This window comes from Rhipicephalus microplus, chromosome 8 (genome assembly GCF_043290135.1).
Source record: "Rhipicephalus microplus isolate Deutch F79 chromosome 8, USDA_Rmic, whole genome shotgun sequence".
NCBI lineage: Eukaryota > Metazoa > Arthropoda > Arachnida > Ixodida > Ixodidae > Rhipicephalus > Rhipicephalus microplus.
In genome coordinates this window covers 19,475,774-19,605,109 of record NC_134707.1, presented here as the reverse complement: position 1 = coordinate 19,605,109, position 129,336 = coordinate 19,475,774, and the positions used below count along the sequence as shown (strand labels likewise).

The following is a 129,336-nucleotide window of genomic DNA, read 5'->3' as shown; positions in this document are numbered from 1 at the left end:
TTGAAAAGTGCACGAGTGTTCATTACATTTACTGTGCAATGTTAAAAAACAGTGCAGCATCAGCTACTTCAGTCAAGTGATGTATTTAGTTAAAATGGTTGTTGTTATAATCGAGTGTTATGATGCGTCGGTCGTAGTAGGATGTGCTGCGACAATACTGCCAATGTTAAAACAACAATATGCTGTGCATTTGATGTGCTGCATAGTTTTGCTGAATAATACTTCTGTAAGTAGTAAGTTCTATTCGAATTGTTCGGGTGCTGCACTTGCACAGCAAGTGCGTGTTGAGGTTGTGACACATTCATTCACACAGGGAGAATGACAAAACAGGTGTTAAAATGATTAGCTATATGAAATTACAATGCTTTTTTACACATTGAGCAGTAGCTTGATGGGCTTTAGTTGGGGTAATTTTGACTTCTATGCTAGAAGGCCACACGCGCGTCATACATTTGAGATCTTCGTAACTGCGTATACTAAAAAGAAAGAACACGAGTTGGTACTATCAAAATGGCTGCAGTTGCTGCAGATTCATTATTTACGGACTTCTGCCTAGAGTAACCTATGTACGTGGGTCTGCTGGAATTTATTGTAGAGCTATGCGAAAGACGCTGCTCGTAAACTTCATGACCTGTGTTTTAAAGAGTCATGAAGTTAAGGAAAAATAGTTTGTGAAAAAATTTAGGTAACTGCCCCCGTTCTGCGAGTTTGTGCTAAATATTGGAGGCAGAATACATGCATAACTGCGTTCTGGGCTGTAGTTGGTCACACACACTACCATATAGTGTTTTTAGACTGTATTTGTCGGGCTCTAAATGTCGCAACACGCGTCACATTTGAGCTTTGATACAGGCTTTTGACGCAGATTTCAGCAAGGTGCCTCAGCAGCGTGCTTTTTATAAGATAATATGAAAGCTGAACGTTACTTGTAATGGATAGCCACTTAGAAGAGTTATCTCACAGTTAGCTCACTCGTTAAACCCCAAGCGTAGGAAAGAAGACATCTACGAAAAGACGGCGAACTTTTTTCCCTGCTATTCCTGTTGAAGATTTTTAAAATATGACCAATCAAGGGAGAAAGGGTAGTTAGCCGTACTGCCAAAACAAGAGGGCAAGTGTTTAATAACTTGCATAACAAGCCAAAGTTGATAGGTGAGCCGGCAAGCCTATAGGAATCTGGGGAAAAAAAAGTGACAGGGTAGAATATTCAATATTCAATAAAATAAAAAATGCCTTACATGCCCATTAAAAGGCATTGGGAGAAGGGGGGGGGGAGCATCAGTAAATACATTACAAACGAAAATAGACAAAGAGAAAACAGAACAAAGGAACAAACAAAAAAGCAAACAAATGGAAAACAGAAAGGTGACCAAAGTAATAAAATAGAAAAACACAACGAAACCAGGTTGTCACGAAAAGATTCATGGTTGCAGATAAATATGACGTGATCTGGGAGGCTTTTCCAGTGAGCTACGGCTCGAGGTAATGGTGATGAGTTAAAAGCCAGTGTGTGACCATGAATGCGCATCAAAATCAAACTACGTGCATTGTGAATGCGTCCAGATCTGCGCAAAGGAACACGAAGTGACAAACAATGGCACTTGTTACTGTAGATGTACATATGAAATAAACATAAAAGGGCAACATATTACAACATAAATATACCATATGTGTTTTGGTATATATCTGCCATCATCTAATGCATTGCAATCAGCCAGTTGCGACACATAGGTTTCCAACAAATCACAGAAGCCTGATTCGTTGCATCCCGTAACACTCTGGGTATGATTCTGATCTCCGAATGACAAAATAGCAAACCCTGTATTTTCAACTTCAAGGTGAAAAATATTTGGAAGGTGTTTGTTTAGTGCTTCTACACATGTTCTACTTGATTTCCTTTCATATAATGAATGCACGTTGAAATGTGGGAACACGTGCATCTAATGGCAAATCCAGGAGCAACTTTGGGCGGTTTGTGTGAAAAAAATATCAATGAAGACAAGTGAAAACAGGAGCAGAATTTTGGTAGTATGGATCAGCAACTTGCTCAATGCTAATTTCTTACAGGAGCAAGACTTGAACGGGAATTTCAAGTCTGGCAGCATTTTTTCATTGTGCAGAAAACTACTGCCTTTTTTGTCTTCATTTTTGCACTGTTTACAACACAAACTTATTCACATTCAGATATACTGTGATTCTTGAAAAGTTATTACCATGTTGTCTTTGAAGGGCCTTACACTCGGAAAAACATGTTCTTTATTCCCATTCTTTAATACTTGGCAGGTTTTTTATATTTCAAAATGCAGCCTCATGTATTCTACCTCCTGTTGTTGTTTAATTGCACTTATGTTGCACCTGCAGCTTCGACTATTTTTATCTGTTAATTCAGTCCAAGGTGTCTACTGTGATTTGCACGTTATGGCTTTTGTGCACCACATATTTTGTAAATAAAGCATTGCTACTGATTTTGTTTCACAAGTTTTGGTAGAGTGTTATATTTCTAAATACCAGCAATAGTTGTTGAATATTAGGAAATTATGCGGATTTTGTAAGCGCATAAAAAGGGGGAATATTAAAACTTGGCACAGACAAGCGCTCTAATTTGTCCTCTTTGCGTGTTTGGAAATCGTAATATACCTCACCATGTGCCTATACACATTTTCCCGTCATTATTGAACGCAAGGAGCATGTGTTGGAGGGGGAGGGGGGCAAGATGGTATGACATAATGTAAACTTGAACTGTGCTTGAAAGGAGACACTACAGTAGGAGCAGGCAGGGCAAACGCACAATAACAAATAATTTTTTCTCTCATTAGTCCTGGAGTATAACGTCCCGAAACTACGGCATGATTATGAGAGACACTGCAAAGCAGGGCTCCGGAAATTTCGACCACCTGAGGTTCTTTAACGTGAACCTAAATCTAAATACACGGGCCTCAAACATTTTCGCCTCCATCGAAAGTGCAGCCGCTGCAGCCGGGATTTGCTCCCGCGATCTTCGAGTTAGTATTCTTGGCCTTCCGTTCCCCGCCCTCCGTTCACCTTTCTTCTAGCACTTTCGTGCTTGTGCTGCAACCCTTAGTACTATGTAATTTCACCAACTAGCCATTCTTCTTCAATGTATTTTTAGTGTATTTGTATTTTTACATAACCACTGTACCATCGAGGTTGAGCAACAACTGAATTACTGAATTTGCACGAACTTGCCTCCTGAAAATCGGCGTGCGCAATAGCTGTCACGACCACGTCACTATAGCACACTCCCCAAGCAATACACTCGCGTAACAGAGAAATACAAACTCTCTTCCTGAAGACAAACACAGATGTTTTGCCCACACACATATTCATATCGACCATGTCACGTTTTGTCAGGATTTTATGACATCTGAAGACTTCATGTGCCCTTTCACTTTTTTGTGGTCCTTACACATTCGTGCTATTAAAAAAGTGCCGACATATCCAAGAAGTGAATGATGAGGAGTGGGCGAAGCTCCGGAGGTACACCTGGTAAACCATGAATTCTCCGTACATTTAGCCCACTCGATTTTATTACAACGCTCCACCTAGCATACGTCGCCGCACTAAATCAAACGATTGCCTCCCACCAATGACACGTGCCCTATTTGACACCATTCCTATTTTATAACATCTCGCATCTTTCATCTTCAACTACAAGTACCGCCGTCTAGTTTAAAACATCTTGAATCTTTTCATCATCAGCTACAAGTACCGCCATCTAGTGAACATTGCAAGAACTAAACGAAAGGTGGCTACATGGATGGATGGATGGATATGGCTGTACCCTTTAGATCTGGCGGTGGCTAGTGCCACCAAGCCGTAATGCTTAATGAACCCAAAACAATATTTTTTTTTTTTCCTTAAAAAGGGAGCTTGAGGATTCGTACTTTGCAGTGAAGAGTTTAATTTTCACTCGTGCCTTGACTTTAGCCACCAATCAGATAACCTCCTTCTAGTTAAGTCTACTTGCTTAAAGTCTATTTTGCCCTCCCGGTCCCTAAACACAAGTGCTTTGAAAAACTCTGCGCCATCATCCTGAACTATAGGGTGAAGCCCTTTACAGAACATTATCAAGTGTTCGGCAGTTTCTTCTTCCTCTCCACACGCACTGCATACTGTGTCTACCCCTTCGTATTTGGCCCGATATGTCTTGGTTCGCAGTACTCCCGTCCTTGCCTCAAACAGTAGAGAACTACCCCGAGTATTATCATAGATCCTTTTCTTGGCAATTTCCTGCTTAAAAGTTCGATAGATCTCTAGTGCGGACTTCTTAATCATGCCCATTTTCCACTTGTCAGTCTCCGTTTCCTTCACTTTCTTCTTAACCGATAGTTCTTTTTGGTTTGGCCAACTGCTGTTTTCTAAGTATTTACCAGTTAACTTCCTGGTTCGCTTCCTCCATTTTGTATCGACATTCTTCATGTACAAGTAGCTGAAAACCTTCCTAGCCCAACGCTCCTCCTTCATTTCTCTCAATTGCTTCTCAAATTTTATCTTGCTGCTAGCTTCCCTGCCCTCAAATGATGTCCATCCCATATCACCTTGTACTCCCTGATTTGGTGTATTCCCGTGAGCTCCTAAAGCAAGCCTACCCATTCCACGTTGCTTAATTTCTAATCTTGCTTGAACTTCTGATCTCATGCACAAGACCGCATTGCCGAACGTCAGCCCAGGAACCATGACCCCTTTCTATATTCCTCTCACAACATCATACCTATTGTAATTCCACAGTGCCCTATTTTTAATCACTGCTGCATTCCTGTTACCTTTAGTCGTCACGTATATTTCGTGTTCCCTCAGGTACTCGGTCCCATTGCTTATCCATACGCCCAGATATTTGTATTTATCTGTTATCTCAAGCGTGACCTCCTGTATCCTAAGCTCACTACTCGTGGTCATTGAAAATCATGACTGCTGATTTTTCCTTACTGAATCTAAAATCTAACCTATCTCCCTCATTACCGCAGATGTCCATCAATCTTTGCAAATATTCCTTGTTGTTGGCCATTAGCACTATATCATCTGCGTACATTAATGCTGGTAGTGCCTGATCAATAAGCTTTCCTTGTTTGACTAAAGAAAGGCTGAAACCCAGCCCACTTCCTTCTAATTTTGCCTCTAATCCTTGTAGGTACATCATAAATAATAAGGGTGATAGGGGGCACCCCTGCCTAAGCCCCCGTTTTACCTCTGCAGGCTTGGATACCTGTTTTTCCCACTTTGTAACTACCTTGTTACCTTTATAGATACCCTTTAAAAGATTAGTGACTACATGTTCTACGCCTAGTGTGTCCAGTATTCCCCACAATTCCTCTTGAACCACCCTATCGTACGCTTCCGTGATATCCAAGAATGCTAGCCACAGGGGCCTGTGTTCCTTTTCCGCTATTTCGATGCACTGCGTCAGTGAGAACAGATTGTCTTTTAACCTCCTGTGTTTCCGAAACCCATTGTGCAGTTCTCCCAGCACCCCCTCATCTTCTATTCATGCCTGCAGTCTTTCCTTTATAATCTGCATCGCCAGCCTGTAGACCACTGATGTCACTGTTATAGGACGGTAGTTGTTTATGTCAGCTTTGTCCCCCTTTCCTTTATAGATCATGCTCATCCTGCTAAGTTGCCATCTATCGGGAACTTCACCATCGATTATTATTTATCTCACTGCCTCTCTCAAAGCCTGCTTGGACTTCGGACCTAATGTCTTTATCAGCCTAATTGGAATGCCATCTGGGCCTGTTGATGTACTACTAGGAACCCTTTTCTCAGACCTTTCCCACTCTCGTTATGAAAATGGAGCCATTGCATCACTTGATTCGTCCTTGTCTATTGTGGTGCATAAAGTACTTCTTTGTTGAAATTTTTCTGTCACCCTTGTTCTTATATATTCAATGGCTTCGTCCCCTTCTAGCCTGGCACCTTGGGCTGTATTTATAAAACTCTGCTCTAGGCTCGTCTCATTTCTTAGGGAGTTTAGATGGTTCCAAAATTTCGCAGCTGCCTTTCTATCTTTTTTATGTACTTCTGCCAGCCACTGAGCTCCCTTTCTTCTAATCTTTTCATTGATCAGAAGGAATGCAGCCCTTCTACAGCTTAGAAAGGTTTCACATTATCTTTCAACATCATCTGTCGGTTCACCCCGCTGCTTAGCATGTCTGTGTTCCTTAGAGGCTTCCTGACGTTTTGCTATGGCTCTCTAACTTCCTCATGCCACCAACTTTTGGGTTTGTGTCTTCTTTTCCGGGGTGACTTGTTACGCGTCTTAGCAAGCTCTAGCTCAAACAGTCTAATTAGATTCGTGTATATCCACACTGTCTTATTATCCTCCGTGATTACTTTCTCAATTTGTTTAGTGGCTATTTCAATTTGCCTTTCTGAATAAAAAATTTCCTGTAGTTGCTCATCTTGTCTCCTTCCCACTTTCACTGCTCTTCCAAAACTTAGCTTGATACGTTTGTGATCACTACCCAGACTTCTGGAACCACCTTCATCTATGTGCATTCCCCTGAGCTTATCATACATCCTATGTGACATCAGTGCATAATCTATTGTCGACTGCAGCCTTCCTACTTGCCATGTTATTTGCCCTTCACACTTCTCGGTACTGTTGCAAATGATCAAATCAAGCCTTTCACACATATCCATGATCATTTTGCCTGTCAGGTCGGTATACCCATCTATATCTTCTATGTGCGCATTCATGTTTCCTAGTATAATTATCTCGCACTCTCTTCCTAACTCCTGAATGTCCTTTGATATACACTCTACCATTGCCTGGTTTTCCTCTCTGGCCTTTGATCCCGTCCACAAGTACACGAAACCAAGGAGTGTCATTTGACCTGCCACTTTCCCTTTTAGCCATAAATGTTCTTTGCACTCCTGCTTGACCCTTTGCCAGTCTGTACTTTTATGAATGAATGCCCCAATACCACCCCCCTTTCTGCTGCCTTCTGTTCTATTACAATATTCCCACGCGTAGTCCGGATTGTTCGGAGGTTGTTCCATGTCCCTGAGATGTGTTTCTACAAAACTGTACACCATCGGCCTCTCTTCCCTTAGCTGTTCTTCTATCTCTTCCCACTTCAGCCTGTTCCTACCACCCTGCATGTTATTATACCCTATGTCTGAATGGGCTCGGCGCTCGTGGCTACGTCTATTTATGCCCCGGACTCTACCTATCTTAGACATTGGTGCCACTTTGGAATCGTATCTGTCCATAACACCTGTCGAAGAGTCTCCCTGGTTGTTTTCCTCGTTACTAGCTATCCTGCACCCCGAAGGTACCGCTTGCCCCCCAAAAAAGCTACTGCGCGTCCTGCAAGTCGCCAACCCACCTCATGACCTAGCCGCCCATCGAAGTGAATTCTGTCTCGTTGAAAACCACCCCACCTATGCACCTCTCTGTTTACTTCCACCACCTCAAACCCTTTCTCTCCACTCATCCGCCATATCTCTTGGTTTGCGTTGACAACCGCTCTTTGCAGGTTGCTATCACGCACCGGTACCTCCGGTATCGTGCATATCACTACCTGTCCCTTAGGAGAAGTGGCGCGCATGTCATCGACGCCTTTCGCCAGTGTGGCTGCTAGTCCTGCTGTATCTTCATTTAAGACATCATTTAAACCACCTGAAATTATCACAAGGTTTCGTCTATCAGCTGTAGTTTTGAGTTTTGCGCTCGCTTGCCTCATGACTGCTTCCAGCTTGCGTCCTGGGAACGCCCCTACTGCAACCCTCTTGTCACCTCTTACCCTCTCTTTGATGGCTTCTGTGCATCAATTTAAATTCGAGTCCCCGGCGATTATCACATGCTGTGACTTTTCAGCTGGAGCGTCCTGCACCTGGGGGCTACTTGCACCTGTGACGCCGGCTGCTTTGTCCCCTCCCAGCCCCACCACTACCTCGCTGAAGCTGGGCCTTGCGACAGTTGAACCGGCTAAACCTGTTCTTTCCAAACTTGCTTGCTCTTCCTTCTCCACCGTTCTGGTTGCCAGTTCTCTACTGTTCTCTCCGTAGGCCGCTTCTTTGTTCAGCTTCGCTAGTGCTTCCTCGGTGGACTTCAGTCTTTCTCCCATTGCCCTCGTTTTCTCTTGCTCTGTCACCAACGCAGTCTCGAGCTCATCGATCCTCACCAGCAGTTCACTTTGGGCAACCGTCATTTTCTCCATTTTTTTCTCGACCTCACATTGCCTACACTTCGCGTCAGCCTCTTCTCCATCCGCTTCTACGCTTGGGTCCACTTTCAAACCCACTCCACATCCTGAACACTTTACAGTCTCTTTAGCCATGTCTTTCTGACACCAATTGTCCCTATACTCGATAATTACTAAACTCGAGCCGTGCACTACGAAAAAAACGAAAGTCTAAGCTCTACTACAAAAATTTGCGTGTTAAATGTACGCGCACCTCCCCCACGGGGTGGCAAAAAAAACAACAAAAAATTTCAAACACACACACCCGCACTAATAAATACCTGGTGTACCTGGCCCCCGAAAAAGCCGTACCATAAAATAAGTGCTACGATTTCCACCGCTGCCTTATAATTATAAAGACAAGCTCAAAACATGCAAAAACACTTATTTGCGCAGTCGATCCGGAGCGCTCGAAAAACACGTCCATCCACCATGACAGCCCGAACAGAATAACATACAGGGAAAGGTACCGCCATCTAGTGAACATTGCAAGAACTAAACGAGAGGTGGCTACATACAAAGGACGCGCAGCCCACGCCTTAAGGAGCTTCGCCCCTAAAGTGAGTTTGCACTTTTAACAAGTGCCATACAATGAACTGGCAAGTGATTTTCAATGTCAACTCCCAGTGAGTGGGAGTGTTTCATTAAACGATTATCGATACGTGTCTAGGTCTTTCGCACATACAACATACCGCAGGTCAAACAAAATCCGCAACTTCCCATTTTAAAGGTACATGCACGTGCCCGCGTTATTACCCCATATGGTTGTTTTGTTTACTCATGTAGAAGTGGTCCACAAGGGCTACAACTCGCGCAGCGCCATGAAAACGATGTCATCCCGCATAGTACGAACCAACGTAAACCACAATACTACGAAACTTTCGCAGATGGCAAGTAAGTGGCTGGCTTTCGCGTTTACGTTAATTGTTTATGCGTAACAGTCATCCTTCCTTTGTTAAAAAATACAGCCTTTTGACGCATATTCAATATAAATGGCTGAGGCGCTCGCATTTACGGTAAGTTGATATATCAATAGCATTCATTAAAACAGGTACGACGAAATAAGCTGAAAAGGCAATTGTACCAGCGGTCTTTCTGGTTATTTATTAATTTCAGTTACTTCACTGAATCTACCTTTTATATCACCAGGATCAGGTGTATTGCTACTAGCTTAATAATGTTTCATTTTCTTCTAATACACCTTTTGCGATTTCATACCGAAAGGTTCAGACTCACCACACTCGAACACAATAACAAGGCCGTAGGGATTCTGTGGCTTGCGCGCTAAGGCACAGTAAAGAACGGTTGTTCTCTTAGCCTCGCATCATGATACCTAAAAAGGCGGCAAGGCATTGAACAATGGTCTTCAAAGTCTCCCGCTATCTACGAAGGCTACCATAGGCCCACTTTCCATGAGAGACGTCCGACGCAGCCGTTTAAAGGTAAGCCATTCCTATGGCGACTGCAGGCCTGATGCCAGGCCTGGTTGTGCGAGTGCTAGAATGTCGACCAACCTTCAGCCCGTGACGCCGCCTAGCCACTAACCAGCCGGTTATTCCGAAAAAGCTGCTAGGCTAGTGAGCCCACAGCGAGTACTGAAGGTGCTCTTTCATCCACCATTCCACGACATCGAACGGGCTCCGGGTTCTCCAGTTCATAAATTGATGGTGCCCAAAAGGCGTTCGAGCTCATCCCACGTCCAAGAAATGGAGCATCCGGCCGGTCAGTCACCCGTGAACCCAGGATTAGCTGCAAGGGTCCCAGCTCACTCGCTGATAATGGTACCTGAAGGCTATTGCAGGCCGCCACACAACCAACTGCACGTCGGCCCTAGGGGAGGCTGGAAGGAGTGCATAAACCAGCCACCAATGGGTCTCGCGCAGGGGTACAGGATGCTGGACGTTCTCGAACACACAAGCCGACTTTTTGATGCCTCCAGCCAATCAACCAATGATGAACGTCAAGCCATACATTAATCTACAGGTGCACGGCCAATAATCGATCATGACTTCTTCGATGCTTTCAAAATATACAGATAACGGTGAGCCGCGAGGACACTCAGTAACAAAAGTGATGGCACGCCGACACCCCAATACCGCTGTTTTTGACGTGCTCTCAGTAGTCTCTGCTGTACAGCAAGTTCAAAAGCATAGAATGCTGCATGTATGACACATCCAAGGCTCTTGTGCCATCTTCATACGCGACTTACCGGTCAGGCGCTGTTCAATGCTTCCGGAACACTTGTGCTCGAAAAGGTGGGTAACGAGGGTATTACAGCCCGCATTTTCTGGACAGAGCCCCATGATCGTGCTTACTGTGCTCTTCACGTTGTGTTGTGCCGGAAACTAGTTGCCATCGACTACTAGTCTAGAAGATGTCGCTTTGCAGGTGTTGTGGGAACAGCGTTTTGAAAATCATGGTCAGTGTTAGCTGAACAAGCTTTGTTGAGCGTTATTAGCCAACAGATATTTAGATGAGCACGAGGTGTGATGAGTGGTCCATGCTGGTCCACATCCTCTTTGGATCATTGTGCACCGGTTTGAATGAAGTCATTGCTGTCCAGAAGGCAGAAAGGAATCAACCTTGGTTTTACAGCCGAGACAGTTGATGTATCGCAATCGCATATTATGAATATACCGGATACATTACTTATATAAATGCTGTATACAAAAGTGCATTATCATCATTGTGACACCAATGAATGTACATAATTAGTTAATAGGTAGAGGTTCCCTCGATATGGCAAGCTTTCACATTTAAAGAAGTTCTGATATTACAAAAGCGTTTTTTCGCCATGGCGGCCCGCCGCTGCCACTGGTGTCCGTACTAGGCATCGCATTAAATGAAAGTGAATATTCAGTGAGGAATGGTTTTCAAATGGAGGTCCTCTATGTAAGAGAACAATACCCATCCACGTAGTCATGCCAATGATGGAATAGTTTTGCATAAAGACCCTGTATAGGCTTCATGTCGGGAAAGAACGACGTTAAGATATTTGATACAGCGTTGTCGAAGAGTGAAGCAACCAGGCGTCGCAGGACGCAAGTGGCGTAACCATACGGTTGTTGAATACTTCCGACCCCTTTCAAAAGCCTCAGCCATGATTCTTCATTGTCATGAGCTACGGCAGTATCAAATTGTGCATAACTACTTCCGACTGTGTCTCTGGTCTCATTTGCGTTCGTGGTGGTCCCCGAGATTGATAAATACATGAGTTTAGGAGTCACCTGAACGCATCATATATTGTGTGGCGGAAGCGTAGAATTGAACCAGGCGTCAAAATATGTGGATTGAGCGAGAAGCGGTTGTTTACAAGGCCGACCACTCACAACGTGCCCAGAGATATTGATCATCATCCGCAGTAGAACCTTCAACAACACGAACAGCTGCATAGGCTCTCGTGTTGCTCACCTGACACGTAGTGGGACCTTCGCTGGTTCGCAAAAAGGAAAACTTATGTCGTCGTGGCCTGCATACGGATTGAAATGGTGACTCCAGGTTGAGTAAGAAGTAAGGAAGGTGACGGGTACAAGCAAGGTGCGTACGTTCTTGGGGCCTCCTTGAAGGCCTCTCACGGTGGTCTTGTTCATTATTGGGGGAACTTCACCTGTGATAATTATTTCACGTTGCATATTGCTGAGGCGACCGTAGCAGTGGCACTATCCCAATCGTCTTGTGGCTAAGAGCACAGCCCTCTGTAAGCCTCTCTGCCTAATGGTGAAAGCTCCAAGCCAAAACATCACACCCTCAACTAGTGAGTGAGGTTTGTCATCTTTAAAGAGAAGATTTTGGAGAGTTCGTTTATTCCGTCTCATTGAGCAAGAATTAGGAACATTGTTCGAGGAGTTGTCTTTCCACTAACACCAACTGATAGCCTGAAGAAGCTGCCTGATGCTGGATTCATAGCTGTATGGCAGTGCAACCATGTAGTTAGTGGTTGGAAAGTTCCCATTCAATTCGGTTACTTCCCCCACAGCTGGCACTTCTTATCTATCAGAGTTGAAATTAGGGCCAGTCATTTTCAAAGTAGAACGTCTCACCTCTTATCTAAGTTAGTGCCGAAACTGCTGGAACATTGGCCGCAGTGTAGGTAGCTGTATATCAAATTCATGCAACCACGTTTGTAGCGATGATTATCTGTCAAATAAATGAACTACCGAAACTAAAAAGTCCCGCGTTTGTGTCTGAAACGATCTGACTGAAGTTTTTCGAAAGGCCCGATGAAATCAGGTGTCTTTAAATAATGTACATGCGACAATACACGCGGTGAGGAGCTGTAACTGTTGTTACGGTTAGGGCCTTTGGTTATAGCTGGTGCCAGTGAAAGGCACGATAAATTATAGCTGACACGTATAGATTGAATCTTATTGACACAAGATTACAGAAAGCGATATCAAAGGCGACGGAACAGATAGTTAGGAGAGTGAGTGAATGATATCGCAAGCGTTCTGCCGCAAACGACCAAGCTATTTTCGGCCCCGCCACGGTGGTCTAGTAGCTAAGGTACTCGACTGCTGACCCGCAGGTCGCGGGATTGAATCCCGGCTGCGGCGGCTGCATTTCCAATGGAGGCGGAAATGTTGTAGGCCCGTGTTCTCAGATTATGGTGCATGTTAAAGAACCCCAGGTGGTCAAAATTTCCGAAGCCCTCCACTACGGCGTCTCTCATCGTATGGTGGTTTGGGGACGTTAAACTCCACATATCTATCTATCCAGCTATTATCGACAGCGGCAGTACCGATGTCCAACCTGACACCTTGCCCACTAGGACAGATGTCTAACTCAGCTCACAGCAAAAAAAAAAAAAAAAAAACGAGGAGAAGAAATGCCCATTTTATGTGAACCTTTCATCTAAACTCATGAAGATGTCCACGATGAAAGGAACGTAAGCCCAAATGTCAGGCATGAGAAGCGAACTGTGTTTCCAGTAAGGTTTCCTCGTCTAAGTTACAAGACCTAGAAATGATAGTCTACTTCCAGTTCAGTTATTAAAAAATATTCTGGGAACGGTAATTGCTAAAGTGATTTGTTCATAAACATCGATAACTTAAAAGTATTACAGTGGAATTGTCGTCCTTTGAATTCTGCTTCAACAGATTCACTTTATTTAGTAATCGACTAAACCACAAGATATCACTATTGCAGGAATCCTGGCTTGCTCCTGCCAAGAATTATCATGCAAACATTTTTTGAGCATTTCTGTGAGATCGTCCATCACTAAGAGAACAATAAAGATGCAAACGGGGAACGTTTCCCGACATAGCATATATTTTCGCCTGGTATCTTCAGACTGCAAAATTTTGGTAATAAATCTCAGTATAAAAGGGCACCAACTCTTTTTTTTTAAATCTTAAATGCATATCTTTTTTGTCTTACGGGTGCGCACAATACACAACAATTAGATGCTTTTCTAGCCAGTTGCAAGGATGAATTTCTTCTTATGGGTGTCTTCAAAACACATTGTTTTTCATTGGGATTTCAAACAAACTCTTCCATTGCTCTTCAGTGGGAGAAGACCGTTCATTAAAAATTTAGCAGCGAACATGTGTTTACGGTCGGGCACGATCAGTGTGAGGTGTTAAATTTCCTAGCATAAGTGTTTTAGTGAGGTCTTGGAGAAGAGTTTATCTCGCTTCAAATGGGGACCTTTTTCCAGTGCATTTTAAAATTGCATGTTCTTTAAAAAGTTGAATAGAGAAAACATTTGTTCATCTTAAATGTCGTGAAGTATGCAGCATTTTGTCTTGCGAATGGATGACGGTAGGTGCCATCACACAATTTTGAACCGCGTTACCTGCCTCAACGTTTATTTGCATAGATTAGAGTTAGTGAAGTCTCCTCAGAGCTTTTTTTTTGTAATCAGGAGGAAACAAATGATCGTTTTTTTTTATCTTCTCACCGATTGAATGCATTAAGCGAGAACGTGATGGTAACATTTCTTCCAAAACTCAGCCCACAATTGTCTGAACCAGTGATGCTTTATTTTGGGGTTACTGTTATGCGGTACAGCCACTAACATGTTTATTTATTTTTTCTGTTGAGCTATATTTAACTGCGACAAAAATACCCTTCCTAAATTATTTGCGCATGACATTCACTCAATAACTAACTAGCGCACCCAGGAATCATACAATACAGGAAATATGGGAGGAGTTGACAATGTACTCAGCCAATGCCCTCCATGGGAAGTGTGCCATGCGAAAAGCACAGAACCGAAGCAGATTTGCAGTTCAGAAGGCAATGCGGACGAGTCCCGATTATGCTGTTGTAATCTGATTTTGAAGGCACAACTCGAGAGTTCTCCAATTTTCATTAACTCCTCTTTGATATCTCCGATTTTCATTAACTCCTTTTTGATGTCTTTTTCACATTGGGCCATAGGAGGAGTCATGCTCTCCATCAAGAATCGGCTGTCAGCCAGGACCGTCAGTGCCGTGATCATGATGACGTGCCTTTGTCTCGGCTTGGTCATGAGTACCTGGTACCCGTCCCGTACGTTACGCCACAAGGTGCGCCTTATGCTGAGCCGCTCATATGCCAATCGTGCACAACAGAAAACGTGGCGCTGTACGTTGTACCGTTGTTTTCTCCGCTCACTCTCTGCGCAATGTCAGTGCGCTTCTGCCTGGGACGCTTGTGCCTGGGTACCTCGCACGACTCGGCTAGGGTATGGCCAGACGCCAGCTTTCCGTGGCTTCGCTTACGGGATCTTCCTACAGCTTCCTAGAGGCAACCTAGGGTTTAAATAAGTGGAGCGTGGTGGGGAGTGCGATTAGAGCAACCTCTGCTCGAAGGTACCCGCTATTCCGGCTTACTGAGTGTAGCGAGATGGCGTGAGGGTGCATGGGCTAAAACGTGCCACAACCCCAATAAATCTCGGGCGTGGTTTGCGAACTTGCTCTCATTTGTAGTGTTCGGTTAGGGTGAGTCCATGGACACATTGTAAAAGAGTTTGAGAGCACCCACGCGGGTACAAATCAGTGAGAGCAAGATAGAAGAAGAGATAATTATGATGAGAGAAACTGCCAGAACACCCGTTGAAACTGTAAAAACAATGCTGTCGAGATCAGGTACAACTCTGTGAGGGGCACTCAAGTTAACGATGAACGCATTGGCCACAAAAATGTTAAGGTGCACTTACAGGGCTCACCTCCCTCTTTTTTATGTGTGTGTACCGCAACGTAATAAATAGTGTATGGAAATCGCTTACTTCGGCCTATAGGCTATAATCAATTAACTGATCGACCAGTAAGACTCCGTGCGATGTAACTTTTGTCTGCGCTGTAACCACTTGGTGATCAAATAATGAGACTTGATTCTTGGTATATGTTCAAACAGTGATCTACACTCTACCTTGAGAAAGTCAAGGGAAGGAGTAGAATGCTGTTATCCATTTTTTTCGACAATCTGTGCATATCTGACTATAAATATTTCGGGGCAGTACACGTTCGACTTTGATTATCCCCGCCGCATGCCTCCCGCTTATTCAACGTCAATTATATATTTTTTGACAGTACTCCAAGAACACCAAGAAGACCATCGAATGTGAAAACCTCAATAAGCGGATTTCTATCAACGAAGATTCACCTTTGATGGTCTTTGGGTTTATGAGCTACTCGCCGCGAAGCAAGTGAGTGGAGAAAGTGGTGCTCAAGGTTTTGTTCAATTATTGCTATGATTGCAAGCTGGTTAATAAGAGAGACAACTGTTTGAAGAGGCATATTACTGACTAGAGCACTTGAGTACAGCATAGGTACGTGCTTACTCGAAATTCCGGAAGAGTCCGTGCTGGACTCGAGCCTGAAACTCTGGGCTTAGGGCTGGGACCAGATGTGAGCTGCTGGACTCGGGTCGAGTATGGATTGGATGTTAGCTAGTATTTTTATTTATTATTCATTTGTTTAGGAATACCTTACAGTTTCTGGAAGATGCATAAGTTGAAGGGGGCAAGAGTACCCAGTATATCTATTTATTATTCATTTATCTAGGAATACCTTACAGTTTCTTGAAGACGCATAGGTTGAAGGGGGCATAGAGTACCCAGTATATTCATTTATTATTCATTTATCTAAGAATACCTTACAGTTTCTAGAAGAAGCATAGGTTGAAGGAGCGTAGAGTAAAATTTATAGCGTAATATGTTGCATGCATAGTCGCCGTAAACATTTCCGCAAACATGAAAAATTTATGTTACCAGCTATACAGTTCTTAAAAAAGATAACTAAAAATTAAAGAAAAAGCGCAACAGTACGTATTGCATGAGAAAATTTGTAACAAAGCATCAGTATAATAAACTGCGTCATTGTCCTTTACATAATCTTGACACAAGTTTGTCACAGTGGTATGAAAAGGCAAACGTAATGGGGTTGAAAACCAGCTATGCAAAAGATTTTCACGAGAAAAAAAAATAAATGACACTAAGGGCAGTTGGTAGAAAAATGATCATTTGAAGGTAAAAAGCATCATGGACTCTAAGCAAATTGGCAGGCTGTTCTAGGAGGAATGACGCGAGGTCATGTTGAAAAACTTAACTACTGCATCGCACCATATTAGAAGGGGGGGGGGGGGGGTCTCTAGATCTCTTAAAATGTGCTGTGCACACATATGCGCTCCAGTATTGCATCTCTAAAAAGACGAATTTTTTGTGTTGGGCTAGCTATTTTGAAAACTTTTACGAGGGACAACGGCTGAACTGTTTTCTTTCCTTGCATAGGGGCTACTTCATAGACTATGCGCCTGTGTAGTTATTGTCTCACCAATACTTGATTTATCAACTTCATTCGCCGCATCTTTGTATCGATAATGTTATTCCGTAATTGTAGCAATACGTGTAATAAAATAAACGACCATGAAGAAAGTCTCACTTATATAATTTTTTTTCCGAGCTACATATAAAGCGCGGGACATACAGAGAGAACCACGTGACAAGCGCATTCACGAGCCGCCCACGTGCTGCTCTCAGCAGTGGCTCGAACGGACGAAATCAGCTGCGGCCACGGCTGGCCAGATCCTTTGCAGCGGTAGGCCGTCAAGTTAGCGGCGATTTCCTAGCCAGCGCTGGCGCAACGCCTCCTAGAAAAACTATGCCTGGAACGTCGCTCTCTTTTCAATTGGGAGCCTCCTGCCAGCACGCAATCTCGGAGGCCACGCCTCCTGCCTTGTGTTGCGACCGGCCGCCGTGTGAGACCGCTCGCCTCCGTACCGCTCTGTCACGTGACATCAAGGCTGCTCGGAGGCAACTGTGAGAGCATTGCTGTGTTCGGAACGCTCACCTTCGTACCGAAGGAGGAGGGTAAAATCGAAGGGTAGGGCAGCTCGTTTGCGGCTTACGTTCCAGGCATAATTGTTTAGGAGGCGTTGGCTGGCGACAAGTTTCACCGTCACGCGCGCCAACTGACTGGCAACGGGCCTTTGTATTTCCTTAGGCTTTCTTGGCGGCTTCAATAAAATAATAAAAATGATGCCATTTTTATTGGAGATAATGCAATGGGGGTTTCTGAGGACGCTCTTGAACTTTGGGAGTCCCATTTGTTGTGTGAAAATATTACTTAGCAAATAAATAACGAATTCTATTTAACAAGTAATGAATTACAAAACAAAACTTTTTCTGTAGTGCCCAAGGTGGCTGCCAGGGATATGCTACTGATTTCTCTCGGCTACTTGTAATATTGTAATTCTTTACCCTTGTTCAGAGATAGCTGGGATACACGGTATGTGTTAAGCACGTTTCAGAAGTGAATTTCCGCGACCGTAATATTTGATGTTAACTATACGAAATGCGTAAGTGCAAAGAACTTGTGGCAGTGTCAGGCGGGTGTGTGACGTCAATGTTGCACCCCGGGTGCTGCAGTTCCTGGCCTGTAATTCAATAAGCATCTAAAACGTAGCTTTAATTGGTGTGGGGAAAAAGGCACTGCACCTATACACAACCAAGTTTAAATACCCGATTTTAATTTTAACCTAACATACAAATAATAACGAAGCCGCTTCTCTGTGGACATGTTTTTTTTTTTATTTCAGCGTGACGGAGGCCTCCATACATGGGGGAGACGCGGTGAGGCAGTCCTACCGAAATAAAAAGATTTTCGATCCTACTATGCTCACTGGTGAGACCGCACTACATTTTGCTGATTGGGGTTTGTTTTGATACGTATTTTCTAATCTAACGCATGTTCAGAAATACAAAGGCAACCAACGCTGCATGCTGACCTTAACAGTAATGTTCACTAAAACAACCTTGCAAAAGCGACTGAAAAACTTACGTTTTTTTTTACTTTAACGGGACATTCAATAGCGAACATAGCAGATAAAAGACGCAGGCTCATTCCACAATACTTAAAGTTTTATCAAAGGCAGTTGCTATTTAGTTATGCATACTTAAATGGCCAAGTTGCAAATCGAAAACGGTAGGAAGGAGAAGATGGAATCTTGCGACAAAAAATCGGTAAACAGGGGTTGTGTTGAGTCGACGCTTCGACAAGCAGACTCGTCTTCCCCAAGGCTAGAATATAACTAATCTTTCTAGCGCTCGCATTTCTACGCTTGGAATCCTCTCTTCCACCCTAACAAAAAAGAAGAGGCCACATGGGATTTGCGGGTGTAATATTGAGGTCGGGGGAGGGAGGGGGTGCTGTAATTAATTGTATGAGTGGGAAAGGAACAAGTGTTTTGTTAATAATGCCCCGCCGCGGTGGTCTAGTGGCTAAGGTACTCGGCTGCTGACCCGCAGGTCGCGGGTTCAAATCCCGGCTGCGGTGGCTGCATTTCCGATGGAGGCGGAAATGTTGTAGGCCCGTGTGCTCTGATTTGGGTGCACGTTAAAGAACCCCAGGTGGTCGAAATTTCCGGCGCCCTCCACTACGGCGTCTCTCATAATCATATAGTTGTTTTGGGACGTTAAACCCCACATATCAATCAATCAATCAATCAATCAATCAATCAATCAATTAATCAATCAATCAATCAATCAATCAATCAATCAATCAATCAATCAATGTTTTTTAATAAAAAGAAAATGAGGAAGCGTTAGGGATGTGAAGATGTAAACGTGTCGCTGAATTCTAGTCGTCGACCCGGTTGTTAACCGTTAACAATGGTAGGCTTGAAATTCACAGACAAAGGGCATAACTCGCAGTGTTATTTTTGCGTGTAAGTACCGTAAAGAATGAATTCAAGAACCCCTTCAGAAGAATAACTAAATCCCTAAATGGCAAGCGCGAAAATAAGGACGCGACAAAACATCAAACACACTGCAGGCGCTGTAGTCAGTTGTACTTCTTTTCGTACCCTCGTTTAGTTTTCACGCTCTCCTTTTCAAAGATGATCAGCAATCGTCATTAGACAGAGGCATGCGCAGTTGAGGGCCCAATTCCGGGAGGGGGGGGGGCGGAGGTGATGGTGATAGCCTAATTTAGTATTCACCTAAGCGGAATCCCATTGTTTGCCGCATACAGTTTGTTATTTAGTCGGTAATATTCCTTCAATGCTTAAAGAGCAGTGTTACGACCACGCAAGTTTTTGGGGATCACGACAATAGGCCCCTGATGTTTCACGCCGTGCAATGTTTACTTCCGACCTTCACTTTCGTAAACAAAAGGGCAGGGTGAAGCATGCTGTCTTTTGTACGGAACTCATGGCCTGCGATAGAAGTTTGATTCCCTTAACGGGGAAGCTTCATCACGCCTGTGTTATCTGCAGTGCGCGTAGCGCTAATGAGACAGCCACGTTCAGTGAATGTACCTGAAATACGAGGGCGTAACTTAGACAGGTACTTTGGCAAATGAAGGCAAGAGCATACTACAAAATTAAAGTTTATTTGGAAAATATCGACATGTATATACAACAGACATAACTGTTCCAATAGAACATCCTATAAAATTTTCCTGATTACGTTGACTTCCTGTTCTCTGTCTAAGTCCCTGTTATATTTACTCACTCGTATTTGAAGTATTGTGAATCCCCAAATCGCTCAATCAGCCATTTTGACAAGCCCTATCATGGGGCATAGAAATTACAACAGAGACCTCTCTCAACAGGTGCAGATGACATTCACGTCGAGCGCCTGGCCAGGTTGGAGTCCACCATCAAAGGGATGCGTGAATTCCTGGTGCGACACATACCCAGGTCGTCCTGTCCTGGCATGAACAAGCGAGTTCTAGCGGTCCTTGTCAAGGCCCGTGAGTACCTGAGGTAGGCTTCTTCGTAGGTGCTTGACACATTCGTACAGTGACAGGTGCAGGTAAATACTTTGTAGTATGCTGAAGTTATTAACCGTTGCTCCAGTACACCGTCCAGGAGTGCTCAGCAAATCTCGACCTCTGCTGTTTCTTAACTTGCAGCTTAATCTATAGGTACACGGGCCTTCAGCGTTACGCCTCTATAAAAAGTGTGGCAGGCGCAGCAATGATTAAAACCCGTGATCCGCGGGTTATTAGTCCAGAATTCGAGTTTAAACTAGCCCCCAAGTTTATCAAAAACATTCAACTTCAGGTGATACTGCTGCATTGGTTATGTGTGAACCCGATCAAAGTTTATAAACATTGATCGGTTATTGGTGTTCCCCAACGACGTAGCATGCAAGACTCGGTGGTCAAAAAAGTCAATTACGCGTAGCAGGATTGCAGTAGAACTGAAGTCCATAGTTCGCCTATGGTTACAGGTATTATTTTTCAGGGAGGTATGTAACCACTGCATCTTACCGATACTTACCCTACGGATGAGTATCTGAAGGCTTGCAAAAAGTGTTTAACATAAAGAAAGGACCACGCTGCAAGCGGTGAATTCTAAAATGATTGGTGTAACCTTAACGGACAGGAAGAGAGCAGAGTAGGTCTGAAAACAAACCAATGCAAAAATATTACTGTAAAATTCAGGAAAAGAAATGGACAAATGACGGACATGTAGCACACCGAAATAACTGTTGGTCATTAAGGGTAGATCATTAAGGTAGATCATTAAGGGTAGATCATTAAGGTAGATCATTAAGGGTGATCATTAAGGGTAGATCCCACGAGAAGGCTATGCGTGGGAGGGAGACAGAAAACTAAGTGGGCAGATAAGATTATGAAATTGCAGACATAACGTGGTAAAATGAAGCACGGAACCGGGTTGGTTGCCGGAATGTGGGAGAGGCCTTTAGGCTGTGGTGGGCGTACTTAAATTGACTCTGCTGCAGCTACTGGGGTGATAAAGAAGAAAGATACCTTTCCAACAATTGTGAGATTTCGTTTTTTTTCTGCAAATCTAAAGATAGGCAATCTGTAAGCCTAAGCAACCCAGACAATGCGCAGTGGGATTATATGCATACGTTAGTAGCCCTCAATAACGGTGTTCTTATCTTTATACATAAATGCAGTATAAGGCTTAATGAACCAGTTCAAACAGGAAAGTTTCAATCAAGACAAATATATTTTTGCAGCTCATCCTCAAAGCAAAGGCAGTCTCCTTTATAAAATGGAACTTAATATGCTCAAGTTTAGTGCATTAGCTGCATTTCGCTGTTTCTGAAACTTTTCCCAATGCTTCATTGATCTTCGACAAGGACGATTTAGTGATCTTTACTCATTCTTTAATTTTTTTCTTCTACCTGCAGGGTTATGGAAGCAGACGTAGCGGCTATTAGAGAGACAGACCGAGCTGTCAGAAAAAGTGCGGAAAAAATGCGAAGACTGCGTGACTACGTCCGCCACACAATTGAACGGCTTCAGGTGAGAGCATCTACTTACTACTAGTTGAATTATTCATGCCTTTGAAGGCGCACGCAATAAGAGGCATTAAGTCTTCCTAACCACAACAACCACAAAGGAAAGTAGGAACTAAGAAATAATTCCAGACGAAGAAACAGACCTAAACCTAAACTGATTAAAAATGCGTATTCTAGAAAATTATTGTCAGAGTTGTACAAAGCAGTTTTCTGAAAACAGTTTACAAGCAATAATTGCAAACAGTGGATAATAGTGGTCGAGAAGGTTTCGCCTGTCAAAATCATGCAATGATTATGCGGCACTCCGTAGTGGAGGGCTTCGCAAATTTAGACTACCTGGGGTTATCTAACCTGCTCCTAAATCAGCGTGTACGACCTTCTCTCACTATCGCTTACGTCGAAAACGTGATCTATCCGGTCGTGATACGTCCCGTGACATTTGGGTCAGCAGCTGAGTGCTGTAACAACTGTCCGAGTTAATAGGCAAGTTTCAAAACTGAGTGTAAAAATTTTACCAGAGAGAAATGCCATATACGGTTCTATATAGAGAAGTACAAGCTGTTTTATGTTATAAAATGCTACCGTTTCTAAGATGGTACTCTTTCTCGAGATACTGTTTAGAAAAAGCTGAATTGCACTATGTACAAAAGACGCCAGGCCTGCGTGGAAGGTGCAGCACAGTCACAGCGAAATCTAAAAGAGCGGCCTTTCAGAGTCTTTTCTAAACACTCGTTGGGTAAATTCTGCAAACACACTTGCTTTATACCAACTACGGCATTAATAATAAAAAAAATTTGGGTAGTCTAAGGCTGGCATACGCTATGCTATTTTTCGTCATTCTTCTGAGAAGCGTTGTATCCGCTAAACACTTGCGAGAAATTTTGTCCATGCCGTGGCAAACAACGATGAGAAATTTTGCCTGAAGTTGGTTAATGCCACATGTTAATGGGTGAACAAAAACAAACTTTTTTCGTGGGTTGGAGCATAGGACGACCCCTTCGTTATGCTATTCTGATTGTGCGACGACTGGTTGTTCTTTAGCAGTTTTAAAAGGCTTTCGAAGTCGTATGAACGTGATTGCATTCTCGAAATCAGGCCTGCCTAAGGCAAGTTCTCCAACAAGTCCCAAGCACTGGTGTGGCTCAGTGGTAGAATACTGGGCTATATTCCCGCTGTGTCAATGACAGTGCGTTATATTCCCACTGTGTCAATGACACGAAGTTTTTCTTCAAATTTTGCGTGATATGATTACGGACACCGGCGGTGGCGGCGGCGGTGGTGGACAACTACGGCACCCGCGTAACTCGAGTTTTGATCTCAAAGCAGCTTTCGCTGTAAAACAAAACATTGATGACGTTCCAGTAAAGAGGAGCACACACACACACATGTTGGACATCACTCTGCCGTAGTGAACGCATAATTACTCTGATATACAAGGCAGACGTGGCATGCACGTACAAAGTAACATTATGGTGTATAATGATACATTGGATACAATGGTACAACGATACAATGGATGCAATGAAAACAGTTGGTTACAAATGAAGGCTTGAGCAACGAGTCAACGGGTGCTGTTTCATACCACGTTGGTCGAAAAATGAGTTGCGCCCTTTTTGTGTTCCACATTGACGAAGGGGCATGGCCAATGCCACGGGATCTTGCGCTTCCCTAGGAAGAAGAGCTCCTCAGACAGTAACGCGAGGATCTCTCGTCTCATTCGCCCAAGTATCGGCCACAAAGCACTATGGTGGCAATTCCCAGCCAAGGCCTCGCATTGGTTTCGCCAAACGCTGAACATCCCCGCAACTATTTCTCTCCTGGAGACGTAGAGCTGTGGTTTTACAGTATGACAAAGACGCCAAAGTTTTCCGAGGTATACCGATTGAGATAGGCAGTGGCGTTCCAAGAGGGGGAGGTTGAAGTGTAGGGCAGCTTTTACATCACTTTCCACTGGACCACCGCGACGGGGCGGTGTATCCGATGCAGACACTGGCGATGCGATGCGAGAGCATGATAATTTAGGATTAAAACTGAAGCGCCCTTGGACACACGGGCGCGAAGTCCCTTGCCCGATTCACTGCAATGGCGACACCATTGCTCGTCGAGGTGATCCCAACTAGCTATATCCACACGTAACACTTTGGACAATTTTTCCGTAGACTTAAAGTCCTGGAGAATAGGGCAATCGAGACGACTTGGTCTCTGAATCATCTGCGTCGCCGCAGGAGGTAGAGACAGAGCATGACCGGACGTTGCTCGTTGGTGTACAATAGTTTCCGTGGCAACGACATCACCTCAGCGTAGAATCGCTGCATATGCTCCCTACGGGAGCAGAGTAGCGCATAGGTCCTCCATCTTGCCTGCTTACCAACCATAGTTGTGGGGCGAATCCAAGCTCTGTTTTTACAGGTGACTTAATACTGTAGCCGATCGACGAAGAGTGTCCACCGATAGGAAGTCGACGTGTCTTGCGTGTCAACGGCCGGTGAAGCACAAAGGAACACCTGCTTTCGGTACTTTGTCACGAGAGTTCAAAGGAATTTTCCATTCAGTCCGGTAGCGCAAGGTACAAAGGCGTAGCGTAGTTCCGATTAACATGCACCGCCGATGCCGCATAGCCAAGTTGCGTCATCTGTGGAAGATAAGCAACAACTCACAAACACAAAATATAGGTCCTCAGAGATTCAAGGAGTGGCCCAATAAGCGTACAGCGCCGATTATTTCAGCACGCTTTTCGAAAATAGTGCCGAACCAACGCAAATACGTTGTTGTCGAAGCTTAAGGAGATGAATATTAAGCAAATAAAAACACTAGTTCGCAGCCAACAAGCTTAAGAGTGCACGATGGTCACTTGTTAGATTCCAGGTGGACGGCGACAGCTTCCGGCGGTGTTGACTGTGTCAGCTTCTCCGCAGTGCATGGTTGCTAACGGCGTGGTAAAACGATTGCGCTACTCTGCTACCTAAAGGTAGCATATACAGCGCCTCCTGACAGAAGACTTTTCAAAAACATTTGCCTGCAGTGAAGTACGCAGATACGCGGTCATTTTTTTTTTCTTTTCCCGCTGTGCAGAACCCTGCTGACTGCAAATCAGCGCCCAAGCTGCGTTGCCTCCTGGACAACCCGTCGGGACTGGCGGCCGGTGCTCACGACGTCCTTTGGTGCTTTGTGGCAGCCCTGCAAACGGGTCGCACGCTGATTCTCAACAGCACGCCGTGGCACTATACTCCAAATGACAGTGGCTGGACAGAGGTGCTCCAACCCGTCGCCGGACCTTCCTGCGAGAATGCTGGCTCCCAAAACATGATAGTCGACGGCTACCCCGGACATGAATGGGGTCAGTGATTCAACTATCTGCTGCACCAATGTTGATTCCAGTATACATGTCAATTGAAACAACGTGTAACACCACATGCGCGGCGAAAACAGGGTTCAAGTTGATGGCGTACTTATAAGGCTACAGTGATGCGAACTGTTCAAATGACACGGTAGTGTCACGACGAGCTTGTGCTATATAGCCGCTTGCGTTCCCAAAACTGAAAATGGCACCGCCATTGTCGCATCCCAGGGTGAAGAGTGGATACGAGTCAAAGAAATTAGCTAAAACGTCGGTCTCTTCGTCCGGACCTCCGAGATGAAAGAGGGTAGTCACAAATGTGCGCAATGTCAAAGGGCATAATAAATATATTCGATTTTACGGGCGAAGATCGTTACACCGTGAGTCGTATGTCCCGTGTCGTCATAGTCGTCGTAGTAACCAGTTGCATCGCATGTATATGCAATGCGAACGGTGTCCCAGCATATCGACGAAGTGAATGATGATGAGTGGGGCGAAGCGTCCGTCAGTCCGTCCGTGGTTTCCATACGTTCGTCAATCCGCCCGTCCGTCCATGCGTCCGTCCGCTTCGTCCAACCCATCATCATTCAACTCGTGGATATGCTGTGATATTTTTTTTACTGTGTTCTAGATAGGTCCCTTTGAGAAACATTTATACATGCTCTCTAAGAGCGCTTTGACGTGCGCTAGTTGATGCCATATGTTGTAAACTTGAGCCATAATCAAAAAACAAACACGTTCCCACTGGAACCTGCTCTTCTGTGCGTGTTTTTATTTATGTCGTCGTCGTTAATGTGAACATTTTTAGTCGTCTATATCACAATGAACGTGTGTATGTGGGGGTGGGGCTAATTGATAAGCCATTAATTTAAGTAATACTGCTCATGAAGTGGGAAATTAAAGCAGAAAAGGCGTTCGTTTTGCCTTCTCGTCATGTGTCTCGTCCCCAGTGCAGTTTAAGCTCTAAATATAATGCCAATAAGACAATAACATTGCATGCTGAGGCAGCCTCAGTACGAAGACATCAAGCAAATTTTTCTTCGTCTTTAATTCAATATGTTCATGGGCGTCTTAAGACCAGTTTTTAACTGCGTCTTTAAGAAAAGTCGCTGAGCTTGGTCATGCTACCATACTGGTTATTTCACTCCCTCACTAGGAGTAAACGTCTCTTAAACGCTGTTTGAATTAGCTGATGGCTCCGCTAATTTTAATTTTATTGGGATAGCGATCATATGGATACTCTCCACTGGTGTTTGCCGTTGGCGTTGCCTTTTTTCACCGTCGTCATACCCGTATACTTATATCGAGACAGAAAAAAAAAATTCCCCATATATCCGCGTAGGTAATGATGAAAGAGCTTTCTCCAGAAGTTAAATACCGTAAACCGTTAATTTTCTGTACATATGCTCGACCAGCATCTTAAAAAAACGTAACACGATAGTTGTTAGGGTGTGATTGTATATACACGTTGCTCACACAATGTTAATTATTTACATATCAATATACTATAGACCGATAGTAACATACTGATGCAGTATATACATTTCCTTCAAGAGCTTATTTACGAATCACATAAGCCCACCCCGCCGCGGTGGTCTAGTGGCTAAGGTACTCGGCTGCTGACCCGCAGGTCGCGGGTTCGAATCCCGGCTGCGGCGGCTGCATTTCCGATGGAGGCGGAAATGAAGGAGGCCCGTGTGCTCAGATTTGGGTGCACGTTAAAGAACCCCAGGTGGTCTAAATTTCCGGAGCCCTCCACTACGGCGTCTCTCATAATCATATGGTGGTTTTGGGACGTTAAACCCCACATATCAATCAATCAATCGAATCACATAAGCCCGGAGGAGCGTTATTGTTTTAGTATAATGCCTTTGTGATCGTGAAGTATAAAGCCAGAGGATCTTGAATGAAAGGATATTTATCTATTTATTCATTTATTCAACACTGTGGGTCTTTTCAGCCCCATACAGGAGAGGGCATACAAAGAAAATAAGACTTCTCATTGCGGAGATGACGAGAATAAGAAAATATGCAGTACACAGCACCCAAAACAGCATAAAAAGCAATAAATGAACATTGCATATGTGTTTCACTGAAAAAAAAAAACTAGTTAGCGTGTGATAACATCAGACGCTAACATACCTGATACACAGATGGAGGCGGTTAAGCACGTATAGCGATGTGCGAGTGTATACATGCGCAATGCGTCGTTGCTCCCTTCATTTTGCGCACAGATACCGCAGAACCTATTGCAATGCCTCTAATTCAATTTCCAGCAGCGACGAAAATGCTTCAAGTGATTGCGCACTGACGCCGTCATTGGGCAAGTCATTCCTCATCTTTATAACCACGGGAAGAAAGGAATGCTTCAACGTGTTTCAAGTGACACGAATGGGCGTAGATGAAAGTTAGAGAAGGATCCTGATGGTGAACCCGCGTTGCAGTCGCATTGCGAGCTTTCCACGTCACCACCTTGGCTTCTGCGGTGTTCATAGTGGGTAGCGGTATAGCGCGCACTGTGTGATGTCCGGCGAAAGAGAAAGGAAGTGCGCCGAAAGCGAGCGCTATAGAGGCGCGGCCACCTAGCAGTTTCCTACCGAACTAGAGCACGCACCGAGAGTGGAGCGAGCGTCGCCTGAGCGGTGGCGCGCCATCTAGTGAGTGCTCTTGAAACGAAGGCACAGCTGCGCTTCTAGCGGGAGCAATGAGGGTACACACCGGCGCAAAGACGACTGACAACCCCCAAGCGAAAGAAGCAAACTCCTAAAACGAAGTAATTCGGAAAATATGTCTCGGCGTGCGGTACGAAATGTGCGACCTCTCGCTTTCCAGTGCGTGGCGTTCCAGTCATTAGGGCACGTGGTCACTATGTTCCAAACGGCAAGCTGTTTTTCTATACATCACTTACCGCTGGCGACGCCAATCTCGGAAGAAACATGAGCCTGTTTTTAGCATTACTAACGAAATGGCGCTGGTCACGACGTATCGACGCGTGCTCATGCGTTCATATTCAACGCATACTTTGCCTCTCAGGGATGGGGGCGAGAGAGCGTAGGCGCTTGAGCGTGCGCGTGCTCATGTCGAGGCGGGAGAGAATCATACACCTTGGGCTTTCACCGGAACGACTGCGTCGTAGTTACTGGGTGCACGAAATTCACTTCCCTCGTTTCACAGTCTCCGTTCGCTAGTTGAGTTGAATAAACTTTATTTGCGCAACGGTTGTGCCCGGGGCTAGGCTGCCAGGGATCCACCGTTCGAGGTACATATTTCGAGATCCTCGGCAATGGCCCTGGCCCACTGGACGGCCAACTCCTGGTCTTCGGAAGCCGCGCTGAGGAGGCCGGCTTCCCATGGCGCTGCAAGGCATGCTGCTTTAGAGGGTCTGTCACTTGTCGTTGTTTTTTTTTCTTTTCGCGGCCCTTCATTGTTCTTTGCGCATTCTAAACAGCGCGATTATTTTCTCACATAGTGAATTAACTGTGACATTTGTTAGTTCGCGGTCACCTTACATGTGAGTACGTCTCATGCGTCGTTTTTATGTGAGCAGTACGTTAAATGTTCAATCTGCTTGCCATTGTCGCGTCACAGATATATATATATATATATATATATATATATATATATATATATATATATATATATATTGTAACGAGGAGAAATAAGACAAAGAGACAACGCCTTTGCTGCAGGCCGGCTGTTCTTTATCTGCCTCCTCTTCCTATTGTAACGAGGAGAAATAAGACAAAGAGACAACGCCTTTGCTGCAGGCCGGCTGTTCTTTATCTGCCTCCTCTTCCTCGTCCTCCTTCTCCTCCAGGTATGCGCCGAGCACGATCGCCGCTTTGTCATCATTACACTCGGCCACGCTGCAGCTGGTCTACTCCTGTAAGAAAAACACAAACCAATGTCACGTTTGCCGCCGTATGCAGTTCTTCATCCGCGACACATGCACCGTAAAGTTATTCCGTTTTCTCTTGTCTCTGCGCGTATCAGAAGCTGTGGATCGTACTCGCCAAGTGTTATCTCCCAAGCGCTCAGAAATAATGTAAGGGCCGTCGTACTTTGGGTGCAGTTTGTTTGAAGACGATGGCGCACCTCGCTGTAGCCACACCTCATCACCTACACTGTATTTCGGCGCGGGACGGTGGCGTCGGTCGTAGTATCGCTTTTGTGCCTGTTGAGCATGCACAATCCTCCTACGCGCCTCCACACGGATATCGCGACAAAGTGTCTGGCGTGCAGCGGAACGCCCTACTTTAACGGGAGTGTCCAAACCGAACGTAGCATTCAGTTGCGGGAGCTGACCATAGACAATCTCGTAGGGGCAAATTCCTGTGGAGCTGTGTGCCGCCGTGTTCACTGCGTACGCAGCTGCTTGGAGATGATCATCCCAGTCGGCCTCACCTCGTTTGTGATTCTTACAGTACGGTGCGAGTCTAGCCTGGATAGTCTGGTTCGACCTTTCGGTCAGTCCGTTCGCCTGTGGATGGTATGCCGACGCGAAGTGATGGTCCACTCCAGCTTGTTGTAGGTAAGTGCGGAGCTCGCGACTGCGAAAGGTGGTCGACCGGTCTGAGATCAACTTGTTAGGAAGACCGTGTCGCCATTCGAAGCGATCTTTCAGGAATCGGATGACATGGCTAGCAGCAAGCGAAGGCACGGCCGCGACCTCTACGAACTTGGACAAGTAGTCCACAGCGAGTATAATGTAACGATTGCCCGCTGTCGTCATTGGAAGAGGCCCGATGTGATCTATGCCCAACGTGTGGAAAATTGTCTCTGGAGGCTTGATCGGCGTAAGAAGTCCATGTCGAGCTCCAGGACGTCGTTTGTGTTGCTGACAAATCTCGCAACTGGCAACGTATGAACGCACGCTTTTATCCATTTTCGGCCACCAAAAACGTTCTTGTGCCTTGCGTAAGGTGGCTCTGTAGCCAACATGGCCTCCCTCGGGAGTGTCATGGATGGCGCGTAGTACGCTCGATCTTAAGGTGTCAGGAATGACCAGGAGATGACACTCGGTGCTTTTATCGGCCCAGTGACGCCGATACAGCGTTCCATTACGTAAGACAAACTTGGCATTGCGTCCCGCATCGCCAATGGAGTCTATAACGGATGCGAGTCTTCCATCGGCTTGCTGAGCCTTGGTCACGTCCTGTTGCGAAAACAGGATCCAGGTTTCTCGATTTCGTGTGGAGAATTCCTCGATCGGATTTCGCGATAAAGCGTCCGCAAGCTGATTTTGTGCTCCAGCACGGTGACGGATGTCGTACGTATAGTCTTGGAGCCGAACAATCCATCGGGCAAACTTGTGCTTGAGGTGCTGCTTCTGGAACATCCACGCAATCGCGGAGTTGTCTGTTACTACCGTGAAGTGTCGGCCAAACAAGTAGTGGCGGAACTTTTCATCCACACTCCATACTACAGCCAAACACTCCAGTTCATTCGAATGATAATGCCGTTCTGCGTCCGATAGTTTACGACTGGCGTAGCAGATGACGTGCCCACGCCCACTCGAGTCACGTTGAAGTAAAACCGCCCCCAGGCCAATCTGACTCGCATCAGTATGGACTTCTGTCATCCAATCTTCATTAAAGTGGCAGAGCACCGGGCTATGTGTAAGCTGGTGTTTGAGGGTTTGGAAGGCGTTATCCTGCAAAGGACCCCACTGAAATTGGGCGTTTTTCTTCAGTAAGTCCGTGAGTGGAGCAGCAGTTGACGCAAAGCTCGGTACAAACTTGCGCAAGTATGACGCCATTCCTAGGAATACCTGGAGCTGTTTTATAGATGTTGGTGCAGGGTATTTGGCAACGGCGTCTATGCGTTCAGGCAAGGGTCGTACGCCATTATGAGATATCTGATAACCAAGATAAGATATTGTCGTCAACCCAAACTGGCACTTCTCGCGGTTAAGTCGAAAGCCGGTGTTGTGTAGCCTCTGCAGAACCGTGTCGAGATTTTGTAGATGTTGTTTTTCTGTTTCCCCGATGACTAGAACGTCATCGAGGTACACGACGCAGGCACGGTCTATCAGTGTGCCTAACACTGTGTTCATGGCACGCTGAAAGGTGCTTGGAGCAGTTCGCAGACCGAACGGCATCCGATTAAACTCGTACAAGCCAGATGGTGTTCGGAAGGCCGTCTTAAACTTATCTTCTTCAGCCACGTTGATCTGCCAATACCCTGCTTTTAAATCTAGCGACGAAAAGAACCTCGCTTTTCGTACGGCGTCAATAGCGTCGTCAATGCGTGGCAGCGGGTACGAGTCTGGTATGGTGTGCTTGTTCAGCTCTCGGTAGTCAACACAGAATCGGAGATTGCCGTCCTTTTTACGGACTAGGACAACAGGTGCTGCCCACGGGCTAGAAGATGGCCTGATTATGCTTGCGGCAAGCATTTCTTGCACCTGCTGGTCAATTAATATCCGCTCTCGTTCGGCATATCTACGTAACGGTATGGACACCGGCGGATGCTTGTCGGTAGTAATATGGTGCACTAGCACGCTAGTTCCGGGAAGCTGAGTAGTAGTATCAGCGAAGAGCGATGCGTGCCTCTCGAGTATTGCGGGAAGTGTAAGTGGCGTCGTCAGCTCACCTTGGGATTGCGCCGGAGGCACACTTGGAGCCACAGGATGGAGGTTGACGGTACTTCCTTCCACCGTGAGGCGCACTTCCCCGGAGAGCAGGTAGTCGGCCCCTAAAACCATGTCTGTGGGCAGGTCGTCGAAGACGGGCACCGAGGACAAAAACTTGCTGCCGGCCTCGGTGTTGAGTTGCAGGTTTAGGGCACCGACCGGTAGTACGTCGCCACCGAGACCCCGCAGTGGTGGCTCAGTCCAAGGCTGGAGAGGTTCGGAGGCGTGGCGGCGAAGCAACGCCGTACGTTGAGCTCCGGTATCAACGAGAGCTGTCAGTTCTCCGATGCCGTCGACGCGGACCTTGAGGGTTGGAAGTGGGCGTGATTGATATTGCATCGCTTGAGGTTGGCTTTGTGGGCAGCTTTTATACCCATGCCCGATGCGGCCACACGTATAGCATCCGCGTCTCGGTGAAGCTGACTCCTTTGGGCCAACTGCAGCCGCCCGGCGATGAGACGTGTCCTGCAACTCCATTGCCTGGCGTACGAAAGTGGAGATGTGGACTGGGTGGTTGTAGGCGGACAAGACGGCTGCGTGCGTCGAGTCATGGATCCCGTCGATGATGTACTGCCTGGCTGCGGAGGAGGTCCACTGTATATCGCAAGCTTGTAAAAGGTCCAGCTTGTCGTAGATGTAAGTCGCGACGTCCTCGGTTGCACCTTGCCGGCGTGACCGCATGGTCATGAAACGGTCGTCGTAAGCGCTCGGAAGCGGCGCAAACGCGGATATCAGGGCCGCGCTCCATGTTTGCCATGTAGCGTATGTACTGCCTTGGAAACGATGCCACGCTTGGGCAGATCCTCGCAAACGTCCTTCAGCGACCGACTTCTTAATCGTGTCGCTCCACGAGTATTTAAGGGCAACCGAGTTTATCACGCTTACCCAGTTGGTAGGGTCATCCTTGAATCCATGAAAATATGGAATTTCGTTCTCGTTGAACGATCCAAAAGAGGCGCAGCCAAACCCGGATGTCTTGAGCTCTTGGGCGAACAGAGAGAAGCCTCGAGAAATGGCCTCGCTGCAGTCATGATGCGGTGCCGCCGTGGAGGCTTGGACGCCGTCCGTGATCGGTGGGGAGTTCGAGAGCACTCGTCCATTTCGAAGTGTAGTGGACGCAGGGATATCGGGGTCAGTAGTTCGCGACTGCGCCATTGTAACGAGGAGAAATAAGACAAAGAGACAACGCCTTTGCTGCAGGCCGGCTGTTCTTTATCTGCCTCCTCTTCCTATTGTAACGAGGAGAAATAAGACAAAGAGACAACGCCTTTGCTGCAGGCCGGCTGTTCTTTATCTGCCTCCTCTTCCTCGTCCTCCTTCTCCTCCAGGTATGCGCCGAGCACGATCGCCGCTTTGTCATCATTACAATATATATATATATATATATATATATATATATATATATATATATATATATATATATATATATATATATATATATATATATATATAGGGCACAAAGACAAAAATCACAGCATATTTCATGGAGTGAATGATGACGAGTGAGGCGAAGCGTACGTTCGTGTGGGAGTCCGTCCCCATTCGTGCATGCATCCATGCATTCGATCACGTTCGGGAATGCAGACGGCTCGCAGGAAACACCGACGAGACGCGAGCCACGGAAGCCGAGCGCAAGCGTCTTCGACGCACCCGCCGCTCTTCTTCGTCCATGCCCCGCAAATAATCTGCCACGTATGGCAACTATCCAGGAGACCGAGAGAGGCACTCGTTCTCCGCGCACTTGGGCAAAGCACGCGCAGCAGTCGATGGGGGAGCAGCGGTGATTCGGAAAGTAGCGGCAGTGGAACTCCATTTAGGGAATGAGACGAGAAATGGTCATTCATTTCTTTTGTCTTCTCCTCTTTCTCGTCTGTTTTTCTCTCTTGCACGCGTGACCATTGACAAGGTTATTCTAAGAGGAGCTTCCCCCTTAACATAAATCAGAAGAAAATACTCCGAAGCACTGGCCCACAGGTGGAAACCGGCGACCCATCGCTTCAAAGTTTCTTTCATTATATTTTTATGGCATTCGTTGTCTCGCCCTAGTGGTTTACGTGTTACTTTTATCAATTTTTGATTCCGAACAACTGTATTGTACCACCTTAGCAGCTTTTCTTTTTTTTCAGGCCTCAAGACGCGACGTCGAATGCGGGATCTACCCGCGTCATTTGCGAAGGACTTGGTGGCAAACCACGGTGAACCTTACGCCTGGTGGTACGGCCAGATCTTGGCCTACATTTTTCGGCTTCAGAACTCGACACGCGAGTTCATAGAAGACTTCAAGATAAAAAATGACTACAAGCATCCTATGGTAGCGTGAGTTATGGCAAAGTTACACGGAATCTGCGACTAACACACCGCGATAGCTTCCAAGAGCCTGGAACTACCTCCTAATTGGAGTAGAGTGACTAATCCCCTCCCCTATAAATGTATTGCAATAATTATTCGGAAAATGTAACTTTAAATGGTTTTTGCACGAGCACAGATATTCATTGATTAGTAAAAATAACTGCGTTAAGACAGTATAGTGGCGAAGAGGAACATAAAAAAAGCACTGGAAACAACTGCGTGCAAGCTTATTCGTAAAGAAAATATCTCTGAGCATATAAGAGAAAAAAAAAACAGAATCGAGAAAGCCACCAAGTGCACATATTGATAGAAAGCAACAGCATCATTAGGCACCACGTGTCGATGTAACGTTATTAGCATGACTAATGCTTTATTCTTTCGAGGGCAGTCACTGAACAGACGCAGATGTTCCCTTTCCTGTAGGCGAAGACACCTCGCAGAGTTTACACTCCGACCGCTTGTGCTAACAGCTGAGAAATCTCTCCGTCTCGATTTAAAGCTGTTTATCGAAGTAACGTATGCCAACTTACCCTTCAAGATGCACATGTACAGATATTGTCAGCGCTTTATTCACAGCTTCCATCTTCACTCCATGTCAGCTGTGCCGTTAAAATACAGTGTGTTGAAAGTAGATTGTATCTTTATGCACTCCCAATGTATTAACCATCCATGTTCTTGCGCACATTTGTAATTTTTCATGTATTTATGTACATATCCATTAGTTTTTTGGAGGTGGTAGTGGTTGTTTTCAATTTTCTCACCGCCTTCCCCAGACTTTGTCTATGGTTGATGGGCAGATATTCAAATCAGTACACTTAATAATGGAAGGCTATCGTGTAGCTTATCGACATTTGTTTTTTTTTTCGTTTGTTGATGGGTTACAGCTTGCATATTCGGCGCACAGACAAAAAGAAGGAAGCAGCCTTCCATGACGTGGCCGAGTACATGCAGCACGCTGAAGAGTTCTACAGCTCCCTGGCACTAAGGGGCCAGCCGGTCCAGAAGCGTGTGTTCATCGCTACTGACGACCCCGAAGTCATTACTGAGATAATACAGAAGTAAGAAATCACTTTGCAATACATAACATGGTAAAATGACTAGGATCAACGTTTGGGAACCATTGATTGCCACAAGGAAGAGAAGACGGGGGGGGGGGGGAGTATGAAACATCATTGCGAAAATCCTGTGGCCTTGGTGGTGCGGATTCCACAACTACAGCTTGAGCGACAACCCTCGTGCCTTGGCTGTCACCTAGACAAGGAATTTTAAGATTTTTTTGCGATTTTCAGCCTCAGTACTCTATTTCGTAAGGTACACTCTAAGCGTCTGAGTTCGGACAGTGCACTACACTGAAGCAATCCTATACTCTGGAGTCATGCTGGAGATATCAAGATTTCTTTTTTGGTGTTGTGGTCTCCAACGCAGGCCGAAATAATGCAGTGATATAACAATTTGCCATAAGGATGTCAATATTATTGACTTATTAATATTATGAAATATAATAACCAAGTATCATTACGTAGAGGACCGGACGGAAATGGAGAGGTACTGGACCGTTTAGTACCACCAATAGGGGGAGAACACCTGCTTATGTTTATAGGAAATATAAAAGTAAAAGTGTTGAAAGGTAGGATCTATGTCAGCAGGGCGGTTAGATCTGAATGAGACGAAATGCAGGCAGACATAATACAGGAACACAAAAAATCGGTGAACGGGAAGTTACGCCACTTTCAAAAAAAGAAAGCTGAATATTATTTGTCTGCTAGTGAAGAGCGGCACGTTCTGTAGAAAGCATGCCACCATTGAGGGTTGCAGACCTTTTTCCTACTAGACTGGGTTTCTTAAGTAGCAGTACCTGCTGCTGTTGGCCGCCCTGCATATAGGGTGTTCTAATGTCTTGTAAGAATTCACGTGCACAGTACTGCCCTTATGTTCTTGTTGGTATAATGGTTTGCACACTGAGACAGAGCCAGCTGCTAACTTGCATGTTAATGAACTAATGGGCTTCTAATTTATCCAGAAGAGAAATTTTGACAAGCGTCGTTGCATGGGTTCTCGTTTACAATTCTATTTAGGTGAGGTAGTTGGTAGGTATTGATGTTCGAGAGACTAACGTGCAAATACAGACGCAAAAAAAAAAAAAGACATGCCAAGACACCGCCAACGCCGAATAATAACTGAAAAAGGCTCACGTCAGCGGAAAATTAAGGTACACACAAACACTCATCAGCGCATGTCCAGGTATGATGGGATAACGATGTGTAGAAATGACAAAACGCGCCTAATGGCTGAGGCCTTGCACATCGATAAAGTGCCCGCTCATGCACGAGCCAACTCTCGATTAGCTATCTAAAAGGCTTAGGGCCGTTCCACGCGCTTCCCGCACAGCCGCAACGCACGTGCCGGGACCCCTACCGCACGCTTGCAGGGAACAAATATGCCAATTGGCGACGCTGCGGAGAGTGAAAGAGCGTCGCCAATTGGCTTATTTGTCCCTCGCTTGTGTGCGGTAGGGGTCCCGGCACGTGCGTTGCGGCTGTGCGGGAAGCGCGTGGAACGGCCCTTAACGACTGAACAGTCATCTCTCACATAAAAAAGCACGCGCACTGATTTCATAGCTTCTACTTTTTTTCTTGGCATGTGCAGAAGAGTCTTTTTGTCGGGCTTCTTTTGCACCACTGCACTCCTTTTCCGGTTGTTAGTTGACGTATGTTAGTTGATCTTAGTTAGTTGAGTGTTAGTTGAGTTAGTTGAGTGTTAGTTGAGTGTTAGTTGATCTTTCACTCGTGTGCGCGTTTGCATGTCTATTTCTTTCAACATGCTTTACACGTGAGAATAAGGAGCTTGTTTGTAGCGCAGTCGCATGTGTAGGTCAACTGAAACTTTTAAATGCTTGAGCATAGTTTACGTCAGTTTTTATGGCGTTTCTCCACGAAACATCACCAAGCTAATGGGCAGTGAAACGCAGACACTGTTTCCAGTTGAGGTATTGCCACATATTCAATAGGATATTTTTGAAAGCAGCAGTATGTAACGGCAGGCGCATTCGTGTGCAAATATTGCGAGAATATTGCACGTGCCATATTGATGCACTCTGGACGTTTACGAAGGTGGTTAATTATTAAATACAATTATTTTGTCCTAATTTCATTCGGTAATCTTCACATCACAGCCTTCGAATTACCTGCTTTCACCATTACCATTGCTTTGTTGCCCACCACTGAATCACTGGACTGTTTCAACGCGTAGCTGTTTTCGGCGGTGCAGGTTCCCCGAGTACAAGGTGATCTCCAACCGTCTATCTGCTCTTGAGGCCTTCGATTTGAAGGCTCGATTTCACAACTCTACTCTCACTAGCGTGCTCATTGACATATACCTGCTTGCCGAGTCGGACTACCTCGTTTGTACCTTCTCTTCTGGGGTGAGATCAATGGCTTGCTTTTCTTCTTGGTGACCTATTCTAGTGATAGCTGGTCACCTAATATTTCAGCTACTAATGCGTAGCCATTGTTCAAGTGTTAATTTCAAATGCATATGATCAACACGTCACCTTTAGAAAGCGAGTAAAGTGCTCACGAGTAAAACGAAGCCACGTAAGGCAGTTTTTCGTAGTCGCCATCTTTCTTACGACGTTGCCCAGTGCAGCAGAGGCCGGGCGCTAACTGCTTCGACTGTCGTAATTCCATGGTGAATGCGTTCTCGCAATGACTAATAATTCAGGAATGGGTTCACATGTGCCTTAGAAAATGTGCATTATGGTCAACCTTATTCTGCTCCGACTTTATATATCAGATATTAATCAAACTACCCCGTATAGGTAAGATTCGATACTCGATTTGAAATTCGAATCCGTAATTCTGGTCCAAAAAACATAATCTTCCTGAAAGGGTTAAACGTTTTTCGATAGGATCGTGAACATGCCAATCGACTGTCGGAAGGAGTCACCATCGTTGTAAAAAACTCCATTCCCACTCGAGCCATCGCATTAAACACCTCTCTTCTGACCGTTGCTGTTAGTATCATAGCGCAGAAAACCATCTCCATTTGCTTTGTTTACGTTGCCCCTCATGAACATGTAACTTTACGAGAAATTAAGGTCTTAATGACGCAAATCCCAGAACCATTTGTTTTAGGAGGGGATTTTAACGCCCACGGTACGCTATGGGGCCGTGACAAAACATACCGAAGGGGAAAAGTAATTGAAGATTTTATTTTGTCGAACATCTGTCTTTTAAACTCTGGCGCACCCCCCGCAGGGGCGTCTGTGCAAGCAGGCGTTTGGTTTGTAGCGACACCACGGACCCGAGCTAACGGGTAGTTTCGACCTCTCCCACGCCTAGCCATGCGTGGCTGAGCCGTGTCCGGGAAAAAGGGGATCCTGGTGGTTAAGCTGACGCTGGGTAATTGTACCTTCAGGCCCCCCGGCAGAGGCAACACACCCCTTTGGCCCCGGCTTCACGTAAACGGCACCCCTGGGCTGACCCACCCAGGGGAAATCGGCAGTCGCCTCTTCCTGTCTCCTTCTCTCTGCATCTTCGCCTCTTCTACTACTTTCGATCTTTCCTGTCCTCTCCTCACTTCTTTTAGGAGCGAAGCTCCTTAAGGTGTGGGCTGTGCGTCCCCTGTATGTAGCCACCTCTCGTTCAGTTCTAAGTATTACGCTAGCCACCGCCCGATCTAAAGGGTACAGCCATATCCATCCATCCATCCATCCATCCATCCATCCATCCATCCATCCATCCATCCATCCATCCATCCATCCATCCATCCATCCATCCATCCATCCATCCATCCATCCATCCATCCATCCATCCATCCGTCCGTCCGTCCGTCCGTCCGTCCGTCCGTCCGTCCGTCCGTCCGTCCAAAAGATGCAAGATGTTATAAACTAGACGGCGGTACGTGTAGTTGATTATGAAAGATGCGAGGTGTTATAAAATAGGAATGATGCCACATATGGCGCGTGTCATCGTTCGATATAGTGCGGTGACGTACGCTAGGGGGAGCGTTGCAATAAAATCGAGTGGGCAAAATGTACGGAGGATTCATGGTTTACCAGGTTTACCTCCGGAGCTTCGCCCACTCATCATCATTCACTTCGTGGATATGGCGGCATTTTTTTTTACTTTCACAACTCTCAGCGGCAAGGGTTAACCTTGTGTGGATATCCAACCTCGGCTAGATATATTAAGTCATAGCGGCCATATATGGCTGGCGCTTGCGTCTCCTTCGCGTCTCGCAGCGTTCCCTTGTTGGGCTCCGAGGTGGGTCGCTGGCATGGCCGCCGAATAAGCTATCAAATTTATGGGAACTCCTAGCCCCCTCACAACCGATCGCCCCTCCAAGAGGGGGCGCACCGATGCAATTTTCGAATTTCTCTCAATCAAGAAAGTTAACTTCCCGAAATACCACATCATCCACTGTGAAAGTGCAGAAAAAAAACTATAAGCATTTCACCTTTTATTGTGCCCAAATGTCTTATAGAAACGCTAAGAGCGGGCTACAAAGCCACAAAGACCGTCAGTGGTAACCTGCTACTCGAGTTGAAAGACCGCGCACAGTACCAGGTCATACGTGGCCTGGAAAAGAGAAAAAATAAATAATAATCACAAAGTTTAAATAGAACGTAAGCTTCCAGGAAGTGCGGCAGGGCGTTTCCCCGCAATTTGCTGGGAACGCATCGTGTGCCGAAGTGGTGCGAGGGGGCTGAGCACCACTTCGGTTTTCGACAATGCGTTGGACCACACCTAGCGTGCCGAGGCAAATGCCACAAGCCCACACGGGGAAGCAGCCTCGGCTGTCCCGCCCTTCCTGAATACAGCCCCACTAAAAGCCCCTGTGAACCCTGGCAGCAGCCAGGGCACCACACAAACTAAAGAGGTCCCCTGGACCTCCAGCCCGGTGGGGTTTTAGGCTCCGTCTGTCACGACGAAGCCTACAACGAAAACATTATCTGTCGTCTCTCCTGAGGCGATGGACACATCAGCTGCACCGGCGCAGACTGCGCCAAAGGAGCGGCGGGGTTACCTCGACCGCTCTAAAAAAGAAAAAAAAACGGTAATTACAGGGTTTCCTAAAGGCTCTGTAAAATGGGTCACTTTTCTCTTTGATACCCCAGCCACACTCATTTCGTACACACAGCAATTCTTTACTCGCAATAAAGAGACACAAATTATACGATGGAACGTCAGAGGACTGCTTCGAAACCTTGATGATGTCCACGAACTTCTACGTAAACATTCTCCTATAGGGCTGTGTGTACAGAAATTACACCTAAAATTCAAGAATACAAAATTTTCTCGTCAATATGTTAACTTCCGAAAGGAGAGAGATGATTCAGTAGCGTCATCTGCTAGTATAGCCATGATTGTTAATCGAGGAGTAGCATGTACTCATGTACCGCTACTACGTTCCTAGAGGCAGTGGCTGTCAGAGCAGTTCTATTGATTAAGCTCGTCACCACCTGCTCTTTATACATACCGCCGCAACACCGCGTGGAAAAACATGAATTCCATTATTTAATAGATGAGTCGCCAGAACTTTATCCGGTTCTAGAGGACCTGAATGCGCACAGCGGTTTATGCGGCGACTGTCGATGTGATGCACGAGGTCGTCTCATCGAACAGCTCCTCTTTTCATCAGGTGTTTGTCTGTTAAGTAGGAAAGAGGCGACATAATATATAACCTTGCCAAGAAAACTTGCTCCTTCATAGACATTACTATCGCACATTTTGCCCACGCACATTCCTGTGCAAAACTCCCGACGGCGTAAAATGGAGTGCTGCAAACCATGAAGTTACGTTAGAAAATGAGGTCCTAGTCTCATTACCTCTTCTCTATAGGTCCTAGTGGACCAGCCATGTTGATCTAAGGGCAAATCACTGCGATATGCCGATCTTTATAAAACCTGTCCTTGGTCACGCAGTTCTGCCGTCTCGCCTACGAGCTGATGCAAGCCCGGTACGCCGAAACGGGCGCGGATGCGACGCCCAAGGCAGTGTCGTTGGACATCGAATACTGCTACGCTTACGTGCCTTTCCCACCTCGACGAACGCTGTACTACAACAAACGCGTCTTTCACAACGAGCTGGAGTGGACGGCTCCGGGCGTACTAATTAGGGTGGACAGACGAGTTCATGCCCGTATCTGAGGCGAAGAATAAGATATACGCCGACGGATTCAACACCGGTCGTCGCGTGGCCTGTCGCGCCAATTGTAGCCGCATCATATTCCCGCGTTTCAAGACGGTGCGGACATACTCCCTAGCGCGATACGGTGCTTTCAGCGACTCGCAAGCGTAGTTCTATGTGCGTATAAATTAAACGTGCTGTTCACTGTTTGGTCACCATTTCAACGGTATATCTTCTGATCTGATGGAGTTAGCAGCGATTCGATCGCTCTGAGAGCCGAGCGCTAGACCTAACTGATGCCGGTAGACGGCATTTCTGCTAAACATTGTTTAGACTTCCACAGCTTTTCTGAGGGCCGGGGGGAGGGGGGATTTCACTCATGAGAAGGTGCTCGAGAGATTGCCCTTTTTTGGGAAATTTTCCATGAGTGAAACACCACATGGTAATTCAGGGTTTTAAAATATTTGATTTTGTTTGTGTTATTTTCAAAATAGTGTTGACACTTTTGTACTGTTTATACAGGAGTGGGAGCAAAAGATAGAACATTCACGTCAACACTGCAGTAATCAAATTAGGCCGCAGCAGCTTGGCTGAACAACTACAAATTAAGAAGACAACATGCACGCAATAAAGCTGGAGTGGGCACGAAACTCATGTAATAAAAACGTAAAATAGATAAAAAACATGACAAATAACGCTTGTACCTGGTACGAAAAAAGTGTTGGTAAGGAAGGCAAAGCAAGGAACAGATTGTAACAAGGAAAATGCCGCACAGATAGGTATTACATTCTCAGATTTGTGATTCAGTGCTAGGTGTATTTTGCGGCATTTCTAGAAGGTCACCAACTGTACACTGTTTGGCATCAAGTCGGTCAAGAGCATTCTATTCATGATTGCACCTAGTAAATAGATGATATTAGATTGTGTTATCGTTGCACGAGTATTCTTCGAGTGTATGATCATGCGTGTGGCGTGTTAGCCTTGTTGCCTCGGTTTCTACGTATCTTGCGTGGTGGTCTATTTTGAAAGAAAATGGCACAGTAATAAATAAAAGGCAATAATTTTTTTTCTTCGCTTTCGAGTGCGCACAAACCTGCATAGATTTTCCGCATTGCACTGTTTTGTATCAATTGCATGCAACTGGCGTCACTTTCGATGTATATGTTCTTCAGGCTCACTTATTGAACACGTCATTAAGGCCAGTATACAGCCATGCTGCCCCATAACTAATCATGCTGCCCCATCACCGTAGTGGTGCTACCGAATTCCCTAACGTGCTGGTGCCCTTGAGTGGACGATTTACCAGGCTGAACAGCCTGAAGGTTATCCAGGAGGAGCATGAGGCAATGGCCTTGATCTTGCAACCTATAAGCGACGTTTGCCGTTTCGAAATGGGTAGTACCTGTGAGTGCCGTGTTGCGACCTCATTTAGCGTGCGTTAAGGGAACTATTTTGAGAAGTCGACTCTCGACTAACACCAGCTGAGGCCCGGGAGAGGTGCTTTAATGCTGGATTCATAGCTGTATACCGGTGCAACCATGCAGTTAATGGTGAGAAAGTTCCCATTCTCTCGGTTATTGTTACCTCTGCTGACTTTTTAAATGCGAAGCGTTTCCTAGTGAACTTGGCGAGTTTGAGCGTATCTATCTATCTATCTATCTATCTATCTATCTATCTATCTATCTATCTATCTATCTATCTATCTATCTATCTATCTATCTATCTATCTATCTATCTATCTATCTATCTATCTATCTATCTATCTATCTATCTATCTATCTATCTATCTATCTATCTATCTATCTATCTATCTATCTATCTATCTATCTATCTATCTATCTATCTATCTATCTATCTATCTATCTATCTATCTATCTATCTATCTATCTATCTATCTATCTATCTATCTATCTATCTATCTATCTATCTATCTATCTATCTATCTATCTATCTATCTATCTATCTATCTATCTATCTATCTATCTATCTATCTATCTATCTATCTATCTATCTATCTATCTATCTATCTATCTATCTATCTATCTACGACTTTTAGCTCTCCTGGTCGTTTGGTTAAGAGGATCTACTCTATTTGCTATGGCATACCATGACTATGACGAGCATAACTGACTAGTCATACAATTAAATTCTTAACATTTATGTCATGAATGTCATAATTTACATGCGGTGGCCTTGCTGCTACTGCGGTAGTTTTGTTCACGTGACTTATCGCAAAACTTGTATGGTATGCCATGACTGCATGTTGAACATAAGTGACATGCTCTCACGGGAAAAATCATGACATGGGTGTTATGTAAGAGCATGACTACGTGCCATGCTCATGATACCCTCAGGGTCGTTTCGCTAGCTTCACATATACCAAATTTAGTATTACGTGACGTGAGTGGACGACGCAGGTAAATGACCCGTCCAAACTTGATAATCTGATAATTTGCGTTGCTTGTGAAACACGACTACACGCTACGCTCATAGCCCGCTGGTGGCCGTTTTGTTAACTATACATATACCAAATTTGACATCACGTGATGTGCACAGACGACAAAGGTAAATGACACGTCCGAGCATGATAATCATGACATGCGTTTCATGTAAAACATGACTGCAAGCTACACTCATAGCGCGCTCGCGGCCGTTTCGCTAGCTTCACATATACCAAATTTGGCATTGCGTGACGTGAATGAATGACGAACATAAATGTCATGCGCGAACATGATAATAGTAACATGGAAGTCATGTACGGCATAATTTATGTCCACTTCGTAACATTGTGCTCATTTTAAAGTGACATATCCTTCCCCATTCGTGCTTCTCAAATCATCGATTTCAACTGCACGTGGGATCTGTTATTTTTCGACAGGCCGAGTTTAATTTATGGTCACTCATTTTTAAAGTAGAACGTCTCGCTTCTTGGCCTCTTCATAGTCGCAACTGTTGGCGTTCTGGCCAGAGTGTAGGGAGCTGTAAATAAAAATTTTCATGCCACCAAGTTGGTGGCGATGATCATCCGTTTTGAGCTATGACAAAAATAGTATGAGAAATAACCAGGCAATGTTTGAGGCGGTATAACGAACCATTACAAAAGGAAGTGGGTGAATGTTACAAGCGTTCTGCCCGCAAGTAACACAGCGATTTTCAGCATGCACTTGTGCAGTAGCCCAGATGTCGAACTCAGCTGCACAGCGTAAACACCGATGAGTAGGAATGTCCATTTTATATCAGCCTTTCACCCAAGTTCCTGTAGATGGTCACGATGAAAAGAACGTAAGCTAAAATGTCAGGCATCAAAAATGTACATGGTTTTCTGTAAAGTTTTCTTGCACAAGTGCAAAAAAGACCAATAAATGAAGGTTTAACTCCAGTACAGTTATTAAAAAAGTTATATTGGAAACGGTAGTTCCTAAAGTGATTCGCTCAATACCATCGATAACTAGTAAGAATTACAGTGTAATTGTCTTTTAATTGCTGCTTCAACAGATTTACTTCGGTTAGCAATTGACTAAATCCAAAGATAATATTACTGCGATAGCAATTATATTAAGAATCTCGGATGGATTCTGCCGCGGGCGTCAACGTTGACATCGGCGTCGCCTTCGTTCACCGTATATGTGCAGCTATCAATATATATGAAAACTCAAGAAAGAAAAAATAGTCCAGAAAGAGACCCCGGTGTGCGAAATCAATCGTCCGACCTCTTGCGTGTGACAGCGAGGCGTCAGCCGCTTAGCCACGAAGGAGCACATCCTGCAACGTTCAAACGGAATGCTGTTTACGCGTACCAATTACTACTGGCGAAGGCCATCTCCGAGAAACTATCACTTTTTCAGCATTGTCAGCGAGGTGGATCAATGAGCGCGCGTCGCCAGATCATCACGACGCGGCGGCGGCGCGCCCTCATCTAACACACATACTCTGTCCCTCGGACAGGGGCGCTAGGTGCATGCTCACTAGTGTGCGCGCTTATCTCGTGGTGGGGATAATCGTACGCCTTGGGCTTTCACTGGAAGTATTCTGTTGTAGTTACCGGGCGCACAAACATCACTGCACTCGCTTTTCAGACACGGCGGAGTAACAAGTGAGATGCTTATTCGCGTTCATCTGTACCTGTGATTATGTTTTGTGCGTAATTTGTGCGTCAGAAACGCGGGGCACGTTTCGATCTGCTTTGCATTCTTCTCCTTACCTTCCAATTTGTTGCTATCGTGTTTATTGCTTTGCCTTTGCGGCAAAGCTGTGGCTTTCTGTTGCAAGACACCCGGATTAATCCAGCCAAGAATTATCGAACTAGCAATTTTAGAGATGGCTAGGTCATCCATTACTAGAAGGAGATACGATGTTATAAACTTCGAATAACTTATGCGACATAGCACACTAGGTTTTCAGCTGACGCCCTCAAATTGTGAAATTTTGGAAGTAGACTTCAGTATGCCGGAGCACCGACCTTTTAATTTTGAACGCACATGTTTTAAGGGTGAAGCTCCCTAGGGTCAAGCCATGTCCCCTGTTCGTCGGTTTGACACGCTGTGAATATCCACACGCATATAGATATGCATATGAATACTTATATGAACATCTCAACACAATATGTGTATAGTGATCAGCAAACAATTTTGTGTATTCTGTACATACGATTCGTCACGTTTTTCATGATCAAGTGGAAAATGTACGGGCGACTCGTCATCATTCACAACGTGGATATGCTGTGACTTTTTTGTCTTACGGGTGTGCACAATACGCAGCAATTACATACTGTCTTGGCCTGTTTCAAGAAGTAATTGTTTCTTATGGACGACTTAATACCCATCGTGTCTTATGAGGATTCAAAACAGACTCTTCCACTACTCTTGTGTGGGTTAGGATTGTTCATAAAATATTGGCAGCCAATATTTTTCTGAAATCCAGACACGATCGATGTAAAATGCTAAATTTTGCACAACAGGTGTTTTAATGAAGTCTTGGAGAAGAATTGATTTTGCTACAAATAGGAACCATCTTTCTGTGTACTTTGAAATTGCATGTACCATAAAATGTTGAAACAATAGAGAAAATATTGGTTGATTATACAACTTTCAATGGAGGTAGTGGTACGTCCCTCTTACTCAGGAATGATGTTTGTTGCCATCGTAAAATTTCGGTTCGCCTTACCTACATGAATTTTGATTTGCATAGATGAGATTTAGTGAATATCCCTCTGTCTTTTTCTATAATCAGGAGGCAATGATTGGTCATTTTTCAATCTGTTGTCACCGGTTTATTGCAGCAATGAAGAACATACAAGTACTACCTTTCTGAAAACCACCTCTTCGGGTAAGTACCACCTCTACGGGCTCGTAATTATCTGAACCTGTTATTTGGGGGGGGGGGGGCAACTTTGGGTGCAGCCACTGGTATGTTTTGGCGTTTATTCATATGCTACTACTGCTAAATTATTGTTTTTCTCTATTACACGTTCATTACATATTTCATCATTGGTAATCGGCACTTCCACTGAATTAAGAACTAGCGTACCTGAGAATTACACAATGCAGAAAATATAGAAGTATTTCACTTTCTACTGTGTGGTGTGTGCCATGCACGGAGGTCAAGAATAGGAACAAGAGGAAGAAAAAGAAAAGGACCTGTGCTTGCAGTAGGTATTCAAAGATATTTCGAAACGACGTACGTTGCAGACGCAGGTGTTCTTATTCTTTTGTTTCTTTACGGCATGGTTGAGCCCTGCACCGAGAACCTAAGTTGGCTAGCAGTTCATAAGACAGTGCGCATGAGACCTGATTGGGCTATTGTAATCCGTCCTTGAATCGAAAGCTCAAGTTTCCTCCAATTTTTCGTAACGCTTCGTTTTTCCTCTTTTATGCCTTTTGTCATAGAAAGGTTCATGCTCTCTAACAAGAATCGACTGTCGGTCAAGGCCATCGGTACCGTAGTCCTAATGACGTGCCTGTGTATTGTCTTAGTCATCAGCTCCGGGTACCCACGCCGCACGTTCCGCCACAAGGTGCGTGTTATGTTCTGTCGCTCGTATGTCAATCGTAGAGCATAGACAGTGTGGCACCGCATGTTTTACTACTACTTTCTATGTTCTCTCTGTGCACAGTTTTTGACTGAGTGCTTATCTCTGGAACAGACATGTTTTTCTTTTCTTTTCGAAGGGCTTGTTTCAGGAGCGCCTATATACTGTTACGTGGCCTTGCTACCACTTTGTAGAGGGATTGATTGATATGAGAGTTTAACGTCCCAAAACCACTATATGATCATGAGAGACGCCGTAGTGGAGGGCTCCGGAAATTTAAACCACCTGGGGTCCTTTAGACTTTGTAGAAGGAAGCTACGGTTGAAGGTCATAGCGCGTCATGGCGACTGCGAGGGGAGCGATGACAGGCAAACAACCCCTTGCTTTCTGTAACAGTTAGAAGGGGCCATGGCGGTCTGTTCACCCTTACTTTAATGACCAGCACTGCAGTTACGGCTCACTGAGTGCGGGGATGCGGCGCGATGGCGTCCGAGCAAGAACGGGCAGATACATTGATATATCTCGGTCGTGGTATGCGAACTTGGTCTCGTTTGTGGTGTTCGGTTAGGGTGAGACTATAAACACATTTCGCAGAAGTGTGTAAACAACTTCAAGACACATTGAGGAAGGCAGGAATTGCTGATAGCGTGAGAGGAGGGGAAAGAGAAAGTCACGATGGGCAAGAATGCAAACGCTGGTCAAAAAAGTAAAAACACTCTTGTCGAGATGAGGTTCCGCCCTGCTAGGAGGGACTTTGGTTAACTGTGAACGGATTGGCTACCAAATAGTTGAGGGGCCTCAACAGGAAGTACATTCTTTTTGATTGTATGGCACAACATACTACATGATGTATGAAACTCGCTTCACTTCGGCCTAGGCTGTAATCGCTGAACTGACCGATCAGTCAGTAGCCCGTACGATGCAACTTTTTTTCTAAAACGTAACCACTTGGTGGTAAACAATGGTACTCTGTATTTTGTATGTAGTAATAGTACCCTAGGCTCTATCTTCACAACGTTAAGATGAAGAATAATGCGCTTTCGTTTGTGTGCTTCGGCAATCTGTGCATATCTGAGTGTCAGTAAGTCGCTGCAGTGTATATTCATGTTTTTTACACCGTACTCGCATCATGCTTCATCGTCGTCGATGATTTATTTCTTTACTAGGACTTCAAAAAGAACACACAGAAAAACACCATGAAACGAAATAACTTCGCCATGCGGATCAGAAAAGACTCGTCTTTGATGGCCTTTGGTTTGTTGAGCTGCTCGCCAGAAAGCAAGTGAGTGGAGAATGCTGGAGAGTTCTTTGGCAAACAATGTTTGGTTCGTTTATTTGTATGATAAAAATCAGTTCAGTAAAATAGCTGAATGTTTCAAGCGGCATGCTATTGGCCACCTGCGCTAGAGAACTGCATGGGTTCTGCAATGCCCGTAGCTCCGGGTTGTAGACCAGTCTCGAGAGTGAGCTGGAGGACTCGCGTCGAGCAGAGCTTGGGCTTTGGGCAGTGTATTTATTTATTCAATTCTTTAGGGGTACCTCACAGGTCTTTGAAAAGGCATAAGGTAAGAGGGGGGGGGGGAATCAGTACAATATATAACGTGATATTTTGTATGCACACGCGTAATAAATTTTTTCGTACTCTAGAAAAAGCGACATTACTAAGTATAAGTTGCTAGAAAAATAGAACTCAAGCAGTAATATAAAGATAACAAAGCAAAGAGTAAAATATGTTCCCAGAAAACACAGTAATATCTCTGTTAGAATTTTTTTAATTAGGTATTATTAAAATTTCCCCAGTGAATAAAATTGATGGTAGCTTTCGGTGGATTTTTTTTTACCAGCTTGACGAAAGACCCCTTCGACACGAAAGACCCGGTGCCACAGTCCTCCCGAGATGAAAAGACTTTCGACCCTACAATGCTCACAGGTGAGAGAGTAATATTATATTGTTTCAATTGCGGTTTGTTTCGATATAATAGTTCAATTAGAGTGCATGTTCATAAATGCAATGGCAGCGAATATTGCATGTTCATCCTAATAGTAGTGCCCACTTCGACAGGCTTCCAAAAACGATGGCAGAACGTGTTGCTTCTTCTATTTTACCATGCATCCCATCACGAACAGCGAAAAGAGGAGACGCCGATTCCTTTTAACGTACCTCACACTTTAACATTGCCAGTGGCTACCCGTTGTGGCAATGTATGCAAGCAAAATATGCCATACCCCTATATTTATGAAAGACTATATTTATGAAAGACAGTAATCGACTGGATCATTCACTGGTACGGCTGCCCTTCACAGGAGGTGGGATACCCTACTTTGGTGTAGCTTGCTTGTGTAAGCAGTTCACGTGATGTGGCTTTACTTTAAGCACATAGCCCCAATGCAAAGCAGGGCAGTTTATTTTGACAGGATATAGCGTCATGTCCTGTCGAAACAAGCAAATCCAACCAGCCCCGATATGACGTGCTAGTGCGAGGCCGTGCAGCCAAGACAGCAGAGATGCCGTGCACCACTTTTCCGTTGTTAGCCGCCGTGTATGCCTCTGCCCTCATCACACGACGTACTACAACTTTTGTGCCATTCAAGTTGTGTCTTATACTTTGTTTCTGCATTAAAGGGACGCACGTAACGGATTGCCACTGGCACGCAATAGCCGGGGCCTTGGGCTTACGAGCAGGTAATTGGCATTTCTTTGGGTTGCCTTCGTAATGCCATCTTTTGGGGGGGGGACGAAAAGTTTTGTCATTTTGGAAGAACATATGAACAAACAGGGCATTACCACGCCTACGCTGTCTTCGGCATTGTGATTTCAGGGAACATATTGGCGAGTCTTTTGACTCAAAAATGGAGATGATATGCGAGAGTATAACATTTTCAGAATTTCGCGTTCGACGAGACTGTCATGAAATGTTCGCTGCGTAGCTTCGAGATCACTTTACTGCATTTATGGTGTGCGAATCTAAGTAGTTCAACTCGGATCACTTGTCACAAACCACTTTACACTTCACAAAAAAAAAAAAAACCGGCTCATTCAGAATAAGGCATATTTTGGCAAGTTGAAAGGAGTTATGCATCCTTCAATGACCAGCACAAAAACAAGGACGTGAAAAAAAGTATCACACAAAGCAGGTGTTATGTTGTAATTCTTTTTGTGTCCTTGTTTTCCTTCTGCCCATTTCGAAGATGTGCTTCAGTCTTTCCTAGCCCGAGGCGTGCGTAGTAGAGTGTCAGGAAGGTTGGCCTTGCTAAGAAATGGAATAAGGAAAGTCGCATTGTTTGCCGCGTAGAGATCATACCTGTATATCTATTATTTTGCTCGCACTGACCACCATTCATTTCACCATGACTTCTAAGGTACACTATGCCATTCACCACTGTACACTATGACCATATCAGTTTCACATTTACCCAGTAGTATTTCTGCTATATCCAACATCTTTTCCAGGCTGACCCGTAGGTCACGGGATCAAATCCCGGCTGCGGCGGCTGCATTTCCGATGGAGGCGGAAATGTTGTAGGCCCGTGTACTCAGATTTTGGTGCACGTTAAATAACACCAGGTGGTCGAAATTTCAGGAGCCTTCCACTATGGCGTCTCTCATAATCATATGGTGGTTTTGGGACGTTAAACCCCACATATCAAACATATCAACATCTTTTCGAGTACCCACTCTTTCTAGTTTACGCAATATTATTTTCACTATATTCACCACTTTTTCAAGTACCCACTATACCCGGTCGGAACATATAAATGTACCGATAGAACATCCGACAAGGTGGTCCTGTTCAGGTTAAGTCCCGGATACATTTCTTAGTACCTCTCTATGTTAGGCGCTCATATTACAGATACAGTGGTTCGCTGACTCGCCCAATCAATCATTTTGAGAGTTTAAGGTATAGAGCACGGAAATTCCAACAAAGACCTCTTTCAACAGGTGCTGATGATATTCACGTCGAGCGCTTGGCCAGGTTGGAGTCCAGCATCAAAGGAATGCGTGAATTTCTCGTGCGACACTTGCCAAGGCGATCCTCTAATGGCAAGATCACCAGAGCGGCAGCGTTCCTAGCCAAGGCTCGTGAATACCTGAGGTAGGCTTTGCCATAGGTGTCTAACCTATTCATAGTTATGGGCACTTTATATTTGTACGCTAATTTCTGCGTGATGTGCCGAAGTTAATGACTCTTGCTCTAGTTTGTTATGCCTCCGACCTAGAGTGCATCCAGAACGAAAAAGAGCAGAAGGAAGGCACGTGACATAAACACAGATCAAACTCTATGGATAGTGAACAATCTTCCGTGCAACCTTGGTTGCCTTAAATTCTGTTATGATGTCAAAGAGGTTCTAAAATTTTTAATTTCTTGGGTTCCTTCACGTGCACCTAAACCTAGTACACCGGCCTCAGCATTTACCCTGTATGCAAATGCAGCCGCCTTGGTTGAGCTTATCCGCAAGTGCTAGGAAAAAAATCACTTGATTTTATAATGCAGTAGTGGTTTCGGTGGATTTCGGTGTAGCCAACCGACGTAGCCTGCAAGATTCAGCGTCAAAAGAGCCAAATGCAACTAGCAGCAGTGCAGTAAAACTTAACTTCATTGTTTGTATACAATTAGATGTATTATTTATTCAGGAAGGTGTGTAACCGCTGCATCGTACAGGTACCCACCTACGCAGCAAAAACATGAAGGCTCACATAGAGGGTCAACGTAGATAAAAACCGACGCAGTGAGCGGTGGAATAGAAAATTATATGTGTTAACAGGGTGAGGGCAGGGTGGGTCAGGGAGCGAACCAAGTTTGAAAACGTCACATTTGAAATCAAGAAGACAAAATGAACAAGTACATGTAGAACATGTAACTGCTGGTCATTAAGGGTAACCGACTTGATTTCTTGAGAAGGCAACGCATGAGAGGGACATAGAAAGTGAAGCGGGCAGAGGAGATTAAGAAGTTTGCAGGTATAAAGTAGCAGAAGAAACCATAGGAAGAGGTTCATTGGTAACACATGTGAGTGTCCTGTGCCCTGCAGTGTGCGTAATTAGGTTGCTGCTGCCACCACTGCTGCTGCTGGTGATGATGATATTTTGACGAGTTTGATCTTGTATGTTATCTGTACATCCAGAAACAGGAGACCCGTTAGCTTAAGCAACCTATAAAATGCTTCTTGCCCAGTTAGATGGTATGACCTGCATGCAGCCTGCAAGACTTAGTAGCCCTAATTAACGGTGTAAATATTTTTTTATAATTGGAGTCATAATTATGCTGACTCCCAACCCCAGAATTTACACCATGACTAACTCATTTTGTGAAGCTCACCCTCAGTGCAAAGACAGTCTATATACCTTCAGGAAATGTAACTTGATGTGTTTAAAATTATGTGTTAGCTGCAATTATTTGTTTCTGAAGCTTTTCCGAATGCTGAAACGATGCCCGACAGGGAATATTTAGTGATTTTAAACTAATGCCTAATTTATCGCTCTACTTGCAGGGTTCTGGAAGCAGACGTAGCAGCGATCAGAAAGACAGACCGAGCTGTCAGAATGAGTGCGGAAAAAAGCCTTCGCAACTACGTCCGCAAAACAATTGAACAGCTTCAGGTGAGAGAAGCTACATTGCACTAGTTGCATTATTCATAACGTTCATGGCACAAGCAGTAACGAAAATCAAGCCTCTCTAAGCACAACAACCAAAAAGAAACCAAGAGCTAAAGACTAATTTCAGACTGAGAGATATTTATATACAGATAAAAATACGTTTTTAGCACTTTCCTGTAGGTTGTACAAAATTGATTCCTGAAAACAGTCAGCAAAGAATAATTACACACAGATGGTTGGTAGTGGTCATAGGTTCACGTTAAAGAGCCCCAAGTGGTCCATATTTTCGGAGCTCTTCACTACAGCGTCACTCATAATCATATGGCAGTTTCGGGACGTTAAACCCTACCATCATTATAATAATAGTGATCAATAGGCTTTGGTGTGCCAAAGTCACCCAATCATTATGCGGACCATTTTAGTGGAAGGCTTCAGAAATTTATGCCACCTGGCGTTTTATAACGTCTAACTAAATTTATGTGCACGAGCTTATCTCATTTCCATCTACGTGGAAAATGCTACCTCTGTAGCTGGGATTGGTTCCTTGACCTTCGGGTCAGCAGCTGAGCACTGTAAAAACTGTTCCACAACGGCGAAGTAGTTGATAGGCAAGCTTTCAAACTGAGCGTAGAAATTTGATCACACACAGGGAAATCGATCACTACATGTATCGATCACTACATTATTGAACCCGAAATGCTTTATACTATGTACACCATGGCGGTTCCGCCGACGTTTTTTCATTACGGATATTACGTGGAAGAATATATACTAACAGGTTCGAAAAAAAAAATGAGAAGGAAAGGTTCCGGTCGCGGGGCGTTGAACCAGTGACCTCTTATTTCACAGCGCGCTATGTGGACCACTAGGCAACGTAGCGTACATTTTTCAGATTACTAACTGCCATATATTTATATGCACCATACACCCTATGGTGGTAACATGTTCTCTCTTGCGCGTAAGCTCATAAAACTTCCCGTTCAGGAGAGCGCGAAGGTCACTTCACTTGCTTCTCCGGCCGCGTTTATGCTCGCACCACAGAAAGAAGTAAGATTAGTGGCAGTTGTTTGCGCTTGTCCTTTGTATACTTGTGCGTTCGTTTTGTGCATATTTCAGTTGAAACAGCGCGTTTCAAGGTGACCCTGAAACTGTTTTGGCAATTTCGTACAAACACATCGAGCTGGTAGACCAAGTCCCAAGCGTCATAATTGGAGACCGATTTTAGCTTACTGCGTAATATCTGTAGTTTGATATAGCACTTGAAAGCTGCGAATCGCTGCAGATCGATGCAGATCGTTGGGACTCGGCCAAATGCGTTTTCAACTGGCCTTTCACGGAGTGACAGCCTCTTGGCCAGACCACGTGAGCCGCCACGTCGCCGTGGCTGCTGATCTGATCGACTGCCATGGACTGTAAAATGCACGGAACTAAGATCGGCCCGTAGGGTGGCGATACTTGTCGGAGCAGATACGAACCACTCCGCGATCTTCGTCTCTGCTGCTAGACAGTGTGTGTGCTGCGGGGCGGACAATGTGATGGTCTTCGAGACTGTGCGGAACCTTTCAGCGTGCGGTTTCGGAGGTCTAGACTGGTAAAAGCCCCGATCATCGAACGCGCTCACATGAGCTCTGCGATCGACAGCGATGCCAGCATACCCCATAATTTCAGGAGGCCTGGCAGAGATGAGAAGTAGGGTATGACAGAACTGTCCGCAGCGGTCTTGATACACAGCGTGTCGCTAAATTTATTGTGCGAATAGTTTGGTGATGCTGTAGGCTAAATGCTGACAAAGCTTAAGAACAGTTTCAGGGTCCTTTTAAGTGTCGAGCTTTGACAGTTGTTAGTCCGCGCACGTACTGTGTATGCTAATTTCGTGTGTGCTTTCTGCTTGAGGTGCGCGCTTTAAGTTTCGAAATGCCTGTCGTTCTGCACATGACTGGACACATGTGGCTGTAGAATTTACCCTTCACCCTTGCGGTGAAACAGTCGATGCACAACAAGCACTCAACTTCCTCTGTGAATACACATTTCACTTTCATGTTATATCGATTCCTAGGAAGAGTTATCAGTCACTTTTTTTTGTTCTTGTCTTGCTCTGCAGAACCCAGCCGACTGCAAATCAGCGCCCAAGCTGCGCTGCGTGCTCAACAACACGTGCGGACTTGCGGCCGGTGCTCACGACGTCCTTTGGTGCTTTGTGGCAGCCTTGCGAATGGGTCGCACGTTGATTCTCAAAAGCACGCGTTGGCACTATGCTCAAGGCGATGGTGGCTGGACAGAAGTGCTCCAACCTGTCACTGGTCCTTCTTGCAACGGTGCTGGCTCCGAAAACATGATAGTCGACGGCTACCCCGGATATAATTCTGGTCAGCAATTACAATAACTATGTCAATTGCAGAAATATTAAACACCCCACGTACGGGGAAATCCTCGGTGAAATTGATGATGCAGGTGTGACTGATGAATGATATGTGGGGTTTAACGTCCCAAAACCACTACGAGATTATGAGAGACGCCTTAGTGAAGGGCTCCGGAATTTTCGACCACCTGTGGTTCTTTAACGTGCACCCAAATCTGAGCACACGGGCCTACAACATTTCCGGCTCTATCGAAAATGCAGCCGCCGCAGCCGGGATTTGAACCCGCGACCTGCGGGTCAGTAGCCGAGTACCATAGCCACTGGACCACCGCGGCGGAGATGATGCAGGTGTGAGGCAGCAATTGTGTGAAATCTTCAAAGTTACTGGTAGCCTCACGATCAGCTTGCGCTAAATAGCAGCTTGCATCGCCAAAACTTAAAACCGCTAATATTGAATCCCAGGCAGAGGAGTTGTCACGTGACGAAGAAATAAGCTTAAACTGTCGCCTCTCCGTCATGACGTCCGAGATAAAAGAGAGCAGTTGTAAGAGCGCATGAAGTCAAAGTGCTTGATTAATATATTTCTTTTTTTAACTGTCTTGTAGATAGATCCCCTCGAAAAAACATTTGCACATGCTTTATAAGAGCGCTTGAATCGGAACAAGTCGATGTAATTCGTTGCAAGGTTAAGCTGCACAATATATGCAATGCTATAATAGAACAGTGAACACGTACCCACTGGACCCTGCTCTTGTGTGCATGTTTTTTTTTCATGTCTTCGTCGTTCCTGGGGACACACTTTCCAACATTTATAGTCAACTATGTTAACGCGAACGTATGTAGGGAGGCTGATTCTCAGCCGTTATTGTGAGTTATACTGTGCTAGAGGCGAGAAATAAAGCAGGACAAGCGCCAGTTTTGTCTTCCTCCGGTCCAGTGTCTCGTTCTCAGAGCAGTTCAAGTTCTAAAAAACTGTCATAATCATGTTCGGTTGCCTCAGCATGCCGAAAATAAAATGATAATACTGCTATGGCGCCTAAAATCTCGTTTTACAGAAACTTTGGCATCGGGGTCATTGGTTGTGAGCAAAAAATCATCATCATGTGCGGGATTTAAAATCGTGCAGGAATCATATAAAATGAAGATTAAAAAACATGGCCCCATATCTGCATGTTTCGCTGCGAATGTCGCCGAAAGACGATTGTTTTGCGCCTGAAGAAAGTGAACAAAACGTTTATTTGATGTTCTGAGCGAGAACACCACTGAATGGCGTTCTGGAGGCGCTGCGTTAAGTACCTCGATGCGTGCAGCGGAGGCAAACGAGCGCATCTGGGCACGTGAGACATGAGGGCTATCTGGCAGTTAGCTTGGGAAACAAACCACGCGCTGTGCGCGCCCTTCTCGGAGGCGATAAGGTGTAGAACGCAAGACGACAGGTAGGTGCCACCACCAAGTCGTCTTAGCAAAGCGTTGAAAACGCTTGCGTTTTCGTGCATAGCGTTGCCTTTTCAGCGCAGCGTGATAAACGCTATGGTCCGTAATATTACTCATGTATGCCTTCGCTAGTATAAAGGCACAATAAACTACAGAATATTGGCGTGTTGATATTATGCCTATAATATGCGCAATTTTTGCCTTTTAACGGACAATCGCACAAGTATGAACGCCGAAATTTGAGCAATATTGGTGGGCGCTGTGGATGCGGTTGGATTTCGGCCGTTGCGAGCATAGAGTTATGGTTGCCAGTATTGTTTCGGGGGACAAACAGATAAGACCACCGACAGACAGACAGACCAATTTTTTTTGCGTTAAAGGTCCCCAAGAAAGACTATCGTCTCTAAAAATTCAGGTCCATGTAAGGATCAAACTCGTGTTAATTGCATGACAAGCAGGTGTTCTACTCACAGCCACCCGTCTCCTTTTTGATGCAGGGAAAGTAGAATTCCTGCTTTAAAAACACACGTTATGTCCATATACTTCACAGTGCCACGTGTAGTATCGCAGTGATAATGCGTGGTACAAGCGTTCGATTTCTGCTCACGGCAAGTTATTCTTTTACTCACTTTTATTTCTTCTTATTTACATTACATTGGTTCTAATAAGGGTTGCTGATCGGGCGATTTGGTCATCCATGAACGTAGCGTGTATTAGCCCAGTACATAAAAGAAAAGGACACGACACAGACGTAGAGATAGGTAGGCGCTAACCTATCTACCTATCTCTATGTCTGTGTCGAGTCCCTTTCTTTTATGTACTGCGCTACTACACGCTACGTTCATGATTCTAATAACTTCCCCTATACATTCCTTGACATTTTTGTGTCACACACACACACACACACACACACACACACACACACACACACACACACACACACACACACACACACACACACACACACACACACACACACACACACACACACACACACACACACACACACACGCACACACACACACACACACACACAACACACACACACACACGTGCGCACACACACACACACACACGTGTGTGTGTGTGTGTGTGTGTGTGTGTGTACACACAAAAGGGCACAACGAAAACTACATCAGAAGAAGACCTCCGAAATAGCCGACCACGGATTCGAACATGGGACCGTTCGCTCTGCTGTTTTTTTTTTTCAGAATCTCGCTCGGGCATTTATTGCATCGCCCTTGTGGTTTCCCTGCGACTTTTTGTCAATTGGGATTCTCTGGAAGTGTAATGTATCACTTGGAAATTATTCTTTTTTTTCAGTCCTAAAAGAGCGAAGCCAAATTCTGGATCTACCAGCGTCTATCACGAAGGACCTGGTGGCGAATCACGGTGGCCCGTACGCCTGGTGGTACGGCCAGATCATGGCTTACGTCTTCCGGCTACAGAACTCGACACGCGAACTCATCGAAGACTTCAAGATGAACCATGACTACAAGCATCCAATTGTAGCGTGAGTTTCTATTGCAAAGTTACATGAAATCTGCGACTAACCATGAAAGCTTCGAGGAGCCCTGAACCACCTCATATTCGGAGTATATCGATCCCTTCCCGCCCTTAAAAGGGCCCTGAAACGCTTTTTCAAGTAACCGTAGAATGAATTCACCGGAAAAGCTCAATCCCTCACGAATTCAACGCCGCAAAAATTTTAAGAATCTCTCCAGTGCGAGTGGAGTTACAAAGGTTTGTCGCATGCTGCAATTGCATTCTCTCTTCTCTCGTCCCGACGAAAGCACTGGAAGCTAAACAGGGAGAGATTGCAGGGCCACAGAAAAACGTCACACGCGCCTCATGGCTTTGAGCACTTTTTTTTCTTTTTTTGCTCTTCGAATGCACCGCTTTTTCGGTGTGATCGCGCGCGCCCGCGTGGACAAGTTGCGGTCTCCCGCGGCGATCTCTGTAAAGAGCGAGCGCGCCAAGTTCAAATCAGCCAATGGCTGATAGATGGGTAATTCACGTGTGATTTTTGGGCATATTCCGCCATTTGTCGGGAGAAGAGAAAGCAATTTTTAGCTGACTGATAATTTATTGTGAATTCCAGGCTGCGTGCTGTGCTATACCATTTGGCTCACGTGTTGTAGGGAGCCTCTACTATTCATCGGCAGCGTATTCTGACCATGCTCAAATATTGTTGCAGGGCCCCTTTAAAAGTGTATTATTAGAATATTTCATAAATTATTTAAAGGACCTTACACGCGCACAAATATTACTTTAATTAAAAACTGCGCAAAAACGGGACAAAGAGAAAGAGTCACAGAACACAAGCGCTTGAAACAAGTACAAGCTTCATCTTGCTAGGAAGCGCAGCCACTATTACAAAAAACACACAACACAAGCGCTTAACTTCAACTAAACGTTTATTGCAAACGTCAGAGTTTATAAAGGGGGTGAAAAGAGAAAAATAATAAAAAAGGTTGACAACAAAAAGCACACGTGCCAGTCCCGTACATTACTATACGGTATTGTCTATCACCCCATCCAAAAAACATAGTTCTTTCCGCGTGAGCGAAATAGAGGGTGCACTAACACACTCAAAATCATCACGTGTCATTTCCGCCGCTTCTACTATCAAACGGGTTAATGAATGTCTGTCCCGATATAACACGCACGTGTTATCGAAATAAGGCACACAACCGCACTCCTTACAGTGGATCGCCAAGTGACCATCGGTACCCTTGTGCACTTTATTGTGGTGTTCTTTTAGCCTCTCATTAATGCATCTTTCAGTTGTTCCCACATAAACAAGACCACATGACAAGGGCACTCTGTGAACAACCGACTGGGCACACTCAACATATTTATTGCGATGCTTAATTTGGCAACCTTTCTTTTCTTTTGAAACAGGACAAGTTTTGTGACATATTCTGCACAGTTTTTCAGGAGCAGACATGACCACTCGGACGCCCGCCTTATTACCAATCTTTTTTAAGATTGTGTGCCACACTATGGATATAGTGGACAACAGCCGTTTTACGCTGCTGCAGGGAAGTGTTATTACGCTGCCTATTTTGTTTCTTTAGGTCCCTATGTAGCGATTCGGCGACGATAATAACCATTCGTTGCGGGTAACCTGCTGCCTTCAGTCGCAAAACCTGATGCTCAAAGCTCTTCTTCATGAGGTGAAAACATGAATTCTTCAACGAATTAAAAATGCACATTCGTGCAACAGACCCCTTTACTACTTTGACATGGGCAGAAGAGAAAGGCAACAGTTGCTTTTTGCTCCTGGGCTCATAAAGCCAACAAACGTAGTCATCCTGAAATTGCAATGAAAGATCTAGGAACCTGAGCGTATCACCATAGGGCACTTCATGTGTTAGTTTCAGAGGCTGAGAAACTGTATCAAGTACTCCAAGTGTCAAAATATCAACACTTCGAAACTCTTTGGCATCACACTTCAAAAAAACCAAATAATCATCCACGAATGGATGGGGTGATAGACAATACCGGAGAGTATTGTACGGGACTGGCACGTGTGCTTATTGTTGTCTACCTTTTTTATTCTTTTTCTCTTTTCACCCCCTTTATAAACTCTGACGTTTGCAATAAACGTTTAGTTGAAGTTAAGCGCTTGTGTTGTGTGTTCTTTGTAATAGTGGCTGCGCTTCCTAGCAAGATGGATCCTTACCAACTGGCCCGATACAATTGTGTATTAAGTACAAGCTTATTGCCTCAAAAATATGTACGAAATTATAAAGAAAGGAACGGGAAAAGTCACTAGGTCGGTACATATAACGATGACTAGAAAGAAACAACTTCGTTGGCCGCCATGTGTTGAGGTAACTTCATTAGGGTGACCAATGCACTAACTCCTTTTCAAGGGCGGCGATTGAAGCATCACAGACGCAGGCATTCTCTTTCTTTAGGCATGGAACTTCGCAGATCTTACGCTCCGTCCGCTTGTGCGTTCACGAGAGGAACTCCTTCGTCCCATATTAAAACTGTTTACCATCCAAGTAACGTGTACTAACTGGTTGTTCAAGATAGACTTTTACAGATAATCTGAGTGTATGTTTACCACTTCCATCTTTACTGTCATCTGTGTCATGAACAGACAGTGTCTTGAAAGAGGCACTGACATGAAATTTTTCACTTACCGTTTTTTTTTCCGTCAAAGGAAAGATCAACCACCCGAGAGTGTAGAAAGTGTACCGGCAAGCGTGAGTTCGCCATCAAAACTTAATTACAGCATGCTTTTAAAAGGTAGTTTTGGTTCCTACCCTGCCCTGAAGTCACGGATAGATGGATGAATGTATCCAGATGTGCCCTTTAGATCGGGTCGTGGGATCACGCCACCTAGCCATAAAGTTAAATGCTGTCACTATGTTAGCCGCCGATCAGTTAGCCTCGTCTTCGTCACTTCTACCCGTTTAAAGTCTATTTTGCCTTCACTGCCCCTAAAGCCCAATGCTTTGAAAAATTTGGTGCCATTGTCTTCGACTATAGGGCGGAGCCCTTTACAGAACATCTTCAAATGTTCAGGCGTTTCCTCCTCCTCTCCACACGAACTACATATTGTATCTGTGCCTTCGTATTTGGCTCGGTACGTCTTGGTTCGCAACACTCCCGTTCTAGCCTCGAAGAGCGGAGAACTACCCCAAGAATTATCGTAAATCTTTTCCCTTGAAATTCCTTGCTTAAAAGATCGGTACGCCTCCAGTGATGATTTCGTAAGCATTCCCATCTTCCACGTGTCCCTTGATCGCTGTTTCCTTCTCCTTCTTCTTAACCGATGTTTCCTTTTGGCATGGTATTCTGCTGTTGTCTAAATACTTGTTTGACAATTTTCGAGTTCGCTTCCTCCATTTATTATTAAGAATATTCGTGTACAAGTAGCGAAAAGCTTTTCTAGCCCAATGCTCCTCTCCCATTTTTCTAGATCGCTCCTCAAATTCTATCTTGCTGCTAGCTTCCCGGCACTTAAACGATGTTCATCCCATGTCACCCTGTACTCCCTGATTTGAGGTATTCCCGTGTGCTCCTAAAGTAAGTCTACCTAGGTCACGTTGTTTAATTTCCAATCTTGCTCGAACTGCTGATTCCATGCACAAGACCGCATAGCCGAACGTCAAACCCAGGACCATGGCACCTTTACAAATCCCTCTCACAACGTTATACCTACTGTGCTCTATTTTTTATTACAGCTGCATTTCTGGTGCCCTTAGTCTTTACGTATCTTTCACGCTCCCTTAGATACTCAGCCTCTTTATTTATCCAGGCACCCAAATATTTGTATTTATTCAGTATTTCTAGAGTTACTTCTTGTATTTTACGCTCGCTGTCTTTGTTATTACTAAAAATCACGATTGCTGATTTTCCCCCGCTGAACTTCAAATTATCTCCCTCGTTGCCACAGATGTCTATCAATCTCTGCATGGCTGTACCCTTTAGATCGGGCGGTGGCTAGCGCCACCAAGCCGTAATACTTAATGAACAAAAAATAAGATTTCTTTTTTTCCTTTAAGTAGTGAGGTTGAGGATTCGTACTTTGCAGTGAAGGGTTTAATTTTCACTCGTGCCTTGACTTTAGCCACCAATCAGATAACCTCCTTCTAGTTATTTCTACCCGCTTAAAGTCTACTTTGCCCTCCCTGTCCCTAAACACCATTGTTTTGAAAAACTGCGCCACCATCCTGAACTATAGGGTGAAGCCCTTTACAGAACATTATCAAGTGTTCGGCAGTTTCTTCTTCCTCTCCACACGCACTGCATACCGTGTCTACCCCTTCTTATTTGGCCCGATATGTCTTGGTTCGCAATACTCCCTTCCTGGCATCAAACAGTAGAAAACTACCCCGAGTATTATCATAGATCCTTTCCTTGGCAATTTCCTGCTTAAAAGTTCGATAGATCTCTAGTGTGGATTTCTTAATCTTGCCAATTCTCCACGTATTCGTCTCAGCTTCCTTCGCCTTCTTCTTAACCGATAATTCTTTTTTGTTTGGCCCCCTGCTGTTTTCTAAGTATTTACCAGTCAATTTTCTGGTTTGCTTCTTCCATTTTGTATCGACATTCTTCATGTACAAGTAGCTGAATACCTTCCTAGCCCAACGCTCCTCCCCCATTTCTCTCAATCGCTTCTCAAATTTTATCTTGCTGCTAGCTTCCCAGCACTGAAATGATGTCCATCCTTTATCACCTTGTACTCCCTGATTTGGTGTATTCCCGTGAGCTCCTAAGGCAGGCCTACCTATTCCACGTTGCTTAATTTCTAATCTTGCTTGAACTTCTGATCTCATGCACAAGACCGCATTGCCGAACGTCAGACCAGGAACTATGATCCCTTTCCATATTCCTCTCACAACATCATACCTGTTGTAATTCCACAGTGCCCTGTTTTTCATTACCGCTGCATTCCTGTTACCTTTAGTCATCACGTATATTTCGTGTTCCCTTAGGTACTCGGCCCCATTGCTTATCCATACGCCCAGTTATTTGTATTTATCTGTTATCTATAGCGTGACCTCCTGTATTCTAAACTCACTACCTTCATTGTCATAAAAATCATGACTGCTGATTTTTCCTTACTGAATCTGAAATCTAACCTATCTCCCTCATTACCGCAGATGTCCACCAATCTCTGACAATCTTCCTTGTTGTCGGCCATTAGCACTATATCATCTGCGTACATCAGTGCTGGTAGTGCCTGATCAATGAGTTTTCATTGTTTGACGAAACAGAGGTTGAAGCCCAGTCCACTTCCCTCTAATTTGGCCTATAATCCTTGTAGGTACATCATGAATAATAAGGGTTACAGGGGACACTCCTGCCTAAGCCCCCGTTTTACCTCTGCAGGCTTGGATACCTGTTTTTTCCAATTTATAACTAACTTGTTACCTTTATAGATAGCCTTTAAAAGATTAGTGACTACATGTTCCACGCCTAGTGTGTCCAGTATTCCCCACAATTCCTCTTGAACCACGCTATCGTACGCTCTCTTGATATCCGAAAATGCTAGCCACAGGGGCCTGTGTTCCTTTTCTGCTATTTCGATGCACTGCGTCAGTGAGAACAGATTGTATTCCAACCTCCTGTGTTTCCGAAACCCATTCTGCAGTTCCCCAGCACCCCCTCATCCTCTATCCATGCCTGCAGTCTTTCCTTTCCTTTATAATCTGCATCGCCAGCCTGTTGACCACTGATGTCACTGTTATAGGACGGTAGTTGTTTATGTCAGCTTTGTCCCCCTTTTCTTTATACATCATGCTCATCCTGCTAAGTTTCCATCCTTCGGGAACTTCACCATGATTATTGTTTTGCAGCCGATGGATGAATGGATGGATATGGCTGTACCCTTTAGATCGGGCGGTGGCTAGTGCCAGCAAGCCGTAATACTTAATGAACCAAAAACTAGATTTTTTTCCTTTAAATAGTGAGGTTTAGGATTCGTACTTTTCAATGAATGGTTTAATTTTCACTCATGCCTTGACTTTAACCACCAATCAGATAACCTCCTTCTAGTTAATTCTACCCGCTTAAAGTCTATTTTGCCCTCCCTGTTCCTAAACCCCAGTGCTTTGAAGAACTCTGCGCCATCTTCCTGAACTATAGGGGGAATCCCTTTACAGAACATTATCAACTGTTCGGCAGTTTTTTCTTCCTCTCAACACGCACTGCATACCGTGTCTACCTCTTCGTGTTTGACCCGATATGTCTTGGTTCGCAATACTCCCGTCCTGGCCTCAAACAGTAGAGAACTACCCCGAGTATATATCATAGATCCTTTCCTTGGCAATTTCCTGCTTAAAAGTTCAATAGATCTCTAGTGCGGACTTCTTAATCATGCCAATTCTCCACATATCGGTCTCAGCTTCCTTCACCTTCTTCCTAACCGATAATTCTTTTTAGTTTGGCCCCCCTTCTGTTTTCTAAGTATTTACCAGTCAATTTTCTGGTTCGCTTCCTCCATTTTGTATCGACATGGTGCGAGCAGTGCCGACTTTGTGCGAGCAGCGCCACCAGGCGGTAGTATGTGGAGGCGCAGGTTTTTGTGACGTATTCTCGTCAACACGTCGCTTTTTCGATCGTCTGCTGCGCGCCACACGAGCGGCAAGTGTCGCCGCAAGGAGGCTCAACGTTAGGATGGCATCACTTTGGTGCTGGACACTTTGGACACTTCCTGTGAAGTGGGATGCGATTGGCCGTTTGGCTGTTCGCGCCTAAGCCGCATCCGCGCGGAAGCATGACCAAGGGCGCCATTGGTGGGCACCCGTCGCAGGTTTGTTCCTCGCGACCCCGATCGCCCTGGTATTTGTGGATATCGCCGTTCCTGGTGGCATGGAAAACATTTCATAAAGTGTTTATGACGTGAAATAACTTGCGATTGAATAAACAGACGCTTGAAGTGTGCTACTTCTGCAAGACAAGGTTCGTTTCTGAACCACCAATGAGATATCCAGCCGTGATGGCAGGCCATTTTGCAGGTGAACAAAGAGTGGCACCGACCGTCTCAGCGAATTAGCCCGCTTCATTCTCACCCTTGGTCTTGACACCTAAACCGTCTAGAAATGCAGTTGCACGTGTAAAAGTGCCATAAAAATGTACTAAGGTTTATCGAGCTAGCAAAGGGAGGGCCCAACAATCAGCTCAGATGGAAAGCGAGCGGCACTATTGAAAACGTCGGCCTTACTAGGCTTATGTTTGGAGTCGGGAATGAATGTGGGTTGCGCCGACGCTTGTCACTCGCGAAGGCGTAGCTTTGTTGGCACTGTTATCAGACGCCGAAGTGTGGTTGTGTTGGGTTGTTTATTTTATGCTTAATACGATACGATGTTCTCAGAGCGTGCAAGCTGAGGTGCCGTATGCGGGTGGAGACCGAACGCTGATGGCTCGTTCTCCCCATGTGTCGGGAATCATCGCACGCCGCGTGCGCCGCCGCACGCCAAATCGGATGCCGAATCTCAACATGTGTCGAGCGCTTTTTGAGGCGCAGGTTGTTCGTCGACAATCCGATGTCAGCCAGCAACAGCGTGTCGTGCGTGTACGTGTCAGATGGGAACGGAGACAGAGTAAACTCCGCTCAGTTGGCGTCCAATCTACGCCTCGGCCGCGCTAAACAAGGTCAACAGACGCTTGCTTCAGCGCCGAATCGGACGGAAATCGGTGGAACTTGCACCTGTTTTTTTTTCCGTTTCACTGGCACAAGCCAATTCACAGGGTGAAATATTGGCGCCACGACGACAAAGTCGCAATCAAACGATTCGTTTGCCCTCTGATAAGCGTATATATTGTATACATTCGCGTGCACGAACACTATAATTCAGGCTCCGCTAGCTCACCTCACAGGTGCGCTGGATGACAGAGACCGCACGGCGCGAGCAGACAATCGAGAGGGCGACGCGGAAGTGCTACTTTTGTGCGTCCGTGCTTGACGTCATCACAACTTGTCAGAGTGCTGCGTGAAATCACCAGGATTAGTATGGTAGCTTGACGTCAAGTTAGTGTCGAATTTGGTGTGTGTGTGCCGCGAGAAATTCGACTTTAATATCAAAATGAAATATCTTATCGGCAACTACTAAGCACCGCACTTGTTCAGAGTCCTCCTCTCTGTTTACCGGAGTTTCGTATCGCAGACTAAAGTTCACCTCTGACAAAAAAAAAAAAGGTGTCAGTACACCTTTAAAGATAGAGCGTATGTTTAGTTCACGTCCCGTTTGCTTAGCTACTCCAGCTCTCACACTCGTTTGTAATTGTGCGTGTACAAATATTTCGGGAGGGGCAGGAAAATTTGTTCTAATTCCTCCCGCCCCTTCGCCTAGGCTACACCTATAGTTGATGCGTAGATATTCTTCAAATGAGTACACCTATGATATAAAGATAGCGTTTAGGTTGTCGACGTTTGTGTGCTTTTTTTTTCATGTTGTTGTCTTACAGTTTGCATATTCGGCGCACGGACAAGAAGAGGGAAGCAGCGTTCCATGACGTGGCCGAGTACATGCAGCATGCTGAAGAGTTCTACAGCTCCCTGGCGCTCAGGGGCCAGCCAGTCCAGAAGCGTGTGTTCGTCTCTACTGATGACCCAAAAGTAATTACCGAGATAATACGGAAGTAAAAAAACATTTTGTAATACATAGCAGAGTAAAAAAAAAATATGACCAATGTTCGGGAACCATTTCATGCTGCAAGGTGGTTAAGGAAAAAAGAGATGAAATTTTATGGCGGAAACCCGGTGACCTAAGTGGTGCGGATACCAGGCTTATAGCTTGAACTAGGAACTATTGGGCCCTCGCGGACGCATAGAGGCGTGATATTAAGAACATTTTTTTGACAGCTTGAATATGTTTATTATAATCGAGCGGTACAGTGTTAGCGCGCATGTTTAACAAATGCACTGCATTGAAACGATCCTGCTCTGTAGAGTTATGCAGGCGAAATACAGATTTATTGCTTGGTGCGGCGCTCTATAACATTTGCTTGGTATACTGCAGTAGTAGTACCCTTCGTTGATTGATATGTGAAGTTTAACGTCCCAAAACCACCATATGAGTATGAGAGACGCCGTAGTGGAGGACTCCGGAAGTTTGGACCACCTGGGGTTCTGTAACGTGCACCCAAATCTGAGCACACGGGCCTACAACATTTCCGCCTCCATCAGAAATGCAGTCGCCGCAGCCAGGATTTGATACTGCGACCCACGGGTAAGCAGCCGAGTACCTTGGCCACTCGACCACCACGGCGGGGTAATATTACCCTTCGTATTTATAGTAAATGTAGGTATGATTATCATTATCATTATTATGAATATTATTGTAAGATATCATAACCGAAAATCTACGCAGAGTACAACAATAAAATAGGAAAATGATTGACTGTTTAATACGACCAATAGGAGGAGATGCCTGCTTATATCCATAAGAAATCAATAGAAATAGAAGATGCACGTGCGAGGGTAGACACAATATCAATGGAAAAGTAACTGCTAAATTAAACGAAACGCGGGCAGACACAAACTATAAACAATGGGAACGGCAGTTTATGCCAAACACAAACGCCGAGTGCATGGGCATAGAAGTAGCAAACGACGTGAGGCAAGCACCAACTTAATAAATCAATGTGCATGCACGGCATTTTCGAATCTCGCCAGTAGTTTGCGCTCCACGGCCGCTAGCAATGGGCTTGCGTGTTCCCTCTAACAGTGGACCGTACTGTACAGCAAAATGCTGCCACTGTTCTCAGACGAAGTTTTGTTATATATTTGTCTAGGTGTTTTTTGAAGTAATGATTGTGGCGGGTAAACTCAATATTCTGAAAACTGCGAGACTATTTCACGTGCAACACCCATTTACTGTCTTGATGGATATAAACGCCAACAGCGGAGCACAGTCTTTCGGAACCGTCTAACACCAACGCGCCTCATTCGTCACTAGGACTATGTGCTTTCTACCGTTGTCAATGTACTCACTGTTCCGATTCTACACTGCATCGTAGACAGTCTGTGCTGACAGCGTGAAAAAAAAAAGCATCAAGCCCATATTGTCTGAAAAATGTAACTTGTCTTGACTGTTTGTACGCGACGAGATGCCACCTCGCGTCCAGAAAAGAACGTTAAGATAAACAAACGCAACTGTTACTTTCTTTAGCTTATTTCGTGTTCAAATCTAAAAAAAATTGAATGTCACTCACATTGAGCGCCCGGAGAAAAGTCGGCTGGCGTGCAGATGAACATTTCGGCGATATTAGAGCTATTCGAGCGATACGCTGAGCCGCCATCTTGTTTGGACAGCAAAGTAGCCTGCATCGTTTTCGTCTACGATGCCGTCTTCTCGAAGCTGTCTATTTTGCCGGCTTTATACGTGAGCTTTTGAATGGGACTCAAGGCGGCCGCCGTCCGCTTAGCCGTCTATTTAGCAGTCTGCAATTAATATTGAAACATACCCACTGCAGTGCACGTGGATCCTGTTCTGGTTGACGCCATCATACCGCCAGTGCTTATCATTTCGAAGTCAAGCCTGGCACCCGGAAAGCACGCGCAGTGCGGTAGCACCAGCGAGACCTACATTAAACGACTACGGTGACGTCAGCTGAATGCACAGATTTGCCAAACACAAGACAAAGCATGTCGACCTTCAACCGGACAAAATACCGCGCTTTCAGTCGTCGGCGTTTCTTTCCATCGGGACAGAACTCGGGATGTTTACAAATAGTGTTTGTGAGACAGGCGGGGTTTATCATTTTTTTTTCAAAGGCCGTTAGGTTAATGTACGGTGACGAGTGGACGTTGAAATATGACTTTTCTGTAATTGTGTGACTGTCAACATTGAGACCTCCTCAAAAACACCAAATTTCGGTAACGCGCAGTATATTTGGTGAATGATAGATCGAGCATGTAGCACGTGGACACGATAACCGCTGGTCGTTAAGGGTAACTAACTGGATTAACTGGATTCCCAGAGAAGGCAGGCGGGTTAGAGGGAGACAGAAAGTTAGGTGAGCAGATGAGATTAAGGAGTTTGCGGGGTATAAAACGGCAGCAGCATGCACAGAACCAAGTTGACTGACGAAACATGGGAGAGGCCTTTGTCCTGCAGTGGACGTAGTCAGGCTGATGATGATGATGGTGATGATGATGATCAGCAATGTGCTGTTCAAGTGTTCACTGAATTTTAAGGTACTTTTTCTGAGTCTGTTTTTCTTTAAGGGGTGTATTGCGAAATTCATCATAGACTGCTAAATAGACAGGTAAGCGCACAGGTGCATTCTCATTTCGAGTTGAAATTCTCACGTGGTCGACTAATTGAAAATATTCGAGAAGATGGCATCAAACAGAAGTATGATGCAGGCTATCTCTTTGTTCAAACAAGAAGGTGGCTCAGCGAAATGTTAGGATATCACCCTGATCTTCACATAGTCTTTTCACATAGCCCTGATCTTCACATAGCCCTGATCTTCACATAGTCGTTTCTACACAGACTCTTTTCCACACGTTCAGTGCAAGTTAAGCTCAATAGTTCGTAGTTTTCAACAATAAAGAATATGAAGAAATAGCAATTGCTTTTGTTAGGCCACTCATTTTTTTTTCTTATCTCCTCGCGGATTGGCGCCACGTTCTACATAGGCCCTCCAGATGTTTTCCACAACTCGGATGACTCGGGCTCGATGATGCCCTTTAAGCTGTCAGAGTAGGAGGTTTACAATGCTGTCCAGAATAGCAGCGAAATCTAAATTTTGAAATAGCTTAAACATGTAACCTCTGTTGCTCATTATTGGTTAAAATTATTTCGGCCCCAATTGCACTTGTACATCCTCACGTTGCAGCCTCTAAGTTACCTGCTTTCACCAGTGGGACTGCTTTGTTGCCGGAACTGGATCACTATACAGACTATCTGAACGTAACATGTTTTCGGCGATGCAGGTTTCCAGCGTACAAGGTCATCTCCAACCATCTGGCTGCTCTTGAGGCCTTCGACTTGCAGACTCGAGTGAACAACTCTACTCTCGCTAACGTGCTCATTGACATTTATCTACTCGCCGAGTCAGACTACCTCGTTTGTGCCTTCTCCTCTGGGGTGAGGTCACTGCTTGTTCTCCTGGCGACCGATTCTAGCCATAACTGGTCACCTAATGTTCCAGCTACTAGCGCCTAGGGCATTGTTTCAGTATTGATTCCTATTATCAGTGACCACCACATCACCTCTCGAAAGCAAGTAAAGTGCCCACGAGTATAACGAAGTCACGTGAGGCAGTTTCCCGGGCCCGCCATGTTTGTTTGAACGCCCGCTTCCTGTGTGGGATAAATCGGCGATGACTGCATGGATGGATGTCATCTCGTAGTGAGTGCGTTCCCGCAGTTACTAATAAGACACGTCACCATGAGCCGGTATGGGCCACACAAATTGAATAAATTCACTACTCACCACATGTCCACCGAAAAATGAAGAAAGCAACAGTTAGTCCAACAAGAAGACGGTGGCTGCGGAGATAGTGGATTTCGTGGCTGATGGTTGTTCGGTCTACGGCCTCGCCAACCACTCGCCAATCGGTGCGTCATCGGCGGACTTCTCAAACAGTTTCCAAATCTATTCTATTCTTCTTCCCTTTCATTCCCTCCTTATCTTTTTTCCAGTGGAACAACTGCTGAGGTGCCACACTCTTGATGCAGACAGTTTCGGTGTTCACTTTTTCATTGCCACCGTTAAGAGAACCGCATCCCCTAACGGCGGCGGCAGGAAAACCCTGAAACGATGGTATAGTCCTCCGCCATCGACAATCAGCCCGAATGTCTACGAGAGGTGCAATTGCTTGGCTTCAGCGCGAGTTTATGTCACGGGGCTTCGGGCATCCACGTCGCCTCCATAACTGTCTTAGTTAACTGAAACTTGTCTTGTGCTGAGAGTCAACGTAGAAGCATCAGCTACCTAAAGCCTAGCCACAGCCTAGAAGCCAGGCAGAAAGAACCATCATGACTTAGTTAGGAACTAAAGAAAACCTGGAGGCTACCGATTACTCTTCCGAATCATCCAGTTTCTGTGGTTCAGGCCTTCTGGCGTAGCGGAAGCATCGCCAATATTTTTTTTGCTTTAGTTTTTCTAGAGTGTCATACGCCTACTTCACTCTCCGTATTTTTATTTTGTACGTTCCCCTGAGTGGCTGCATGAGTATTATTCTTTCTGAATTATGTTCAATGCATTCTACACAGTCAGAAATAAGTGCACTTTTAATCAACCAAAACCCTTCAAATCGCGAAAAAACACCGTGATTGTAGGACGCCCATACTGGCCGAACTGTTAAACTACCGGTTAGTCCGAAGTGCCCTACTCTGATTTGTCAGGTACAAAACGATATTTTAGCTAGAAATTTGAATATATGCATTTGTTAGTACCACCGTCTTTGAGGCGCATTTTAACCACGCACATTTCTGTTCAAAACACTCGAGGGCTTGAAATGAAGTACTGCGATGCAGAAAATTATCTTAGAAAATCTGTTTCTAGTCTCGTTCCTTTTTCCCTATAGGTCCTAATGTACCAGCTCTGTTGTTGCTCCAAATGTCAGTTGCTGAGCGATGCCAATGTAAGAAACCCGTATTCGGTCACGCAGTTCTGCCGTGTCGCCTACGAGCTGATGCAAGCCCGCTACGCCGAAACGGGTGCGGACGCTACTCACAAGGCAGTGTCGGTGGACATCGAATACTTCTACGCTTTCGTGCCTTTCCCACCTCGACGGACGTTGTACTGCAACAAACGCGTCTTCCACAACGAGCTGGAGTGGACGCTTCCCGGCGTTCTGATCGAACGGCCCGACGAGTTCATGCCCGTGAGAGAGGCGAAGGAGAAGAGATACGCCGACGGCTTCAACACGGGTCGTCGCGTGGGCTCTCGCGTGGATTACAACCGCATGATGTTTCCGCGTTTTAAGACGGTGCGGACGTACTCCGTCGCGCAGTATGGTGCCTTCAACGACTCGCGAGTGTAGTTTTTTGTGCATAAATAGTCCGATCGAAACTTCAACGCTGTAACTTCTGGTCAGCCATATTCGGCTGCGAGTCGATCGCTTTGACAGTTGATCGCTTAGTCTAACTTAAACGGGTAGCTGGCATTTCGGTTCAATATCATTTAGACGTTCACAGCTGTCCTCAGGGGTGTTTCACTCCAGAGATCGTACTCACGAGTGCGGCCATTTTTTTAAATTTTACATGCGTGGGACAATGTAAGCTACTTGAAGGCTTCGCAACATTTTGATTTATTTGTTTTCAACATATTGCTAACCTTATACTAGGGTTTCTAAAGCAGTCAGAGCAAAAAAGTAGAACATTCACTTTAGAACTAAAATCAAATTGCGCCAGAGCAGATTTGCTGAACAAGCACAAATGGAGAAAGGGTAAACATGCACGAAATAAATAAGCAGTACACACGCTCTTCGTGCCATATAAATTTGAAAAACAAAAACACCGCCATATCCACCAAATGAATGGTGTTAAAGGAGCTTGCTCGGAGATGCACGGAACGTTTCTTGGCGAGGCCATTCCTGAAGCAAGGCTTGTTAACGAGCCGGCGCATTATGCCTACGTGACGACGTTGGTGGGAACGTTCCACGACTGACACTGCACAGTGTTGGCCACGTCGATCGACACGTTAAGCGCCGGCCACTTTAAGTCATACTGGTCGCTTCCGTGAGTCAAATGCCCAACGCTCATAAATGACAGACGTGGAGCAATCAGGCATACTTCAATGGGGTTAATAGAAGGCAGGGGAGGGTCTCGGAAGGATATCGGTACCTGTGCGTAACACTACAGTGTCTAGAAATATACTAGACACTGTAGTAACACTTAAGGTAGGAACTTGTCACGTGCTGTTTTGCCTACGAAGCGATGAGAACAAAGTGGATGCAGTCGCGAAGATCCTCCTTTCTCTGCTTGCATGCCTGACGGTTTTTTAGATGCGAAGCATCTCTTGCTTGGGTCTATGTCCCGCGGCGTAGGCCGGCGTCCGCACTCACGCTATGAATGAGCTACTACTTTCCTCTCCTAAGCTTCCCCCTCTCGCCTCGGAACGCTGACGCAGGGAGCATCTAATAACCTACGCCTGCTTCCCCCGTCCCTTTTTTCCCACGCTTCCTCGCAACGCCAACGCAGGCAGCGTCCGCTAGCGAGCTTCTTGCTTAAAAATATGACTGCTTGCGCTACACAACCATTCACTGGCCAACGAAAAAAACTGTTGCTCGCAGTAAGTTTTTTCTGAAGGTGCTCCTCTCGTTTCCGGGTGGGAGCTAACAGTGCACATATTATTTTTCGTGATTCGTCGCCTTTCATTATGAAATAGAAAACATAAGCCCGCATTTAAGAAGTAAAGATATAGCAGCTGAAAATAGTGCAGCTAGATGTTTTTTTAACATGCCTATACATAGATATGACTAAGCAATATTTTGAAAATTTTGCAAGTGCTTGTTAAGGTATGACATAATAATTATGACTAGCGAATTGAGACTCACCAAGGAAGAAATTGCCCCGCCGCGGTAATCCGGTGGCTAAGGTACTCGGCTGCTAACCCGCAGGTCACAGGATCGAATCCCGGCTGTGGCGGCCGCATTTCCGATGGAGGCGGAGATGCTGTAGGCCCGTGTGCTCAGATTTGGGTGCACGTTAAAGAACCCTAGGTGTCGAAATTTCCGGAGCCCTCCATTACGGCGTTTCTCATAATCATATGGTGGTTTTGGGACGTTGAATCCCACATATCAATAAATCAATGCAGGAAGAAATTAGTACTGCTGGCTTTAATCTACTGGGAGCAATACGTGTCAGGAGTAACGCCATTACTCTTTCAACTACGGAGCCACTGAATACGGCAGTCCTAAATTGGGCATGCCATACTATGGATCACAGCAGGCGGGAAGGTTGAATGTGCAGTTCTCAGTAAAGTGGCTCACATGATCACGTGAAAGGAAAGAACGGGGTATATCAAAGATAAGACAAAAATAGAAATGAAGGAATACTAAGAGGTGGAGAACGAAAACGATTAGAAGAATGAGAGAAAAGAAACTAAAGAGAAGCAAAAAGAGAAAAGGAATAGAAATAAGTATGAAAACAGTGAGAAAGAGAAACACGATTTCATAAAAAACGTATACAAAAACTCATATAAGAAGTTAAAAGAAAGAAAAGAAAAGGAAAGGTCATGGCATATCCACGACGTGAATGATGATGAGTGAGAGTAACAATGGAATAGTTTGGTGTTACCATAAGCCACCATTGACTTTGACTATTCACGCATGCAAATAAGTGACAAGTGGTTTACAGTTATGCACAACGTTTATTGATCAAAAGTGGTACGTTGTGTGGAGTTGCGAATTTCATTTTGTCTTTATTTTTACTGCTTTGAGGTGTCGAGTATAAGCTTGAATTTCAAGAAGGCGAGGGCTGGCCATGTTTTCACGGTGGTTGTTGGTTGTTTCCCGTCATACGAACTGCTTCGTGGAGCATATCGAGCCATCATCTACTGCACAAGCCAGTCGTTGATTGTGGCTATTATCGTCGTCGACATGGTGTGTAGTGGGCACCTTGCATTGGCTGTGCCGTGATGGCACCAAGAATAGATGCGGCCTGTCGTCTTAAGCATCGTCGTAAGCATCGTCATAATCATCGTCGTCATCGTCAGTGGCAGCTGCGGCGCACAACACCAACGGACAAATCTCGACAATAAAGAGCTTTGCCCCTAAAAAACTCAGAAAACAAGGCAGGCCATCCAGCTTCACTCTCGTTCAGGCCTGGCATCGTAATGTGAAGCTGGCTTAATTTTTTAATCGTTTTGCGTGATAGTTGGGGCGCCTTGTATAGGGCCACCAGAAGAGCATGGCGTCACACAGCACTTGTGAGTTCGAGCAGCTCGTCGTTGATCAAGGAATAATGTATGCGTATCATATGGCGTCCCACACATTTGCGCCCCTAGTGTCCTTTCTCCTTTCCCTTGTTTTGCGCACTGCGCATCAGATCACGTATTCGTAATGGCGTCACGACTGGTACAAACCAGTTGACGCAGAAAACGTAGGCCATTTTAGTAGGAAACGTGGTTCACTTCATTGCTCAAATGCTATCGCGAGTACGCGCTATCCACCGAAGCGGACGAATTTTGACACCAATGATCTTTGCACCGAAAATGGCATCAGTAAGTTCAAATCACCGATGTCATTTCCGGTGACCAAAATGAGGCAGCCGGAATTCGGAGGCTGCAGGGGAAAACTGTGTAAGCAGGCATTTCATTTTTTTTTTCAAGTAAGGGAATAAGCTACATACGCTGCATGCCTTTTCAATAGGTTCATTCCCTGCTTTACACTGTTGCTATTTTTCAATTTAGTTTTAAACATTTGTGATTTTTTATTTTTCGTGTGTGGCTGCCTAGGTTTCTTTGGCTTTAACGCCTTTGCCCCAGTTGGTTTTAAGATCAATTATTCAATATTTTCACTTATTTCTTATCGGGTTCGTACTTTGTGGTGCAACGATTTCAGACTGCGTGGTTACCTTCGGTTGATTATGCGTTGGGCAAGCAATTGTCACGTGATATTCATCGCTTTTTTCTTCATGTTATCTCTGTTATTTCGACGTGTGTCTGCAAAAGGCCCTGCCTTCAAAATAATGAATCAGTTGTGAGTTCAACGCTGTATATGTGTGTCCTTCCTGAAGGTTCCGTCTTTCTCTGCGCTGGTAAATATACCTTAATCATGAACAAACTAGCCCTGGCAGCAGTTTTAGAAAGGATTGTATTGTCATCAGCATATATGTGAGAGTTCACACAAACGAAGTGTACACCGGAGCGAGCCAACAAACCACTCCGTAATATTTGCAGCTGCAATTATAGAAAACGCCAGCTGGTCCTTCCTGAATACAATGCGTGGCCTTCCTGCATACACCAGAACACAGCGAGCTCAGAGCGCGCGGCCATATTGAAAAGCTCGTCGTGCCATCTGTTGCAAGTGCAGCGAAGCAACACCGAGGCACTGCCACGCGAGCAGACGCTCCGCAAATCGAACGCGAAACTGAACAACCCGAGTCCGGCACTAAGCACGTTTCGCGCTCTTCCTCTACTGGAATTTTGTGCTGATTTCGTGTGAAACGTCCAGGAGACCTTCCCGAAAGCACGTGCATCGCAGACTACGGAAGCAACTTCATAGGGTACATACTATTGCGATTAAAAGAAACGCGAATAGCGGAGAGCGTTATTTTCGACTCAATCGCCCTGTGGCGTGCCTTGGCTGTGGCAAGGCAGAATTGGTGCTGTAAGCCGTCGTCAACGTAGAGCTAGAATCTCGCTCCAACTTGCTCTCATTCACTGCATGTGTTTGTCATTTCCCACTCATGCCGGGCACTGGGAACACACACGCGGTGCGAAAGTGCCAATTAGGACAAGATTTTAAAACACGGTGACGCCAACCGAAAGCACAAATTCGCCTATTGAGTCAAGGCATGCCGCAGTTCGACTGAGTCGAAAGCTAGGCTTTTCGCGCCGTTCACGTCTCGGTGCATCGCTTTAGTACGCCGTTACGATTGTATACGTGCGCGGTGCTTTCATCCTCGCGTAAGTCGTATTATGTCCTACTACTGGCATGCAGCCGGCGATAAAGTACGGCAATGATTTGGTGCCGCATACTATACAGGGATACTGCGCCGAAATCGCTGCTGTAAAGCGGAACAGCTGGCGTCACGCTAAAACGCAATAACATATTTACTCGTACACTTTTAGTGGACTCGTGGTTTTTCCTGCTGATTGCAATTATATCCACTGGCGGCGGAGCTCGGCGTTTTTTGTTGCGGATGGAAACCCGTGGAATCGGAAAACACCTCGCCGGAACGATTGCCGCATCGCGTTGAGATCTTTACTTACAAAAATGAGTTTGGCCTTTATGTTCCCCACGAGTCACCCATTAGTCACCCATCAGTCACCCTAGTCACCTTCCTGTAGACTCGACCTTTCTGTAGACCTCGTCTGAAGACTTTCTTCGGGTTTTATGCAGACGCCGAGCATATGGCAAGCAGACTCGTGTGATAATGTGGACCCTGTGAGTGCGCGTGTGGTTGCGTATATTATATACGTATATATCTATGCAGTCTGAGTCATGGCGCACTTGATAGGAATAACTAAGTGAATAACTAACCACCAGTAATACCTATACAGACCTAGCCTACAGATGTTCTGCAGACGACAAGCGTACTTGTCTTTTAATGTGGGCCCTGTGATTGCATCTGTGGATGTATATATTAGGTGCGGATATATTTATACATCATGTTTCATGACATATTCCATAAAAACAACTTAATGGGTTTCACCTTCCAATAACCCGTCAGTCACCCACCAGTCACCCTGGTCTACTGACTGTCTGCAAAAATGCTGCAGCTTTTTTGCAGCCGCATGCGACTGCCTGTCAGATGGTAATTCAATGTCTCTAATTGAATGTTTGATGCACATTTGGCAAGTACACAATAAGAGATATGTGTACTTTACGGCAACCTCACAGCCGCCATAATTTTGCACGTATTCTGTATACGCGTAAATGCAAATTTTCGAAGCATAGGAATTTTCCTAGCAGTGCTCAATTGCTGGTCAAGAAGACACGGCTATCTATGTGCTTGGAGTTTCCTTAGCTGTTGTTGCTTGTATGTGTTAGGCACTCGTTTAGTGAGTGTATGGGCGTTACACTACCCTTCGATGCTGTATGTTCCCTGAATGTTTGAGCTGACGCCAATGGTAGTTGTTACTTTTTAGGGGTGAAGCTCCTTAAAGGGGCACCCGTTCGTCCCCTGTAGTCTTAGTCGTAGTGTGCAACAAGTGTTAATTTTGACCTGCAAGGTGGTGCCGGTGGGAGATTTCTCCTGTGCTTTGTTGAACAATAAAAAGTTCGCGGCGTACGCGTTAACTAAAAGTCGAATGCTCCTGTCTCTCATTCCTCATTAGCAGCTATTGGCATGTTCCAGTAGGAAACGTTAGTAGAAGTAGAAATGCTAAAAGCCGACTTCTGCTGTCTCTCATTCCCATTAGCCGCCATTGGTTACCTCCAAGATAGTGCCTGGTGAGATTTCTCCTGTGCGTAATTAAACAATAAAAAAATTTGTTCGAAACACCATTGATTGATGAAATAAACCAACGAAAAGAGGCCAGATGTTTCTAAAGCAAAACAAAAAGAAGACGCCGGCTGCTTAACGAAAGACGCCAGGTGTTTTTCATCGGGCGAATAATTGGAAGAAAATTTCACGGTATTATTTCCAGGAGCTTCGCCCAATCTCATCATCATTCACCTCGTGGACCTGTCGTCAATTTTTTTTTCGTTCATCTGTGACAAAATGCCGTCGATATTCTGCAGAAATGCTGCAAAATTTCTGTGTACTTTCTGCAGACGTTGCGCAGTTATTCTGCAGGAATGCTGCATCCTCCGCGGCTACAAATTCTCCGCAGACTTTCTGAAGAACGGGTGTACGAATTACCTACTCGAAGGTGCCAGGGGGTGACAGAAAGTTTGTCGCTTGTCTACATATATTCCGCATCCCACGTAACTGTAGCTCAATAAAATTCCGGTAGATGGCGGCAGGTGTTTTTGTGAGAAGACAGTTCTGAGTAATATCTTTCTCTCGCGCTGGTTTTTTCATCCGAAGACGGCACAGTGGTACTGAGAAGACTTCTTTTAAGCTGGCGCAGCGTGAACAGGCGCTTTTTTTTGCATTTTAAAAACTCAGGGCCACTGCTTGCCACGCTATCGAGGCCCGCCTTGGCAGTTCAAAACAAATTATGGCGTGTCTGGGAGCGAGAGTATACCGCCGAAGGCGCCTGGGTGCGAGATAGGTGTGCTCTCGTCTATACTGCTCGTTAATATACTACAGCCAATGTTTGTCAGTGCTGCGTTTGCAGATATGACTCTTTCCTGTTGTGTATAGCCTTTATTTCGGTTTTGTTCTGTCCGTATGAGGGGCGTAGCTAAAAGGGAGGCTCCGGATGTCCTGATGTCCCATGCCTTTGATTATTGTTATTAATTTTCGGACATACACTTCGAAGCTTATGATTGTTTATATAAACGTAATTATTAGCTTCATTGCCCAAAACATACACACCACACAAAGATAAATGAGCAATATCTTTGTTGTCTAATGTTGGTGTTATGAACCTAATAACTGGGAATTACCAAATAACCCGAACCAGTGCCTTGCTTAGGTATACGCTCTACACTCACGTTGAATCGTTTTAGCACCGTTCTATCGTTTCTCGCCGTTTTGCACTAACGCTACAATCTTTTGATTGCCTTACCCCTCGTGCCTTACTTCTCGCACCTTTGCAAAAAGCAGTGCCTCTCACTGCTAGCACAACGTACAGAGCTGCTGACAACCACACTAGCCTGTTTTCATCAGGCTTATGCTGCTTTCTTTCTTGCTTTCTTTCTAAGTTTTTCTTTCTGCGACCAAGGTGCACTCAACAAGCCATCTCCATATTTCATAGCACCAGCGAAAGACGAAGTCAGCGTAAACCCAGTATTAACCAACCAGCTTCAAAGACAGGCCTTTCTCAACAGCTGCATGACCGCCTTTGCTCAGTCATCAACCATTGCCTCTTTTCGATCGGGGCTACAGCCTCGATTACGCCCCGTTAATTGAGTGGTCACTCTCGCAAGGCGACCTGCCTTGGGAGTGTGGTAGTTATCGTGCTTCACTCCACACCTCGAGGTCGCAGGATCGAATCTCGGCCGGGGCGGCCGTATTTACATGGACGCCAAATTCTAAATTCTTATGTGCCCGAATTTAAGGTACGCGTTCAAGAAACACGGGTGTAATCTAACCTCCCGCAGCCCTCCCCTACTGCGTCTCTCATAATGATATCGCTGTTTTAGGATGTTAAACCTTAGGCCTTCCTATTCTTAAAAAAAAAGTGCATAGCCGCCTTTGCTCAGCCGTCAACCTTTGTATGGTTTATCTTGCCTGTTTGTATACATTGTGCGGGAATCTGATAATGGAAAAACACCCACTCACCCAGCTTTTTGTTTTACTGATGTTCTGCCATAGCTCGAGGTATACAGCCACGATTAACGCCGTGTGAATTGCGAAATCTGTTTCTCTCTCAAACCTTCTCTCGTTCTTGCGTCATTTCCAGGCGCCTTTCTACCGATAAACCTCACAAGGAGAGCATTGCGATATCGCAACCCACATCGCTCGGTTCTTTCAATGCCATAGCGCCATGCCAATTCTAAGCTGCACCGGTAGCCGCTGCATGCATATACTGTGTCAAGGAAAGAAACACCGTTTCGTCGCCCCCTTTCACCTTCCCTCGTCTCGAACTGGAAGGTGTTATGGCGAAGTAGCTCCTCCGTCAACGGCGCGCCAGTAGTCGGGCGCTGTTCGAGCAGGAAAATATCGTTTACGTAATATGACCGGTCGTTCATTATCCTTTCCCGGTGCGGCATGCAAAGCGCAAGGAGAGTTAGTGGCGGTCGGCGGCACTACGTGTACTCGGTGTAACTGAAGGTGAGCTGTGGACACTGATATTGTTAATAAGAACTCCTTTTAATTGCGATAACCATACTTAAATACTCATTAAACGTTTCGTTACGCCTACTGTTGTTTAGAGCAAACAGCTTGCCTCGAATTTTCTTCGAGTAGCAGCTTTTGGAAGCAAATATGAAGGGAAGAAAGGTGTATTATAATCATTAGCAGGTACGTCATACCAATGTCACTTAATTTAGCGCCATTCGCAGTACTGTACTGTCTATTAAGACAGCGAAGCGAATTACGAACAACTTTTGCAATTGCGCATTCACTTTGAAAAAAAAAAATTGGTGTAGCGCTAAACTACGAACTGGCTATAAGAAATGCACATTGACTGAAGAACAAATAGTTTTTAACAGTTCAGGTTTCCTAAGGTGGACCCAAATCAGGGTCCATAGGCCTTTTTTTATTCTTTCAACTTTACTAAAGTGGGATCACTGCGACTTGGATCGTATTGCCATAGCCCCTGCGCTGCGGTATGTATTGTCTGCTTAACTTAATTCTGACAAGTGTTGCCCACTCGGGAATTACCTTGCCAACAAAGATCCATCAGCTGGGTGAATGACTGGTATATTGGTTGATTGAATGATTGATCGATCAATCGTTTGATTGTTCTATTGATTGATAGATAGATCGATCGATTGGTTGATTGATTGATTGGTTGATTGATTGATTGATTGACGTAATGACTTTGGGGGATGGCCTGCACAGTTTCTGACTTGATAGCCTGTTGACGAGCCTCAATTGACTTGCTGCTTTTTAAATATTTTGAACACTTATTACAATCAGGACATCAAGCGCAGGACTTACAAGAATGCGCTCACTGTGCACGCAGGGCACAGCATGAAGACGAGATGGATGCTGTTCTTTGCACTCATCTATCCCGTCTGGCAGTTTTGGAACCGGCTGCCGTTACTGCTGGAGCTGGGAACCTACTTCGGCTCCGGGTTCCTAGTGGTAATGATTAGCTTCGGTACGGCGCGATACCTGTCGGCGAAACTTTTCAGGAGTCTGGTCGATGGAGACGGCAAGGCTGTCCTAATAACGGGTGAGTTAACGTTCGTTTAACTTTTAATGTTATTCCACGTCGATGCGAGCTGTTTGAAGTAACTACAATAGATCATTATGCATTTGCGTAAGACTCCTCGAAAGCTGGGGCTGTTCGGTACGTCATCTTTCATCATTATTCGGCCAAGTAGCGAAGTAGCCTCCCCATGTATGAAAGGCAATGTAAGGCAATAGCATGGGCCTTATGATGTATGTATCGTGTTGTCAGGACTTATGAAAAGTTTAGTACTTACCAGGAAATATGGAACTCAATTATTTATTATTTGGAAGAACATGCTGGCTACTTCATGAAGGAAACGCTGCTACACAATTTTGTGTAATATATATCGATGCTCTAGTGGAAACTTGCGTTATCAAAAATAAAAATCGGTGGCTTCAGGGTAGCGGTTTCGACGGTGTTGGGGCTGAGTTTTATTCTTTTCTAAAGTTACGTTGGTTGGTGTGGAGTATTTTATGACGACCTAAAGTCCCTTTTACAGGGAGAGCTGTCATGAGATCAGAAAAGGGGTGCGTGCGCCGTAGTTATCCGCCGCCCTCGGTGTCCGTAACCACTGTAGCGCGAAATCAGAAAAAGAACTTACTATATTAAGACACCAAGAACACGACGGGATTCGAAACCGGGTCTTCCGCGTGCCAGCACAGTGTCACACCTCTGAGCTGAGTATTGGCCTGAAACTCCGTTCTAAACTGGCCCTACGCAGGCTTGACGTCCGTCAATTAATCGCGATAGTTTAAGTAATAAAGTGCTTCAGAACAACCAGGGAACAAGCAGGCGTCACACAATGCGAATTGCGTAACGAGTGGCTCATCAAATGTTCCAACGCATTACTTGATTGGCATAGTTCTTCATTGTCGTCAGCCATGGCATCAAAAATATTTCACGATATTCTTTACAAGGGCGCAGCGAGTACTACGATTCTTCGAATAATGACCAAGGACGACATAGTGAATGCCTGCCTACTAAACGAAAATTACGATGATTCATGGCGTAGTGACTAACCCTGCAAGTGTAGTTGTAGCACTTCCCCAAAGAGCTTTTAGGAAGGCTTTGAAAGGCTTTTCCAGCTTTTCCAGCTTCCAGCTTTTCCTGTGATTGTGCTGCGCCTCCCGTGCAGGCTCGGCAGTCGTTTTTGTGTAGTTGGAATGTTTATTGAAGTTACCTCAAAGTTATGGGCAAGCGTGTAGTACGTGCCCTGAAGTTTTGGCTCCAATGAAACGGCCTATAGATGTAGTGATTGAATCGATCACAATTTTTGCGACTTGAGTAGCACTCGTATATTTAAATTGCCACAGAACTTTACGTATTGGGAAAGGGGTATTAACAAAATCATGGAAGGAGGCATTGCAGGCTTAGGAAGTGCAAGAGTTTCTTTGCTGGGGAAGGGCACCTTCGTCAATTGAGTTCCTTCGGTGCTTAGGAAAGCGAGGAAGCAGCGGAACTTCAGGGCTACCTCTTTTTGGCAATATACCAGCAGCACCAAAAGATAGCATAAGCAGCCTTGGCAATAAAAACAATTGGACGATCTTTAAGCGTCACCTTTATAAGTTGAATGCGATAGCCATATTTTGTTTCGAGTGCGTACCTCGAATAGTGTATGAAATGTTTTCGTACTAGCTATGCACCCACTCTGTGGCATTAAGGGAGCAGAAGCCAGCGTTTCTTTTGCTCGATTTCTCGGTCAGTCAAAGATGATTTCTTTGTCGCAACCAAAGACGCCAACACCGACTCCAAAATTTCTGCGAAGCGAGCTTTTTAATGCTATTGCGTTAAAAGAGACAGGAACACGAATGGTACTGTTCTACTGTTCCAGCATTCTTTTTGTCATTGTCTCTTTTACTTGTTGTGGTTGTTTCTGTTTTTTTTTTTTTGCTGCTGGCAAAGTCTTCATCAAGACTACGCAACAACTTTCCCTGCAAGATACCCTAATGCTGCCTTTTTACTACGTTTCCTTTCAGGGGGGGAGGGGGAGGGCATAGTGAAATCAGGGCAAAAATTGAGACTGCCACTCTCCCATGCTCCTTGATGGCCCCACCCCGGGTTACAGGGAAGTTTCTCCATCTTTATCCGCGTTAATCTTATAAAATCAAGGATGTGTGTCGCGATCAATGTAGAAACATTGGAAGCTGTTTGCGATAACATGTGCACTTGACAAACTGATTGTACATTTACTTTCTTATTTCTCTATGGCAGGCTGCGACACGGGTTTCGGAAACCTGCTCGCTAGGCGGCTATCCCGCGATGGGTTCCTCGTGTACGCTGGTTGCCTGCAATCGTCGAGCGAAGACGCCTGCGAACTGGCTAAGGAGCCTAACGTACGCGTTCTCCAAATGGACGTCACCAAGGAAGAGGAGATCGACAGCGCCCTTGATGCTGTGAAGAGCTCTTTAGGAGAGAAAAGCAAGTGAATGTTCGTTCTCACGCCGCACCAAGCAATAGAACAGGGGGCTAAGCTGAACACTTTGCTTTGGAAGGCATGTTCAGCTGCCTCTGTGATAACTTAGGCTTGCGTGAAAAGTATACAGCGCACGAGAAAACTTTTCTCGTGCGCTGTAGTTTTCGCGCCACCACAAGGTATTATGAACCAACACCAACTCGTACAACTTCTTATTTTATTGTTGTACTTGTTGGAAATCGCTGTTGCAAGAGTGAGAATTGGTTGTGCTGAAATCAAAAATGCGAATTCAGCAGACGGCAGCAACTACTCCAAGCTTTACCCGTCACGGGAAAAAAAATCTCCTAGGTGGACGTACAATAAATTGGTAATAGCACTGCACGAGCTCGACCAGGCCTACGCTTAGTTTTCACTGAAAGCTTCAGTCCGGGAAGAACCTTGGGCGTATTGTAACAACTTCTCTAAGCAGCGGGGTTAAAATTACAAGTGCTTAGCGTTTTCGCTGCAGCGAACTTCTTTGCAATAATAAACGTGACGTAAATATAACTTACACTGATTTGGGTATCACGCGTAATAATCATGACGTGATTCTGAAGCACGCTGTAAAAAAAGAACGTTAGATATTGCGTCCATCTGGTGTTCTTCGACATGCATTGACATCTCACCGCTCACAGACCACTCGCATTTCAGTTCCAGTGAAATCCGAGCGCGACGGCAAGAATCGAACCCACGACCTTTGCGTCATCAGTGGAGCATCGTAACCACTGTACCACCAAGGCGGACATTATGTGTCCAATTAATTTGTGAAGTAATTGTGTATATATAATTTATCATATAGCGCGCTAAAGATGCATCGACATATTTTGACTAAGTAGACATGTATCGTCGCTTTCTATATAAGTGGCAATAACTGGGCGTAAGTTGTTATGAATAGGCAATCGCCGACTTGATCACGATGCTTATGTGATCCCAGCTGCAGTGCCTCTTGCCGCCTGCAAGGACGTGACCTCGCGCCGAGGCTGCGCCGGTTTATTGCGGTCGGTTTATTCTCTCCACTGACCTTCAAGACGTCTCAGAATCAAGGCAAGAGGACCGCCGCTATTTTCGAAGATTTCCAATGTCAAACGTCGCCAACGCAGTCGTATAGCTACTAAGAAATGCTAGTAGCCATTTCAAAGCCCAAAGGGAGACCCGAAGCTGGAGATGTTTGAGTGCGCAGAGTGACACCACCCTGTTTTCTTTAATGTTGTTCTGATGAGGGTGTTAAGTCAAACTGTAACGACTGAGTGAACTAGCTGTTTACATGAGGTCACGATGCTCTTAGGTAGCGTTGTTGTCAAGACATTGTGGCTGCATCTCTCTTAGTTTTTCGTCAGTTCACTTCACAACTAGAATATTTTGTTGAATCTGTAAAAACACAGTTTTGAGTGCCTTTGTGTTAAGTCTTAGGAAAAGACAAGCACTCATCAGCTTTATAGATGCTTTTTTGAAATTCGGCCCATAAAGAATGCGCACAAAACTCACGGTGCTGAAACGAATTAAGCCCCCAAAAGTGCGGAGGAAAAGCGCACGGGTTGCACTAGTGGCGCAGGGCTGAACCATCATCGGAGCTAGCCTTGGGCCTAGGTGATTTTTAGCTGGCAATTTAAAGCTCTTGTTAGAGGTGCTAAGTTCTCGCTACGAACACTAAGTTTGACGAGACTTGGCGAGACTTGGCCAGACGTTTCACATCACATGTTCCGTGATGGTGTGAGTTTAGCCACGTAACTGGCTGTTAGATAGTTTATGACTGAAATGTGTCAAATGACTATAGCTATTGCGCGGCGTTGTCCAGATTTAGTGTGCCATGCAAGTCCTCCCTGTTCCTGTCGTTGTTTTACAATTTTCAGTGGCGTTTATATCTGAACCGCAAGAATAAACGCAGCTGCTGGTTTAGTCAGCGCTCTATCCTGTCTTTTCTGATTCCTCCTTGTTGTTTTCGCATTGTCTTTTTTTTTTCACTACGTATGCCTGACTTTAGTAGTTTGAGACTTAGTTGCGTGTCTAGATGTTGTGTGGTTTTAATCACGAGAATGTGTTCGTGATGTTTCATAATCCTAGCCAGGTAACTAGTTAGGTGAAAATACCTATTATGATCATTTGAGTTTTACGCGTTTTTTAGGAAGGTTGCAAGCTGCTACGCGGTGCGTAGTAACTTTAGTCACTTTACTCCACGTCCGTCATATCAGTGACATCACCAGACATTACGTAGTGTCACGTGATTCTTGGTCACGTGACTAGTTATTTGTTGTTACGCAATTTCCATCCCGCGAATACTTGTTACATGATTGATTGATTGATATGTGGGGTTTCACGTCCCAAAACTTACATGTGATTGTGAGAGACGCCGTAGTGGAGGGTTCCGGAAATTTCGCACACCTGGTGTTCTTTAACGTGCACCCAAATCTGAGCACACGGGCCTACAGCATTTTCGCCTCCATCAAAAATGCAGCCGCCGCAGCCAGGATTCGACCCCACGACGTGCTTGTTACATGATGGTTCGTCGTTTTTAGTCACGGAGTTGCCCATAATGGTTTTGTACTCCAGTTTGAACAAATGGGCGCGCGTGTCCTTGGAGCGAAGTGAAAGCTGAAGTGGGCGAAGAGAGACCGTACCAGTCGTTGGTATGAATTTCGAAAACCTTAAGTGAATACCAAAGTGCAACAATCGGTTGATAAACATTACTCTGAGAACTTTGTTTGACTATGTTAGACTATGACAAGTTCAACGTTAGCGGAGAAAATCAATGTCGAATTTCTTTTTTTTTTTAATATCGAGCTGACATCTCCGTGCGTGATGTGATGAATTTCGAAATGAATTTTTCGTATTTGGCGACATGGGCTGGATCAAATTTTCTGAAATTTGGTATACGTTAGGTGTATGGTACCCGCAGATGACAATACACTTCATTTTTTACTGATTATTACGCACGTAGGACCCAGTAGATGCCGCCACAATCTGGCAGGTCAAGGTTTTTGGCGCGGGAATCCAGAGGTGGCGTATCCACCAGAATTTTCGCGTTTTTTCACGTTCTCAGGCGTCGCGTCGTAGTAATAGCGGTGTTTTCAGGACTGTTACATAAAAATATTTTTTTCTTCTCTTTTGTGCCCCTTCAGACAGCAACGTTCTTTTTTTACGCTTAGAATTGAGCAGGTTTGACTGTGTGGAAAAAAAAAGTTATGAGCATTAGTGCCACGTAAGCTTTAGAAGGAAACTGGTCACTTGCTGTTAGATATTTCAAATACATTTTCTAGTTTCGGGCCCCGTAGGGTTACCATAAAATGCAAGACAACCACGACGTTATGTACAAATATGTTATGCGTAACATAGATGCGCAGTAACAGTTGCTGTTTGCCTTTTTCTATGTAGTGAATCAAGCCAGTCATGCCATAGCCCAAGAAGTAGGTAATTTGACTGTCAGGTAGAACTTTCATTTTTCACCTGTAATACGCGAACGAATTTTCGTCGAAGTATTACTGCTACAGGGCTGTAGCATGATATTTGAAAACAACTGCAGTTCATGTGTCACGATAGTATCATGCATGTTGAAGCGCTTGCATTTTGGCGATGGTGGAAGTATTTGGCTTTGATGCCAACTGTAGCATAACTTTCGCTTGAATAGTGAATAATGCTGGCACAGCGGCTTTAAATCAAAGTATGTTCTTTTCACCGACGCAGAGCTCTGGGCCGTGGTGGCGAACGCTGGTGTAGCGAGCCACGGCCTTCTGGAGTGGGCGAGCATGCCGTACATCAAGAAAATCTTTGACGTCAACGTTTTCGGTGTAGTCAGTGTTTCGAAGAAGTTCCTGCCTCTTCTGAGGAAATCAAAGGGCCGTCTTGTCATTATGGGAAGTGTTCTCGGTAAGTAGATATCGAGTTGATTGATTCAATGATTTATTGATTGATTGATTGATTGATTGATTGACTGCGCGAATTGGCGAGTGACTTACCTACTCACTGACTTCACACTGATGATTACAGGTCGAAGCACTGTGCCAACTGGCGTCGTCTATTGTATGAGCAAGCACGCCATTATATCGCTAGCAGACGGACTACGCAGAGAATGTTGTGACAAGGGTGTGTACGTCGCCACTGTTGAGCCAACAGCGTACAGGTGAGACAAGATTTTCCGCATTTCTAAACGAGTTGAATTTCCTGTGCTCTCTACTGACGCCCCATCGCTCGTTAGCACAAGCATGCGCTTGAAAAAAAGCGACGATTTTTGACATTTGGACGGGTGTAGCAGTAACAGCGCGCATGCTCCATCGTTATTTCAACTTTATAGAAGAGTTTCCGCAAGACATATAGACGCCGTCATGGCGGGCTTTAATTCACTTGTTTTCTCATTTTCTCTATATCGTGACTCGAATCGATAACGTACTAAGGCGCAAGCAGGTCGATGTTTCGAATCCAGACCGTCGCGGCCACACTTTATGATGGAGGCGCAAATGTTTGAGGTCCATGTGCATAGATTTTGGCGCACGTTGAAAAACCCCAGGTGGTCGAAACTTCCAGTTTCCTACACTACGGCGCCTCTCATAATAATATGGTGATTTTGGTACGTTAAACGTCAAGAATTCTCTTCAATATACATTAACGTCATGAAACGCTCAATGCGCCAGGACAACCATATTCACGTGTGTACATTAACATAGTGTTGTTCGTATAGTTTAAATATTCAAAGTGACGAGACCCCACGTGGCTACACCAAAATTCACACGTAAAATAATTCATATACGACGCTTTTCGTTTCGTGCTGGCTAAACTAGATGTTTTGTGAATAGCACTGGAGGAGTTTCGCTTATCCTTTATCCTTCGTTTTGATATTTTTGTGGGGTCTGAGGTGTTGTAGTGCTCTGAGATAACTTGAGATAGTTAGATGGGGATTTAACGCTGTAACTGAAAAGGACAGTACTATGAAAAACACACGTAGGGCTCAAGTCTCTAGCCATCGAGCTAGACCGCATCGTTTGCTCGCTGATGTATCAACGGACCACTACTTGAAAGAATGAAATATCACATGATATACGCTATTTGTAAACATGATCGTGAGTGCTTGATAACAAAGAGTTGATAGCAGTCATTGCAGTACTGTAGGCTTCATCATTGGTCAATGTTTTGTGTCAACTGCCTAATGGCGGGAACAATAAGTTACAAATGATGTAAGCCATTTTTGTGGCAACGTTTGGAGCTGTATCTAGCTGGTACTGTTAACAGGTATCCAACAACATGACGCAGCTTCACTTTCGGTGAAGTTGGCTGACCAATTGTTGAAGCCTAGTACTAAACAAATACTATCTGTGTGTTCGCATGTGATAAGGTGCGTTGATGTGCTGTCCCACGGATCGTCTCATTTCTCAACGCTCCCATTAGGACGCGGATCCTCTCTGACGTCGGTTCCATGGAGAATACCCGCAAGCAACTGAGCATCTTGCCCCGCGAGACTCTTGACGATTTCAGCGAGGAGGAAATCGCCGATTGGATGAAAGCTGCGTCGGCGATCGCCGATCTCACAAGGCGTGACGACATCAACGAGGTGGTCGACCAGATGGTACTCGCCGTCCGGGAGGCCCAACCGAAACCTAACTACGCAGCATGGGGCCTCTGGGAACCCGTCTTCTACTTAGTATGCCGGGAGGCACCGGCTGAGCTCATCGACTTCCTACTTGTAGTGTTCCGCAGGGTTAACAGAGCCGGCTTGATAGATGGAACTTGGAGGTTGTCTCGCCTATGGACCTAGTACAACTTATTGAAAAATTCACAAAGACTATTACGCGTGGACTTGCGGTAACTCGGACTAAGAGTCACCTTCCTTTCATTATCGGTCAATTAATCAATTTCAATAATTTCCTTCCCCGAAAAATTTATGTACCCAACATGTTTGCACACTGCCTGAGGCGTTGCAGGCATGTGAAGCTTTCAACGCGTGTACCTGGGTCCGGTAGTCTTTTCAGTACCGGTCCACCTCTGACCAAGCGATGACGACATGTGATCACGTCATCATGTGACGTGCCGTTGTGTAGCATCATGACGTCTCGATTGTCATGCATCATTTGTGTTAAACTGATGGCCACATTTTGCGTCTTACAGGGCACCCTCTATGTGCTTTCGTCCTAATATCCTAGTTTATGCAAATAGAATTGAAAGGTAGATTTGGCCCACTAAGCAGATTAAAGAGATGTGAAGGAACACTTGGGAGCCGAGTTGGGCGATGGTAAGCTTCTTGTTTTGTTGTTACTTTTCGCTTGCCTGTTTCGAATGGCGCAACTGAAGTTATCAGCGGTCAAATGCGGCCATGGTTACATTTCAAGTTGGTATTTCAGGAAGGCTATGGCATGTACAAGACATGCCTATTGTACCATACCATCTGTTGGCATTCTGATACCACCTGTTGTCATTCTGATATGGTAAGTATCGGCAAACTGTGCGCTGTATGGTGACTTCGCGTTTCGATTAATTTTCCTGCCGTGTCCTACTGAAGCCTCGTCGTTTTTGTTGATGTCTCAGAAATATAGATAAGCGGGGTAAAAATGACTTCGCTCTAAAAATCACTTAACGGAAGTCTGGTTGGTTGGGTTCGAAAACTGTCTGAGCTCCTATAATCGCAAGTTTCTGAGGCACACGTTTCGACTGCACCAATCTGGGCGTACATTGATTGCAAGGCCGAAAAATAACGGCAACCCGGCGACATCTTGCGGTAATAACGGCAACCCGGCGTCACCTTGCACTCCCAGCAATGAAGACCGGGACACCACACGCTGGATAACTGACGGCACTTATAAGCGCAAGCAACCTTGGTTGGATTCAGCTAATTGTGATACTTCACGCAACTTTAAAATACATAGTTGGTGCTTGCTTGGATACGATCTGCACCTCCTTGTTGGTGGTACCCAAGCAAGTCACATGGACAAGAAAGCCACGCTGAGTGTTTCCCGTTCCTACCATGAATACTCCGGGTTCGAATCCCGGCTGCGGCGGCTGCATTTCCGATGGAGGCGGAAATGTTGTAGGCCCGTGTGCTCAGATTTGGGTGCACGTTAAAGAACCCCAGGTGGTCAAAATTTCCGGAGCCCTCCACTACGGCGTCTCTCATAATCATATGGTGGTTTTGGGACGTTAAACCCCACATATCAATCAACCATGAATACTCCGTTTGCTGTTTCTAGAAGAAAGACGCGTATCATGAATTGAAAGATCGTTGCGTCATTTCAGAATGTAACCTTTTTCCTTAACAGTGACGTCATTATCTTAGTGAAATACATCAGGAGTTTCACGCTTTCCTAGCAAAAAAACCAGTAACACATACATGTATCTGCTTGGGTAAGTAGCCTACCTGAAATATGTGGAACGCGAACATTTGACCTTCACAAAATGTTTCCCCAGTGACGCCTTCAAGGCTCTCCCGTAGTAGAGTACCATTTACCCTAATTCGTAAACCACGTTTTCTAAACACACATATGAACCGTGCCTTACCAAGTGTGAGGCCCGCGGGACGGCTTTATGCTCTCCTATAGCAAAGTACCTAGTACTCTAATTCCTACCCACGTTTTCTAAATAGACAGGCCCAAGGAACGGCTTATAGTACCGAGTACCCTAAATCGTAAATACCTTTTTCTAACACACGGCGCCAGTCAGCGTTGAATTCCGGGTCTAGAGTTCCACCACTGTATGGGCGCTATAGCGATTTCTATCAAAGTAAAGTCATTGCGCTATCACGCATAACAATTGGAACGACCAAAGAAGAGCTGATTTCAGAAGCAATGCAGAAGCTGCTAAGTGCAGAAAGAGATTGCAATGCTTCAGATCTTGGAGACTTAAACGCGTTAGGTGCAGAAACTTTAAGGAGGATTAGGCGCAATGGTCACTTCGTCATCTGAGAAGAATACTAAGGTGAGTCAGAGTTTGTCATTATAGGGACCTTGCAACACTTTTCCAGCATGGTCAGAAAATGCTGCCTATCAGTAGTAGAGGCTCCTAAAAACAGGCAGGTTAAATATATAGCGCACCATGCAGCCTGCTACTCACACTAAACTATCTATTACAATCAAATATCTATTTCAGCTAAAGTTGCTTTCTCTTCTCTCAACAAATAATAGATGAAGCTCACAAATCCCTTATAAAAAGCTTTATATCGACCATTTGCTGATTTGAACATAGCGCGTTTGGTCGTTACAAAGATCACCATGAGAGGTCACGTCTTGTCCAAGCGTAATCGAAGAAAAAAAAAGTGCTCAAGGTCACGAGGAGTGCGGGACGTATTTTCTTTGACCATGTCGTTCTCGCCCCTCCCCCCCCCCCCTTGCCTAGCTTCCAGTGCTTTTGTCGGGAAGAAGAGAGAATGCGACTGCAGCGTGTTACAAATTTACGTAACTCTGGGCGTGTTCTTAAAATGTTTGCGGCGTTTGAATTTTTTAGGCATTAAGCTCATTTAGTGAATCCATTGCGTCACTACTTGAAACATTGCTTCAAGGCCCCTCTAAGTTTATCAACTGAGTAAACGTTACTACAGTAAGAACGACATAAATTTTGTGCATAGAGCACAATATGCGATTTCTAATGGTGGTTGCGTAGTGTAGGGGCAAGCATCTCCTCGTAATGGCTGATGCCTCCCTTCTGCCGTACCTTCAAGGGTAGTCTCCATTTTAACTAGCCCCAGCTTCGAGTGCCATCACACGACGTCTGAAAAACTCATCTTATTATCATGTGTGGATGTGAGTCCTCTCTTTCTTCATGTTCCACCTAGTAGCAGCGGCGATATTTTTTTTTTGAATATTACTGCATAACGTCTTCGAAAGCCACGCAGCTTAATTGAATGAAAGCGTCAACCATTCAAGAATGGTTAAGAATTGTACAGTTATGAAAGGTAGCAATGACCAGACCATCTTTTCATTTCATTGACACGGAGCATTCAAAAGCACGTTGGTCGGCAGTGGAGATTGTTTTCATTCATGTTTCGGGCTATATTAACGCTTGGGGCCCTTTCTGGTGTGACGTCCGATCAAAAACTCGAACTACTTTTCTGACCCTTCAAACTGCTTGAAATATTTATGTACTTTATTTCGAGAAAAAAAATGTCATGTTGTGTTAGACACGATAAGTGGAGATCGTAAAATACTGTTAACTCTAAAATTGATTGAATATTGCTGTTTTATAATATTTACATTACGACTCTGAATCTTTCTTTACCTGAGAGGTCGTTCTCTCGCGTCCCCGAGCTTCGTCCTCGAAGGCATGCAAATGTCGGTGTATTCCGCGTAAATTTTCTTTCATGTTCAAGTCTAAGGTATCAGCACATCCAGTTTGCAAGTCTTAAATACCAGAGACGCCATATTGCCACGTTCCATTTCCCAAGTTTTTGCTATCGTTCCGAAACACCACACGATTCTCGGCGCAAACCGCGCCTGCAGGTTTCGAGAAGGTTCCGGACTGTAGTAGATCATTTCGATAAGATCACGCCCACTTTGCGAACGGTACAGATTGTTCTAAAACCTACGCCACCGCCAGCGATAACGCTAGAACATTCGACGGCAAGGGTATAAATGCCGACGTGCTTCACCGCTTGTCAGTTGTTGATCGAAGGCCGACGCTGCGTTCGCCGCTATCAGTCCGAGACTGCTATCTGTGCAAGACGGCTGCTGCAATTAGACTTTCCCTTTACCTGGCACAGGTTCACCCAAATAAACAGTTAAATCCCAACACGAAGTTTCCTGTCTTTGGCCTCGTCACGACCCTGTGACAATATATATATATATATATATATATATATATATATATATATATATATATATATATATATATATATATATATATATATATATATATATATATATATATATATACGAACGCTATAACGTTTCTTAGTTTATTTCATATAACGTCACCCGGAGCGTCGCCGGGGCGTGTTTCCTCCAGCACATAGCATTCGGCAAATTCATCGACGAGCTTTGCAGTTTTCAAGCTAGAAAAGTTGGAAAGCTTTATTCTGAGTCGGTTTGAGTGAAAAATCATTGTAATGAAAAAAAATAAGTCCAATAGTATTCCCTGTATTGATGCAATGCCACGTTGACGTTTAACGTTACATTTATTTAATCATTTGGCAAAATCCCAACACAAAGTTTCCTGTCTTCGGCCACGTCACGACCCCGTGACAATATTAAGCCACCTGTTGTTTCAAAGGCAATGTTGATTTTGTTTTACGTCCTAGCCGAAACAAATATCTCCGGATCCACTTTGCTCCACCAGCCGGATTTTTTCACGCTCAGCTGTTTAAATGCATTTTACATGATGTAGGCATTGGAAATGCAGTACATTTAATATAACTATACTTACTGGCACACTTGATGGTAGAATGTCTGCACATGTCCATACCATCTGAAGTGGTTTGAAAACGTAGGTTTACAGTTGGAACTATGATGGGACATATAAGTGTGCGTCCGAGCTGGCCGTCGGTTGTGCTCGAAAATGTGTTAGCAAGCTTATTTGGTTGAACACTACTGTGTTTCAAACCAGGACTCTAGGTATGCTGGTTGCTGTGTTCGGCATCCACCCGTGTCACAACGCCTGTCTATTTCTACTTCCTGCTTCATTCAGTGACATGCGAAATATTTTACATTGATTCGAAAACGAAAGCAAGAACTAAATCGCTGCACAACAGGTAAGAACCGCTATACAGAAGGTAGGCGTTTCCTGCCCGATTACATCGAATGGCACACATCATGAAGCAGCGAGGACGTGGCCTTGAATGAGCGTATACTGTAGCAGAAGACGTGACATTTTGCTATCGTAAAATGTGCTTAATGGCTCGTAAACGTGATTTTGTCTGAGTGGTTTTTTTTTCTATTGAAACGTTCAAGAAGTCTCCGGCTTTATATGAACAAACGCTTGCCTCCGAAAATCAATAATAAACAGGTGGGACAAAACTGAACCAAGAGGGGACGCCGCCTAATCTGGCGCCACCACACACCGGCCTAGAAGTGATTGAGAGAGCAGACGCCTTAGCTCGAGCTCTGGCAAATCGAGTGAAGCGGCAGCCTTCCAAAGTTGTGCGCCACTTAATGACCCGAAAACACAGTCTCTATCACCAGTGGGGTGCACAACAAAAATAAAGTGTCCTCCATAAATTTCTTGAGGGGAAATAAACTACGTACCTCTAGAAGGTACAGACAAGAGCCTTTTGAAGTTTATGGTGGCTAAATACAGCATATTCTACGTTTTACCTCGAGGCTGACCCGTGGTGCAGAGGTTCGCCAACTTTATACTATATATTTTTTTCGGAAGGTTAATGAAAGTATGAGTTTTGTAATGATGACATCTGAAGAAATTTATTTTGCATGCGGCGTTGCTGTGGTGTATATAACTTTATTGGCAGAGTGAAAGGGCGCGCGATGGAGACATTTAACTTGTCTATTTTTAAATGACATGACTGTAAACTTTGAACAGTGAGTGCGTTCAAGACATAAAACTTACATTAGTTTAAAAATATTTTTGAGCAAGAATTTTGGTAGCAGTTGAGGGCAGTGGGGGGCAACACTCGCGTGCTGAGTCGAGAAGTGTAATTAGCGCTTCTAAATCACTTTGGGCGAGTGGTGTATGCCCGTGGGGCTCTGGATGTAACGCCCCACCCAACATTCTGCGGAATACCCCTTTTTTACCGCTTTTCTTGAGATGAAGTTTCATTCTTTTTACTCCTGATTTTCTCAGCAGCTGGGGCCTAACTTACATTTATTCTTAAGTTGTGACCGGCTATAGTGCGGTCGAACTGGAGGTGTGCTTTATGCAAAAACATTTAGCTCGGGAAGGCAACGCTTTCACAAGGAACGAAAATTTCAGGATTGTGTCGCTTGATTATTGTTATTTTGCAAACAACGCTGGTCTACGCGGTATAATTGTATTGTCTGGGTGCAATGAAACGCTGCGGAGAACCTTCCCTGGTGTATTTCCTGATGTGGTGACTTTGAAGTTTTAACAGAGACTGTGCGTCCGACAGCGACTTTTACGCGTCCTACACGTAAAAATTGGGCGTGGTGCCACCTGCTCGCAGAAGACGTGCAGCTCTGCCACACCTGGTCAACGATTCACATGATGACACCAAACTCTGTATTGGTGACGAAACATACAATGACTCGTCGCTCAAGTTTCAATCACCTGCTTTATGGGCGTGTGCATTTATTGTCCAACAATGTAAATAAAACCCACTGTTTTTCTTTAATTTATAAGGTATGATGACATTGAACCATTCTGAAAAAATACTTCAGTACCTTATTAACAAGGGCGAGCATGCAGTGGCGAAAAAAATACTTCCAGCCGTCTCGCGTTAACCTTGTGCTGGCATTCAGACTATCCAGCTGGCAACCCTTGAGTTTGTGTTTATGGATTAAGCAGAATAGAGCTTGCATTAAAGTAGCTAGTGATTGCATGAAAAATGATTTATTTGCACTAATTTTACTAAAATATTCAGGTGCTATGAATAAATGTTTTGCCCAGATAAGAAATACTTTTGCACTCAGGTTATTTCTTTGGCTCGCGCAATATTTTAGCTAGCACCTGAAATAAATTAGCAAGGAGACCTGTTACAAGGTTCCTCCTTATAATGAAAATTCGCTGGTATTAACCTCCACTTGCGTATGTAAGTCGATATTGCCTAGATAGTGGCTAAGGGACGGTTATTACTGGTTCGTGTTGGCACAAGCATGATACTCTGTGCCAACTACCGCTTACGCTAGCGATTCCAGATAAAAACAGCAGCATTGCGTCGGCTGCGTACCAATGTAGGCTCGGTTCTAATACTATCTGTAGACGTCAAAATAGACCATTTGGTGAAAAGTGGTCATGCTAAATCTCACTGAATGGTCACGCACAGCTTCGCAAAGACAGTATTAAAGTCAATTACCGTGCAGGCTAGTTTGCTGTTCGAACAACATGGTGGCTGAACGGAATGCTTGGATCTACCTGGTGTGGTCGTATACAGTATACACAAAAGCAAAGATTTTTATGTGCCTGAAGTTAGCTACGCTGAGTTTTTCGTAAATTTGAAGGCCAAAACAAAATGGATAAGTAGAAGTTCGGGTTGTTCTGTACGGTATTTTCTTGTCGACGCTAGGAGGCATCACGTCGATCAAAGATGAACTGGACACATTCCTTTTCTCAGAAATTTGGATATTGACGCTGTTTTAAGCTATCCACGATGCTGACTGAGTTGGAGCACATCTATAGTATTGAGGATATCTACAATTCTTTATTTTTCACACTTATAGTTTATTTTGTTGTTTATACTGCTCAAACACTACTTCTCTACGGCATTTTTTCAAGGACATATCTTTAGATTGGCAGTTAATTGCACAAATAATGTAAATAGGGGCTTCGATCATCGGTTCATACAAGCATGAAATACTTGCAGTGAACTGTGAGAAACGTCATGGGTTGTAAGCAGAGTATTTCTTAGCTAGCTCGATAGCAGTGTTGTGCAGAAAGTCGTTGGCCCTGTTTCCGCTGACGAAATCCTGGTGGGTGAAGCTGGCCTGCGGTACGACACGGTGGAAGACGAGGCTAGTACCGAGTCTGTAAGCCAGGTCGGTCACGTCGGCAGTGTCGGCCAGTACGTCACCTTGAGACGAAAACATGGCTATCGGCACTTTTATGCGTTCTATGGGATAAGGTGGTGGTGTCACCTGCGTATCAGAATGCAAATCAACAATGTAAAAAAGTCCGATTACAGGATTACTTCAGCAAATTCACTGGGACCCTAACAGTCAGTAAGACCAAATAGCTGTGATTCTTGCGACAATGTATTGATAGAACCGTATAGGCGTGATTAAAAAGAGTTTATAATTCTTGAATAGCGGCCCCTGCTATCTAAATTGTTCTGTAAGTCGATGTGAGCGTACCTAGATGCCACACCTACTCACTTCATATAAGTGAAGAGGTGGGAGCTGTTCGAATGAAACTTTTGTTGTGTCGGTAAACCTTTCGCAGTTAGATTTGGTGCATCTCACCTACCACCAATGAAAATGTGAACGCTGTGACAAGTTCTGTGAGAGTTTACGACGCGTTCATTGTACGTTCCATCTACCTGTGCAGCATGAACATGGCGCCGACGACTGATGCATGAAGCAGTTTTTGCTGCCCCTGGAATAATCTGAAAGACATTGTATGACATGTTTGGCGCCAAATAAGTAAGCTTTTGCCTTGCGTTTATGTTTTTCTTTGTGCTGTGAAGATGAAGTGACTAGACTTGCGTAATTGTTTTGCTGTGATTTTTTTCATTTCAAAAGACACACTGCCTTAGGCTTCATGATTTTTGTTTCAAAAATACATGCAAAGGTTTGCTTCGTATGTAAAGTCGAGTAGGTTTAACGTGGTTGTTTCACAGTAAACGGAATAACCATTGATATAACCTTATATTCACGAAAATGTATGATTGCTTGGAAAGTCAGAAATAGTCATGCCTATATAATGTCACAAAGACATTTCTAGTCTCATGCATCTGCGTTAGACAATCTCACGAGCCTTTCATCGTCTCACAGCTACGTATACTACCACCGCTCCAATTTCTGTTTTGAATTTTCCCAGTTTTTCAAGGGAAAGATGTGCATAATGAATACAATTATACCATCCATTTCGAGAAAATTCAGTGCCCTTTTTTTCTTCCATGCCCTGAGCAGAGGAAAAAAAAGAGTCCACGAAATTCTTGCAGTAATGGTGAAAACAGCAGCTTAGAGTACAGGTTTTAAACCTATATTCGTGAAAAACATCGGGCTCTGCCAGAATTAGTTGGTGACCTAAAAAGCAAAATGCAAAGCAATCATTTACCTGGCCATATCTCCTACGGTTCTCATCTTTCCCATGGTCATACATGACCAAGTTCTTTGCTTTGTAAATCTGAAACAGAGCCGGAATCACATGTGACAACCGCTCCCCTCGCATTCGCACAATTTTCAAAAAAAAGCCGGAGTCTTAGCAAGCGCTAAAGGAAGATGAAATATTTTCACCAGACAATTCAGCGACCAGAAAACAGTGCACTGTATCGTAGAGGTTGTTCGTATGAGTACGTGCTGTATGTTTTCGTTTACTGTCCCGGCCCTTGGCGCTGTTTCTCCTCCGATATGTCGAGCCAAATAGCCAACAAGTTCACTCTTGAAGAAGGTTGCACTAAACCTTTTTGAGGCATGCGGTTAGTCTTGTCTCTGTTATTCACAGAGACGAAAAGGCAGTGAAGGGAGATTAAAAGGTAACCCTAAGAAGGAGTGAAAACATGAAAGCAGGAAGATTAGCTAGGATTGATTTACCATGCGGATAGAGTGGTTGCAAGCGCATGAAGAGGGCATTGACGAGCGCTGTTACGGCTGTAGAGGGTAAATATTTCCACTGACAGAACATGAGGACGTGAACATTTTGTCGATGCATGAAAAGCTACATAAATATAGACCCAATTTGCCAACTATGTGCTTATAACTTTGCCCTTGTACATTGTTACTGCTTTCGTTTCATCAACAAGAAGGGAAAAACAACTGGCTATAGTAGTCGCTTTGTACCTGGTAGAAATGAAGGAAGTTTTGAACAGTCGTGCCAAGAAGAAAACGGCCCGCGTAAACTGGAACTCGCGTCTGCAAAAGACAACATCACGTTATGCGTTAGAGAGAGAGAGAGAGAGAGAGAGAGAGAGAGATAAAGATACAAGGAAAGGCAGGAAGGTTAACCAGACGCACATCCGGTTTGCTACCCTGCACTGGGGAAGGGATAAAGGGGAGAGAAGAGGTTGCAGAAAGGTGAGAAGGTACACACAATCACGAGCACACTCGGGGAGCCCACGCAGTCTACAGGCGGTCGCTCAGGTTTGTTGACTTAAGGTAAAGTAGCTGTGCTTTAGTTGCTTTCTGCGCAACTGAGGCAGACGCCCAAGGTCCTAGTATCTTCTGCACACAAAATGGTCCGGGCTCATGCGTTAGAAAAATGCGTAAAACGGGGCATGATGCGACCAGCGGAGTCTAGGCACCTCTCTTTCGTTATGAATATCGGATTACATGAAAAATGTAAAATGGCAGAAAGCAGGTGAACGCTTAGTGCTGCAAAAGGTGCTGTGCAATGATTTATAATACGCAATATTCTCAAAACGAATGCTGCGGCCGTGCACTGCAGTATTACCATAGTCCTTCAATATTTTTTACTGGACATGAAGCTTGGGCGAAAGTTTGATATAGGGACAGGAGCAACCGCTAGGGGTACACACGCCGACGCCCGTGGCGCTGAAATCGCACGGTGACGCCGAAAGTGTGAAACGTGAATAAATGTACCCGTGAAGGTTGATTACGACTTCGTAGTGATGTTACCTTCAACGAAGATCGCAGGTGCCTTGAAGCTAGAAATTAGGCGGCATGCTGACTCCCCTGTGCTACCGCCATATAAGCGTGCTTCTTGTCTTCCTGAAGCATCTAGTGGAAATTTGTGGACAATCCAGAGTTCTTCAATGACTCTGCAAGGTGGTTTTTAACGCGTCATGGAAGTGCAGTGGTTGCAACATTTCGCAACGTAACCTTTCAGGCTATATATACATCCGGTGTTTCTATACGAAGAGATACATCTTAAAATAACTTCGTATTTATAAAACTAACAGCCAGTTTGAATGAACCAGTGCTTTGAGTTTAGCGAGTGATGATGATCAAACAATACTTCATGCGACTTTTGCGTGCTTTCCGTGTGTTTTTTTTTGCGTTAACTTATCAGTGTTATCACTACGGTGCCGTAGTGCGTTCTAAGATTTGTTGGCCATGCAGTGTAGTTTCCCAGTCCTTTGTTCTGCTGTGTAGCTTACTCATGCTGTGTTTTCCCTGTCATTATATACTGTTTTTTTTTACTGTTAGGGCGAAGACCTTAGAGGTCTCCTTAAACGTGATCATTGCCCGACTGCACCCCATGCCGGAGCCTTCAGCATGTGATGCAAAAAGTTGCCTTCTCGTGCTCATGAGGCACTGATATCAAAAAATTACCTTTCGCGCTTTTACAGCTTGCGCAAGTTTCATACAGCTTTTTGTTGCATCCCCTCATGCGCGCTCACCCTAGCAAGCTTACACTAATAGTGCTGACTACAACGCATGTGTGCTTTAAATTTTTCGAGCTGTGAGGAAGTGGAAGTGGCTCCCTCTGTTTGGCATGTCACCTCCCCACTTTTCGTCGTCTTAGTGCCCGTATGAAAGAAAACGGCGAGCATTTTACTAATCAAGCTTCTGTACTACTGGCGTGCAACGAGAAAGAAGCTGCCGGTATTGCAACCTTCCTTAACAGTGTCATGATCCATGACAGTTATGTCAAATGGGGTGGCCAGTTACCGGCAACGCTTGGCAGGCGGGCGTGCTCTGCATCTTTTTGCGCTCGACAAATACGTCGAGAGGCCGCGGAAGATACCCTGCACAACGTCTGGCAAACGTTTCGGAACATCGTGAGGCGTCTTCACAACAACTCGTCCAATGAGCCACCGGCTTACGCTCTCTCACCGAACTGCTTTTCGCACACACGCACTTGCCTAGGATCAAACGTGAAACTACCAGTTTCTCGTCGTGGTATGGCACGCTTCCGCTTTTCTCGCCGTCCGCTCTCTATAGGCAGCCAGAACGCGGACAGATTTTTATCGTTTCCTTCGTAACCAGGTAGACACCCATGTAAAGACCGGACCTATGCGGCATCCTTTTCGATCTTCTGACACAAGGCCCACAACACTAGACATATGATGAAAAAAATTGCCCGCAGCTTCCCTCGGGGGAACACTGAGGAGGATGCGGAGCATATAATTGGTTAACGGGGTGTTAAAGTGCGACTTACTTGGGTTGATGGCTAAATTGGTTAACGTGGTTGTGAAATGGGGTGTTAAATTGCGACTTACTTGGGTCGATGGCTAAATTGGTTAACGTGGTTGTAGGAGGGGGTGTTAAATGAGTGAACACGTACACACGTATGCGAAAGGGCGGCGCTGGTCGAAGGGACGTCGATCATTGTGTTTGTGGATTCGTTGGAATTCATTTCACCGCGACCTTGGACGTCGACGCGCCGTACAAACCAACCGACGAGCGGCAACTGAGCGAGCGAGCGCCGACCTTGAGTATATATACAGCGCGACGGCGCATGCACTGTCAGCTGTCGAATGTTCGAGAAGGGGGAGAAGCGCAACGGCGCATGCGCGCGCGTCAGCTGCCGATGTTCTCGAAGCGCGACGGCGCATGCGCGCGCGTCAGCTGCCGATGTTCTCGAAGCGTGACGGCGCATGCGCGCTACATTATACAGCTAGCGAATGTTCGTGAAGAGGAGAAGCGCACGCGGTGTGTAGAGGAGGAAGGGTGCACAGATGGTGGAGGAGTGAAGCGCGCGCGGTGTGTAGAGGAGGAAGGGATGCACAGATTGTGGAAGAAGGAGGAGGAAGCTTGCGGACAGCGCCGCACTACAAGCCTCGAGTATTAGATGCTCCGCATCTAAAACGCCCGGTGAAACGCCACAGTACGCGGCCGCCGTCTGCACGAGGCTCCCCGAGGAGGACGCAGCGCCGTCCCGCGACCTCCGGTTGCAGCGCACAAAGTTCTCCCACAGAGTCGTGGCGCGGCTTCCTGACCAGTAAAAGTATTGAAGGACTTCGGTAATACGGTCGATTCACGTCTACTGTCTCTGTTTTTTGCCACAGACTTGCACAAGGCTTTCACAAATTCTGTTCATTGGGTGACATACGAAAAAAAAAGTGTAATGAATTGAGGATACATAGTAGGCCCGAAATACGTTTGCTCAATTGAGCCGACAATTGAAGTGCCCTGTTAAAGTAACCTAATAGTGTTTCAACAAGTAGTTGGCACTTTTCGTAGTTAATTTAATAATAACAACTGGGTATTGCAGCTCTATATCAAGGTATGATTATGAGACAGGTCGTAGCGGAGGACTCCAGAAATTTAGATCATCTGGTGTTTTTTTTAACCGGTCGTATTCATAGAATATAGTGTGAACGCCGTGACCACGAACCAACCTTCAGTTTACGGATTGCCGATCCAGCACCGCCGTATGTACTGCACCAGCATGGCAGCCTGTTCAGCGATCAGACTGTTCTCCCACTGCTCCTTTCCATTACATAAATTACGTGCCTACTTCAACAGGACGCATTTAATGCTAACTGCTCGTTGTCTATGGACACTGTACAGCACAGTGGACAATGAAATGAGGAACAACAAAGAACAAGTTTTGGCACCGCACTATCCCTACTCTACGACAAAATTGTACCGCGATGTAACAAGCAGGGTCAGCTCGTCCAGCTCTCACATGTTTGAAATAACAAAAGCAGTTCATTTTTGAACTCGCATTCTTTTAATATGTGTAGCAAGAAACGTGTGCCCAGCATGCTCAGCATTGCTAAACAATAATGATAGACGGACAGGTGCGAAGACTTCGTGAAATCAATAAATGAAAAAGGGACAATGAACAGGAATACGAAAATAGGAAGAAGGAATGAATGGCGGGCTGCTCGCGACAGTCAGTTTCGTAGCTTAAAAAAAATTTGCCAGTGAGCACAAATATTTTTTTCGCTCACTTTGTAGGTATTCTTTTTATGAAATACATTGTGTCAGTATATAATTGAAGTAGTGATTATTTATTTTCTAATTGGGTGGAAAGAATTGTTTCGAATTGAATGGAATTGCTTTGCATTGTATTGACATCTGCATGCGGTATCAGAGATGTCAATACAGTGCAAAGCAAAACACACACAAAAAATCAACAATACTGAAAAAAACACACGGACGAGTGGAGCCACCTGGCATCGAAAAACACAAATACATTGGGTATTGTCATCATGGGTTCCACGTGCGATATAGTTTTGTGGATGACGAGTGTCTACCAGTAATTGCCGGCCCTACTGTAGAAAATCTCATGGCAACCACACACGTCAACTGTCGTCAAAGGGTTAAGGTGGTAAAAGTGGGGAAGCCAACCATCTTTTGGGCAAAATACCACGGGTCTTCCTTTGTCTTTGCCATCAAAAATCTGGACCGCAATAACAACGCATATAAAGCAATGAGAGGGCATGGCCACATGACTGATGACGCATCTCTGCTTCCACCCGTGTGCGTGCGCCGATAAGCTAATAACGGTGCACTAGGTGGCTTAGATGTTTTATTCATACTAGACAAACAACAGTAAGCTAACCGACGTTGCGGTGGCAATATTCTTACATGGCTCACACACCTTCAGACACTGTTCTGAGCATATTTAGAACATCTAACTTGGTCATGACCAAGTTTCTCAAAAGGCAAACAGCCCATTGAACATCTGCTGCACGCCGACGTGACCACTCTACAAAATTTAATAAAGTGCAGCCATGAAACACATAAAACTCTCACAATATTCGCATGTCCATTGACTGTCGCGCCACCTAGCCAAATTTAGGAGCGTCCTCTCGAGGATGATCAGTAGACAGACGCTTCCTTGTACGGCTGCGCTAGCCTCAGTGCCAACGCGTTATCAAGAAACGAACACATGCCCCGCCACGGTGGTCTAGTGGCTAAGGTACTGGGCTGCTGACCCGCAGGTCGCGGGATTGAGTCCCAGCTGCGGCGGCTGCACTTCTCATGGAGGTGGAATTGTTGTACGCCCGTGTGCTCAGATTTGGGTGCACGTCAAAGAACCCCAGGTGGTCGAAATTTCCGGAGCCCTCCACTACGGCGATCATATGGTGGTTTCGGAACGTTGAACCCCACATATCAATCAATCAATCAAGAAAAGAACACAGACCACTTTGTATGTTTCATGCATCATTAAATCTACCGTACCGTCCATGACGCGATAAATGTGATTCGTTCTTGCGAGACGCCACTTTTTCGTGAAAATACGTGGCAACATGTGCGTTCCAATATAGCCCGCAGAGTACACATATCAGCTTTGCGAGGGTATCTGCAGTCACGTAGGTATAGTTAAATGTTATCGTCTGACCCTTGCAGTTAAAACTCACCTTGTTTTACGTGCGTGTAGCATTCATCAGTGCTTTTGTACAGCTTGAATCAGATAACATTTATTGTACGCGGAGAGCAGCCCAGGCGTTAGATTTCCTCTTCCAAACCCTGGCCAACACTGCACCGCTTGATTTTTAAGTTCGTTGACAGATGGCAGCACACTGCAAGCGATTCTCTTCTAGCCGGGTTTCAGAGCATGCCCAGATAAACGTGGTGAGTGACGCGTTGCTGGTGTTGTTGAAGTCGTTCGGCGGAGAAAATTCTTCAAATTGCTTTCAGCAGTGGTGTTCTCGACGTCGAGTATTTTTCACTGAACTTGGAACGCTCCGAGTGTGACAGCAACGATAAACTATCAGCTGTAAACTGACGAGCAGCGAATGGCACTTCACGTCCCTTTGTGCATTATTTTTTTTCCACGCTCGTAAGTCATTTTGATTGAATTCATCGTATAATATCCTTTAGCGAGCTCACAATAAGAGCATAGTTTTTTTCTTGTGCATTGCATTTAGCCCACTTACAGTGGATATTACGGGGCACGGCATGCCGCCAACACACTCGAGCTCGACTAGTGAAGCGAAATGGCTAGAGCAATGAAACGTGCAGTTACTACTACAGTCTACGCCTTTCTGCAAACTTCTCCTGCACTTTACCAGTACCATGCCAATGACGTTCTTGTGCAACGAATTTTCACAATTTGGACGTTGCACAAAGGGTACACCTGTATTCGTTTTGATATCCTTGTTTCAATCGAGCTGTTGAAACCTGCAACATCCGAATGCAGTGAATTAAGCATTGTTAGAGTCTGATCATGGCTGTCACACAAGCGCTACTTAATGGGAAGTTAAACGCTTGTGTTCCATTGAAGAAGCGATTCCATGGTGTCCGCAGCACAAGTATAGTGAGGACGGTGTAATATCTTCGCGAACCATCGGTATACGTTAAACATTCGGTCTCGTGCAGCCACGATGGCGCCCTACTCGTTAGGGGCTGTGGCCTATCCGCCAGACAGGCTCAGCACAAATTACCTCAGAGGGCCGTTCACTTCATAGTTCGCGCAGTTATCTGTAGTACGCACAGGATTACGCAAGGCGTCGTTGATACACAGTCGATCAGCTGACACCACCACCCTTTGCATTGCGGCAAGAAATGAGGTAGCTGTAGAGAAGCCGCCGAACACTGAAATGGGTCGAACTCTCAAGTGCTTTCTAGTAAGTCTGCCCAAAAAGAACGCCGCTCGCGTGGAGAGTCCGTGCTTGGCTGTTACTGTCGCCGTTGTGTAAACTCGCTGTGTGCCGGCTAATAAACGCCATAACAAATTGGTGGAGAGTGCTACGATCTCCTTCGATGCCCTTGGAACTGCGCTCACGTACCCTGCAATCTACCATGTCCCACGACGCCTCTCAGCAAACGCCTCCTCCCATGCCACCCCCTTGTCCCGGTGTCCCCAAGATCCGCGATCCTCCCATCTTCACGGGCGCCGATGGCACTGACGTGGAGGGCTGGCTCGCCATTTACGAGCACGTGAGCGTCCCCAACAAATGGGACGAGGACGGCAAGTTGACAAACTTGGTGTTCTACCTTGCGGGCGTTGCAAGTTTGTGGTACACCAACCACGCGTCCGAGTTCGCAACCTGGTCCGATTTCAAGACTGCTATCACCAACGTTTTTGGCCGACCTGCCGTTCGCAAGCTGCAAGGCGAGCAGCGCTTACGCGAATGCGCTCAGCAGGCCGGTGAATCATTCCCCAGTTACATTGAAGATGTCCTGGACCTGTGCAAGAAATCCAACGACAGCATGTCCGAATCAGACAAGATCCGGAACGTCATGAAGGGCATTGACGATGATGCCTTCACGATGCTGCTAGCCAAAAACCCAGGCACAGTAGCTGAGGTCATCACGCTGTGCCAGAGCTACGAGGAGCTCCGCCGGCAGCGTTCGATGACCCTTCCCTCTACACCACGAGAAGCAGGGCTTGCTGGCTTGGAGGCGAGATGTGATCAGGTGGCGCTGCTGGCAGACCTAAAGTCCTTCATCCGTGAGGAAATCGCGTGCCAGTTCTCTCTCCTTCTCTTTGCCCACCCACCGGCTGTTCAACAATCGGCAACTACTATTCCTCCCATCCGCCGAGCGATTGAACAGGAAATAGCGGAGGTCATGCCTGCGTACCACCCACAACAACTTCCGGCCCCTGCGCCCCCAAGTTATGCCCAAGTGGTCGCAAGGTCACCTCCAGTCGTTCAAGCGCCTGTACCACTGACTTACGCCGAAGCTGCCGCACGACCACCGTCCTTTGCAGCGGGTATGCCGGCTGCGTATGTTGGCGCAACCCCTCAGCATCATTTCCAGCCCACCATGCAGCCTTTCCAGCCACCGTTTCGGGCGAGACCCACCCCGGCAAACCGATGGCGCACACCCGACAACCGGCCCATCTGCTTTGCTTGCGGTTACGCCGGTCACGTAGCCCGTTATTGCTCTCGACTACAGCCGGCCCCCATTTCTTCTCCTGTTGCTGGCCACTTTAGCCGTTCGTGTAACGACGAACTGTCGTCTCGGCCAGGTCCGTCTGCTCGTAGGTCGCCGTCTCCACGACGTCGGTCTCTGTCCCCCATGCAGCCAAGTTCTTCTGCTCATGAGTGGGAAAACTAATCGTAGCAGTCCCAGAGGCAAGGACTGTGACGCTATCGCATTGTGAAAGCCCTCAGAGCCGCCCATCTAATGTAATGTAATCTCGACACCACTATCCTCATTCCCTAACGCCAATCTTCGCAAGGACTGATACTTTTCGGTACTCCTTCTTCCCACACACAATAGATGATTGGAATAAACTAACCGAAGCATTTCCTCAACGCCCTTGACCATTTGTGCAAATACTCTTCTTTCATGACTTCCTTGAATGGTATTATCACCTTGTTGTTCAACTGTTACTTTTTTAAAAGCCATAACCCCTCTGTCTTATAGCAAAGAAATTGTGTAAAAAACGCTTTGCAACCTTATTTCATTCTGTTATTTAGTGTTTCATGTATGCTCACCCTGCTTGGACTTTTTGTCTGCAGTATTCTATAAATAAATAAATAAATAAATCTAATGTAATTGACGTGCTTGTGGACGGTGTTCATGCATCTGCTCTTATTGACACTGGAGCTGCGGTATCAGTTATGAGCGAAAACCTTTGCCGCTTGCTTCGAAAAGTGACGACGCCGATTTCTAGGTTGTCCCTTCGTACCGCTAGCTCATATCGTATTCATCCTACAGCAGACTGTACAGCTCGCGTTGTCGTTCAGGACGTTCTGTATGTCGCCCAATTCATCATCATTCCTGCATGCTCTCATGACGTCATCCTGGGATGGGATTTTCTCTCCCGCAACGACGCCGTCATTCATTGTGCCGCCGCCGAAATTGAACTCTCGCCCTTCTCGCATTTGACGCCAGAAGACGGTCCCTCGACACTGAGCAAGATTCTCGTGAAAGACGATACTATAGTGCCTCCAAGCTCGACGATGGGTGTATCGGTCTACTGCACTGGTCTCTCCGACACAATCGCACTCGTTTCGCCATCCGACCGTGCTTGCCGAAGGAAAGGGTTGCTAGTACCTTTCGCAACCGTGCAAATCACCCAGAGCAACACCGCTATTTTTGTGACGAACCCATCCCCGTACACTGTTACCTTGGTTCGAGGGGAATGTCTCGGCAGAGTGGAACCAGTGGATAACGCACAAGTCCTGGACATACCCGATGACTCGCGTTGTCCCAGTTCGTGTACCGTCAGCGCTGTTACCACTTATGATTCATCATCTCCTGATGTATTTTGCCCTTACTTTGATGACAATCTTACGTCGGTACAGCATTCCCAGCTTCTGGACCTGCTGCGAGAATATCATTCTTCTTTCGATGTCGGGCGAAGTTCTCTCGGTCGCACGTCCGCTGTTACACCTCGTATCGACACTGGTGCCCTTCCACCATTATGGCGACGTCCATACCGCGTGTCGCCTGCTGAACGCCGGGAAATTAACGAGCATGTTGACAATATGCTCCGACGCGACGTCATTCGGCCCTCGGACAGTCCATGGGCGTCTCCTGTTGTTCTTGTTGCGAAGAAAGATGGTTATGTGCGGTTCTGTGTGGACTACCGATGGCTCAATAAGATCACTCGCAAGGATGTCTACCCACTGCCGCGCATCGACGACGCAATTGACAGCCTTCACGGAGCCCAATTTTTTTCTTTTCTCGATCTGCGTTCGGGCTACTGGCAAGTACCCCTGGCTGATGACGCTCGACCGAAGACTGCCTTCATCACACCCGACGGCCTGTACAAATTCAACGTCATGCTGTTTGGTCTGTGTAATGCACCTGCGACATTTGAGCGCATGATGGACACCGTTCTGCGCAACTTGAAATGACACACGTGCTTGTGTTACCTCGATGACGTTGTTGTCTTCGCTCCAGATTTCTCCACCAATCTCCAACGTCTAAAAGAAGTTTTCGCACATGTGAGCAATGCCAGCTTGCAACTAAATCTGAAAAAGTGCCGCTTTGCAGCACGCCAACTCATCATCCTAGGGTACGTCGTGTCCAAGGATGGCATTCTTCCTGACCCAGCCAATCTTCGGGCTGTGGCCGAATTCCCAAAACCTGCGTCCGTCAAAGAACTGCGTAGTTTCGTGGGCCTGTGCTCATACTTCCGACGCTTCATACGAAACTTCGCCACGATTATATCACCGCTGACGAAGCTCCTTGGAAGTAACGGGCCCCTCAATTCGTGGTCGTCAGAGTGCGACAACGCGTTCTTGAAGCTCCGCCATTTGTTGACGTCTCCTCCCATTCTCCGCCACTACGACCCTACGGCCCCAACAGAGGTGCACCCATGTGCTCAGATTTGGGCGCACGTTAAAGAACCCCAGGTGGTCGAAATTTCCGGAGCCCTCCACTACGGCGTCTCTCATAATCATATGGTGGTTTTGGGACGTTAAACCCCACAAATCAATCAATCAACAGAGGTGCACACGGACGCCAGTGGTGTAGGCCTCGGCGCTGTCCTGGCGCAGCGCAAACCCGGATTCCCTGATTATGTTGTGGCATATACAAGCCGTACGCTCACGAGAGCCGAGACAAACTACACTGTCACGGAAAAAGAGTGCCTGGCGATCGTCTGGGCTCTTACAAAGTTTCGACCTTATTTGTATGGTCACCCATTCGATGTCGTCACCGACCATCATGCACTATGCTGGCTGTTATCATATAAGGATCGCTCAGGCCGCCTCACCCATTGGGCTCTTCGCTTACAAGACTACGACATACGCGTGCTCTACCGCAACGGACGCCAGCATGCTGACGCCGACGCCCTCTCGCGCTCCCCTCTGCCTGACGGTGATGTGCTCTGCTCAGTATCCTCGGTTGCTGTTTCTGCCATTGATGTTGACATCATCGCTACCGAACAGCGAAAGGATAATTGGATCGCCCAACTGATCGACGTGCTCTCTGATCCGTCCGCAACGCCATCCACGCGTGCCTTGCGTCGTCGAGCTCACCATTTCGCCATTCGTGACGACCTCCTACACCGACGCAATTACGACGCCGATGGCCGGCAGTGGCTACTCGTGATACCCCGCAGTCTGCGGTCGGAGATATGTGAATCCTTCCATTCTGATCCACAGTGCGCGCACTCTGGGGTATTCAAAACCTACCATCGCATTAGACAACGCTACTTCTGGCGCGGGATGTACCGCTACGTCCAGCAGTTCGTTCGCTCCTGTCTCGCTTGCCAACGCCGCAAACCGTCCGCACACATGTCACCAGCCGGTCTGCAACCGTTACCTTGCCCTGACTGTCCGTTTGGGCGCATAGGTATCGATTTGTATGGACCACTCCCTCTGACGTTCACTGGCAACCGCTGGACCATCGTCGCCGTAGATCATTTAACGCGATACGCCGAAACCGCCGCTCTCCCTGCGACTACTGCGCGTGATGTTGCGTCCTTTCTACTACATCGATTCATACTCCGCCACGGTCCACCCCAGGAGCTTCTCAGCGATCGAGGCCGTGTCTTCTTGTCAGAAGTCGTCGACGCCATTCTCACTGAGTTCCATTCTGTCCACCACAATACTACTGCTTACCACCCGCAGACGAATGTCCTGACCGAACGCTTTAGCCGCATCCTCGGCGACATGCTGTCGATGTACGTCGCCGCCAACCACACGCATTGGGATACCATACTGCCCTTCGTCCCCTACGCCTACAACACCGCCCCTCAGAGCACGACTGGTTTTTCACCTTTCTTTTTGCTGTACGGAAGGCACCCGTCACACACCATCGACACGTTACTCCCGTACACGCCGGATCCATCTGAGTGTACACCTATTTCTGAGACCGCCAGGCTTGCTGAAGAGTGTCGCGAGCTTGCGGAAGACTTTTACGACGCATGAGCAAGAGCAGCAGAATAGTATTCGCGATGGCTCCGCCACTTCTGAACCCACGTTCCTTCCTGATTCCCTTGTATGGCTCTCAATCCCGACCTCTGTAGCTGGCCTTTCTTCCAAACTACTCCCGAAATATAAAGGTCCCTACCGTGTGATCGAGCGCACATCTCCGGTCAACTATCTTATCGAGCCAATTGAACAATCTTCGGACATGCGCCGCCGCGGGCGCGACATAGTCAACGTGGAGCGCCTGAAGGCTTACTATGACCCGCTCGTAGTGACAAGCTGTTAGGTCGCCAGGCGGCTTTCTCTTTGACCCCGGGGTAATTGTAGAGAAGCCGCTGAACACTGAAATGGGTCGAATTCTCAAGTGCTTTCTAGTGGGTCTGCCCAAAAAGAACGCCGCTCGCGCGGAGAGTCCGTGCTTGGCTGTTACTGTCGCCATTGTGTAGACTCGCTGTGTGCCGGCTAATAAACGCCATAACATTTAGCAGTTACTATTTTTTCGGTAAGTGCTTTGTTCCGATACACATCCATTTGACGATCAAGAGTTCATACGGTGAATTCAGCACGGAGCGTATGTCCGTGAGTCCTATCTTTTTTCATGCGAGTTCACGGGTTTATCATTGATGGTGATAAATTTATATGTGAGGTTTAACGTCCCAAAACCACCATATGATTATGAGAGACGCCGTAGTGGAGGGCTCCGGAAATTTCGACCACCTGGGTTTCTTTAACGTCCACCCAAATCAGAGCACACGGTGACGGGTTGATCATCCTTCCGCAGCCATCTTGGATTGAACGGCGCGCCACCTATAGCCCGTGGGAATTGCGAATACGGTAGTCAAAGTGGCCTGTTTCAAGCGGTGTTGGAGAGGGCACCCGACCCATGCAATAACGTGCGATTAAGTTACTTCTCCCCCTTTGATTCCTTCACCGATTTTACACCTCATTCCCAATGACGGTGAAGTGTCTTCCTTTTCTTTATTAAAGATAATAAATGTCACGGTCACTCATTTTTCATTCTGAAAAAAGTACTAGAAAACGTGCCCATACTCTTGATCTTACCTTGTTTAACTGCTCTGGGCTGAAAGTGCCGGTCAATGCAGTACCGATGCCACAAGGCACGCTCCATAATATACTGCATACTGCAGAGAACAATTCCTGCAAGCCATGCGACGAGCCAAGATATCCTCCAAGTGTAAACGGGTAGACAAGTTTCTGTAGGAATAAACAAATGACCACGCCCTTATCACTAGTTTCGGACAGTCACCACAACTACATTTACACCTAACAAGGACACTACCTAACATGAAAAACAATAAAGAAGAACGATTTGTGGTGTTGTGATTGGCCAAAAGTATATGATGGCGAAAATATAAAACCCGTCAACGAACATCGTTAAGAACTTTCGTTAAGTTAAACATACTTGCAGGGATGCAAACCATCAAAGAAATACAACTGTAAAAAATTGTAATGAAAATCGTTGGTCTTCGATTCGACACTTGCATCCGGATTGAATATATATAACCGCCATGAGCTTCGCACTCTACGAAATTCATAATAATTTTTTCGAAGCTTGGTGCAAAAAACCAGTGAATAGCAATGTTCCAGTTCGTAACGATGCCCTTATCTTGCGGGTCTCTTTCAGACTGATGCGTCATTTTGCCATCTCAGAGTCATCAGATTTCGCTATAAATCTCAGGAAATCATCGGTGAGTAGCTCAATGGCATGATACCACGAACTAAAAACGTGTGTGGTGAACGCTTACTACAGTTCGTAGGAGCTAAAGTGTGGAATAACATACCACTTCAGAATAAAGATTCTAAGTCTTTCTCGAGCGCACTCAAAAAATGTTTGCTACACTAGATCAATAGTAATGACCATGTACTAAGCCTTACACATAGTTTGATGTTTTGTCTGTTCTTGATTATTTCATTATTTATGAACAAAGTGAAACATTGTGTTCTATATACGTTTCTGAGCATTTACTTCACCTTAAATTCCAATGATACCTTCTTGTATTTTTTTTCGCTTTTGAAAAATCAACGTTCTTTGATGATCTGATTTCTTTATATACAAACTGTATTCTGTTTGTTTACTTTCTCTCGTTAGACCCCTACTAGCCTATGGGTATGGGTCTGATCAGTATTGTGAATTTCTTGAAATGTAGTCATAACAACCTGAATAAAATGAAACTAAATGACATCGGTGAGGTACCAGCTGACAGGCATCGCAAATTCAAGCATTCTTGCATAATCAGCAAAGATGCTTAGGCTAAATAAACATTTAAAACTATATTTAGGCAGTCTTTTCATCAAGGTTACCTCTTGCTTTCCTATGCGTAAGAATATCTAGATTTTTCAGAAATCCAACCGAAAATAGTGAGTAACGCGGACATATGTGTAGGGAATACTTTACAATTTATGTCAGCCAGAAAAAAAAACAATATATGGTGTAGGAATTGATCAAGGACAACTTGCCAGGAGGGAAGGAACGTACGGCAGGATCAGTTTGAGAGGTAATCCGATGTGAGTGATGTTTCCGATTGGAGCGTATGCTATAAAAAGTGACACCTGTGAAGACGAAATATTAGAGAATGTAATTGTTATTCCGTTTTAGCATCTAATGCAAAGTCGCGAGATGCGAGGTTATAGGCACGAGACTAAGCCTGTCCGTTCAAAGTTTTTCACGTGTGCCAAAATCATTCGACCACCGACTAGAAAAAATCAGGTGCCACTAGGCCAGAGAAAACATTCAATTGGTTGGTTGGTTGGTAGGTTTGTTGGTTGGTTGGTTGGTTGGTTGGGTCGGTCGGTCGGTCGGTCGGTAAGAACTTTATTGGAAGTCCGGCAAAGCTTTCGCCGACCGGACCTTAGGTCTATCGCGTGGGGACGTCAAGACCTTGCCTGACCGCCGGCCGCCTCGCGGGCCTGCTGGACGGCCCAGAGTCGGTCACCGAGGCTAGGGCTGCACAGGGCAGCGGCCAACCGCGGCGGAAGGGTTCCGAATTCAGCACTTTGCGGATTTCTAGCGCAGTCCCAGAGCATGTGATTTAGTGTGGCAACCTCTCTATGGCATATCTTGCATATATTCGTCGGATATATATTGGGGTATAGTCCGTTAAACAGCGATTTCCCGACAACGTTTTGGCTATACTCGAGTGAACTTTATAGTATATCCAATTAAGCGCGTTTTATATCTAGCCAGAAGTACAATCCACGGCTTCTTACTTAGGCAGCGGGAATATTTCGCTTCTTTTTGTGTCTTGTGTTCTCTGAACTACCCCCGACGACTGCATATGCGGCCTTCCACAATCACGGTCACGTGGCCAGTGAGGTGGGAAATCGTTCCCGCCACCAAATAGAAACAAAGCTTTCTATCACAGCTTCAACCTTCGATGTATTTTCCTTCGCCTACCAAGTGTACATCAGAATCAGAATCAGAAATGCTTTTATTTTCCAACGAAATTGTTGGGGGTCCTTCAGGCGAAAAGCTGCAAAGTACAACTTGAATGTGCCTGAAGGCCCTCACATGGCAGCAGTAACACTAAGACCAACATAAATACAGATGTTTAGCATATATGCAAATACACCATTTCAATTGAAACTAGAAACTTGCAACATGTTGAATAACACTAGTGATTTCCCACGAACACATGGTACTTAAAAATAACATAGAAATGTAATACATATGTGAGAAGAGATGTGACAGTACATTGTGATACATAGGAAACAATAGTATTTACAACACTAAGAAAAGCACTGTTATAAAAATGACCATGATGCACAATATGATGATACTTTGTATATTGAAAGACTGAGCGCGAAGTAGATAATGTAACAGTAACTGCGAAAATGTATCAACGATGTCTTTTATATGTTCAATCCGATTTACAAAAGTATTGTCTAATTTGTTTAATACATGTTAACTGTCACAAGAGATGTAAAGCTCTTCTCTTTGTAAGTGAATGTGGTGTTCAATTTAGGATGCCGCTAAACTAACTGTCATATTTTTTTTAAGAACTTGAGTTATTCCAGGAACCAATTCCTTCTCCCTTCCAAGTTCTAATAAACAATCCCTCCGCCTGTCTGGGCCTTTCGGTGATCCGCTGCGTTGGCCGTGACGTCAACACTTGCACCTGTTCAAGTCATACCTGTCACACGTGTCGCGTGGATTTCTCGTTGTGTGCGTGTTCTGAGAGTCGTTTGGGTCCATCAATTCAACTTGACGCTATGCGTTGAGTGACGCAAACACGTCATTAACTTTCCCACCATTTTTGTTTCCCTTTTGCCACTCTCTAGAAGTATAAATGATTTTCTGCTCACCTTTTATTGCTCTATTGTACGCTTCTAGGCTAGCCGTAGATGCAATAGCCAGCACGGGCATCTCACTCCCGACTGAGGACTACTGTCTACTATTTGCCAGAATATTAATTACCAGTCCCAAACGCCAACAAAATACGATACAGCCTTAAATACAGCGTCAGTCCATTCTTTAGCAGTTAGATACTTTTCGCTTTTACTTTTCATGCACTCCAACCGCCCGCAACGTATACGCTCAACCTAACAGTCACGCAGGAGCAGCCGTTCAGTTCGCAAAGCAGGAGTGCACAACAGGTCAGTTGACAGGAAACGTCAAAGTAGGAGTGCTACCACTGGAAATCACCAAAGCTCTGACAATGCGAACACGTTGAAGCCAACAACGTGAAAATTGAGCGAGACAAGAAGACGTCAAGAGTGAATAAGCGCGTGAAAAGTAGGGTCATTCAAAGCACTAAGCCGGCTTAAGCTCGCGAGGTCGAAAGTTCGAAGCCACGCCGTTTTGTTTTATTGTTTTAACCAATATGAAGTTTCGAACAGTTGAAAAAAGGCCAGGTGAGCAACCAATGAAGTGAACTTGAAAAGTGATAGGTGGTCAGATGCTATGCTACAGTGCTAAGAAAGTGCAACAGAACACCCTACTTAGAGATAGCGCAGCAGCTGAGCATGCAAGGACGAAATTCAGTTTGAATGCGGATGAGGGACCAATCAGAATCGTATATTTACTTAAAACGCGCGATGAAGGAGTCGTTTAAAAAATAAAATCCTGGGGTGCGGTCTCAATGGCGACCACCTGCCGGTAATGCACTCCCTCACCATAGCAGGACTGCCCCCCCTGTTGCAGTACTTGGCCACTACCCCCCATGAATACAGCAATCAACCCTTGATCCTCAGTCCCCTGCGGCTGTGAAGCAACTGTCCTAGGCGGCAGTATGACCTCCGACGCAGTGGAGGGTGCTAAGAATCTCTGGGTCTGAACTGGCCGCCATTGGAATCTGAACTTCACTATGTTGAACGCTAAAAGACTATCAAGCGAGGCTTTTTAGCTGTGCTGTTCGAGGAATTATATGGGGTTAAGTAGGATGTAATAGGGCTCAACTAAGTTACGAGGACAGATGAAGACTACACAGTGCAACAAAATGCGCACGTTTTTTGCTATCACGGCATGCCTGGCAGAAGAGAGCGGGTAGGGGGGGGGGGGTTCCTTATCTACAGAAACATAGCTGGTAACATAGAGAAATACTATAGCATTAACGAAAGAGTAGCAGGTACCGTAATTAAAATTAATAGGAGATACAAGATCAAGTAGGTACAGGCCTACACGCCTACATCTAGCCATGATGACGTAATCGTTGAAAGCTCTTATAAAGACGTGAAATCGGCAATGAGTTAGGTAAAAACACGGTATATTATACTGACGGGTGACTTCAATGCAAAGGTAAGGAATAAGCATGCTGGAGACCAGGCAGGAAATTACGGCATCGGTACTAAAAATGCCAGAGGGGAGCTATTAGTAGCATTTGCAGAACGCAACAAATTACAGATCTTGACTACCTTCTACAGCAAGCAGGCTAACTGTAAATGAATGTGGTGAAGTCCTAATGTCCTAATGGTGGAAGTAAAAATGAAATAGACTTCATTCTTTGTGCACACCCTGCCATTGTGTATGATGTAGGAGTTGTTGGCAAGATCTGATGCAGTGACCATAGAACGGTAAAAACTCAAATTCACCTTGAATTAAAAAAATCGAAGAACTAAACTGATACGCAAGCAGTGAATTATTCAGCTAGTGATAAGAGGGAAAGTACAGAAATTCAGAATATTGCTTCGGAATAGATTCACAGCTCTAAACGAGGTAACCGACGTTAGCATTGACAAAATGAACGATAATCTTACTAGTATCATAAAGGAGCGTACAATGGAAGTCGGAGGTACAGTCACTAGACAGGACACTGGCAAACTGTCTCAGGAGACGGAAAATCTTATAAGGAGACCACAAAACATGAAAGCATACAGCTCAGTTGACAAAATAGAGCTAGTGGAGCTTTTGAAGTTTATTAATGCAGGTAAGTATAGCCGACATCAGAAGGTATAACATGGAGAGAATCGAGCAGACTGTAAAAAGCGGCAGAAGCCTAAAAGCTACGAAGGCAAATTTGTGCCTAGAAAAAATTGGATGTATGCATTAACGGAGAAGGAATGCAATGTCATAACCAATATGAATATGAAAGTTGAGTTGGCGGAGAAGTTTACAGAGAGCTTTACAGAAGCCGAAACAACAAGGATGATGTGAGGAGTAATGATAGCCCAGACAAATTCGACATCCTGCTAGTAACGAGAGGGGAAGTAAGGAAAGCCCTAGAAGGAATGCGAACAGGCAAAGCCGCTGGTGAGGATCGGGTAACAACATACCCGCTGAAAGAGGGCGTATAAATTGTGTTAAAAAAATGACCAAATTATATACGAAGTGTCTCTTGATGGGAAGGGTATCAGAATACTTGAAAAACGCCAACATCATTTTAATTCATAAGAAAAGAAACGTCAGTGACTTGAAAAATTACAGGCCGATCAGCTTACTGTCCGTTCTCTATAGGCTCTTCTCAAAAATAATAACTAATAGATGTAAGGTGACATGAGAGTTCAATCAACCAAAGGACCGAGCAGGATTACGTACAGACTACTCCACAATAGACCATATTCATTTCATCAATCAGGTGATAGAGGAACTGCGCCGAATACCACTAACCCCTATACATTGCCTTCATAGATTACGAGATGGTGTTTGACTCAGTGGAGACATCAGTAGTTATGAAGGAATACGGAATCAGATCATCGACGAAGCCTACACAAACATCCCCGAAGAAATCTACAGCAGCTCCACAGCCACCATAGCTGTCCATAGAGAAACCGACAGAATCCTGATAAAGAGGTTCTGTGTGTTTTTAGCTGTGATGGTGGCACTATCCCGGCATTTTTGCAAAATGATGTTGTACTTTAGGCGTTATTAACGCGTGTAATATAGCCAGGCCAGGCGTCAACATATGTGAGCTAAGGAATGAGCGGAAATGTTTAGGTGTCCACTGAAAAGTCAAGCCAAGCTAGTGACAGAGAAAGCTGTGATAACAGTGTCCTAATGCGCTATCGTGTTTAACTATTCAAGATCAAGCCCACGTATTCTCCTCGCTCTCTTGCTGCAGATAAGTACTACAACAATACGGAAATGCTGCAGTTTCTCTGGAGGCTAAATAGAGGGCACATGCAGAAACCACTACCTTTTCACTGTACTCTGGTCTTGTGGAATGCAGTATAAAATTTGAAAGCGTTCCTTGAGAGTATCCCAAAATTGTCAGCTTGGTGGCGCCTGTAGCGTTGAGCACGTGGTCTATTGCGGCGGCAACGTCGTAGCGCCCCATTTCGTCGAAACTGCGTAGAGACGCGTTTTCAAGTTGCTGTTGAAGCACCGATCAGATTTTATACAGAATTGCTTATTGATGCAAAACAGCAAATACCACTCGTTCACCGTACACATTAATACCGCACTCTCGTTTTCAGATTGGCAATCTGTTTGAGAGAAGCACCCCTTGGTTCCTGTTTAATAGGAACACTTTTATAGACAGTCGAAAGCACTCTTACTTTACTTGAAGACAACAAACCTGAGCGACCGCTTGTATATAGGCTGTGTGTGCTCCCCCGAGTGTGCTCGTGATCGTGTGTACCTTCTTATCTCTGTGCAACCTCTTTTCTTCCCTTCATCCTTTTTCCAGTGCAGGGTAGCAAACCGGATATGCGTCTGGTTAACCTCCCTGCCTTTCCTTGCATCTTTATCTCTCTCTCTCTCTCTCTCTCTCTCTCTCAGTAAGTTTTTGTCGTCACTGTTGTGGTCGCCGTCATGTTGCTTAAAATTTCAAATCCATGACTTTGTCCCACGCATCGTACGCCCTAAGCGCGAGGAGGAGTGGGTGGGCCATCGAGACGTACAAGGCTTAAGCAGAGATTTAATGAGCCGCCGGCCATCTCCGTCGACCGAAGGTTGGGTGTGATGACATCACCCTGAATGCTAGGCCTGCAGCCAATGGTTCTATAGGAACGAATGTGATTATTCACGCATTTCTTTAGCTGCAAGTTCCCGTCTCTCAAAGTTTGTGAAAGAAATGATTTGGCAAAACTGTTCGTACTGCTACTCCAACCCTCCAAGTTCTTCGAGTTGTAATGACGAGTTTAGGAATGAGCTTGTTTCCGACAGATTTTCGCCACTATGAACACTTCCTTGATTATAGACAACACGATGGGAGAATTTCACTCTTTAGACTTCTGTTTCCTTCTTCGTCGTGCATTTTCAGCCCAGCTAACCTTTTATTTTTGCTACGTGAGAAATTCATTAGGAGGAACCAATCGAAGAGAAATAAAATTCAAGTCACATTCAAACTACCACGCCCAAATTACCTGAACTGCCAGAACTTAGGGTCTTCTTGAGAGAGTTTTTTGTGACGTACGTAAGGCTGGTTTTCTCTCACGCACATAGCCCAGACGTCGAAACCATTGTCAGCGAAGAGGAAGCCTGTGGAGAAAGAACGACAAAACAATGAAGGAATCAAAGCTGAATATTCTCTTGCGGCCAACCTTTAATAATTCGAACACATAACAATTGGATGCTGCAATGATCTACCCACAGACATCAGTGCGATTCTTAAACAGCGGGAGCCATGTTTACTCCCGCCCTTCCACAAACTGGCAAAAGGACAATGCAAGCAAGCTTCCCTACATGCAAAAGTAAAACACCCCGATGTCCCACATGGCAAGCAGTAGTCACTGCACTTACTGCTTGATGGCCTTGGCCGCACGGTAAAATAGACGTCTTCAGATGTGTGGCACCAGAGGGCACCTTTTTGCAGGCTTCGGAGTGTCGCATTTCTTTCTGTGTTGCAGCAGGCTTGTCCCGCCTGCTGCAACACCACCTCCACGACCACGAAAGTGAAAAATGAAGTGACAATGTGCTACGCAATACGAACTGCTTAGGGTCTCCGGCTTATCATCCGTAAATATCTGAAAAGGGAACGCTTCCGCGAATGCGACATAAATGGTCCGAGGCCGTGATTTCATCGAAACCTCTGTGGACATAACACCGGACTTGAAACAATCGCGGGATAAGTTTGGCTAAGGACCGGTTTGAGCAAGCTGTGCACCTGCCTCGCCCGACAAGGTGGTCTAGTGACTGTGGATATCAACTGCTGACCCAACCACCTTGGTATCAAATCCCGGCGATGGCAGTCACACTTCCGCTGGCGGCGAAAATGTTATAGGCCGGTGCACATAGATTTATTTAGGTGCTCCAAAAGAGGACCAGATGGTCGAAATTCACGAAGCCCTTCACTACGGGGCTCCTCATAATTACATCAAGGTGTTGGTACGTCGAACCCTAATTGTTACTTTTCTTATTTGTGCCCCATTCAATGATTTATTAGAGAAGAGGGTGCCAAATTGACATTCATGTCCTCGAAAAGATGGGCTTAAGTTGTTTTTGAAGTCGATTCTTCATTGCTAAGTTATCAGATAAAGCTAGTTTATATGTAAATGAAAGAAAGCACAGACGTCCGTAACGCAAGAACATGTAGTCTTCGTCAAAGGTTCAGAGAACACTCAGTCTTAGAGAACTGCGAATGTTCCCGCAGTTTGTGACTGCACCCGGTTCAACTGCATAGTACATAATGTAATAGAATGGAAAGTAGTGTGAGTTGGTTTGAAGCACTTGTTTGTCTCCTCGCCTTCCGTTTTCTCGTCCCCTGTGAGCGCACCGAAACGTTGCCAAGAATGCATAGTACATGTTGCCGACTAGTTTCCGACAAGACCAGACTTTTATATTTAAGACTGCCTGTCTGAGAAGCAGCCGTATCCAGATTTTACTTGCCTCGTTGCCCCTCAACGTGTGACGCTGACTCTAAGTTTGCACAATGATACGTACCCGGACTCTGACTGGGCAAGTTCCAGAAGTACTCATCAACAGGAGCCATCAAGGAAGGAACCAAGAGCAGTGGTACACGGCGCTGCGATTCGTCGTTTACCCTCGACGCATTTCCTTGAATTCCGTGAGCGATTCTAAACACATCTAGTATGTAGCCATCTTCAGTGGTCGCGTGCGTAATCTCGCAAGGGTATCCGTGGTACTTGATCAGATCGCACTGAAACCGACAGAATCACTCAGTACGCAAAAAAAATCGCAGGAAAAGAATGCTAGAGTTAGAAAATACTTTTGCGGGTTTCCACAATATGAAATTACAGCATCTCTCTCACACTATGTCCTAGACATGTGACCAAAATATTTTGAGATTTTGTGTTAAATTTGTACTACAATTAATCTTTTCTTGACTCCTGTTCGGAACTAGAATCAATATCATTTTCAATGCAATTCATAGCAAAACTACTCCCCGATAACATACAGAAAGACACCAAGTGAGTTTGCAGTGGGACCTCTTTTTCAAAATAAGTCAGTGATACATGTTACAGCAAGAACGAAACATGCCCATTAAAGATGGTTAAACAGAAATGATTGGTTTATAAGTAAAAAGAAAACTAATCTAGACCCAAAAAATGTTACAAAGTAACCATGAGAAATTCATCAGATATGAATACGCGGTAAGTATGCATGGTCATGAGAATGCCCATACATCAGAGGTTGAAGGAATGTATTTATTTGATTGGTTTTCAATTGGTGGATATTTGTGTCTCTGTTCCAGAAAGTATGGTGTTCTAAATTGCAATGAACGAAAGCAGGCACCCTGCTTTTCTTAATTAGCAAAAGTTTCTTGTAAAAAAAATTGTTATGGCTTGCACACCTTGTAGCAATATTAATTGCTAGATAAGGTTGGGGTTTGATGTCATCAGGTCGTGGATCATTTGTTGGAACAAAAAGTTTGTAAAGTTATATTGATTTTCTAAACTGAACAAAATGCGGTTCCATTGTTAAGTATGCGCAGCTTTGGTGTTTTATGCGCTAGGTATAATTATTATACCAGCTTAATATTCTTCTTAGCATATATATGGTAGCCTAATAATGTAGTACTCGTAAAGAATCTAGATGTGTCAAGTGGTCATTGCGCCAACACGTGCTGCTGTAATTAAATGTGAGTATGTACAATTGAATACAATGAGAGCGAAATAATATGCTTCAGTAATTATCGTGACTGCAGAATAACTCGGGTTCCACGGGCAAGCCCCGCCACGGTGGTCTAGTGGCTAAGGTACTCGGCTGCTGATCCGCAGGACGCGGGATCGAATCCCGGCTGCAGCAGCTGCATTTCCGATGGAATCAGAAAAGCTGTAGGCCTGTGTGCTCAAATTTGGGTGCACGTTAAAGAATCCCAGGTGGTCGAAATTTCCGGAGTCCTCCACTATGGCGTCTATCATAATCATATGGTGGTTTTGGGCCCCGCCCTGGTGGTCTAGTGGCTAAGCTACTCAGCTGCTGACCCGGAGGTCGCGGGTTCAAATCCCGGCTGCGGCGGCTGCATTTTCAGTGGAGGCGGAAATGTTGTAGGCCCGTGTGCTCAGATTTGGGTGCACGTTAAAGAACCCCAGGTGGTCGAAATTTCCGGAGCCCTCCACTACGGCGTCTCTCATAATCAAATGGTGGTTTTGGGACGTTAAACTCCACATAGCAATCAAATGAAATCAATGCCATGGACAAAGGTTGGTTTTGCTTGAACGTGTGGTGTGATTAATACGTTTTAGACGACTGTCTATTTTCTACGCCTAGATAATTGAAAGAAGACTTTGCAGGAATCAAAGTGGCTGCTGCAAAAATGCTTTACAGGGATGTCTAAGGATACACATTCATATCCTTGTAGTTGCAGCGCTAGTTGCTTCCTCGCTAACACCTCTGAATGAAGAAATAATCATAAGATATTTTGAACTGACACAGTTAGGATAAATTTGGCAACAAAACAATACACAAGAAAAGCGCGGAGAGAAAGCACATTTTTTGTTTCTTCAAATTTATATGGTGTAAATTTTTGGAAGATTCTACGTGCCATGAGAATTGATGTCATGCGAAACACGCCGGGACAAGGTGACGGTGGTTTAATTCTTGTATTGTGTATTAAGAAATGCCGCTAAAGATAAATACAAACATTGTATACACAGGCATTTGTTGACAAGTCTTGTGCATTTTATACAACAAGTTGTTCACAGCAGCCCAACAAAGGAAACACGAAATCGCTTTTATACCAACACCAGGTGCGGTAAGCTCACACGTAGCGCTTGTGCTTGCAAGTACGGTGTCCGCGAATGGTGCTACGTAAACCAACTACAGCGCATGGCGCACTGCCACGACTGGACATGGCGTGACGCCTGCATCAAAGGCGTATACATATTTGATGTTTATAAAATTCGATGTCAGCACTGCAACCACACTTGACGCTTGACCAACACTGCGCCTGCACAGGACGCTTATCCAAGGCAGACCTGGCGTGGCTCTCTGGTAGAATACTTGATTACCATTCAAAAGGCTTGGGTTCGCTTTCTGCTGGGACACCCATACTTATTACTTGCATTCGTTTCGTGAACGCTTTCGATGCCACATTTCTTAACATTTTCTCATATGTTTAAGCGTTCCCTGTTCTCGACGTTCCCGGGTCGATAACTGTCAATCACCTGTTGCGCATACCTGCATACCGCGGCCCGCGGTATACGGGTATGCGCCCATCGTGTGTGCCGGAAATGGTGTGACGACGTAAACGATGGAATTCAATGTTGTATGTTTTGATCGTCATCATCATCATCAAGTAGTGGGCCTCGTGACTTGGAACGCATTCGTCAAACCCTCTTTACTCCCGTACCAATTTTGGTCTACTTTCCGTTAAGGAGGCCATCATGAGCGCCTAGACTTAGGCGGCTAGATTAGATAGATAGATAGATAGATAGATAGATAGATAGATAGATAGATAGATAGATAGATAGATAGATAGATAGATAGATAGATAGATAGATAGATAGATAGATAGATAGATAGATAGATAGATAGATAGATAGATAGATAGACAGACAGACAGACAGACAGACAAACAGACAGACAGATAGATAGAGATAGATAGATAGAGATAGATAGATAGATAGATAGATATATAGATAGATAGATAGATAGATAGATAGATAGATAGATAGATAGATAGATAGATAGATAGATAGATAGATAGATAGATAGATAATGCTTCCCGTACGCAAAGAAAAGCTTCAAATTCAGAAGTGAACATTGTTCATAATATAATGATATTTCGTCTGCATGCCGTACGCGCAAGTTTATTAATTGCTTTTACAACCAGATTACATGTAATCAAATATTTTTTGAACATGGGTACCGCAGCCACTGTTTCGACTATCTGTCTTCTCTTCCTTACAAGACAAGCCAAGGTTGTAACTTCAAGACAAGGCCACTAGTCTAAACTTTCACTACAGCTATTCCTATTATTTTCTAGGATCGTTCATCGCTTTAAGCTTCTATCTTTATCATAGCTTCAACACTGTTAAAAAAATCGAGTGGTACTTGGCTGCTGACCCGCAGGTCGCGGGATCGAATCCCGGCTGCGGCGGCTGCATTTCCGATGGAGGCGGAAATGTGGTAGGCCCGTGTGCTCCGATTCGGTTGCGTGGTTAAGAACCCCCAAGTGGTCGAAATTTCCGGAGCCCTCCACTATGGCATCTCTCATAATCATATGGTGGATTTGGGACATTAAACCCCACAAATCAATCAATCATTACTTTCGTCGCACTATCACCACGGTTCCGGTAGTTCGCGGTCAAGAATGGTGCACGGGTCATCAGTGTGACGTATAGCATTCGCGACAGGAAAATGGCCAGCGCCGGGTTTTCAAGAAAGGAAATGCGAGCAACTCAGATGACCATTGTGTAGCAGAAGTACTTCCCGAATACTTCATTTCCTGAGAGTGTACTTAATAACATGTGATAAACTTTTTCGCGCAAACCCACCAAACGCTACGAATACAAAGCGCTTGGCAAAGCAAGAATAGCACGTGGATGCCCGTAAACTTCACTTACAGGTGGCATGCGAGCCTCCAGTTGCAGGTCTTCCGCCGAAGCAAGTGATTGCACGTACGACGAAATGAACGCGAACAAGCACACAGAGAACAAGTTGAGAACGACCATGTTGACTTTTGAACGTGTTAACCTAAAACGATATAAGCAAAACGTGTGCTTTCGCAGTTTGCGTTCCACTGTGACACTGAACTGGCCACTTCGAAATTCCAGGTGACTGTACAGCTACTGCACGGGTGCGTTGAGCTGTAATCTCTCTGTCGGCGGTAGTACAGAGAGACTGGCAGATTCCCCACGAGTTGCTTGTAAGGAGTGCCTGCTGACGTTGCTTTGAGCAGTGAAACTTGATACGAGGTAGAAAAAGGAAGACCGACGCGGATGTCACTGTAGTAACAACCCACGTTACTAACCAACTAGCTCCAGAGAATATCGTTTCAGAGTGTGTGCGTTTGCGTAGATTGTTTCACAAGATTCAGTGCTACATCAACGGCCAGAACAGCATTGACGCTTGCTTGTTTGGCGTGATAAATTAGTTACCTTCAAATTTGGTGACAGTTCCAGGTATCGCCATACAAAAAAAAAACGCCTTCACAGGTATACTATCCTCAAGTTTCTGCTACCTGTGCAACTGTCGCATGAAACATGCGTGTGGTCTCCCGACACAGAGGACTGATTGAGATCTCCGCACATGTAAAGCGAATGAGACTGCACGTCTATCTAAGTACTATTTTGGACCACAATGAAAGTACTCGAGCTCAACAACTCAAACGGTGACACATCTACATCTCCCTTCCGCAGTGGGGCAATCGAGCTCAGCGCAGCTGCCACCGCATCCCTGCCTGTCACTGTTCTCTGGCTGTTTTAGTATCCTGGTGTCTGTTTCGTCAGAATGGTGCATTCTGCGGCACCTGCGTTACTATAGCATATGTACGGGTGTTACGTACGCGGAACGTAAAAGTATAACGTCGCAAGAGGAAGCTGGCCGTCACAACGGATCCGTGTTTTAAAACTGCGATTTCGACATGCCGTTCTACTTGTATTACCGTTTGCATTTATTTGTTTATTTACTTGCAGTATGTGCTGACAACAATACGGCAGTGAAACGACGCTTTGGTTAAAGCTAACTAAGATGATGTTATGACAAATACATACCAAAATTTAAAATGAAGTGCTTCGCAATTGAATTATGACAATAGTCTATAAAATATAGTTTGCTGCAATATGCGCTGTATATTTATGAACATCTCTGTAAGCGTACGAGGTACGTAGCTCATTTTCATACTCGAAAGCTGAACGTATGTCTGCGCGTGCATCGGTACATGTCCATAGCGCCACTTCACAACGTTTCGCTCAGTATAATAAAAATTACAACACAGTCACCTTCCATCCGGATGTTTCGCGTAACATCGATTCCCAAAGTACGTGAGACCTGCTGATTTTTTTTTCCGGGTGGAACTGCACAGGCTGCGATGAACGCGCATGCAAGACCGTAATGAAGAACCAAGCACTCCTACAAGTATGCATTTCATGCATACGGCTCTGGATCTAATAGCAATTTATGAAGATTTCAACACGAGACTCGACTGTCACCCCATTTTGATGAGGGGCTCATCTTTGCTAAAGTTTTTTTTCATTCCATTCTATTCATCTTTGTTACTGGTATTAAAATTTTGAAAGGCTTTTCTTGTTTTTCTGGACGTCATAAGGTGCTGATTATTATGAGCCTGCTGAAAAGACGAGTTTTGAAGCACTTTTTTGCGGTTTTTCGAACTTAAACCGTATATATGCGTGCAAGCCTTTGACTACCTGTGCAGTGCTTGTGCGATTATTGTTGCTGAGGGAACGCATCACTACATCAAAGCATTTATGAGTTCCTATACGCAATATATTAAATATGATGCATGCAGATGATTGTGTCATTTACCGCGAAATAAACAATGAATATGATAACCAATTTCTACAGTCAGACCTTGACACTGTCTCAACCTGGTGCAATAAATGGCTTATGACTCTCAACTCTAACAAATCTAAATGCATGTCAATAACCCGGCGATCTATTTCTCCCCCCTGTACCTACAGAATTAACGCCGTTCCCCTCCAGCATGTCTCTTCATATAAGTACCTCGGCGTTTACATTACCAACAATCTATCCTGGCACACGCATGTTACCTACATCTGTAATAACGCTAACCGAACGCTAGGATACTTACGCCGCAACTTTTCTCGCGCTCCGCTGTCCCTCAAAATTCTATTATACCGATCACTAATTCGCCCAAAGCTTGAGTACGCGTCCGCTATATGGGATCCCGTGCAGCAAAATTTAATTAACGCGTTAGAATCTGTTCAGAACCGCTCAGTTCGGTTCATTTGTTCTAATTATTCCCGTACTGCTAGCATATCAGAAATGAAATCTAACCTTGACCTACCCAATTTAACTGTCCGGAGGAAACTGGCGCGACTGCATTTTTTTCATAAGATATTTTTTCACAATCCATCAATGAAGCGAGACCTCATTTCACAACCGTCATACCACTCGTCGCGCATTGATCATCAGCATAAGGTTGCCATTCCGTTTTGCCGCACCAAATTCTTTTCAGCAGCCTTCTTACCGAAAACAGCCGCCGACTGGAACCACCTTCCCTCTTCCGTTGTATCAATAACAGACCCTTTGTTATTCAAGACTGCAATTTCTCAGCAATGCTTGTAATTATACGCAGTTTCCACTATTTATCTTTGTCTTGTATGTGCTTGAATTTTTATACATTTTTAGTTGACTTATGTTGCCTTCCTGATTTGCGCATCTCATACTTGTTTCTTTATTTTGTCTTTTTTTCTTGTGTGTTATATATGTTGTACCCACCCCCTCTGTAATGCCCTACGGGCCCTGAGGGTATTCTAATAAATAAATAAATAAATAAATAAAAAGACAGACTTGTGGCTGTGTAGTAGAACACCTACTTGCCAGGAGAACGCCCTGGGTCGGATCTTCACTGGGACCCGGAAATTTCCAATATTTTGTAGCATTGATTTATGGCACAGGCAGGAGCGCCAGTGAAAGAAGAGAAGGAACAGTGTTGTTGCTGCTCGCGCTCGCTCCGCTTGACAGCTGCTCGCTTTTACCTCTGAGTTTCTCCCAATAATTGCGTCTTCGGCTCACTGCTAAAGACGCACTAAAAATTTATTTTATTTTATTATTTCAAAATCTTTCGGCCAAAGGGCGCAGCTTGGTAATCGTCTTTGTTTCAGTTTGTGGTCTTTTTTTCTTTTCTCCTTTCTTTGTGACTTTTTTTATTTATTGCTTTTCTCTCTT

General features: G+C 45.1%; 3 protein-coding genes across 9 annotated transcripts; 2 read left to right on the top strand and 1 right to left on the bottom strand.

The window, feature by feature from the left end:
* Window positions 1-11,606: 11,606 nt before the first annotated feature.
* Window positions 11,607-72,687, top strand: LOC119165240 (uncharacterized). 3 transcript variants are annotated; one of them, XM_075871228.1, is made up of 20 exons: window positions 11,607-11,744; window positions 14,589-14,716; window positions 15,722-15,837; window positions 18,228-18,313; window positions 20,243-20,396; window positions 21,799-21,913; window positions 24,982-25,246; window positions 34,007-34,196; window positions 35,114-35,287; window positions 46,638-46,684; window positions 47,245-47,372; window positions 48,554-48,669; window positions 49,232-49,317; window positions 51,328-51,481; window positions 52,878-52,986; window positions 55,085-55,349; window positions 58,100-58,289; window positions 66,710-66,883; window positions 70,188-70,341; window positions 71,870-72,687. In XM_075871228.1, exons 2-20 carry the CDS (start codon window positions 14,597-14,599, stop codon window positions 72,242-72,244), a joined length of 3,018 nt encoding a protein of 1,005 aa, XP_075727343.1. In that variant the 5' UTR covers window positions 11,607-11,744; window positions 14,589-14,596; the 3' UTR covers window positions 72,245-72,687. The 3 variants fall into 3 exon arrangements, with proteins under 3 accessions (XP_075727343.1, XP_075727342.1, XP_075727344.1); XM_075871227.1 differs by lacking the exon at window positions 11,607-11,744 and adding an exon at window positions 11,755-11,961; XM_075871229.1 differs by lacking the exons at window positions 11,607-11,744; window positions 70,188-70,341 and adding an exon at window positions 11,755-11,961 and having other exon boundaries at window positions 71,870-72,027.
* Window positions 72,688-80,570: 7,883 nt separating this feature from the next.
* On the top strand, window positions 80,571-90,495 carry LOC119164223 (retinol dehydrogenase 7). 3 transcript variants are annotated; one of them, XM_037416364.2, is made up of 6 exons: window positions 80,573-80,756; window positions 81,581-81,825; window positions 84,037-84,243; window positions 87,956-88,138; window positions 88,259-88,391; window positions 89,651-90,495. In XM_037416364.2, the coding sequence occupies exons 2-6, from the start codon at window positions 81,621-81,623 to the stop codon at window positions 90,015-90,017; spliced, it is 1,095 nt and encodes a 364-aa protein (XP_037272261.2). In that variant the 5' UTR covers window positions 80,573-80,756; window positions 81,581-81,620; the 3' UTR covers window positions 90,018-90,495. The 3 variants fall into 3 exon arrangements, with proteins under 3 accessions (XP_075727341.1, XP_037272261.2, XP_037272259.2); XM_037416362.2 differs by having other exon boundaries at window positions 80,574-80,756; window positions 81,613-81,825; XM_075871226.1 differs by lacking the exon at window positions 84,037-84,243 and having other exon boundaries at window positions 80,571-80,756; window positions 81,613-81,825.
* Window positions 90,496-96,406: 5,911 nt separating this feature from the next.
* Window positions 96,407-126,336, bottom strand: LOC119165239 (lipase member K). Of its 3 annotated transcripts, XM_037417421.2 has the most exons (9): window positions 126,030-126,330; window positions 121,942-122,158; window positions 120,426-120,540; window positions 119,255-119,405; window positions 114,144-114,236; window positions 112,728-112,880; window positions 99,808-99,879; window positions 99,086-99,154; window positions 96,407-97,944 (listed from the first exon to the last, which is right to left on the bottom strand). In XM_037417421.2, the coding sequence occupies exons 1-9, from the start codon at window positions 126,135-126,137 to the stop codon at window positions 97,690-97,692; spliced, it is 1,233 nt and encodes a 410-aa protein (XP_037273318.2). In that variant the 5' UTR covers window positions 126,138-126,330; the 3' UTR covers window positions 96,407-97,689. The 3 variants fall into 3 exon arrangements, with proteins under 3 accessions (XP_037273318.2, XP_075727340.1, XP_075727339.1); XM_075871225.1 differs by lacking the exon at window positions 114,144-114,236 and having other exon boundaries at window positions 126,030-126,336; XM_075871224.1 differs by lacking the exon at window positions 99,808-99,879 and having other exon boundaries at window positions 126,030-126,334.
* Window positions 126,337-129,336: the final 3,000 nt, after the last annotated feature.

Bases quoted from the DNA above. Each gene is read 5' to 3' on its own strand.
- LOC119165240 (XM_075871227.1), top strand. From the start codon at position 11,922: ATGGTGAAAGCTCCAAGCCAAAACATCACACCCTCAACTA. The intron at 51,482-52,877 runs GTAGGCTTTGCC...CTCTACTTGCAG, and splicing joins AAGGCTCGTGAATACCTGAG to GGTTCTGGAAGCAGACGTAG. The intron at 52,987-55,084 runs GTGAGAGAAGCT...CTTGCTCTGCAG, and splicing joins AAACAATTGAACAGCTTCAG to AACCCAGCCGACTGCAAATC.
- LOC119164223 (XM_037416364.2), top strand. From the start codon at position 81,621: ATGAAGACGAGATGGATGCTGTTCTTTGCACTCATCTATCCCGTCTGG. The intron at 84,244-87,955 runs GCAAGTGAATGT...TCACCGACGCAG, and splicing joins GAGCTCTTTAGGAGAGAAAA to AGCTCTGGGCCGTGGTGGCG. The intron at 88,392-89,650 runs GTGAGACAAGAT...CGCTCCCATTAG, and splicing joins GTTGAGCCAACAGCGTACAG to GACGCGGATCCTCTCTGACG.
- LOC119165239 (XM_037417421.2), bottom strand. From the start codon at position 126,137: ATGGTCGTTCTCAACTTGTTCTCTGTGTGCTTGTTCGCGTTCATTTCG. The intron at 122,159-126,029 runs GTAAGTGAAGTT...TGTCGGTTTCAG, and splicing joins TGGAGGCTCGCATGCCACCT to TGCGATCTGATCAAGTACCA. The intron at 97,945-99,085 runs GTAAATGATTGC...TCTGATACGCAG, and splicing joins ACCGTAGGAGATATGGCCAG to GTGACACCACCACCTTATCC.